Source organism: Acipenser ruthenus, chromosome 32 (genome assembly GCF_902713425.1).
Source record: "Acipenser ruthenus chromosome 32, fAciRut3.2 maternal haplotype, whole genome shotgun sequence".
In the NCBI taxonomy this organism is placed as follows: Eukaryota; Metazoa; Chordata; class Actinopteri; order Acipenseriformes; family Acipenseridae; genus Acipenser; species Acipenser ruthenus.
The window spans coordinates 1-129,742 of NC_081220.1; the positions used below are offsets into that span (position 1 = coordinate 1).

The window sequence follows — 129,742 nt, forward strand, 5'->3', positions numbered from 1 at the left end:
CCGGGTGCACGAGTGTTATGAAGCCGGGCTATCGTTCCCCGAGCTCGGCTGAACACTTGCGGCGTCCCCCGGGGGACCTGCACGGCGGTTAGCCCTGGTCCCGCGTCCCGTGTGAACAGCGATGAATGAATTCATTCAATGCACGCCCCCCCCCGGGTGCACGAGTGTTATGAAGCCGGGCTATCGTTCCCCGAGCTCGGCTGAACACTTGCGGCGTCCCCCGGGGGACCTGCACGGCGGTTAGCCCTGGTCCCGCGTCCCGTGTGAACAGCGATGAATGAATTCATTCAATGCACTTTCCCCCCCGGGTGCACGAGTGTTATGGGTCCCGGCTATCGTTCCCCGAGCTCGGCTGAACACTTGCGGCGGTTAGCCCTGGTCCCGCGTCCCGTGTGAACAGCGATGAATGAATTCATTCAATGCACGCCCCCCCCCGGGTGCACGAGTGTTATGAAGCCGGGCTATCGTTCCCCGAGCTCGGCTGAACACTTGCGGCGTCCCCCGGGGGACCTGCACGGCGGTTAGCCCTGGTCCCGCGTCCCGTGTGAACAGCGATGAATGAATTCATTCAATGCACGCCCCCCCCCGGGTGCACGAGTGTTATGGGTCCCGGCTATCGTTCCCCGAGCTCGGCTGAACACTTGCGGCGGTTAGCCCTGGTCCCGCGTCCCGTGTGAACAGCGATGAATGAATTCATTCAATGCACGCCCCCCCCCCGGGTGCACGAGTGTTATGAAGCCGGGCTATCGTTCCCCGAGCTCGGCTGAACACTTGCGGCGTCCCCCGGGGGACCTGCACGGCGGTTAGCCCTGGTCCCGCGTCCCGTGTGAACAGCGATGAATGAATTCATTCAATGCACGCCCCCCCCCGGGTGCACGAGTGTTATGGGTCCCGGCTATCGTTCCCCGAGCTCGGCTGAACACCTGCGCAAGCGCCGCTGCGGAGACCCGTTAGAAGCAGCCCCGAAGGCCAGCGAAAATAGCCGAGAGTTAAGCCCCTCCCCGCCGTGGCTTCGTCAGCCACTCGCCGCTTCAAGAGGGACGGGCCTCTGGTCATGTCATGTCATAAATCACATGACCAGAGGCCCGCCCATCCTGACGTTGCGGAAGTTTGCCGAAGACACAGCGGGGAGAGGCTTAACTCTCGGCTATTTTCGGACCCGGCGAGAAGGCAGCAGGACGCTCTATTCACGGCTAACTCCCCGCGGTCCCCTCTGACCGATCGGAGCCGGTTTAGCGCTCCAGGCAGTCGGATACTTTAGCGCCTCAGCAGCGGGGGCGACGACCTCTAACATTCCCCGGGGAGCTGCCCGAGTGTAAGGCCGGGACCCCCGTCTGCTGGGGGAAAAAAATACCTGCACGTCCCCCCCCGTGTGCACGGGTGTTATGAGCTCGGGCTGAACACTTGCTCGTCCCCCCCGCCCCCGGGGAGCTGCACGGCGGAACAGCGATGAATGAATTCATTAAATGCACTTTCCCCCCGGGTGCACGAGTGTTATGGGTCCCGGCTGGAGATCCGCGAGCTCGGCTGAACACTTGCGGCGTCCCCCGGGGGACCTGCACGGCGGTTAGCCCTGGTCCCGCGTCCCGTGTGAACAGCGATGAATGAATTCATTCAATGCACTTTCCCCCCCGGGTGCACGAGTGTTATGAAGCCGGGCTATCGTTCCCCGAGCTCGGCTGAACACTTGCGGCGGTTAGCCCTGGTCCCGCGTCCCGTGTGAACAGCGATGAATGAATTCATTCAATGCACTTTCCCCCCCGGGTGCACGAGTGTTATGAAGCCGGGCTATCGTTCCCCGAGCTCGGCTGAACACTTGCGGCGTCCCCCGGGGGACCTGCACGGCGGTTAGCCCTGGTCCCGCGTCCCGTGTGAACAGCGATGAATGAATTCATTCAATGCACGCCCCCCCCCCCGGGTGCACGAGTGTTATGGGTCCCGGCTATCGTTCCCCGAGCTCGGCTGAACACTTGCGGCGGTTAGCCCTGGTCCCGCGTCCCGTGTGAACAGCGATGAATGAATTCATTCAATGCACGCCACCCCCCCGGGTGCACGAGTGTTATGAAGCCGGGCTATCGTTCCCCGAGCTCGGCTGAACACTTGCGGCGTCCCCCGGGGGACCTGCACGGCGGTTAGCCCTGGTCCCGCGTCCCGTGTGAACAGCGATGAATGAATTCATTCAATGCACTTTCCCCCCCGGGTGCACGAGTGTTATGGGTCCCGGCTATCGTTCCCCGAGCTCGGCTGAACACTTGCGGCGGTTAGCCCTGGTCCCGCGTCCCGTGTGAACAGCGATGAATGAATTCATTCAATGCACGCCCCCCCCCCGGGTGCACGAGTGTTATGAAGCCGGGCTATCGTTCCCCGAGCTCGGCTGAACACTTGCGGCGTCCCCCGGGGGACCTGCACGGCGGTTAGCCCTGGTCCCGCGTCCCGTGTGAACAGCGATGAATGAATTCATTCAATGCACGCCCCCCCCCCGGGTGCACGAGTGTTATGAAGCCGGGCTATCGTTCCCCGAGCTCGGCTGAACACTTGCGGCGTCCCCCGGGGGACCTGCACGGCGGTTAGCCCTGGTCCCGCGTCCCGTGTGAACAGCGATGAATGAATTCATTCAATGCACTTTCCCCCCCGGGTGCACGAGTGTTATGGGTCCCGGCTATCGTTCCCCGAGCTCGGCTGAACACTTGCGGCGGTTAGCCCTGGTCCCGCGTCCCGTGTGAACAGCGATGAATGAATTCATTCAATGCACGCCCCCCCCCCGGGTGCACGAGTGTTATGAAGCCGGGCTATCGTTCCCCGAGCTCGGCTGAACACTTGCGGCGTCCCCCGGGGGACCTGCACGGCGGTTAGCCCTGGTCCCGCGTCCCGTGTGAACAGCGATGAATGAATTCATTCAATGCACTTTCCCCCCCGGGTGCACGAGTGTTATGAAGCCGGGCTATCGTTCCCCGAGCTCGGCTGAACACTTGCGGCGGTTAGCCCTGGTCCCGCGTCCCGTGTGAACAGCGATGAATGAATTCATTCAATGCACTTTCCCCCCCGGGTGCACGAGTGTTATGAAGCCGGGCTATCGTTCCCCGAGCTCGGCTGAACACTTGCGGCGTCCCCCGGGGGACCTGCACGGCGGTTAGCCCTGGTCCCGCGTCCCGTGTGAACAGCGATGAATGAATTCATTCAATGCACGCCCCCCCCCCGGGTGCACGAGTGTTATGGGTCCCGGCTATCGTTCCCCGAGCTCGGCTGAACACTTGCGGCGTCCCCCGGGGGACCTGCACGGCGGTTAGCCCTGGTCCCGCGTCCCGTGTGAACAGCGATGAATGAATTCATTCAATGCACGCCCCCCCCCGGGTGCACGAGTGTTATGGGTCCCGGCTGGAGATCCGCGAGCTCGGGCTGAACACTTGCTCGTCCCCTGCAGTGTTTTTAGAAGAATTCCCGCAGAAATCGGATTTTTTTGAGCAATTCAAATAAGAGTAACAGCATTTGCATCCCCGGTGTCATAAATATTTTCCACCAGTAGATGGCAGCAGCCCCTAGAATTGGAGTCGGCAACCATTCAAATACTTGAAAAAGTACATTTTAATGAGTTTTTAAGCCAATTTTGGCAGGCTCTCAAAGAATCAGCGAATGTGGTAGGGGGCTGAAAATTGCTACAGAGTACCTGTAGGACATGCAGATAAGTGGTGGAAAAGCACAGGTTGCTGGGCCTTTCGGTTCCGACGCTGCCCCTGTCCTTAAATGCCACTTCTAAGTGCACTGCAGGCCCCTTGAAAAAGTACATTTGGAAGGATTTTGAAGCGATGCAAGCAGGTAGAAACACCATTCCAAGGGCTGTAGTATCAGACTAACAGCCTGTAACTGAGCCCAGGGTTTTTAGAGCGATTCCTACAAAATTCAGCTTTTTTCCCATTCAACTAAGGCGACCGCTGCTTTAAGCCTATGGGTCATTTGTAACAATTTTGGCAGGCTCTCAAAGAATCAGCGAATGTGGTAGGTGGCTGAAAATTGCTACAGAGTACCTGTAGGACATGCAGATAAGTGGTGGAAAAGCACAGGTTGCTGGGCCTTTCGGTTCCGACGCTGCCCCTGTCCTTAAATGCCACTTCTAAGTGCACTGCAGGCCCCTTGAAAAAGTACATTTGGAAGGATTTTGAAGCGATGCAAGCAGGTAGAAACACCATTCCAAGGGCTGTAGTATCAGACTAACAGCCTGTAACTGAGCCCAGGGTTTTTAGAGCGATTCCTACAAAATTCAGCTTTTTTCCGTTTCTGTTTTTTACGTTTTCTGGTGAAAACGCCTATACGTTTCAATGGGAATCACATTAAAATTAATATTTCAATAACCCCTGGAGCTACCACCTCATACGAGGTATCGTTGGATAGGTATGATTGCAAGCTACAAAACAACACCGCACTCGAGTTTTTATTCGACTGCTACACTAAATAACGACCTTAAATAGGTTTCGTTTACATTTGGCGAAAAAACGTCCCGTTCAGGTTTTTTTTTTTTTTTTTTTTTTTTAATATTTAAATAACCACAGGTGGTATCAATTGAATCAAGGTATGCCTGTAAAGGTATTACTGCGAGCTACAAAACAAGACCTTTAGCACGGAAACGAGTGTGACCCTAACCCTAACCCTAACCCTAACCCTAACCCTAACCCTAACCCTAACCCTAACCCTAACCCTAACCCTAACCCTAACCCTAACCCTAACCCTAACCCTAACCCCGAGTCACACTAGTTTTGATGGGCCACAGATGGAGCTGCGTGCCTGCAACGGAGAGTGGGAGAGTGGGAGAGCTGGAGAGTGGGAGAGCTGGAGAGTGGGAGAGCTTGGGAGTGGAACGGCACTTGCATCCCAGTCGGATGCTGGGCTTTGGGACGCTCCATCCTTTTCACCGGCCATGGATGCGGCCAGGGCAGGGGGATGGATGCCTGGGACACAAGCCCAGTGCGGGGAGCTGCACGGCGGTTCGCCGGTGCCCCGCGTCCCGGGTGAACAGCGATTAATGAATTAATTAAATGCACGTCCCCCCCGGGTGCACGAGTGTTCTGAGGCCGGGTTGCAGTTCCGCGAGCTCGGGCGTGGGACGGCACTTGCATCCCAGTCGGATGCTGGGCTTTGGGACGCTCCATCCTTTTCACCGGCCATGGATGCGGCCAGGGCAGGGGGATGGATGCCTGGGACACAAGCCCAGTGCGGGGAGCTGCACGGCGGTTCGCCGGTGCCCCGCGTCCCGGGTGAACAGCGATTAATGAATTAATTAAATGCACGTCCCCCCCGGGTGCACGAGTGTTCTGAGGCCGGGTTGCAGTTCCGCGAGCTCGGGCGTGGGACGGCACTTGCATCCCAGTCGGATGCTGGGCTTTGGGACGCTCCATCCTTTTCACCGGCCATGGATGCGGCCAGGGCAGGGGGATGGATGCCTGGGACACAAGCCCAGTGCGGGGACCTGCACTGCGATTAGCCCTGGTCCCGCGTCCCGGGTCTACAGCGATGAATGAATTCATTCAATGCACTTTCCTCCCCGGGTGCACGAGTGTTATGAAGCCGGGCTATCGTTCTCCGAGCTCGGCTGAACACTTGCGGCGTCCCCCGGGGGACCTGCACGGCGGTTAGCCCTGGTCCCGCGTCCCGTGTGAACAGCGATGAATGAATTCATTCAATGCACTTTCCCCCCCGGGTGCACGAGTGTTATGAAGCCGGGCTATCGTTCCCCGAGCTCGGCTGAACACTTGCGGCGGTTAGCCCTGGTCCCGCGTCCCGTGTGAACAGCGATGAATGAATTCATTCAATGCACGCCCCCCCCCCGGGTGCACGAGTGTTATGAAGCCGGGCTATCGTTCCCCGAGCTCGGCTGAACACTTGCGGCGGTTAGCCCTGGTCCCGCGTCCCGTGTGAACAGCGATGAATGAATTCATTCAATGCACGCCCCCCCCTCGGGTGCACGAGTGTTATGAAGCCGGGCTATCGTTCCCCGAGCTCGGCTGAACACTTGCGGCGTCCCCCGGGGGACCTGCACGGCGGTTAGCCCTGGTCCCGCGTCCCGTGTGAACAGCGATGAATGAATTCATTCAATGCACGCCCCCCCCCCGGGTGCACGAGTGTTATGAAGCCGGGCTATCGTTCCCCGAGCTCGGCTGAACACTTGCGGCGTCCCCCGGGGGACCTGCACGGCGGTTAGCCCTGGTCCCGCGTCCCGTGTGAACAGCGATGAATGAATTCATTCAATGCACTTTCCCCCCCGGGTGCACGAGTGTTATGAAGCCGGGCTATCGTTCCCCGAGCTCGGCTGAACACTTGCGGCGTCCCCCGGGGGACCTGCACGGCGGTTAGCCCTGGTCCCGCGTCCCGTGTGAACAGCGATGAATGAATTCATTCAATGCACTTTCCCCCCCGGGTGCACGAGTGTTATGGGTCCCGGCTGGAGATCCGCGAGCTCGGCTGAACACCTGCACAAGCGCCGCTGCGGAGACCCGTTAGAAGCAGCCCCGAAGGCCAGCGAAAATAGCCGAGAGTTAAGCCCCTCCCCGCCGTGGCTTCGTCAGCCACTCGCCGCTTCAAGAGGGACGGGCCTCTGGTCATGTCATGTCATAAATCACATGACCAGAGGCCCGCCCAACCTGACGTTGCGGAAGTTTGCCGAAGACACAGCGGGGAGAGGCTTAACTCTCGGCTATTTTCGGACTCGGCGAGAAGGCAGCAGGACGCTCTATTCACGGCTAACTCCCCGCGGTCCCCTCTGACCGATCGGAGCCGGTTTAGCGCTCCAGGCAGTCGGATACTTTAGCGCCTCAGCAGCGGGGGCGACGACCTCTAACATTCCCCGGGGAGCTGCCCGAGTGTAAGGCCGGGACCCCCGTCTGCTGGGGGAAAAAAATACCTGCACGTCCCCCCCGTGTGCACGGGTGTTATGAGCTCGGGCTGAACACTTGCTCGTCCCCCCCGCCCCCGGGGAGCTGCACGGCGGAACAGCGATGAATGAATTCATTAAATGCACTTTCCCCCCGGGTGCACGAGTGTTATGGGTCCCGGCTGGAGATCCGCGAGCTCGGCTGAACACTTGCGGCGTCCCCCGGGGGACCTGCACGGCGGTTAGCCCTGGTCCCGCGTCCCGTGTGAACAGCGATGAATGAATTCATTCAATGCACGCCCCCCCCCCGGGTGCACGAGTGTTATGAAGCCGGGCTATCGTTCCCCGAGCTCGGCTGAACACTTGCGGCGTCCCCCGGGGGACCTGCACGGCGGTTAGCCCTGGTCCCGCGTCCCGTGTGAACAGCGATGAATGAATTCATTCAATGCACTTTCCCCCCCGGGTGCACGAGTGTTATGAAGCCGGGCTATCGTTCCCCGAGCTCGGCTGAACACTTGCGGCGGTTAGCCCTGGTCCCGCGTCCCGTGTGAACAGCGATGAATGAATTCATTCAATGCACGCCCCCCCCCCGGGTGCACGAGTGTTATGGGTCCCGGCTGGAGATCCGCGAGCTCGGGCTGAACACTTGCTCGTCCCCTGCAGTGTTTTTAGAAGAATTCCCGCAGAAATCGGATTTTTTTGAGCAATTCAAATAAGAGTAACAGCATTTGCATCCCCGGTGTCATAAATATTTTCCACCAGTAGATGGCAGCAGCCCCTAGAATTGGAGTCGGCAACCATTCAAATACTTGAAAAAGTACATTTTAATGAGTTTTTAAGCCAATTTTGGCAGGCTCTCAAAGAATCAGCGAATGTGGTAGGGGGCTGAAAATTGCTACAGAGTACCTGTAGGACATGCAGATAAGTGGTGGAAAAGCACAGGTTGCTGGGCCTTTCGGTTCCGACGCTGCCCCTGTCCTTAAATGCCACTTCTAAGTGCACTGCAGGCCCCTTGAAAAAGTACATTTGGAAGGATTTTGAAGCCATGCAAGCAGGTAGAAACACCATTCCAAGGGCTGTAGTATCAGACTAACAGCCTGTAACTGAGCCCAGGGTTTTTAGAGCGATTCCTACAAAATTCAGCTTTTTTCCCATTCAACTAAGGCGACCGCTGCTTTAAGCCTATGGGTCATTTGTAACAATTTTGGCAGGCTCTCAAAGAATCAGCGAATGTGGTAGGTGGCTGAAAATTGCTACAGAGTACCTGTAGGACATGCAGATAAGTGGTGGAAAAGCACAGGTTGCTGGGCCTTTCGGTTCCGACGCTGCCCCTGTCCTTAAATGCCACTTCTAAGTGCACTGCAGGCCCCTTGAAAAAGTACATTTGGAAGGATTTTGAAGCCATGCAAGCAGGTAGAAACACCATTCCAAGGGCTGTAGTATCAGACTAACAGCCTGTAACTGAGCCCAGGGTTTTTAGAGCGATTCCTACAAAATTCAGCTTTTTTCCGTTTCTGTTTTTTACGTTTTCTGGTGAAAACGCCTATACGTTTCAATGGGAATCACATTAAAATTAATATTTCAATAACCCCTGGAGCTACCACCTCATACGAGGTATCGTTGGATAGGTATGATTGCAAGCTACAAAACAACACCACACTCGAGTTTTTATTCGACTGCTACACTAAATAACGACCTTAAATAGGTTTCGTTTACATTTGGCGAAAAAACGTCCCGTTCAGGTTTTTTTTTTTTTTTTTTTTTTTTAATATTTAAATAACCACAGGTGGTATCAATTGAATCAAGGTATGCCTGTAAAGGTATTACTGCGAGCTACAAAACAAGACCTTTAGCACGGAAACGAGTGTGACCCTAACCCTAACCCCGAGTCACACTAGTTTTGATGGGCCACAGATGGAGCTGCGTGCCTGCAACGGAGAGTGGGAGAGTGGGAGAGCTGGAGAGTGGGAGAGCTGGAGAGTGGGAGAGCTTGGGAGTGGAACGGCACTTGCATCCCAGTCGGATGCTGGGCTTTGGGACGCTCCATCCTTTTCACCGGCCATGGATGCGGCCAGGGCAGGGGGATGGATGCCTGGGACACAAGCCCAGTGCGGGGAGCTGCACGGCGGTTCGCCGGTGCCCCGCGTCCCGGGTGAACAGCGATTAATGAATTAATTAAATGCACGTCCCCCCCGGGTGCACGAGTGTTCTGAGGCCGGGTTGCAGTTCCGCGAGCTCGGGCGTGGGACGGCACTTGCATCCCAGTCGGATGCTGGGCTTTGGGACGCTCCATCCTTTTCACCGGCCATGGATGCGGCCAGGGCAGGGGGATGGATGCCTGGGACACAAGCCCAGTGCGGGGAGCTGCACGGCGGTTCGCCGGTGCCCCGCGTCCCGGGTGAACAGCGATTAATGAATTAATTAAATGCACGTCCCCCCCGGGTGCACGAGTGTTCTGAGGCCGGGTTGCAGTTCCGCGAGCTCGGGCGTGGGACGGCACTTGCATCCCAGTCGGATGCTGGGCTTTGGGACGCTCCATCCTTTTCACCGGCCATGGATGCGGCCAGGGCAGGGGGATGGATGCCTGGGACACAAGCCCAGTGCGGGGACCTGCACTGCGATTAGCCCTGGTCCCGCGTCCCGGGTCTACAGCGATGAATGAATTCATTCAATGCACTTTCCTCCCCGGGTGCACGAGTGTTATGAAGCCGGGCTATCGTTCTCCGAGCTCGGCTGAACACTTGCGGCGTCCCCCGGGGGACCTGCACGGCGGTTAGCCCTGGTCCCGCGTCCCGTGTGAACAGCGATGAATGAATTCATTCAATGCACTTTCCCCCCCGGGTGCACGAGTGTTATGAAGCCGGGCTATCGTTCCCCGAGCTCGGCTGAACACTTGCGGCGGTTAGCCCTGGTCCCGCGTCCCGTGTGAACAGCGATGAATGAATTCATTCAATGCACGCCCCCCCCCCGGGTGCACGAGTGTTATGATGCCGGGCTATCGTTCCCCGAGCTCGGCTGAACACTTGCGGCGGTTAGCCCTGGTCCCGCGTCCCGTGTGAACAGCGATGAATGAATTCATTCAATGCACGCCCCCCCCCCGGGTGCACGAGTGTTATGAAGCCGGGCTATCGTTCCCCGAGCTCGGCTGAACACTTGCGGCGTCCCCCGGGGGACCTGCACGGCGGTTAGCCCTGGTCCCGCGTCCCGTGTGAACAGCGATGAATGAATTCATTCAATGCACGCCCCCCCCCCGGGTGCACGAGTGTTATGAAGCCGGGCTATCGTTCCCCGAGCTCGGCTGAACACTTGCGGCGTCCCCCGGGGGACCTGCACGGCGGTTAGCCCTGGTCCCGCGTCCCGTGTGAACAGCGATGAATGAATTCATTCAATGCACTTTCCCCCCCGGGTGCACGAGTGTTATGAAGCCGGGCTATCGTTCCCCGAGCTCGGCTGAACACTTGCGGCGTCCCCCGGGGGACCTGCACGGCGGTTAGCCCTGGTCCCGCGTCCCGTGTGAACAGCGATGAATGAATTCATTCAATGCACTTTCCCCCCCGGGTGCACGAGTGTTATGGGTCCCGGCTGGAGATCCGCGAGCTCGGCTGAACACCTGCACAAGCGCCGCTGCGGAGACCCGTTAGAAGCAGCCCCGAAGGCCAGCGAAAATAGCCGAGAGTTAAGCCCCTCCCCGCCGTGGCTTCGTCAGCCACTCGCCGCTTCAAGAGGGACGGGCCTCTGGTCATGTCATGTCATAAATCACATGACCAGAGGCCCGCCCAACCTGACGTTGCGGAAGTTTGCCGAAGACACAGCGGGGAGAGGCTTAACTCTCGGCTATTTTCGGACTCGGCGAGAAGGCAGCAGGACGCTCTATTCACGGCTAACTCCCCGCGGTCCCCTCTGACCGATCGGAGCCGGTTTAGCGCTCCAGGCAGTCGGATACTTTAGCGCCTCAGCAGCGGGGGCGACGACCTCTAACATTCCCCGGGGAGCTGCCCGAGTGTAAGGCCGGGACCCCCGTCTGCTGGGGGAAAAAAATACCTGCACGTCCCCCCCGTGTGCACGGGTGTTATGAGCTCGGGCTGAACACTTGCTCGTCCCCCCCGCCCCCGGGGAGCTGCACGGCGGAACAGCGATGAATGAATTCATTAAATGCACTTTCCCCCCGGGTGCACGAGTGTTATGGGTCCCGGCTGGAGATCCGCGAGCTCGGCTGAACACTTGCGGCGTCCCCCGGGGGACCTGCACGGCGGTTAGCCCTGGTCCCGCGTCCCGTGTGAACAGCGATGAATGAATTCATTCAATGCACGCCCCCCCCCCGGGTGCACGAGTGTTATGAAGCCGGGCTATCGTTCCCCGAGCTCGGCTGAACACTTGCGGCGTCCCCCGGGGGACCTGCACGGCGGTTAGCCCTGGTCCCGCGTCCCGTGTGAACAGCGATGAATGAATTCATTCAATGCACTTTCCCCCCCGGGTGCACGAGTGTTATGAAGCCGGGCTATCGTTCCCCGAGCTCGGCTGAACACTTGCGGCGGTTAGCCCTGGTCCCGCGTCCCGTGTGAACAGCGATGAATGAATTCATTCAATGCACGCCCCCCCCCCGGGTGCACGAGTGTTATGGGTCCCGGCTGGAGATCCGCGAGCTCGGGCTGAACACTTGCTCGTCCCCTGCAGTGTTTTTAGAAGAATTCCCGCAGAAATCGGATTTTTTTGAGCAATTCAAATAAGAGTAACAGCATTTGCATCCCCGGTGTCATAAATATTTTCCACCAGTAGATGGCAGCAGCCCCTAGAATTGGAGTCGGCAACCATTCAAATACTTGAAAAAGTACATTTTAATGAGTTTTTAAGCCAATTTTGGCAGGCTCTCAAAGAATCAGCGAATGTGGTAGGGGGCTGAAAATTGCTACAGAGTACCTGTAGGACATGCAGATAAGTGGTGGAAAAGCACAGGTTGCTGGGCCTTTCGGTTCCGACGCTGCCCCTGTCCTTAAATGCCACTTCTAAGTGCACTGCAGGCCCCTTGAAAAAGTACATTTGGAAGGATTTTGAAGCCATGCAAGCAGGTAGAAACACCATTCCAAGGGCTGTAGTATCAGACTAACAGCCTGTAACTGAGCCCAGGGTTTTTAGAGCGATTCCTACAAAATTCAGCTTTTTTCCCATTCAACTAAGGCGACCGCTGCTTTAAGCCTATGGGTCATTTGTAACAATTTTGGCAGGCTCTCAAAGAATCAGCGAATGTGGTAGGTGGCTGAAAATTGCTACAGAGTACCTGTAGGACATGCAGATAAGTGGTGGAAAAGCACAGGTTGCTGGGCCTTTCGGTTCCGACGCTGCCCCTGTCCTTAAATGCCACTTCTAAGTGCACTGCAGGCCCCTTGAAAAAGTACATTTGGAAGGATTTTGAAGCCATGCAAGCAGGTAGAAACACCATTCCAAGGGCTGTAGTATCAGACTAACAGCCTGTAACTGAGCCCAGGGTTTTTAGAGCGATTCCTACAAAATTCAGCTTTTTTCCGTTTCTGTTTTTTACGTTTTCTGGTGAAAACGCCTATACGTTTCAATGGGAATCACATTAAAATTAATATTTCAATAACCCCTGGAGCTACCACCTCATACGAGGTATCGTTGGATAGGTATGATTGCAAGCTACAAAACAACACCGCACTCGAGTTTTTATTCGACTGCTACACTAAATAACGACCTTAAATAGGTTTCGTTTACATTTGGCGAAAAAACGTCCCGTTCAGGTTTTTTTTTTTTTTTTTTTTTTTTTAATATTTAAATAACCACAGGTGGTATCAATTGAATCAAGGTATGCCTGTAAAGGTATTACTGCGAGCTACAAAACAAGACCTTTAGCACGGAAACGAGTGTGACCCTAACCCTAACCCCGAGTCACACTAGTTTTGATGGGCCACAGATGGAGCTGCGTGCCTGCAACGGAGAGTGGGAGAGTGGGAGAGCTGGAGAGTGGGAGAGCTGGAGAGTGGGAGAGCTTGGGAGTGGAACGGCACTTGCATCCCAGTCGGATGCTGGGCTTTGGGACGCTCCATCCTTTTCACCGGCCATGGATGCGGCCAGGGCAGGGGGATGGATGCCTGGGACACAAGCCCAGTGCGGGGAGCTGCACGGCGGTTCGCCGGTGCCCCGCGTCCCGGGTGAACAGCGATTAATGAATTAATTAAATGCACGTCCCCCCCGGGTGCACGAGTGTTCTGAGGCCGGGTTGCAGTTCCGCGAGCTCGGGCGTGGGACGGCACTTGCATCCCAGTCGGATGCTGGGCTTTGGGACGCTCCATCCTTTTCACCGGCCATGGATGCGGCCAGGGCAGGGGGATGGATGCCTGGGACACAAGCCCAGTGCGGGGAGCTGCACGGCGGTTCGCCGGTGCCCCGCGTCCCGGGTGAACAGCGATTAATGAATTAATTAAATGCACGTCCCCCCCGGGTGCACGAGTGTTCTGAGGCCGGGTTGCAGTTCCGCGAGCTCGGGCGTGGGACGGCACTTGCATCCCAGTCGGATGCTGGGCTTTGGGACGCTCCATCCTTTTCACCGGCCATGGATGCGGCCAGGGCAGGGGGATGGATGCCTGGGACACAAGCCCAGTGCGGGGACCTGCACTGCGATTAGCCCTGGTCCCGCGTCCCGGGTCTACAGCGATGAATGAATTCATTCAATGCACTTTCCTCCCCGGGTGCACGAGTGTTATGAAGCCGGGCTATCGTTCTCCGAGCTCGGCTGAACACTTGCGGCGTCCCCCGGGGGACCTGCACGGCGGTTAGCCCTGGTCCCGCGTCCCGTGTGAACAGCGATGAATGAATTCATTCAATGCACTTTCCCCCCCGGGTGCACGAGTGTTATGAAGCCGGGCTATCGTTCCCCGAGCTCGGCTGAACACTTGCGGCGGTTAGCCCTGGTCCCGCGTCCCGTGTGAACAGCGATGAATGAATTCATTCAATGCACGCCCCCCCCCCGGGTGCACGAGTGTTATGAAGCCGGGCTATCGTTCCCCGAGCTCGGCTGAACACTTGCGGCGGTTAGCCCTGGTCCCGCGTCCCGTGTGAACAGCGATGAATGAATTCATTCAATGCACGCCCCCCCCCCGGGTGCACGAGTGTTATGAAGCCGGGCTATCGTTCCCCGAGCTCGGCTGAACACTTGCGGCGTCCCCCGGGGGACCTGCACGGCGGTTAGCCCTGGTCCCGCGTCCCGTGTGAACAGCGATGAATGAATTCATTCAATGCACGCCCCCCCCCCGGGTGCACGAGTGTTATGAAGCCGGGCTATCGTTCCCCGAGCTCGGCTGAACACTTGCGGCGTCCCCCGGGGGACCTGCACGGCGGTTAGCCCTGGTCCCGCGTCCCGTGTGAACAGCGATGAATGAATTCATTCAATGCACTTTCCCCCCCGGGTGCACGAGTGTTATGGGTCCCGGCTGGAGATCCGCGAGCTCGGCTGAACACCTGCACAAGCGCCGCTGCGGAGACCCGTTAGAAGCAGCCCCGAAGGCCAGCGAAAATAGCCGAGAGTTAAGCCCCTCCCCGCCGTGGCTTCGTCAGCCACTCGCCGCTTCAAGAGGGACGGGCCTCTGGTCATGTCATGTCATAAATCACATGACCAGAGGCCCGCCCAACCTGACGTTGCGGAAGTTTGCCGAAGACACAGCGGGGAGAGGCTTAACTCTCGGCTATTTTCGGACTCGGCGAGAAGGCAGCAGGACGCTCTATTCACGGCTAACTCCCCGCGGTCCCCTCTGACCGATCGGAGCCGGTTTAGCGCTCCAGGCAGTCGGATACTTTAGCGCCTCAGCAGCGGGGGCGACGACCTCTAACATTCCCCGGGGAGCTGCCCGAGTGTAAGGCCGGGACCCCCGTCTGCTGGGGGAAAAAAATACCTGCACGTCCCCCCCGTGTGCACGGGTGTTATGAGCTCGGGCTGAACACTTGCTCGTCCCCCCCGCCCCCGGGGAGCTGCACGGCGGAACAGCGATGAATGAATTCATTAAATGCACTTTCCCCCCGGGTGCACGAGTGTTATGGGTCCCGGCTGGAGATCCGCGAGCTCGGCTGAACACTTGCGGCGTCCCCCGGGGGACCTGCACGGCGGTTAGCCCTGGTCCCGCGTCCCGTGTGAACAGCGATGAATGAATTCATTCAATGCACTTTCCCCCCCGGGTGCACGAGTGTTATGAAGCCGGGCTATCGTTCCCCGAGCTCGGCTGAACACTTGCGGCGGTTAGCCCTGGTCCCGCGTCCCGTGTGAACAGCGATGAATGAATTCATTCAATGCACTTTCCCCCCCGGGTGCACGAGTGTTATGAAGCCGGGCTATCGTTCCCCGAGCTCGGCTGAACACTTGCGGCGGTTAGCCCTGGTCCCGCGTCCCGTGTGAACAGCGATGAATGAATTCATTCAATGCACGCCCCCCCCCCGGGTGCACGAGTGTTATGAAGCCGGGCTATCGTTCCCCGAGCTCGGCTGAACACTTGCGGCGTCCCCCGGGGGACCTGCACGGCGGTTAGCCCTGGTCCCGCGTCCCGTGTGAACAGCGATGAATGAATTCATTCAATGCACTTTCCCCCCCGGGTGCACGAGTGTTATGAAGCCGGGCTATCGTTCCCCGAGCTCGGCTGAACACTTGCGGCGGTTAGCCCTGGTCCCGCGTCCCGTGTGAACAGCGATGAATGAATTCATTCAATGCACGCCCCCCCCCCGGGTGCACGAGTGTTATGAAGCCGGGCTATCGTTCCCCGAGCTCGGCTGAACACTTGCGGCGGTTAGCCCTGGTCCCGCGTCCCGTGTGAACAGCGATGAATGAATTCATTCAATGCACGCCCCCCCCCCGGGTGCACGAGTGTTATGAAGCCGGGCTATCGTTCCCCGAGCTCGGCTGAACACTTGCGGCGTCCCCCGGGGGACCTGCACGGCGGTTAGCCCTGGTCCCGCGTCCCGTGTGAACAGCGATGAATGAATTCATTCAATGCACTTTCCCCCCCGGGTGCACGAGTGTTATGAAGCCGGGCTATCGTTCCCCGAGCTCGGCTGAACACTTGCGGCGTCCCCCGGGGGACCTGCACGGCGGTTAGCCCTGGTCCCGCGTCCCGTGTGAACAGCGATGAATGAATTCATTCAATGCACTTTCCCCCCCGGGTGCACGAGTGTTATGGGTCCCGGCTGGAGATCCGCGAGCTCGGCTGAACACCTGCACAAGCGCCGCTGCGGAGACCCGTTAGAAGCAGCCCCGAAGGCCAGCGAAAATAGCCGAGAGTTAAGCCCCTCCCCGCCGTGGCTTCGTCAGCTACTCGCCGCTTCAAGAGGGACGGGCCTCTGGTCATGTCATGTCATAAATCACATGACCAGAGGCCCGCCCAACCTGACGTTGCGGAAGTTTGCCGAAGACACAGCGGGGAGAGGCTTAACTCTCGGCTATTTTCGGACTCGGCGAGAAGGCAGCAGGACGCTCTATTCACGGCTAACTCCCCGCGGTCCCCTCTGACCGATCGGAGCCGGTTTAGCGCTCCAGGCAGTCGGATACTTTAGCGCCTCAGCAGCGGGGGCGACGACCTCTAACATTCCCCGGGGAGCTGCCCGAGTGTAAGGCCGGGACCCCCGTCTGCTGGGGGAAAAAAATACCTGCACGTCCCCCCCGTGTGCACGGGTGTTATGAGCTCGGGCTGAACACTTGCTCGTCCCCCCCGCCCCCGGGGAGCTGCACGGCGGAACAGCGATGAATGAATTCATTAAATGCACTTTCCCCCCGGGTGCACGAGTGTTATGGGTCCCGGCTGGAGATCCGCGAGCTCGGCTGAACACTTGCGGCGTCCCCCGGGGGACCTGCACGGCGGTTAGCCCTGGTCCCGCGTCCCGTGTGAACAGCGATGAATGAATTCATTCAATGCACTTTCCCCCCCGGGTGCACGAGTGTTATGAAGCCGGGCTATCGTTCCCCGAGCTCGGCTGAACACTTGCGGCGGTTAGCCCTGGTCCCGCGTCCCGTGTGAACAGCGATGAATGAATTCATTCAATGCACTTTCCCCCCCGGGTGCACGAGTGTTATGAAGCCGGGCTATCGTTCCCCGAGCTCGGCTGAACACTTGCGGCGGTTAGCCCTGGTCCCGCGTCCCGTGTGAACAGCGATGAATGAATTCATTCAATGCACGCCCCCCCCCCGGGTGCACGAGTGTTATGAAGCCGGGCTATCGTTCCCCGAGCTCGGCTGAACACTTGCGGCGTCCCCCGGGGGACCTGCACGGCGGTTAGCCCTGGTCCCGCGTCCCGTGTGAACAGCGATGAATGAATTCATTCAATGCACTTTCCCCCCCGGGTGCACGAGTGTTATGAAGCCGGGCTATCGTTCCCCGAGCTCGGCTGAACACTTGCGGCGTCCCCCGGGGGACCTGCACGGCGGTTAGCCCTGGTCCCGCGTCCCGTGTGAACAGCGATGAATGAATTCATTCAATGCACGCCCCCCCCCCGGGTGCACGAGTGTTATGAAGCCGGGCTATCGTTCCCCGAGCTCGGCTGAACACTTGCGGCGTCCCCCGGGGGACCTGCACGGCGGTTAGCCCTGGTCCCGCGTCCCGTGTGAACAGCGATGAATGAATTCATTCAATGCACTTTCCCCCCCGGGTGCACGAGTGTTATGAAGCCGGGCTATCGTTCCCCGAGCTCGGCTGAACACTTGCGGCGTCCCCCGGGGGACCTGCACGGCGGTTAGCCCTGGTCCCGCGTCCCGTGTGAACAGCGATGAATGAATTCATTCAATGCACTTTCCCCCCCGGGTGCACGAGTGTTATGAAGCCGGGCTATCGTTCCCCGAGCTCGGCTGAACACTTGCGGCGGTTAGCCCTGGTCCCGCGTCCCGTGTGAACAGCGATGAATGAATTCATTCAATGCACTTTCCCCCCCGGGTGCACGAGTGTTATGAAGCCGGGCTATCGTTCCCCGAGCTCGGCTGAACACTTGCGGCGGTTAGCCCTGGTCCCGCGTCCCGTGTGAACAGCGATGAATGAATTCATTCAATGCACGCCCCCCCCCCGGGTGCACGAGTGTTATGAAGCCGGGCTATCGTTCCCCGAGCTCGGCTGAACACTTGCGGCGTCCCCCGGGGGACCTGCACGGCGGTTAGCCCTGGTCCCGCGTCCCGTGTGAACAGCGATGAATGAATTCATTCAATGCACTTTCCCCCCCGGGTGCACGAGTGTTATGAAGCCGGGCTATCGTTCCCCGAGCTCGGCTGAACACTTGCGGCGGTTAGCCCTGGTCCCGCGTCCCGTGTGAACAGCGATGAATGAATTCATTCAATGCACGCCCCCCCCCCGGGTGCACGAGTGTTATGGGTCCCGGCTGGAGATCCGCGAGCTCGGGCTGAACACTTGCTCGTCCCCTGCAGTGTTTTTAGAAGAATTCCCGCAGAAATCGGATTTTTTTGAGCAATTCAAATAAGAGTAACAGCATTTGCATCCCCGGTGTCATAAATATTTTCCACCAGTAGATGGCAGCAGCCCCTAGAATTGGAGTCGGCAACCATTCAAATACTTGAAAAAGTACATTTTAATGAGTTTTTAAGCCAATTTTGGCAGGCTCTCAAAGAATCAGCGAATGTGGTAGGGGGCTGAAAATTGCTACAGAGTACCTGTAGGACATGCAGATAAGTGGTGGAAAAGCACAGGTTGCTGGGCCTTTCGGTTCCGACGCTGCCCCTGTCCTTAAATGCCACTTCTAAGTGCACTGCAGGCCCCTTGAAAAAGTACATTTGGAAGGATTTTGAAGCCATGCAAGCAGGTAGAAACACCATTCCAAGGGCTGTAGTATCAGACTAACAGCCTGTAACTGAGCCCAGGGTTTTTAGAGCGATTCCTACAAAATTCAGCTTTTTTCCCATTCAACTAAGGCGACCGCTGCTTTAAGCCTATGGGTCATTTGTAACAATTTTGGCAGGCTCTCAAAGAATCAGCGAATGTGGTAGGTGGCTGAAAATTGCTACAGAGTACCTGTAGGACATGCAGATAAGTGGTGGAAAAGCACAGGTTGCTGGGCCTTTCGGTTCCGACGCTGCCCCTGTCCTTAAATGCCACTTCTAAGTGCACTGCAGGCCCCTTGAAAAAGTACATTTGGAAGGATTTTGAAGCCATGCAAGCAGGTAGAAACACCATTCCAAGGGCTGTAGTATCAGACTAACAGCCTGTAACTGAGCCCAGGGTTTTTAGAGCGATTCCTACAAAATTCAGCTTTTTTCCGTTTCTGTTTTTTACGTTTTCTGGTGAAAACGCCTATACGTTTCAATGGGAATCACATTAAAATTAATATTTCAATAACCCCTGGAGCTACCACCTCATACGAGGTATCGTTGGATAGGTATGATTGCAAGCTACAAAACAACACCGCACTCGAGTTTTTATTCGACTGCTACACTAAATAACGACCTTAAATAGGTTTCGTTTACATTTGGCGAAAAAACGTCCCGTTCAGGTTTTTTTTTTTTTTTTTTTTTTTTTAATATTTAAATAACCACAGGTGGTATCAATTGAATCAAGGTATGCCTGTAAAGGTATTACTGCGAGCTACAAAACAAGACCTTTAGCACGGAAACGAGTGTGACCCTAACCCTAACCCCGAGTCACACTAGTTTTGATGGGCCACAGATGGAGCTGCGTGCCTGCAACGGAGAGTGGGAGAGTGGGAGAGCTGGAGAGTGGGAGAGCTGGAGAGTGGGAGAGCTTGGGAGTGGAACGGCACTTGCATCCCAGTCGGATGCTGGGCTTTGGGACGCTCCATCCTTTTCACCGGCCATGGATGCGGCCAGGGCAGGGGGATGGATGCCTGGGACACAAGCCCAGTGCGGGGAGCTGCACGGCGGTTCGCCGGTGCCCCGCGTCCCGGGTGAACAGCGATTAATGAATTAATTAAATGCACGTCCCCCCCGGGTGCACGAGTGTTCTGAGGCCGGGTTGCAGTTCCGCGAGCTCGGGCGTGGGACGGCACTTGCATCCCAGTCGGATGCTGGGCTTTGGGACGCTCCATCCTTTTCACCGGCCATGGATGCGGCCAGGGCAGGGGGATGGATGCCTGGGACACAAGCCCAGTGCGGGGAGCTGCACGGCGGTTCGCCGGTGCCCCGCGTCCCGGGTGAACAGCGATTAATGAATTAATTAAATGCACGTCCCCCCCGGGTGCACGAGTGTTCTGAGGCCGGGTTGCAGTTCCGCGAGCTCGGGCGTGGGACGGCACTTGCATCCCAGTCGGATGCTGGGCTTTGGGACGCTCCATCCTTTTCACCGGCCATGGATGCGGCCAGGGCAGGGGGATGGATGCCTGGGACACAAGCCCAGTGCGGGGACCTGCACTGCGATTAGCCCTGGTCCCGCGTCCCGGGTCTACAGCGATGAATGAATTCATTCAATGCACTTTCCTCCCCGGGTGCACGAGTGTTATGAAGCCGGGCTATCGTTCTCCGAGCTCGGCTGAACACTTGCGGCGTCCCCCGGGGGACCTGCACGGCGGTTAGCCCTGGTCCCGCGTCCCGTGTGAACAGCGATGAATGAATTCATTCAATGCACTTTCCCCCCCGGGTGCACGAGTGTTATGAAGCCGGGCTATCGTTCCCCGAGCTCGGCTGAACACTTGCGGCGGTTAGCCCTGGTCCCGCGTCCCGTGTGAACAGCGATGAATGAATTCATTCAATGCACGCCCCCCCCCCGGGTGCACGAGTGTTATGAAGCCGGGCTATCGTTCCCCGAGCTCGGCTGAACACTTGCGGCGGTTAGCCCTGGTCCCGCGTCCCGTGTGAACAGCGATGAATGAATTCATTCAATGCACGCCCCCCCCCCGGGTGCACGAGTGTTATGAAGCCGGGCTATCGTTCCCCGAGCTCGGCTGAACACTTGCGGCGTCCCCCGGGGGACCTGCACGGCGGTTAGCCCTGGTCCCGCGTCCCGTGTGAACAGCGATGAATGAATTCATTCAATGCACGCCCCCCCCCCGGGTGCACGAGTGTTATGAAGCCGGGCTATCGTTCCCCGAGCTCGGCTGAACACTTGCGGCGTCCCCCGGGGGACCTGCACGGCGGTTAGCCCTGGTCCCGCGTCCCGTGTGAACAGCGATGAATGAATTCATTCAATGCACTTTCCCCCCCGGGTGCACGAGTGTTATGGGTCCCGGCTGGAGATCCGCGAGCTCGGCTGAACACCTGCACAAGCGCCGCTGCGGAGACCCGTTAGAAGCAGCCCCGAAGGCCAGCGAAAATAGCCGAGAGTTAAGCCCCTCCCCGCCGTGGCTTCGTCAGCCACTCGCCGCTTCAAGAGGGACGGGCCTCTGGTCATGTCATGTCATAAATCACATGACCAGAGGCCCGCCCAACCTGACGTTGCGGAAGTTTGCCGAAGACACAGCGGGGAGAGGCTTAACTCTCGGCTATTTTCGGACTCGGCGAGAAGGCAGCAGGACGCTCTATTCACGGCTAACTCCCCGCGGTCCCCTCTGACCGATCGGAGCCGGTTTAGCGCTCCAGGCAGTCGGATACTTTAGCGCCTCAGCAGCGGGGGCGACGACCTCTAACATTCCCCGGGGAGCTGCCCGAGTGTAAGGCCGGGACCCCCGTCTGCTGGGGGAAAAAAATACCTGCACGTCCCCCCCGTGTGCACGGGTGTTATGAGCTCGGGCTGAACACTTGCTCGTCCCCCCCGCCCCCGGGGAGCTGCACGGCGGAACAGCGATGAATGAATTCATTAAATGCACTTTCCCCCCGGGTGCACGAGTGTTATGGGTCCCGGCTGGAGATCCGCGAGCTCGGCTGAACACTTGCGGCGTCCCCCGGGGGACCTGCACGGCGGTTAGCCCTGGTCCCGCGTCCCGTGTGAACAGCGATGAATGAATTCATTCAATGCACTTTCCCCCCCGGGTGCACGAGTGTTATGAAGCCGGGCTATCGTTCCCCGAGCTCGGCTGAACACTTGCGGCGGTTAGCCCTGGTCCCGCGTCCCGTGTGAACAGCGATGAATGAATTCATTCAATGCACTTTCCCCCCCGGGTGCACGAGTGTTATGAAGCCGGGCTATCGTTCCCCGAGCTCGGCTGAACACTTGCGGCGGTTAGCCCTGGTCCCGCGTCCCGTGTGAACAGCGATGAATGAATTCATTCAATGCACGCCCCCCCCCCGGGTGCACGAGTGTTATGAAGCCGGGCTATCGTTCCCCGAGCTCGGCTGAACACTTGCGGCGTCCCCCGGGGGACCTGCACGGCGGTTAGCCCTGGTCCCGCGTCCCGTGTGAACAGCGATGAATGAATTCATTCAATGCACTTTCCCCCCCGGGTGCACGAGTGTTATGAAGCCGGGCTATCGTTCCCCGAGCTCGGCTGAACACTTGCGGCGGTTAGCCCTGGTCCCGCGTCCCGTGTGAACAGCGATGAATGAATTCATTCAATGCACGCCCCCCCCCCGGGTGCACGAGTGTTATGAAGCCGGGCTATCGTTCCCCGAGCTCGGCTGAACACTTGCGGCGGTTAGCCCTGGTCCCGCGTCCCGTGTGAACAGCGATGAATGAATTCATTCAATGCACGCCCCCCCCCCGGGTGCACGAGTGTTATGAAGCCGGGCTATCGTTCCCCGAGCTCGGCTGAACACTTGCGGCGTCCCCCGGGGGACCTGCACGGCGGTTAGCCCTGGTCCCGCGTCCCGTGTGAACAGCGATGAATGAATTCATTCAATGCACTTTCCCCCCCGGGTGCACGAGTGTTATGAAGCCGGGCTATCGTTCCCCGAGCTCGGCTGAACACTTGCGGCGTCCCCCGGGGGACCTGCACGGCGGTTAGCCCTGGTCCCGCGTCCCGTGTGAACAGCGATGAATGAATTCATTCAATGCACTTTCCCCCCCGGGTGCACGAGTGTTATGGGTCCCGGCTGGAGATCCGCGAGCTCGGCTGAACACCTGCACAAGCGCCGCTGCGGAGACCCGTTAGAAGCAGCCCCGAAGGCCAGCGAAAATAGCCGAGAGTTAAGCCCCTCCCCGCCGTGGCTTCGTCAGCTACTCGCCGCTTCAAGAGGGACGGGCCTCTGGTCATGTCATGTCATAAATCACATGACCAGAGGCCCGCCCAACCTGACGTTGCGGAAGTTTGCCGAAGACACAGCGGGGAGAGGCTTAACTCTCGGCTATTTTCGGACTCGGCGAGAAGGCAGCAGGACGCTCTATTCACGGCTAACTCCCCGCGGTCCCCTCTGACCGATCGGAGCCGGTTTAGCGCTCCAGGCAGTCGGATACTTTAGCGCCTCAGCAGCGGGGGCGACGACCTCTAACATTCCCCGGGGAGCTGCCCGAGTGTAAGGCCGGGACCCCCGTCTGCTGGGGGAAAAAAATACCTGCACGTCCCCCCCGTGTGCACGGGTGTTATGAGCTCGGGCTGAACACTTGCTCGTCCCCCCCGCCCCCGGGGAGCTGCACGGCGGAACAGCGATGAATGAATTCATTAAATGCACTTTCCCCCCGGGTGCACGAGTGTTATGGGTCCCGGCTGGAGATCCGCGAGCTCGGCTGAACACTTGCGGCGTCCCCCGGGGGACCTGCACGGCGGTTAGCCCTGGTCCCGCGTCCCGTGTGAACAGCGATGAATGAATTCATTCAATGCACGCCCCCCCCCCGGGTGCACGAGTGTTATGAAGCCGGGCTATCGTTCCCCGAGCTCGGCTGAACACTTGCGGCGTCCCCCGGGGGACCTGCACGGCGGTTAGCCCTGGTCCCGCGTCCCGTGTGAACAGCGATGAATGAATTCATTCAATGCACTTTCCCCCCCGGGTGCACGAGTGTTTTGAAGCCGGGCTATCGTTCCCCGAGCTCGGCTGAACACTTGCGGCGGTTAGCCCTGGTCCCGCGTCCCGTGTGAACAGCGATGAATGAATTCATTCAATGCACGCCCCCCCCCCCGGGTGCACGAGTGTTATGGGTCCCGGCTGGAGATCCGCGAGCTCGGGCTGAACACTTGCTCGTCCCCTGCAGTGTTTTTAGAAGAATTCCCGCAGAAATCGGATTTTTTTGAGCAATTCAAATAAGAGTAACAGCATTTGCATCCCCGGTGTCATAAATATTTTCCACCAGTAGATGGCAGCAGCCCCTAGAATTGGAGTCGGCAACCATTCAAATACTTGAAAAAGTACATTTTAATGAGTTTTTAAGCCAATTTTGGCAGGCTCTCAAAGAATCAGCGAATGTGGTAGGGGGCTGAAAATTGCTACAGAGTACCTGTAGGACATGCAGATAAGTGGTGGAAAAGCACAGGTTGCTGGGCCTTTCGGTTCCGACGCTGCCCCTGTCCTTAAATGCCACTTCTAAGTGCACTGCAGGCCCCTTGAAAAAGTACATTTGGAAGGATTTTGAAGCCATGCAAGCAGGTAGAAACACCATTCCAAGGGCTGTAGTATCAGACTAACAGCCTGTAACTGAGCCCAGGGTTTTTAGAGCGATTCCTACAAAATTCAGCTTTTTTCCCATTCAACTAAGGCGACCGCTGCTTTAAGCCTATGGGTCATTTGTAACAATTTTGGCAGGCTCTCAAAGAATCAGCGAATGTGGTAGGTGGCTGAAAATTGCTACAGAGTACCTGTAGGACATGCAGATAAGTGGTGGAAAAGCACAGGTTGCTGGGCCTTTCGGTTCCGACGCTGCCCCTGTCCTTAAATGCCACTTCTAAGTGCACTGCAGGCCCCTTGAAAAAGTACATTTGGAAGGATTTTGAAGCCATGCAAGCAGGTAGAAACACCATTCCAAGGGCTGTAGTATCAGACTAACAGCCTGTAACTGAGCCCAGGGTTTTTAGAGCGATTCCTACAAAATTCAGCTTTTTTCCGTTTCTGTTTTTTACGTTTTCTGGTGAAAACGCCTATACGTTTCAATGGGAATCACATTAAAATTAATATTTCAATAACCCCTGGAGCTACCACCTCATACGAGGTATCGTTGGATAGGTATGATTGCAAGCTACAAAACAACACCGCACTCGAGTTTTTATTCGACTGCTACACTAAATAACGACCTTAAATAGGTTTCGTTTACATTTGGCGAAAAAACGTCCCGTTCAGGTTTTTTTTTTTTTTTTTTTTTTTTAATATTTAAATAACCACAGGTGGTATCAATTGAATCAAGGTATGCCTGTAAAGGTATTACTGCGAGCTACAAAACAAGACCTTTAGCACGGAAACGAGTGTGACCCTAACCCTAACCCTAACCCTAACCCTAACCCTAACCCTAACCCTAACCCTAACCCTAACCCTAACCCTAACCCTAACCCTAACCCCGAGTCACACTAGTTTTGATGGGCCACAGATGGAGCTGCGTGCCTGCAACGGAGAGTGGGAGAGTGGGAGAGCTGGAGAGTGGGAGAGCTGGAGAGTGGGAGAGCTTGGGAGTGGAACGGCACTTGCATCCCAGTCGGATGCTGGGCTTTGGGACGCTCCATCCTTTTCACCGGCCATGGATGCGGCCAGGGCAGGGGGATGGATGCCTGGGACACAAGCCCAGTGCGGGGAGCTGCACGGCGGTTCGCCGGTGCCCCGCGTCCCGGGTGAACAGCGATTAATGAATTAATTAAATGCACGTCCCCCCCGGGTGCACGAGTGTTCTGAGGCCGGGTTGCAGTTCCGCGAGCTCGGGCGTGGGACGGCACTTGCATCCCAGTCGGATGCTGGGCTTTGGGACGCTCCATCCTTTTCACCGGCCATGGATGCGGCCAGGGCAGGGGGATGGATGCCTGGGACACAAGCCCAGTGCGGGGAGCTGCACGGCGGTTCGCCGGTGCCCCGCGTCCCGGGTGAACAGCGATTAATGAATTAATTAAATGCACGTCCCCCCCGGGTGCACGAGTGTTCTGAGGCCGGGTTGCAGTTCCGCGAGCTCGGGCGTGGGACGGCACTTGCATCCCAGTCGGATGCTGGGCTTTGGGACGCTCCATCCTTTTCACCGGCCATGGATGCGGCCAGGGCAGGGGGATGGATGCCTGGGACACAAGCCCAGTGCGGGGACCTGCACTGCGATTAGCCCTGGTCCCGCGTCCCGGGTCTACAGCGATGAATGAATTCATTCAATGCACTTTCCTCCCCGGGTGCACGAGTGTTATGAAGCCGGGCTATCGTTCCCCGAGCTCGGCTGAACACTTGCGGCGTCCCCCGGGGGACCTGCACGGCGGTTAGCCCTGGTCCCGCGTCCCGTGTGAACAGCGATGAATGAATTCATTCAATGCACTTTCCCCCCCGGGTGCACGAGTGTTATGAAGCCGGGCTATCGTTCCCCGAGCTCGGCTGAACACTTGCGGCGGTTAGCCCTGGTCCCGCGTCCCGTGTGAACAGCGATGAATGAATTCATTCAATGCACGCCCCCCCCCCGGGTGCACGAGTGTTATGAAGCCGGGCTATCGTTCCCCGAGCTCGGCTGAACACTTGCGGCGTCCCCCGGGGGACCTGCACGGCGGTTAGCCCTGGTCCCGCGTCCCGTGTGAACAGCGATGAATGAATTCATTCAATGCACTTTCCCCCCCGGGTGCACGAGTGTTATGAAGCCGGGCTATCGTTCCCCGAGCTCGGCTGAACACTTGCGGCGGTTAGCCCTGGTCCCGCGTCCCGTGTGAACAGCGATGAATGAATTCATTCAATGCACGCCCCCCCCCCGGGTGCACGAGTGTTATGAAGCCGGGCTATCGTTCCCCGAGCTCGGCTGAACACTTGCGGCGTCCCCCGGGGGACCTGCACGGCGGTTAGCCCTGGTCCCGCGTCCCGTGTGAACAGCGATGAATGAATTCATTCAATGCACTTTCCCCCCCGGGTGCACGAGTGTTATGAAGCCGGGCTATCGTTCCCCGAGCTCGGCTGAACACTTGCGGCGTCCCCCGGGGGACCTGCACGGCGGTTAGCCCTGGTCCCGCGTCCCGTGTGAACAGCGATGAATGAATTCATTCAATGCACTTTCCCCCCCGGGTGCACGAGTGTTATGAAGCCGGGCTATCGTTCCCCGAGCTCGGCTGAACACTTGCGGCGGTTAGCCCTGGTCCCGCGTCCCGTGTGAACAGCGATGAATGAATTCATTCAATGCACGCCCCCCCCCCGGGTGCACGAGTGTTATGAAGCCGGGCTATCGTTCCCCGAGCTCGGCTGAACACTTGCGGCTTCCCCCGGGGGACCTGCACGGCGGTTAGCCCTGGTCCCGCGTCCCGTGTGAACAGCGATGAATGAATTCATTCAATGCACTTTCCCCCCCGGGTGCACGAGTGTTATGAAGCCGGGCTATCGTTCCCCGAGCTCGGCTGAACACTTGCGGCGTCCCCCGGGGGACCTGCACGGCGGTTAGCCCTGGTCCCGCGTCCCGTGTGAACAGCGATGAATGAATTCATTCAATGCACTTTCCCCCCCGGGTGCACGAGAGTTATGAAGCCGGGCTATCGTTCCCCGAGCTCGGCTGAACACTTGCGGCGGTTAGCCCTGGTCCCGCGTCCCGTGTGAACAGCGATGAATGAATTCATTCAATGCACGCCCCCCCCCCGGGTGCACGAGTGTTATGAAGCCGGGCTATCGTTCCCCGAGCTCGGCTGAACACTTGCGGCGTCCCCCGGGGGACCTGCACGGCGGTTAGCCCTGGTCCCGCGTCCCGTGTGAACAGCGATGAATGAATTCATTCAATGCACGCCCCCCCCCCGGGTGCACGAGTGTTATGAAGCCGGGCTATCGTTCCCCGAGCTCGGCTGAACACTTGCGGCGTCCCCCGGGGGACCTGCACGGCGGTTAGCCCTGGTCCCGCGTCCCGTGTGAACAGCGATGAATGAATTCATTCAATGCACTTTCCCCCCCGGGTGCACGAGTGTTATGAAGCCGGGCTATCGTTCCCCGAGCTCGGCTGAACACTTGCGGCGGTTAGCCCTGGTCCCGCGTCCCGTGTGAACAGCGATGAATGAATTCATTCAATGCACTTTCCCCCCCGGGTGCACGAGTGTTATGAAGCCGGGCTATCGTTCCCCGAGCTCGGCTGAACACTTGCGGCGTCCCCCGGGGGACCTGCACGGCGGTTAGCCCTGGTCCCGCGTCCCGTGTGAACAGCGATGAATGAATTCATTCAATGCACTTTCCCCCCCGGGTGCACGAGTGTTATGAAGCCGGGCTATCGTTCCCCGAGCTCGGCTGAACACTTGCGGCGTCCCCCGGGGGACCTGCACGGCGGTTAGCCCTGGTCCCGCGTCCCGTGTGAACAGCGATGAATGAATTCATTCAATGCACTTTCCCCCCCGGGTGCACGAGTGTTATGGGTCCCGGCTGGAGATCCGCGAGCTCGGCTGAACACCTGCACAAGCGCCGCTGCGGAGACCCGTTAGAAGCAGCCCCGAAGGCCAGCGAAAATAGTCGAGAGTTAAGCCCCTCCCCGCCGTGGCTTCGTCAGCCACTCGCCGCTTCAAGAGGGACGGGCCTCTGGTCATGTCATGTCATAAATCACATGACCAGAGGCCCGCCCAACCTGACGTTGCGGAAGTTTGCCGAAGACACAGCGGGGAGAGGCTTAACTCTCGGCTATTTTCGGACTCGGCGAGAAGGCAGCAGGACGCTCTATTCACGGCTAACTCCCCGCGGTCCCCTCTGACCGATCGGAGCCGGTTTAGCGCTCCAGGCAGTCGGATACTTTAGCGCCTCAGCAGCGGGGGCGACGACCTCTAACATTCCCCGGGGAGCTGCCCGAGTGTAAGGCCGGGACCCCCGTCTGCTGGGGGAAAAAAATACCTGCACGTCCCCCCCGTGTGCACGGGTGTTATGAGCTCGGGCTGAACACTTGCTCGTCCCCCCCGCCCCCGGGGAGCTGCACGGCGGAACAGCGATGAATGAATTCATTAAATGCACTTTCCCCCCGGGTGCACGAGTGTTATGGGTCCCGGCTGGAGATCCGCGAGCTCGGCTGAACACTTGCGGCGTCCCCCGGGGGACCTGCACGGCGGTTAGCCCTGGTCCCGCGTCCCGTGTGAACAGCGATGAATGAATTCATTCAATGCACTTTCCCCCCCGGGTGCACGAGTGTTATGAAGCCGGGCTATCGTTCCCCGAGCTCGGCTGAACACTTGCGGCGGTTAGCCCTGGTCCCGCGTCCCGTGTGAACAGCGATGAATGAATTCATTCAATGCACGCCCCCCCCCCGGGTGCACGAGTGTTATGAAGCCGGGCTATCGTTCCCCGAGCTCGGCTGAACACTTGCGGCGTCCCCCGGGGGACCTGCACGGCGGTTAGCCCTGGTCCCGCGTCCCGTGTGAACAGCGATGAATGAATTCATTCAATGCACTTTCCCCCCCGGGTGCACGAGTGTTATGAAGCCGGGCTATCGTTCCCCGAGCTCGGCTGAACACTTGCGGCGTCCCCCGGGGGACCTGCACGGCGGTTAGCCCTGGTCCCGCGTCCCGTGTGAACAGCGATGAATGAATTCATTCAATGCACTTTCCCCCCCGGGTGCACGAGTGTTATGAAGCCGGGCTATCGTTCCCCGAGCTCGGCTGAACACTTGCGGCGTCCCCCGGGGGACCTGCACGGCGGTTAGCCCTGGTCCCGCGTCCCGTGTGAACAGCGATGAATGAATTCATTCAATGCACGCCCCCCCCCCGGGTGCACGAGTGTTATGAAGCCGGGCTATCGTTCCCCGAGCTCGGCTGAACACTTGCGGCGTCCCCCGGGGGACCTGCACGGCGGTTAGCCCTGGTCCCGCGTCCCGTGTGAACAGCGATGAATGAATTCATTCAATGCACTTTCCCCCCCGGGTGCACGAGTGTTATGAAGCCGGGCTATCGTTCCCCGAGCTCGGCTGAACACTTGCGGCGGTTAGCCCTGGTCCCGCGTCCCGTGTGAACAGCGATGAATGAATTCATTCAATGCACGCCCCCCCCCCGGGTGCACGAGTGTTATGAAGCCGGGCTATCGTTCCCCGAGCTCGGCTGAACACTTGCGGCGTCCCCCGGGGGACCTGCACGGCGGTTAGCCCTGGTCCCGCGTCCCGTGTGAACAGCGATGAATGAATTCATTCAATGCACTTTCCCCCCCGGGTGCACGAGTGTTATGAAGCCGGGCTATCGTTCCCCGAGCTCGGCTGAACACTTGCGGCGGTTAGCCCTGGTCCCGCGTCCCGTGTGAACAGCGATGAATGAATTCATTCAATGCACGCCCCCCCCCCGGGTGCACGAGTGTTATGGGTCCCGGCTGGAGATCCGCGAGCTCGGGCTGAACACTTGCTCGTCCCCTGCAGTGTTTTTAGAAGAATTCCCGCAGAAATCGGATTTTTTTGAGCAATTCAAATAAGAGTAACAGCATTTGCATCCCCGGTGTCATAAATATTTTCCACCAGTAGATGGCAGCAGCCCCTAGAATTGGAGTCGGCAACCATTCAAATACTTGAAAAAGTACATTTTAATGAGTTTTTAAGCCAATTTTGGCAGGCTCTCAAAGAATCAGCGAATGTGGTAGGGGGCTGAAAATTGCTACAGAGTACCTGTAGGACATGCAGATAAGTGGTGGAAAAGCACAGGTTGCTGGGCCTTTCGGTTCCGACGCTGCCCCTGTCCTTAAATGCCACTTCTAAGTGCACTGCAGGCCCCTTGAAAAAGTACATTTGGAAGGATTTTGAAGCCATGCAAGCAGGTAGAAACACCATTCCAAGGGCTGTAGTATCAGACTAACAGCCTGTAACTGAGCCCAGGGTTTTTAGAGCGATTCCTACAAAATTCAGCTTTTTTCCCATTCAACTAAGGCGACCGCTGCTTTAAGCCTATGGGTCATTTGTAACAATTTTGGCAGGCTCTCAAAGAATCAGCGAATGTGGTAGGTGGCTGAAAATTGCTACAGAGTACCTGTAGGACATGCAGATAAGTGGTGGAAAAGCACAGGTTGCTGGGCCTTTCGGTTCCGACGCTGCCCCTGTCCTTAAATGCCACTTCTAAGTGCACTGCAGGCCCCTTGAAAAAGTACATTTGGAAGGATTTTGAAGCCATGCAAGCAGGTAGAAACACCATTCCAAGGGCTGTAGTATCAGACTAACAGCCTGTAACTGAGCCCAGGGTTTTTAGAGCGATTCCTACAAAATTCAGCTTTTTTCCGTTTCTGTTTTTTACGTTTTCTGGTGAAAACGCCTATACGTTTCAATGGGAATCACATTAAAATTAATATTTCAATAACCCCTGGAGCTACCACCTCATACGAGGTATCGTTGGATAGGTATGATTGCAAGCTACAAAACAACACCGCACTCGAGTTTTTATTCGACTGCTACACTAAATAACGACCTTAAATAGGTTTCGTTTACATTTGGCGAAAAAACGTCCCGTTCAGGTTTTTTTTTTTTTTTTTTTTTTTTTAATATTTAAATAACCACAGGTGGTATCAATTGAATCAAGGTATGCCTGTAAAGGTATTACTGCGAGCTACAAAACAAGACCTTTAGCACGGAAACGAGTGTGACCCTAACCCTAACCCCGAGTCACACTAGTTTTGATGGGCCACAGATGGAGCTGCGTGCCTGCAACGGAGAGTGGGAGAGTGGGAGAGCTGGAGAGTGGGAGAGCTGGAGAGTGGGAGAGCTTGGGAGTGGAACGGCACTTGCATCCCAGTCGGATGCTGGGCTTTGGGACGCTCCATCCTTTTCACCGGCCATGGATGCGGCCAGGGCAGGGGGATGGATGCCTGGGACACAAGCCCAGTGCGGGGAGCTGCACGGCGGTTCGCCGGTGCCCCGCGTCCCGGGTGAACAGCGATTAATGAATTAATTAAATGCACGTCCCCCCCGGGTGCACGAGTGTTCTGAGGCCGGGTTGCAGTTCCGCGAGCTCGGGCGTGGGACGGCACTTGCATCCCAGTCGGATGCTGGGCTTTGGGACGCTCCATCCTTTTCACCGGCCATGGATGCGGCCAGGGCAGGGGGATGGATGCCTGGGACACAAGCCCAGTGCGGGGAGCTGCACGGCGGTTCGCCGGTGCCCCGCGTCCCGGGTGAACAGCGATTAATGAATTAATTAAATGCACGTCCCCCCCGGGTGCACGAGTGTTCTGAGGCCGGGTTGCAGTTCCGCGAGCTCGGGCGTGGGACGGCACTTGCATCCCAGTCGGATGCTGGGCTTTGGGACGCTCCATCCTTTTCACCGGCCATGGATGCGGCCAGGGCAGGGGGATGGATGCCTGGGACACAAGCCCAGTGCGGGGACCTGCACTGCGATTAGCCCTGGTCCCGCGTCCCGGGTCTACAGCGATGAATGAATTCATTCAATGCACTTTCCTCCCCGGGTGCACGAGTGTTATGAAGCCGGGCTATCGTTCCCCGAGCTCGGCTGAACACTTGCGGCGTCCCCCGGGGGACCTGCACGGCGGTTAGCCCTGGTCCCGCGTCCCGTGTGAACAGCGATGAATGAATTCATTCAATGCACTTTCCCCCCCGGGTGCACGAGTGTTATGGGTCCCGGCTGGAGATCCGCGAGCTCGGCTGAACACCTGCACAAGCGCCGCTGCGGAGACCCGTTAGAAGCAGCCCCGAAGGCCAGCGAAAATAGCCGAGAGTTAAGCCCCTCCCCGCCGTGGCTTCGTCAGCTACTCGCCGCTTCAAGAGGGACGGGCCTCTGGTCATGTCATGTCATAAATCACATGACCAGAGGCCCGCCCAACCTGACGTTGCGGAAGTTTGCCGAAGACACAGCGGGGAGAGGCTTAACTCTCGGCTATTTTCGGACTCGGCGAGAAGGCAGCAGGACGCTCTATTCACGGCTAACTCCCCGCGGTCCCCTCTGACCGATCGGAGCCGGTTTAGCGCTCCAGGCAGTCGGATACTTTAGCGCCTCAGCAGCGGGGGCGACGACCTCTAACATTCCCCGGGGAGCTGCCCGAGTGTAAGGCCGGGACCCCCGTCTGCTGGGGGAAAAAAATACCTGCACGTCCCCCCCGTGTGCACGGGTGTTATGAGCTCGGGCTGAACACTTGCTCGTCCCCCCCGCCCCCGGGGAGCTGCACGGCGGAACAGCGATGAATGAATTCATTAAATGCACTTTCCCCCCGGGTGCACGAGTGTTATGGGTCCCGGCTGGAGATCCGCGAGCTCGGCTGAACACTTGCGGCGTCCCCCGGGGGACCTGCACGGCGGTTAGCCCTGGTCCCGCGTCCCGTGTGAACAGCGATGAATGAATTCATTCAATGCACTTTCCCCCCCGGGTGCACGAGTGTTATGAAGCCGGGCTATCGTTCCCCGAGCTCGGCTGAACACTTGCGGCGGTTAGCCCTGGTCCCGCGTCCCGTGTGAACAGCGATGAATGAATTCATTCAATGCACGCCCCCCCCCCGGGTGCACGAGTGTTATGAAGCCGGGCTATCGTTCCCCGAGCTCGGCTGAACACTTGCGGCGTCCCCCGGGGGACCTGCACGGCGGTTAGCCCTGGTCCCGCGTCCCGTGTGAACAGCGATGAATGAATTCATTCAATGCACGCCCCCCCCCCGGGTGCACGAGTGTTATGAAGCCGGGCTATCGTTCCCCGAGCTCGGCTGAACACTTGCGGCGTCCCCCGGGGGACCTGCACGGCGGTTAGCCCTGGTCCCGCGTCCCGTGTGAACAGCGATGAATGAATTCATTCAATGCACGCCCCCCCCCCGGGTGCACGAGTGTTATGGGTCCCGGCTGGAGATCCGCGAGCTCGGGCTGAACACTTGCTCGTCCCCTGCAGTGTTTTTAGAAGAATTCCCGCAGAAATCGGATTTTTTTGAGCAATTCAAATAAGAGTAACAGCATTTGCATCCCCGGTGTCATAAATATTTTCCACCAGTAGATGGCAGCAGCCCCTAGAATTGGAGTCGGCAACCATTCAAATACTTGAAAAAGTACATTTTAATGAGTTTTTAAGCCAATTTTGGCAGGCTCTCAAAGAATCAGCGAATGTGGTAGGGGGCTGAAAATTGCTACAGAGTACCTGTAGGACATGCAGATAAGTGGTGGAAAAGCACAGGTTGCTGGGCCTTTCGGTTCCGACGCTGCCCCTGTCCTTAAATGCCACTTCTAAGTGCACTGCAGGCCCCTTGAAAAAGTACATTTGGAAGGATTTTGAAGCCATGCAAGCAGGTAGAAACACCATTCCAAGGGCTGTAGTATCAGACTAACAGCCTGTAACTGAGCCCAGGGTTTTTAGAGCGATTCCTACAAAATTCAGCTTTTTTCCCATTCAACTAAGGCGACCGCTGCTTTAAGCCTATGGGTCATTTGTAACAATTTTGGCAGGCTCTCAAAGAATCAGCGAATGTGGTAGGTGGCTGAAAATTGCTACAGAGTACCTGTAGGACATGCAGATAAGTGGTGGAAAAGCACAGGTTGCTGGGCCTTTCGGTTCCGACGCTGCCCCTGTCCTTAAATGCCACTTCTAAGTGCACTGCAGGCCCCTTGAAAAAGTACATTTGGAAGGATTTTGAAGCCATGCAAGCAGGTAGAAACACCATTCCAAGGGCTGTAGTATCAGACTAACAGCCTGTAACTGAGCCCAGGGTTTTTAGAGCGATTCCTACAAAATTCAGCTTTTTTCCGTTTCTGTTTTTTACGTTTTCTGGTGAAAACGCCTATACGTTTCAATGGGAATCACATTAAAATTAATATTTCAATAACCCCTGGAGCTACCACCTCATACGAGGTATCGTTGGATAGGTATGATTGCAAGCTACAAAACAACACCGCACTCGAGTTTTTATTCGACTGCTACACTAAATAACGACCTTAAATAGGTTTCGTTTACATTTGGCGAAAAAACGTCCCGTTCAGGTTTTTTTTTTTTTTTTTTTTTTTTTAATATTTAAATAACCACAGGTGGTATCAATTGAATCAAGGTATGCCTGTAAAGGTATTACTGCGAGCTACAAAACAAGACCTTTAGCACGGAAACGAGTGTGACCCTAACCCTAACCCCGAGTCACACTAGTTTTGATGGGCCACAGATGGAGCTGCGTGCCTGCAACGGAGAGTGGGAGAGTGGGAGAGCTGGAGAGTGGGAGAGCTGGAGAGTGGGAGAGCTTGGGAGTGGAACGGCACTTGCATCCCAGTCGGATGCTGGGCTTTGGGACGCTCCATCCTTTTCACCGGCCATGGATGCGGCCAGGGCAGGGGGATGGATGCCTGGGACACAAGCCCAGTGCGGGGAGCTGCACGGCGGTTCGCCGGTGCCCCGCGTCCCGGGTGAACAGCGATTAATGAATTAATTAAATGCACGTCCCCCCCGGGTGCACGAGTGTTCTGAGGCCGGGTTGCAGTTCCGCGAGCTCGGGCGTGGGACGGCACTTGCATCCCAGTCGGATGCTGGGCTTTGGGACGCTCCATCCTTTTCACCGGCCATGGATGCGGCCAGGGCAGGGGGATGGATGCCTGGGACACAAGCCCAGTGCGGGGAGCTGCACGGCGGTTCGCCGGTGCCCCGCGTCCCGGGTGAACAGCGATTAATGAATTAATTAAATGCACGTCCCCCCCGGGTGCACGAGTGTTCTGAGGCCGGGTTGCAGTTCCGCGAGCTCGGGCGTGGGACGGCACTTGCATCCCAGTCGGATGCTGGGCTTTGGGACGCTCCATCCTTTTCACCGGCCATGGATGCGGCCAGGGCAGGGGGATGGATGCCTGGGACACAAGCCCAGTGCGGGGACCTGCACTGCGATTAGCCCTGGTCCCGCGTCCCGGGTCTACAGCGATGAATGAATTCATTCAATGCACTTTCCTCCCCGGGTGCACGAGTGTTATGAAGCCGGGCTATCGTTCCCCGAGCTCGGCTGAACACTTGCGGCGTCCCCCGGGGGACCTGCACGGCGGTTAGCCCTGGTCCCGCGTCCCGTGTGAACAGCGATGAATGAATTCATTCAATGCACTTTCCCCCCCGGGTGCACGAGTGTTATGAAGCCGGGCTATCGTTCCCTGAGCTCGGCTGAACACTTGCGGCGGTTAGCCCTGGTCCCGCGTCCCGTGTGAACAGCGATGAATGAATTCATTCAATGCACGCCCCCCCCCCGGGTGCACGAGTGTTATGAAGCCGGGCTATCGTTCCCCGAGCTCGGCTGAACACTTGCGGCGTCCCCCGGGGGACCTGCACGGCGGTTAGCCCTGGTCCCGCGTCCCGTGTGAACAGCGATGAATGAATTCATTCAATGCACTTTCCCCCCCGGGTGCACGAGTGTTATGAAGCCGGGCTATCGTTCCCCGAGCTCGGCTGAACACTTGCGGCGGTTAGCCCTGGTCCCGCGTCCCGTGTGAACAGCGATGAATGAATTCATTCAATGCACGCCCCCCCCCCGGGTGCACGAGTGTTATGAAGCCGGGCTATCGTTCCCCGAGCTCGGCTGAACACTTGCGGCGTCCCCCGGGGGACCTGCACGGCGGTTAGCCCTGGTCCCGCGTCCCGTGTGAACAGCGATGAATGAATTCATTCAATGCACTTTCCCCCCCGGGTGCACGAGTGTTATGAAGCCGAGCTATCGTTCCCCGAGCTCGGCTGAACACTTGCGGCGTCCCCCGGGGGACCTGCACGGCGGTTAGCCCTGGTCCCGCGTCCCGTGTGAACAGCGATGAATGAATTCATTCAATGCACTTTCCCCCCCGGGTGCACGAGTGTTATGAAGCCGGGCTATCGTTCCCCGAGCTCGGCTGAACACTTGCGGCGGTTAGCCCTGGTCCCGCGTCCCGTGTGAACAGCGATGAATGAATTCATTCAATGCACGCCCCCCCCCCGGGTGCACGAGTGTTATGAAGCCGGGCTATCGTTCCCCGAGCTCGGCTGAACACTTGCGGCGTCCCCCGGGGGACCTGCACGGCGGTTAGCCCTGGTCCCGCGTCCCGTGTGAACAGCGATGAATGAATTCATTCAATGCACTTTCCCCCCCGGGTGCACGAGTGTTATGAAGCCGGGCTATCGTTCCCCGAGCTCGGCTGAACACTTGCGGCGTCCCCCGGGGGACCTGCACGGCGGTTAGCCCTGGTCCCGCGTCCCGTGTGAACAGCGATGAATGAATTCATTCAATGCACTTTCCCCCCCGGGTGCACGAGTGTTATGGGTCCCGGCTGGAGATCCGCGAGCTCGGCTGAACACCTGCACAAGCGCCGCTGCGGAGACCCGTTAGAAGCAGCCCCGAAGGCCAGCGAAAATAGCCGAGAGTTAAGCCCCTCCCCGCCGTGGCTTCGTCAGCCACTCGCCGCTTCAAGAGGGACGGGCCTCTGGTCATGTCATGTCATAAATCACATGACCAGAGGCCCGCCCAACCTGACGTTGCGGAAGTTTGCCGAAGACACAGCGGGGAGAGGCTTAACTCTCGGCTATTTTCGGACTCGGCGAGAAGGCAGCAGGACGCTCTATTCACGGCTAACTCCCCGCGGTCCCCTCTGACCGATCGGAGCCGGTTTAGCGCTCCAGGCAGTCGGATACTTTAGCGCCTCAGCAGCGGGGGCGACGACCTCTAACATTCCCCGGGGAGCTGCCCGAGTGTAAGGCCGGGACCCCCGTCTGCTGGGGGAAAAAAATACCTGCACGTCCCCTTAGTGTGCACGGGTGTTATGAGCTCGGGCTGAACACTTGCTCGTCCCCCCCGCCCCCGGGGAGCTGCACGGCGGAACAGCGATGAATGAATTCATTAAATGCACTTTCCCCCCGGGTGCACGAGTGTTATGGGTCCCGGCTGGAGATCCGCGAGCTCGGCTGAACACTTGCGGCGTCCCCCGGGGGACCTGCACGGCGGTTAGCCCTGGTCCCGCGTCCCGTGTGAACAGCGATGAATGAATTCATTCAATGCACTTTCCCCCCCGGGTGCACGAGTGTTATGAAGCCGGGCTATCGTTCCCCGAGCTCGGCTGAACACTTGCGGCGGTTAGCCCTGGTCCCGCGTCCCGTGTGAACAGCGATGAATGAATTCATTCAATGCACGCCCCCCCCCCGGGTGCACGAGTGTTATGAAGCCGGGCTATCGTTCCCCGAGCTCGGCTGAACACTTGCGGCGTCCCCCGGGGGACCTGCACGGCGGTTAGCCCTGGTCCCGCGTCCCGTGTGAACAGCGATGAATGAATTCATTCAATGCACTTTCCCCCCCGGGTGCACGAGTGTTATGAAGCCGGGCTATCGTTCCCCGAGCTCGGCTGAACACTTGCGGCGGTTAGCCCTGGTCCCGCGTCCCGTGTGAACAGCGATGAATGAATTCATTCAATGCACGCCCCCCCCCCGGGTGCACGAGTGTTATGGGTCCCGGCTGGAGATCCGCGAGCTCGGGCTGAACACTTGCTCGTCCCCTGCAGTGTTTTTAGAAGAATTCCCGCAGAAATCGGATTTTTTTGAGCAATTCAAATAAGAGTAACAGCATTTGCATCCCCGGTGTCATAAATATTTTCCACCAGTAGATGGCAGCAGCCCCTAGAATTGGAGTCGGCAACCATTCAAATACTTGAAAAAGTACATTTTAATGAGTTTTTAAGCCAATTTTGGCAGGCTCTCAAAGAATCAGCGAATGTGGTAGGGGGCTGAAAATTGCTACAGAGTACCTGTAGGACATGCAGATAAGTGGTGGAAAAGCACAGGTTGCTGGGCCTTTCGGTTCCGACGCTGCCCCTGTCCTTAAATGCCACTTCTAAGTGCACTGCAGGCCCCTTGAAAAAGTACATTTGGAAGGATTTTGAAGCCATGCAAGCAGGTAGAAACACCATTCCAAGGGCTGTAGTATCAGACTAACAGCCTGTAACTGAGCCCAGGGTTTTTAGAGCGATTCCTACAAAATTCAGCTTTTTTCCCATTCAACTAAGGCGACCGCTGCTTTAAGCCTATGGGTCATTTGTAACAATTTTGGCAGGCTCTCAAAGAATCAGCGAATGTGGTAGGTGGCTGAAAATTGCTACAGAGTACCTGTAGGACATGCAGATAAGTGGTGGAAAAGCACAGGTTGCTGGGCCTTTCGGTTCCGACGCTGCCCCTGTCCTTAAATGCCACTTCTAAGTGCACTGCAGGCCCCTTGAAAAAGTACATTTGGAAGGATTTTGAAGCCATGCAAGCAGGTAGAAACACCATTCCAAGGGCTGTAGTATCAGACTAACAGCCTGTAACTGAGCCCAGGGTTTTTAGAGCGATTCCTACAAAATTCAGCTTTTTTCCGTTTCTGTTTTTTACGTTTTCTGGTGAAAACGCCTATACGTTTCAATGGGAATCACATTAAAATTAATATTTCAATAACCCCTGGAGCTACCACCTCATACGAGGTATCGTTGGATAGGTATGATTGCAAGCTACAAAACAACACCGCACTCGAGTTTTTATTCGACTGCTACACTAAATAACGACCTTAAATAGGTTTCGTTTACATTTGGCGAAAAAACGTCCCGTTCAGGTTTTTTTTTTTTTTTTTTTTTTTTAATATTTAAATAACCACAGGTGGTATCAATTGAATCAAGGTATGCCTGTAAAGGTATTACTGCGAGCTACAAAACAAGACCTTTAGCACGGAAACGAGTGTGACCCTAACCCTAACCCTAACCCTAACCCTAACCCTAACCCTAACCCTAACCCTAACCCTAACCCTAACCCTAACCCCGAGTCACACTAGTTTTGATGGGCCACAGATGGAGCTGCGTGCCTGCAACGGAGAGTGGGAGAGTGGGAGAGCTGGAGAGTGGGAGAGCTGGAGAGTGGGAGAGCTTGGGAGTGGAACGGCACTTGCATCCCAGTCGGATGCTGGGCTTTGGGACGCTCCATCCTTTTCACCGGCCATGGATGCGGCCAGGGCAGGGGGATGGATGCCTGGGACACAAGCCCAGTGCGGGGAGCTGCACGGCGGTTCGCCGGTGCCCCGCGTCCCGGGTGAACAGCGATTAATGAATTAATTAAATGCACGTCCCCCCCGGGTGCACGAGTGTTCTGAGGCCGGGTTGCAGTTCCGCGAGCTCGGGCGTGGGACGGCACTTGCATCCCAGTCGGATGCTGGGCTTTGGGACGCTCCATCCTTTTCACCGGCCATGGATGCGGCCAGGGCAGGGGGATGGATGCCTGGGACACAAGCCCAGTGCGGGGAGCTGCACGGCGGTTCGCCGGTGCCCCGCGTCCCGGGTGAACAGCGATTAATGAATTAATTAAATGCACGTCCCCCCCGGGTGCACGAGTGTTCTGAGGCCGGGTTGCAGTTCCGCGAGCTCGGGCGTGGGACGGCACTTGCATCCCAGTCGGATGCTGGGCTTTGGGACGCTCCATCCTTTTCACCGGCCATGGATGCGGCCAGGGCAGGGGGATGGATGCCTGGGACACAAGCCCAGTGCGGGGAGCTGCACGGCGGTTCGCCGGTGCCCCGCGTCCCGGGTGAACAGCGATTAATAAATTAATTAAATGCACGTCCCCCCCGGGTGCACGAGTGTTCTGAGGCCGGGTTGCAGTTCCGCGAGCTCGGGCGTGGGACGGCACTTGCATCCCAGTCGGATGCTGGGCTTTGGGACGCTCCATCCTTTTCACCGGCCATGGATGCGGCCAGGGCAGGGGGATGGATGCCTGGGACACAAGCCCAGTGCGGGGACCTGCACTGCGATTAGCCCTGGTCCCGCGTCCCGGGTGAACAGCGATGAATGAATTCATTAAATGCACGCCCCCCCCGGGTGCACGAGTGTTATGGGTCCCGGCTGGAAATCTGCGAGCTCGGCTGAACACCTGCTCGTCCCCCGGGGGACCTGCACGGCGGTTAGCCCTGGTCCCGCGTCCCGTGTGAACAGCGATGAATGAATTCATTCAATGCACGCCCCCCCCGGGTGCACGAGTGTTATGAGGCCGGGCTATCGTTCCGCGAGCTCGGCTGAACACCTGCTCGTCCCCCGGGGGACCTGCACGGCGGTTAGCCCTGGTCCCGCGTCCCGTGTGAACAGCGATGAATGAATTCATTCAATGCACGCCCCCCCCCCGGGTCCACGAGTGTTATGAGGCCGGGCTATCGTTCCGCGAGCTCGGCTGAACACCTGCTCGTCCCCCGGGGGACCTGCACGGCGGTTAGCCCTGGTCCCGCATCCCGTGTGAACAGCGATGAATGAATTCATTCAATGCACGCCCCCCCCCGGGTGCACGAGTGTTATGAGGCCGGGCTATCGTTCCGCGAGCTCGGCTGAACACCTGCTCGTCCCCAGGGGGACCTGCACGGCGGTTAGCCCTGGTCCCGCGTCCCGTGTGAACAGCGATGAATGAATTCATTCAATGCACGCCCCCCCCGGGTGCACGAGTGTTATGAGGCCGGGCTATCGTTCCGCGAGCTCGGCTGAACACCTGCTCGTCCCCCGGGGGACCTGCACGGCGGTTAGCCCTGGTCCCGCGTCCCGTGTGAACAGCGATGAATGAATTCATTCAATGCACGCCCCCCCCGGGTGCACGAGTGTTATGAGGCCGGGCTATCGTTCCGCGAGCTCGGCTGAACACCTGCTCGTCCCCCGGGGGACCTGCACGGCGGTTAGCCCTGGTCCCGCGTCCCGTGTGAACAGCGATGAATGAATTCATTCAATGCACGCCCCCCCCCGGGTGCACGAGTGTTATGAGGCCGGGCTATCGTTCCACGAGCTCGGCTGAACACCTGCTCGTCCCCCGGGGGACCTGCACGGCGGTTAGCCCTGGTCCCGCATCCCGTGTGAACAGCGATGAATGAATTCATTCAATGCACGCCCCCCCCCGGGTGCACGAGTGTTATGAGGCCGGGCTATCGTTCCGCGAGCTCGGCTGAACACCTGCTCGTCCCCAGGGGGACCTGCACGGCGGTTAGCCCTGGTCCCGCGTCCCGTGTGAACAGCGATGAATGAATTCATTCAATGCACTTTCCCCCCCGGGTGCACGAGTGTTATGAAGCCGGGCTATCGTTCCCCGAGCTCGGCTGAACACTTGCGGCGTCCCCCGGGGGACCTGCACGGCGGTTAGCCCTGGTCCCGCGTCCCGTGTGAACAGCGATGAATGAATTCATTCAATGCACTTTCCCCCCCGGGTGCACGAGTGTTATGAAGCCGGGCTATCGTTCCCCGAGCTCGGCTGAACACTTGCGGCGGTTAGCCCTGGTCCCGCGTCCCGTGTGAACAGCGATGAATGAATTCATTCAATGCACGCCCCCCCCGGGTGCACGAGTGTTATGAGGCCGGGCTATCGTTCCGCGAGCTCGGCTGAACACCTGCTCGTCCCCAGGGGGACCTGCACGGCGGTTAGCCCTGGTCCCGCGTCCCGTGTGAACAGCGATGAATGAATTCATTCAATGCACGCCCCCCCCCGGGTGCACGAGTGTTATGGGTCCCGGCTGGAGATCCGCGAGCTCGGCTGAACACCTGCTCGTCCCCCGGGGGACCTGCACGGCGGTTAGCCCTGGTCCCGCGTCCCGTGTGAACAGCGATGAATGAATTCATTCAATGCACGCCCCCCCCCGGGTGCACGAGTGTTATGAGGCCGGGCTATCGTTCCGCGAGCTCGGCTGAACACCTGCTCGTCCCCCGGGGGACCTGCACGGCGGTTAGCCCTGGTCCCGCGTCCCGTGTGAACAGCGATGAATGAATTCATTCAATGCACGCCCCCCCCCCGGGTGCACGAGTGTTATGGGTCCCGGCTGGAGATCCGCGAGCTCGGCTGAACACCTGCACAAGCGCCGCTGCGGAGACCCGTTAGAAGCAGCCCCGAATGCCAGCGAAAATAGCCGAGAGTTAAGCCCCTCCCCGCTGTGGCTTCGTCAGCCACTCGCCGCTTCAAGAGGGACGGGCCTCTGGTCATGTCATAAATCACATGACCAGAGGCCCGCCCAACCTGACGTTGCGGAAGTTTGCCGAAGACACAGCGGGGAGGGGCTTAACTCTCGGCTATGTTCGAACTCGGCGAGATGGCAGCAGGACGCTCTATTCACGGCTAACTCCCCGCGGTCCCCTCTGACCGATCGGAGCCGGTTTAGCGCTCCAGGCAGTCGGATACTTTAGCGCCTCAGCAGCGGGGGCGACGACCTCTAACATTCCCCGGGGAGCTGCCCGAGTGTAAGGCCGGGACACCCGTCTGCTGGGGGAAAATAATACCTGCACGTCCCCCCCGTGTGCACGGGTGTTATGAGCTCGGGCTGAACACTTGCTCGTCCCCCCCGCCCCCGGGGAGCTGCACGGCGGAACAGCGATGAATGAATTCATTAAATGCACTTTCCCCCCGGGTGCACGAGTGTTATGGGTCCCGGCTGGAGATCCGCGAGCTCGGCTGAACACCTGCTCGTCCCCCGGGGGACCTGCACGGCGGTTAGCCCTGGTCCCGCGTCCCGTGTGAACTGCGATGAATGAATTCATTCAATGCACGCCCCCCCCCGGGTGCACGAGTGTTATGAGGCCAGGCTATCGTTCCGCGAGCTCGGCTGAACACCTGCTCGTCCCCCGGGGGACCTGCACGGCGGTTAGCCCTGGTCCCGCGTCCCGTGTGAACAGCGATGAATGAATTCATTCAATGCACGCCCCCCCCCGGGTGCACGAGTGTTATGAGGCCGGGCTATCGTTCCGCGAGCTCGGCTGAACTCCTGCTCGTCCCCCGGGGGACCTGCACGGCGGTTAGCCCTGGTCCCGCGTCCCGTGTGAACAGCGATGAATGAATTCATTCAATGCACGCCCCCCCCCCGGGTGCACGAGTGTTATGAGGCCGGGCTATCGTTCCGCGAGCTCGGCTGAACACCTGCTCGTCCCCCGGGGGACCTGCACGGCGGTTAGCCCTGGTCCCGCGTCCCGGGTGAACAGCGATGAATGAATTCATTCAATGCACGCCCCCCCCCGGGTGCACGAGTGTTATGGGTCCCGGCTGGAGATCCGCGAGCTCGGGCTGAACACTTGCTCGTCCCCTGCAGTGATTTTAGAAGAATTCCCGCAGAAATCGGATTTTTTTGAGCAATTCAAATAAGAGTAACAGCATTTGCTTCCCCGGTGTCATAAATATTTTCCACCAGTAGATGGCAGCAGCCCCTAGAATTGGAGTCGGCAACCATTCAAATACTTGAAAAAGTACATTTGGATGAGTTTTTATGCCAATTTTGGCAGGCTCTCAAAGAATCAGCGAATGTGGTAGGGGGCTGAAAATTGCTACAGAGAACCTGTAGGACATGCAGATAAGTGGTGGAAAAGCACAGGTTGCTGGGCCTTTCGGTTCCGACGCTGCCCCTGTCCTTAAATGCCACTTCTAAGTGCACTGCAGGCCCCTTGAAAAAGTACATTTGGAAGGATTTTGAAGCCATGCAAGCAGGTAGAAACACCATTCCAAGGGCTGTAGTATCAGACTAACAGCCTGTAACTGAGCCCAGGGTTTTTAGAGCGATTCCTACAAAATTCAGCTTTTTTCCCATTCAACTAAGGCGACCGCTGCTTTAAGCCTATGGGTCATTTGTAACAATTTTGGCAGGCTCTCAAAGAATCAGCGAATGTGGTAGGTGGCTGAAAATTGCTACAGAGTACCTGTAGGACATGCAGATAAGTGGTGGAAAAGCACAGGTTGCTGGGCCTTTCGGTTCCGACGCTGCCCCTGTCCTTAAATGCCACTTCTAAGTGCACTGCAGGCCCCTTGAAAAAGTACATTTGGAAGGATTTTGAAGCCATGCAAGCAGGTAGAAACACCATTCCAAGGGCTGTAGTATCAGACTAACAGCCTGTAACTGAGCCCAGGGTTTTTAGAGCGATTCCTACAAAATTCAGCTTTTTTCCGTTTCTGTTTTTTACGTTTTCTGGTGAAAACGCCTATACGTTTCAATGGGAATCACATTAAAATTAATATTTCAATAACCCCTGGAGCTACCACCTCATACGAGGTATCGTTGGATAGGTATGATTGCAAGCTACAAAACAACACCGCACTCGAGTTTTTATTCGACTGCTACACTAAATAACGACCTTAAATAGGTTTCGTTTACATTTGGCGAAAAAACGTCCCGTTCAGGTTTTTTTTTTTTTTTTTTTTTTAATATTTAAATAACCACAGGTGGTATCAATTGAATCAAGGTATGCCTGTAAAGGTATTACTGCGAGCTACAAAACAAGACCTTTAGCACGGAAACGAGTGTGACCCTAACCCTAACCCTAACCCTAACCCTAACCCCTAACCCTAACCCTAACCCTAACCCTAACCCTAACCCAGAGTCACACTTTTGATGGGCCACAGCTGGAGCTGCGTGCCTGCAACGGAGAGTGGGAGAGCTTGGGAGTGGGAGAGCTTGGGAGTGGGACTGCACTTGCATCCCAGCCGGATGCTGGGTTTTGGGACGCTCCATCCTTTTCAACAGCCATGGATGCGGCCAGGGCAGGGGGATGGATGCCTGGGACACAAGTCCAGTGCGGGGAGCTGCACGGCGTTTAGCCGGGGCCCCGCGTCCCGGGTGAACAGCGATTAATTAATTAATTAAATGCACGCCCCCCCCGGGTGCACGAGTGTTATGAGGCCGGGTTGCAGTTCCGCGAGCTCGGGCTCAACACCTGCTCGACCCCCCGGGGAGCTGCACGGCGGAACAGCGATTAATTAATTAAATGCACGTCCCGTGTTCCCCCGGGAGCACAGGTGTTATGGGTCCGGGGCGGCGGGAGCTGTCCCCGGGGCCCTGGAACCCTGCCCGGGCAAGTGGGAGCCAGCCCTGGGAGGCTGGAGCTGTCCCTGGAACTCAAGCTGGGTTAGTGGGAGCCAGCCCAGGGAGGCTGGTGCTGTCCCTGGAACTCAAGCTGGGGCAGTGGGAGCCAGCCCAGGGAGGCTGGAGCTGTCCCCGGGGCCCTGGAACCCTGCCCGGGCAAGTGGGAGCCAGCCCAGGGAGGCTGGAGCTGTCCCCGGGGTCGTGGAACCCTGCCCAGGCAAGTGGGAGCCAGCCCAGGGAGGCTGGAGCTGTCCCCGGGGTCGGGGAACCCTGCCCAGGCAAGTGGGAGCCAGCCCAGGGAGGCTGGAGCTGTCCCCGGGGTCGGGGAACCCTGCCCAGGCAAGTGGGAGCCAGCCCAGGGAGGCTGGAGCTGTCCCCGGGGTCGGGGAACCCTGCCCAGGCAAGTGGGAGCCAGCCCAGGGAGGCTGGAGCTGTCCCCGGGGTCGGGGAACCCTGCCCAGGCAAGTGGGAGCCAGCCCAGGGAGGCTGGAGCTGTCCCCGGGGTCGGGGAACCCTGCCCAGGCAAGTGGGAGCCAGCCCAGGGGGAGCCCTGCCCAGGCAAGTGGGAGCCAGCCCAGGGAGGCTGGAGCTGTCCCCGGGGTCGGGGAGCCCTGCCCATCAAGTGGGAGCCAGCCCAGGGAGGCTGGAGCTGTCCCCGGGGCCCTGGAACCCTGCCCGGGCAAGTGGGAGCCAGCCCAGGGAGGCTGGAGCTGTCCCCGGGGTCGGGGAACCCTGCTCAGGCAAGTGGGAGCCAGCCCAGGGAGGCTGGAGCTGTCCCCGGGGTCGGGGAACCCTGCCCAGGCAAGTGGGAGCCAGCCCAGGGAGGCTGGAGCTGTCCCCGGGGTCGGGGAGCCCTGCCCAGGCAAGTGGGAGCCAGCCCAGGGAGGCTGGAGCTGTCCCCGGGGTCGTGGAACCCTGCCCGGGCAAGTGGGAGCCAGCCCAGGGAGGCTGGAGCTGTCCCCGGGGTCGGGGAGCCCTGCCCAGGCAAGTGGGAGCCAGCCCAGGGAGGCTGGAGCTGTCCCCGGGGTCGGGGAACCCTGCCCAGGCAAGTGGGAGCCAGCCCAGGGAGGCTGGAGCTGTCCCTGGGGTCGGGGAGCCCTGCCCAGGCAAGTGGGAGCCAGCCCAGGGAGGCTGGAGCTGTCCCCGGGGTCGGGGAACCCTGCCCAGGCAAGTGGGAGCCAGCCCAGGGAGGCTGGAGCTGTCCCCGGGGTCGGGGAACCCTGCCCAGGCAAGTAGGAGCCAGCCCAGGGGGAGCCCTGCCCAGGCAAGTGGGAGCCAGCCCAGGGAGGCTGGAGCTGTCCCCGGGGTCGGGGAGCCCTGCCCATCAAGTGGGAGCCAGCCCAGGGAGGCTGGAGCTGTCCCCGGGGCCCTGGAACCCTGCCCGGGCAAGTGGGAGCCAGCCCAGGGAGGCTGGATTTGCCCCCAGGGTCGGGGAACCCTGCCCAGGCAAGTGGGAGCCAGCCCAGGGAGGCTGGAGCTGTCCCCGGGGCCCTGGAACCCTGCCCGGGCAAGTGGGAGCCAGCCCAGGGAGGCTGGAGCTGTTCCCGGGGTCGGGGAACCCTGCTCAGGCAAGTGGGAGCCAGCCCAGGGGGAGCCCTGCCCAGGCAAGTGGGAGCCAGCCCAGGGAGGCTGGAGCTGTCCCCGGGGTCGTGGAGCCCTGCCCAGGCAAGTGGGAGCCAGCCCAGGGAGGCTGGAGCTGTCCCCGGGGTCGGGGAGCCCTGCCCAGGCAAGTGGGAGACAGCCCAGGGAGGCTGGAGCTGTCCCCGGGGCCCTGGAACCCTGCCCGGGCAAGTGGGAGCCAGCCCAGGGAAGCTGGAGCTGTGTCCGGGGTCGGGGAACCCTGCCCAGGCAAGTGGGAGCCAGCCCAGGGAGGCTGGAGCTGTCCCCGGGGTCGGGGAGCCCTGCCCATCAAGTGGGAGCCAGCCCAGGGAGGCTGGAGCTGTCCCCGGGGCCCTAGAACCCTGCCCGGGCAAGTGGGAGCCAGCCCAGGGAGGCTGGAGCTGTCCCCGGGGTCGGGGAACCCTGCCCAGGCAAGTGGGAGCCAGCCCAGGGAGGCTGGAGCTGTCCCCGGGGTCGGGGAGCCCTGCCCAGGCAAGTGGGAGCCAGCCCAGGGAGGCTGGAGCTGTCCCCGGGGTCGGGGAACCCTGCCCAGGCAAGTGGGAGACAGCGCAGGGAGGCTGGAGCTGTCCCCGGGGCCCTGGAACCCTGCCCGGGCAAGTGGGAGCCAGCCCAGGGAGGCTGGAGCTGTCCCCGGGGTCGGGGAACCCTGCTCAGGCAAGTGGGAGCCAGCCCAGGGGGAGCCCTGCCCAGGCAAGTGGGAGCCAGCCCAGGGAGGCTGGAGCTGTCCCCGGGGTCGGGGAGCCCTGCCCAGGCAAGTGGGAGCCAGCCCAGTGAGGCTGGAGCTGTCCCCGGGGTCGGGGAACCCTGCCCAGGCAAGTGGGAGCCAGCCCAGGGAGGCTGGAGCTGTCCCCGGGGTCGGGGAGCCCTGCCCAGGCAAGTGGGAGCCAGCCCAGGGAGGCTGGAGCTGTCCCCGGGGTCGGGGAACCCTGCCCAGGCAAGTGGGAGACAGCCCAGGGAGGCTGGAGCTGTCCCCGGGGCCCTGGAACCCTGCCCGGGCAAGTGGGAGCCAGCCCAGGGAGGCTGGAGCTGTCCCCGGGGTCGGGGAACCCTGCCCAAGCAAGTGGGAGCCAGCCCAGGGAGGCTGGAGCTGTCCCCGGGGTCGGGGAGCCCTGCCCAGGCAAGTGGGAGCCAGCCCAGGGAGGCTGGAGCTGTCCCCAGGGCCCTGGAACCCTGCCCGGGCAAGTGGGAGCCAGCCCAGGGAGGCTGGAGCTGTCCCCGGGGTCGGGGAGCCCTGCCCAGGCAAGTGGGAGCCAGCCCAGTGAGGCTGGAGCTGTCCCCGGGGTCGGGGAACCCTGCCCAGGCAAGTGGGAGCCAGCCCAGGGAGGCTGGAGCTGTCCCCGGGGTCGTGGAGCCCTGCCCAGGCAAGTGGGAGCCAGCCCAGGGAGGCTGGAGCTGTCCCCGGGGTCGGGGAGCCCTGCCCAGGCAAGTGGGAGACAGCCCAGGGAGGCTGGAGCTGTCCCCGGGGCCCTGGAACCCTGCCCGGGCAAGTGGGAGCCAGCCCAGGGAGGCTGGAGCTGTCCCCGGGGTCGGGGAACCCTGCTCAGGCAAGTGGGAGCCAGCCCAGGGGGAGCCCTGCCCAGGCAAGTGGGAGCCAGCCCAGGGAGGCTGGAGCTGTCCCCGGGGTCGGGGAGCCCTGCCCAGGCAAGTGGGAGCCAGCCCAGTGAGGCTGGAGCTGTCCCCGGGGTCGGGGAACCCTGCCCAAGCAAGTGGGAGCCAGCCCAGGGAGGCTGGAGCTGTCCCCGGGGTCGTGGAACCCTGCCCGGGCAAGTGGGAGCCAGCCCAGGGAGGCTGGAGCTGTCCCCGGGGTCGGGGAGCCCTGCCCAGGCAAGTGGGAGCCAGCCCAGGGAGGCTGGAGCTGTCCCCGGGGTCGGGGAACCCTGCCCAGGCAAGTGGGAGCCAGCCCAGGGAGGCTGGAGCTGTCCCTGGGGTCGGGGAGCCCTGCCCAGGCAAGTGGGAGCCAGCCCACGGAGGCTGGAGCTGTCCCCGGGGTCGGGGAACCCTGCCCAGGCAAGTGGGAGCCAGCCCAGGGAGGCTGGAGCTGTCCCCGGGGTCGGGGAACCCTGCCCAGGCAAGTGGGAGCCAGCCCAGGGGGAGCCCTGCCCAGGCAAGTGGGAGCCAGCCCAGGGAGGCTGGAGCTGTCCCCGGGGTCGGGGAGCCCTGCCCATCAAGTGGGAGCCAGCCCAGGGAGGCTGGAGCTGTCCCCGGGGCCCTGGAACCCTGCCCGGGCAAGTGGGAGCCAGCCCAGGGAGGCTGGATTTGCCCCCAGGGTCGAGGAACCCTGCCCAGGCAAGTGGGAGCCAGCCCAGGGAGGCTGGAGCTGTCCCCGGGGCCCTGGAACCCTGCCCGGGCAAGTGGGAGCCAGCCCAGGGAGGATGGAGCTGTCCCCGGGGTCGGGGAACCCTGCTCAGGCAAGTGGGAGCCAGCCCAGGGGGAGCCCTTCCCAGGCAAGTGGGAGCCAGCCCAGGGAGGCTGGAGCTGTCCCCGGGGTCGGGGAGCCCTGCCCAGGCAAGTGGGAGCCAGCCCAGGGAGGCTGGAGCTGTCCCCGGGGCCCTGGAACCCTGCCCGGGCAAGTGGGAGCCAGCCCAGGGAGGCTGGAGCTGTCCCCGGGGTCGGGGAACCCTGCTCAGGCAAGTGGGAGCCAGCCCAGGGGGAGCCCTGCCCAGGCAAGTGGGAGCCAGCCCAGGGAGGCTGGAGCTGTCCCCGGGGTCGGGGAGCCCTGCCCAGGCAAGTGGGAGCCTGCCCAGTGAGGCTGGAGCTGTCCCCGGGGTCGGGGAACCCTGCCCAAGCAAGTGGGAGCCAGCCCAGGGAGGCTGGAGCTGTCCCCGGGGTCGGGGAGCCCTGCCCAGGCAAGTGGGAGCCAGCCCAGGGAGGCTGGAGCTGTCCCCAGGGCCCTGGAACCCTGCCCGGGCAAGTGGGAGCCAGCCCAGGGAGGCTGGAGCTGTCTCCGGGGTCGTGGAACCCTGCCCAGGCAAGTGGGAGCCAGCCCAGGGAGGCTGGAGCTGTCCCCGGGGTCGGGGAACCCTGCTCAGGCAAGTGGGAGCCAGCCCAGGGGGAGCCCTGCCCAGGCAAGTGGGAGCCAGCCCAGGGAGGCTGGAGCTGTCCCCGGGGTCGGGGAACCCTGCTCAGGCAAGTGGGAGCCAGCCCAGGGGGAGCCCTGCCCAGGCAAGTGGGAGCCAGCCCAGGGAGGCTGGAGCTGTCCCAGGGGTCGGGGAGCCCTGCCCAGGCAAGTGGGAGCCAGCCCAGTGAGGCTGGAGCTGTCCCCGGGGTCGGGGAACCCTGCCCAAGCAAGTGGGAGCCAGCCCAGGGAGGCTGGAGCTGTCCCCGGGGTCGGGGAGCCCTGCCCAGGCAAGTGGGAGCCAGCCCAGGGAGGCTGGAGCTGTCCCCAGGGCCCTGGAACCCTGCCCGGGCAAGTGGGAGCCAGCCCAGGGAGGCTGGAGCTGTCCCCGGGGTCGGGGAGCCCTGCCCAGGCAAGTGGGAGCCAGCCCAGGGAGGCTGGAGCTGTCCCCGGGGTCGGGGAACCCTGCCCAGGCAAGTGGGAGACAGCCCAGGGAGGCTGGAGCTGTCCCCGGGGCCCTGGAACCCTGCCCGGGCAAGTGGGAGCCAGCCCAGGGAGGCTGGAGCTGTCCCCGGGGTCGGGGAACCCTGCTCAGGCAAGTGGGAGCCAGCCCAGGGGGAGCCCTGCCCAGGCAAGTGGGAGCCAGCCCAGGGAGGCTGGAGCTGTCCCCGGGGTCGGGGAGCCCTGCCCAGGCAAGTGGGAGCCAGCCCAGTGAGGCTGGAGCTGTCCCCGGGGTCGGGGAACCCTGCCCAGGCAAGTGGGAGCCATTCCAGGGAGGCTGGAGCTGTCCCCGGGGTCGGGGAGCCCTGCCCAGGCAAGTGGGAGCCAGCCCAGGGAGGCTGGAGCTGTCCCCGGGGTCGGGGAACCCTGCCCAGGCAAGTGGGAGACAGCCCAGGGAGGCTGGAGCTGTCCCCGGGGCCCTGGAACCCTGCCCGGGCAAGTGGGAGCCAGCCCAGGGAGGCTGGAGATGTCCCCGGGGTCGGGGAACCCTGCTCAGGCAAGTGGGAGCCAGCCCAGGGGGAGCCCTGCCCAGGCAAGTGGGAGCCAGCCCAGGGAGGCTGGAGCTGTCCCCGGGGTCGGGGAACCCTGCTCAGGCAAGTGGGAGCCAGCCCAGGGGGAGCCCTGCCCAGGCAAGTGGGAGCCAGCCCAGGGAGGCTGGAGCTGTCCCAGGGGTCGGGGAGCCCTGCCCAGGCAAGTGGGAGCCAGCCCAGTGAGGCTGGAGCTGTCCCCGGGGTCGGGGAACCCTGCCCAAGCAAGTGGGAGCCAGCCCAGGGAGGCTGGAGCTGTCCCCGGGGTCGGGGAGCCCTGCCCAGGCAAGTGGGAGCCAGCCCAGGGAGGCTGGAGCTGTCCCCAGGGCCCTGGAACCCTGCCCGGGCAAGTGGGAGCCAGCCCAGGGAGGCTGGAGCTGTCCCCGGGGTCGGGGAGCCCTGCCCAGGCAAGTGGGAGCCAGCCCAGTGAGGCTGGAGCTGTCCCCGGGGTCGGGGAACCCTGCCCAGGCAAGTGGGAGCCAGCCCAGGGAGGCTGGAGCTGTCCCCGGGGTCGGGGAGCCCTGCCCAGGCAAGTGGGAGCCAGCCCAGGGAGGCTGGAGCTGTCCCCGGGGTCGGGGAACCCTGCCCAGGCAAGTGGGAGACAGCCCAGGGAGGCTGGAGCTGTCCCCGGGGCCCTGGAACCCTGCCCGGGCAAGTGGGAGCCAGCCCAGGGAGGCTGGAGCTGTCCCCGGGGTCGGGGAACCCTGCTCAGGCAAGTGGGAGCCAGCCCAGGGGGAGCCCTGCCCAGGCAAGTGGGAGCCAGCCCAGGGAGGCTGGAGCTGTCCCCGGGGTCGGGGAGCCCTGCCCAGGCAAGTGGGAGCCAGCCCAGTGAGGCTGGAGCTGTCCCCGGGGTCGGGGAACCCTGCCCAGGCAAGTGGGAGCCAGCCCAGGGAGGCTGGAGCTGTCCCCGGGGTCGGGGAGCCCTGCCCAGGCAAGTGGGAGCCAGCCCAGGGAGGCTGGAGCTGTCCCCGGGGTCGGGGAACCCTGCCCAGGCAAGTGGGAGACAGCCCAGGGAGGCTGGAGCTGTCCCCGGGGCCCTGGAACCCTGCCCGGGCAAGTGGGAGCCAGCCCAGGGAGGCTGGAGATGTCCCCGGGGTCGGGGAACCCTGCTCAGGCAAGTGGGAGCCAGCCCAGGGGGAGCCCTGCCCAGGCAAGTGGGAGCCAGCCCAGGGAGGCTGGAGCTGTCCCCGGGGTCGGGGAGCCCTGCCCAGGCAAGTGGGAGCCAACCCAGTGAGGCTGGAGCTGTCCCCGGGGTCGGGGAACCCTGCCCAGGCAAGTGGGAGACAGCCCAGGGAGGCTGGAGCTGTCCCCGGGGCCCTGGAACCCTGCCCGGGCAAGTGGGAGCCAGCCCAGGGAGGCTGGAGCTGTCCCCGGGGTCGGGGAACCCTGCTCAGGCAAGTGGGAGCCAGCCCAGGGGGAGCCCTGCCCAGGCAAGTGGGAGCCAGCCCAGGGAGGCTGGAGCTGTCCCCGGGGTCGGGGAGCCCTGCCCAGGCAAGTGGGAGCCTGCCCAGTGAGGCTGGAGCTGTCCCCGGGGTCGGGGAACCCTGCCCAAGCAAGTGGGAGCCAGCCCAGGGAGGCTGGAGCTGTCCCCGGGGTCGGGGAGCCCTGCCCAGGCAAGTGGGAGCCAGCCCAGGGAGGCTGGAGCTGTCCCCAGGGCCCTGGAACCCTGCCCGGGCAAGTGGGAGCCAGCCCAGGGAGGCTGGAGCTGTCTCCGGGGTCGTGGAACCCTGCCCAGGCAAGTGGGAGCCAGCCCAGGGAGGCTGGAGCTGTCCCCGGGGTCGGGGAACCCTTCTCAGGCAAGTGGGAGCCAGCCCAGGGGGAGCCCTGCCCAGGCAAGTGGGAGCCAGCCCAGGGAGGCTGGAGCTGTCCCCGGGGTCGGGGAACCCTGCTCAGGCAAGTGGGAGCCAGCCCAGGGGGAGCCCTGCCCAGGCAAGTGGGAGCCAGCCCAGGGAGGCTGGAGCTGTCCCAGGGGTCGGGGAGCCCTGCCCAGGCAAGTGGGAGCCAGCCCAGTGAGGCTGGAGCTGTCCCCGGGGTCGGGGAACCCTGCCCAAGCAAGTGGGAGCCAGCCCAGGGAGGCTGGAGCTGTCCCCGGGGTCGGGGAGCCCTGCCCAGGCAAGTGGGAGCCAGCCCAGGGAGGCTGGAGCTGTCCCCAGGGCCCTGGAACCCTGCCCGGGCAAGTGGGAGCCAGCCCAGGGAGGCTGGAGCTGTCCCCGGGGTCGGGGAGCCCTGCCCAGGCAAGTGGGAGCCAGCCCAGTGAGGCTGGAGCTGTCCCCGGGGTCGGGGAACCCTGCCCAGGCAAGTGGGAGCCAGCCCAGGGAGGCTGGAGCTGTCCCCGGGGTCGGGGAGCCCTGCCCAGGCAAGTGGGAGCCAACCCAGTGAGGCTGGAGCTGTCCCCGGGGTCGGGGAACCCTGCCCAGGCAAGTGGGAGACAGCCCAGGGAGGCTGGAGCTGTCCCCGGGGCCCTGGAACCCTGCCCGGGCAAGTGGGAGCCAGCCCAGGGAGGCTGGAGCTGTCCCCGGGGTCGGGGAACCCTGCTCAGGCAAGTGGGAGCCAGCCCAGGGGGAGCCCTGCCCAGGCAAGTGGGAGCCAGCCCAGGGAGGCTGGAGCTGTCCCCGGGGTCGGGGAGCCCTGCCCAGGCAAGTGGGAGCCTGCCCAGTGAGGCTGGAGCTGTCCCCGGGGTCGGGGAACCCTGCCCAAGCAAGTGGGAGCCAGCCCAGGGAGGCTGGAGCTGTCCCCGGGGTCGGGGAGCCCTGCCCAGGCAAGTGGGAGCCAGCCCAGGGAGGCTGGAGCTGTCCCCAGGGCCCTGGAACCCTGCCCGGGCAAGTGGGAGCCAGCCCAGGGAGGCTGGAGCTGTCTCCGGGGTCGTGGAACCCTGCCCAGGCAAGTGGGAGCCAGCCCAGGGAGGCTGGAGCTGTCCCCGGGGTCGGGGAGCCCTGCCCAGGCAAGTGGGAGCCAGCCCAGGGAGGCTGGAGCTGTCCCCGGGGTCGGGGAACCCTGCTCAGGCAAGTGGGAGCCAGCCCAGGGGGAGCCCTGCCCAGGCAAGTGGGAGCCAGCCCAGGGAGGCTGGAGCTGTCCCCGGGGTCGGGGAACCCTGCTCAGGCAAGTGGGAGCCAGCCCAGGGGGAGCCCTGCCCAGGCAAGTGGGAGCCAGCCCAGGGAGGCTGGAGCTGTCCCAGGGGTCGGGGAGCCCTGCCCAGGCAAGTGGGAGCCAGCCCAGTGAGGCTGGAGCTGTCCCCGGGGTCGGGGAACCCTGCCCAAGCAAGTGGGAGCCAGCCCAGGGAGGCTGGAGCTGTCCCCGGGGTCGGGGAGCCCTGCCCAGGCAAGTGGGAGCCAGCCCAGGGAGGCTGGAGCTGTCCCCAGGGCCCTGGAACCCTGCCCGGGCAAGTGGGAGCCAGCCCAGGGAGGCTGGAGCTGTCCCCGGGGTCGGGGAGCCCTGCCCAGGCAAGTGGGAGCCAGCCCAGTGAGGCTGGAGCTGTCCCCGGGGTCGGGGAACCCTGCCCAGGCAAGTGGGAGCCAGCCCAGGGAGGCTGGAGCTGTCCCCGGGGTCGGGGAGCCCTGCCCAGGCAAGTGGGAGCCAGCCCAGGGAGGCTGGAGCTGTCCCCGGGGTCGGGGAACCCTGCCCAGGCAAGTGGGAGACAGCCCAGGGAGGCTGGAGCTGTCCCCGGGGCCCTGGAACCCTGCCCGGGCAAGTGGGAGCCAGCCCAGGGAGGCTGGAGCTGTCCCCGGGGTCGGGGAACCCTGCTCAGGCAAGTGGGAGCCAGCCCAGGGGGAGCCCTGCCCAGGCAAGTGGGAGCCAGCCCAGGGAGGCTGGAGCTGTCCCCGGGGTCGGGGAGCCCTGCCCAGGCAAGTGGGAGCCTGCCCAGTGAGGCTGGAGCTGTCCCCGGGGTCGGGGAACCCTGCCCAAGCAAGTGGGAGCCAGCCCAGGGAGGCTGGAGCTGTCCCCGGGGTCGGGGAGCCCTGCCCAGGCAAGTGGGAGCCAGCCCAGGGAGGCTGGAGCTGTCCCCAGGGCCCTGGAACCCTGCCCGGGCAAGTGGGAGCCAGCCCAGGGAGGCTGGAGCTGTCTCCGGGGTCGTGGAACCCTGCCCAGGCAAGTGGGAGCCAGCCCAGGGAGGCTGGAGCTGTCCCCGGGGTCGGGGAGCCCTGCCCAGGCAAGTGGGAGCCAGCCCAGGGAGGCTGGAGCTGTCCCCGGGGTCGGGGAGCCCTGCCCAGGCAAGTGGGAGCCTGCCCAGTGAGGCTGGAGCTGTCCCCGGGGTCGGGGAACCCTGCCCAAGCAAGTGGGAGCCAGCCCAGGGAGGCTGGAGCTGTCCCCGGGGTCGGGGAGCCCTGCCCAGGCAAGTGGGAGCCAGCCCAGGGAGGCTGGAGCTGTCCCCAGGGCCCTGGAACCCTGCCCGGGCAAGTGGGAGCCAGCCCAGGGAGGCTGGAGCTGTCTCCGGGGTCGTGGAACCCTGCCCAGGCAAGTGGGAGCCAGCCCAGGGAGGCTGGAGCTGTCCCCGGGGTCGGGGAGCCCTGCCCAGGCAAGTGGGAGCCAGCCCAGAGAGGCTGGAGCTGTCCCCGGGGCCCTGGAACCCTGCCCGGGCAAGTGGGAGCCAGCCCAGGGAGGCTGGAGCTGTCCCCGGGGTCGGGGAACCCTGCCCAGGCAAGTGGGAGCCAGCCCAGGGGGAGCCCTGCCCAGGCAAGTGGGAGCCAGCCCAGGGAGGCTGGAGCTGTCCCCGGGGTCGGGGAACCCTGCCCAGGCAAGTGGGAGCCAGCCCAGGGAGGCTGGAGCTGTCCCCGGGGTCGGGGAGCCCTGCCCAGGCAAGTGGGAGCCAGCCCAGGGAGGCTGGAGCTGTCCCCGGGGTCGTGGAACCCTGCCCGGGCAAGTGGGAGCCAGCCCAGGGAGGCTGGAGCTGTCCCCGGGGTCGTGGAACCCTGCCCGTGCAAGTGGGAGCAGAGGCCGGGCTGCAGTTCCGCGAGCTCGGGCTGAACACCTGCTCGTCCCCCCCGGGAGCACGGGTGTCATGAGGCCGGGTTGCAGTTCCGCGAGCTCGGGGGAACACCTGCACAAGCGCTGCGGAGGCCCCCCTGTCCTTAACCCTTTCACACCTGATGTCCATTACAATGTACATCACCTGTTTGAGCGTTTTTCGATAGTTCTAAAAACACCTGCAGTGTTTTTAGAAGAATTCCTGTAGAAATCTGATTTTTTTTAGCAATTCAAATAAGAGTAACAGCATTTGCGTGGGTTCCCCGGTGTCATAAATATTTTCCACCAGTAGATGGCAGCAGCCCCTAAGAAGTGGAGTCGATAACCATTCAAATACTTGAAAAAGTACATTTGGAAGAGTTTTGATGCCAATTTTGGCAGGCTCTCAAAGAATCAGCGAATGTGGTAGGTGGCTGAAAATTGCTACAGAGTACCTGTAGGACATGCAGATAATTGGTTGAAAAGCACAGGTTGCTAGGCCTTTCGGTTCCGACGCTGCCCCTGTCCTTAAATGCCACTTCTAAGTGCATTGCAGGCCCCTTGAAAAAGTACATTTGGAAGAGTTTTGAAGCCATGCAAGCAGGTAGAAACACCATTTCAAGGGCTGTAGTATCAGACTAACAGCCTGTAACTGAGCCCAGTGTTTTTAGAGCGATTCCTGCAAAATTCAGCTTTTTTCCCATTCAACTAAGGCGACCGCTGCTTTAAGCCTATGGGGCATTTGGAACAATTTTGGCAGGCTCTCAAAGAATCAGCGAATGTGGTAGGTGGCTGAAAATTGCTACAGAGTACCTGTATTATATGCAGATAATAAATGTAGAAGCACAGGTTTATGGGGCTTTTGGTTGAAATGCAGCAGCTTGCCTTAGATTGACTCATACCGAGAGATTGCAGCATATTTGATAAGAACCTTTTTAAGTGTTTCTCGGCTGTGCGAGCAGATAGAAGCTCCATTTAAATGGCTGTAGTATCAGATAATTAGTCTCTAACAGTATTCAGTGGCCTTGTAATGAATCCTGCAAAAACTGATTTATAAGGAAAAAAAAGATTACTGGCAGATGCAAATTCACTTCTTTTTTTTTTTATTTCTCTGGAACAGTAAGTGCTAGAAACCATTCAAACAGTTCCTGTATCAGGGTAACAGGTAGCAATTGTGTACCAAATTTGAGACCAATCCGTTGAAAAACAGAGTTTTTATTCAAAAAAAGCAATTGTGTTTTGTGGATTTCAATGTTATCCTATGGGGTTTTGTCAAGTTGCGGTTTGGTGCAAAATTCTTATTTTCCCTATAAATACGAAACGCCAGGTGCTATCGTTTCAGGTAGGGCATTGTTATACAGATAAGGGTGTAATCTACACAACGAGACCGTTCCTGGGTTGTAATTCCACACCTGCACTAAATGGCACGAGTTATTATGCGTATTTTTAACGTTTTTTTTTTTTGTTTTTTTTTTTGTGTGAAAACGCCTATACGTTTCAATGGGAATCACATTAAAATTAATATTTCAATAACCCCTGGTGCTACCACCTCATACAAGGTATCGTTGGATAGGTATGATTGCAAGCTACAAAACAACACCGCGCTCGAGTTTTTATTCGACTGCTACACTAAATAACGACCTTAAATATGTTTCGTTTACATTTGGCGAAAAAACGGCCCGTTCGTTTCGATGGGAGTTTTTTTTTTTTTTTTTTTTTTTTAATTAATATTTAAATAACCACAGGTGGTATCAATTGAATCAAGGTATGCCTGGAAAGGTATTACTGCAAGCTACAAAACAAGACCTTTAGCACGGAAACGAGTGTGACCCTAACCCTAAACCCTAACCCTAACCCAAACCCTAACCCAACACATCTATAATATCAAACACAAAAAGAATCACAAACACCTCTAGTAGCACACTTTCTACAACACAACTTGGAATCTCTGAAAATTACAGGGCTGGAGAGGAACCAGAACTGGACAATCGGAGAAAGGAAATGGAGAGAAAAAGACTGGATCAACAAACTACAAACAACTTTCCCGCTAGGCCTGAACATTAGAATCTCCACGATAGACCTACACTAGAAAAGGAGCTCCAAAACAAAAAAAACAAAGAAAGAAATCCAAAAAGAGCCAGATGGCCAGTGCATCTTTCTTTCCCTGAAAAACCAACCAAGTGTGGAGTTCTCAGGGAAACAAAGTTCCTACCTCACCCTAACCTTATCCCTGACCCTGACCCTGACCCTAACCCCAACCCCAACCCCAACCCCAACCCCTAACCAACATCACATAGAGTTTATTTGATTTGATTGTCATGTTGTTATATATGTGATCTTTTTGTAAAAAAATAAGAAAAAGGTTTAATTTTTAATGTAAGTACAGTGTTTCTGCTCTGAAAATGTATATAAAATTAAGTTTGATCTGTTTGTTTGTCATTTTTGTAGTGAAACAATTTTAAAATAGAGACACATATTTTGCAGCTTCAGTGGTTGTATGGTGTCCGAAGTCTCTGTGGTTTTAGTGTTAAACAGGTTTTTTTCTTGCATTTCTTTATATCGGCTTAAATTTGTTGCAGTAAAACAACAGGTTTTATTTTAGAAAACTTTCAATTTTGTGTTATTCGAAACAATAATTTGACCTGTTTGAAACAAAGAAAATGTGTAGTGAAAGATTTGTCATAGTTTTTCATTCATGGTTATGTGGTAGAAAATTCACAAAACAAGGTATTCTAGACAATGTTTAGAACACATATTTTAATGTAATAACTTGTATTGTACCACTCTGTAACTGTTTGTATTTTTCTACTCTGTATCTTATGTTTGCAACAAATAGCTGCGTGCAGAATAATGCCGCTGTGAGCAAGAGGTGTATCCACAGATAGCACCAAGCATCCTGTCTTCTAAATGTGAACGCTGACATGTTGTGGCACTAGCCACACAAGTGTTTAAATAAACACTCCCTTTAGTTAAAATGCCTGGCCAGGTAACTTCTTAATTATTGTATCTATTTAATTAAGGATTCCCCTTTAAGAAGGCTGAACTCCCATGAGCCTTTGTTCTTTTTTAAACAGGTAGAGGGTTGAAGGGAGGCAGGTTTTGTGTTTTGGGTTCTTCCATTTTGCGTATTGCGGTGTGGTTTGTGTGCAGGTACTGAATGGGTTCCAGTTGGCTTTCAGGCTTTTATTTACAAGAAAATTATATTAAATAAGAACTATACTTCCTTGGAGCATCTCTTGGACAACTTGTTGCTGTTGGACTGCCACTGGAACTACAGAATAAGCATCAACAAACAAACAAACAGTCGGGTGAGATCATTCTGGGTTTTTTTCCATTTTTTGCATTTGTTTCTTTTTTGCTCGGTTGGATTACTTGGATTATTTTTTGGACTTGATTTGTTCAAGACATTGTTTTGCATGAGTGATATGTGTGTGATAGCTTTTGTTATATATATAACTTATGCATTTATAAGTTTTTTTTACTATATTAGTAATTGGCCATTTCATATCTTTATTTCCTTGCCTGACTTTAAAATTGTTTGTTGCTTTACCCTCTACTATTTGTGGGCTTGTCTTAAATCATTTGCAATTCACTTGTGTGTAGTTTACTGGTGTGTGTGGCATTAAATTTGTTAAATGAGGACCCTCTTTTTTTGTTTTATTTGCTGTCGGCTGAAGCTTTTAGTTTCAAACTGTTACAATGTGGCAACCAATTGCAGAAGTAGAAGTTATGAGTCATGAAGATAATTTTTGAGCCACCCTTTTGACTGTCTGTTCTACTAAAAATATGGTCTCTGTCTCCTCTGTATGCAAGAGTTTTGCTCAAGTTGCTACATGCCCAACTGTCACATAGACAGTTTGTGGAGTTACCTATAAATATCCAAGTTTGGCAGTGTTATGTGGGCTTGTTCTCAAACTGACTGCACTGAGTGTTGTGACAGGCTCCAGGTTTGCAAATCTTAATAAAGCTTGCTGTTTGAGAATCTACAGTCTCTCTTCCTTTCAAAAGAATTTCCAAGACAGTTATTTCAAGTGAAATAAGTCAAGTGAAATCTGTTTTTTGCCAAAATTTCAAGGAATCTCCAAAAGGGTTATTTAATTATTCAGGGGTCTAAAGGGTTACAATATATAAAAGAAAAGAAAATATATATTCTAAAAGGTTGAAGGGCTCATAAGTGAATGGTCATCGTTCAAGAGTCAGTGGTCGGGGGGGTGGTCTATGTCCAATGGGGAGGGGCGCGTGGCTCTTCGTCCTCCGCGCCCCTCCCCATTGGACATAGACCACCCCCCGACCACTGACTCTTGAACGATGACCATTCACTTATGAGCCCTTTCCTTTCCTGGGGGGCTCCCTCCCATCTCTCTCTCCAACCAGCCTTCTTTCTCAGCACTGTATTTACTCACACACGTTCAATTCTCAGTCACTTCACTCATACCAAGCACAATCACTAGCTCAAGCCACACAGCTCTTGCTATATAATATATAAAGAGTTCAGTTGTTATTTATAACTCATACAATTAGTACAAAGCCTATTTGTGGTTTCTTATTACAGTATATTTCTATCTTAAAATGATAAATATTATATTGTCACCAAAGTGGTCATTGAGGATTATATGATTAATGTTTTATACAATTTTAATTCTTTAAAATAAAAAAAATATATATCTATATTACACATAACTTTTGATTTATTTCTCACAAATCAGTAATTTTACAATTTAGAGTAATTGGGATATATGCTAATTACATCATTACAATAGCTATTTATAATTCGTATAACTAAGTAAAATTCAATTTAGGGTTACTCTACATTAATTTATATGTTAAAATAAGTTCAAATATTATATTGTTACCAAAACGGCGTTTGTGGATAATATATGTTAAATGTTTTATACAATTTTAATTATTAAAAATATATATATAATTTAAATATAAGTACCTTTCCAGTTAAGTGTCACAAGTCAGTACCTATTGGATTATGGGTAATATGGAAATATACGCGATATGGAGAAACCCATTGAATTAATCTGCCGTAAACACCGCAATTAACCACCAGGGGGAGATGTTTGGAAACTGCATGCAATCTTGTATTTGACCAAATGTAAACAATTATCATTTTGTCTACGAACATCCGATCCAGACGCATGATACGTCTTTGGAAAGCCACAAAACTGCTTTTTTTATATAAAAATAAATAACCCCTGGATATTGAGCTACAGGGCACAGCACGAGCAGTGAAACCGGGGTCCCCACAGACTTCTATCAGGCGCGTTCACGGTCATAACAAAGCCTACGTCAGGAGGAAATTTAACACACGAACAGTACAGCAAACTGAGTCTGGATTCTCCTCGGCTAAAACAAAACCGTATCGTTATTTATACCTGTTTAAGGGGCTTGTGTTTTGGCTGTACGGCTTCATCTCATCCTTTTTGTTTGTCATAATCGAAAGCGCGCCAGCCTCCGTATTTGTTTTTATGTTGCTGTGTTGTTTTTTGCTATGGATGATTTATCTGATTGTCCCCGCTAATGCTTTATTGTGCACACACGAGGTTGTTGCCTCTTCATGGTTTTAATATCACCGGGTGTGTGTTAATTTATTTTTATTGTTGTGTATTCGAGTTGTGAAGGAGTGGCGTCGCTGTTTATTATATTGTTGTTCTTGTTCCCTGCAGCATTGAAATGTTAGCCAGTCTGTATCTATCATTTTGGGATCCATGGTGGTTGATTACATTAGTCACTTAAACTGTAATTTCTGATTAGAATTCACTGTGTTGTTTATGTATTTGTGTGGAGTTTATTGTTTTAATTAACATAGTTTTCTGTTTTAACAAGATATAAACTGAAAAAACACAATGTGTGGGGTTTGTCAGTGTGTGCCTCGTAATCACGTCACCCACGATTTAAGACTACAGGGGGTGCGTTCACGAGAGGCAGACTTTGCTAAGTCTGCGCAGATTCTGCAAAGATTCTGAAAATTCATTGGCTACTTGCTCCGATTCTGTGCGGATTCTGCGCAGAATGACACAAGTCTGCGTGTCGTGAACGCAGCCGAACTCTCTCCACACGCAACACACAGCGTTCTTGCGCCTGCCGTCACTCCTGCACACGTGAGGGGAATACATGCGGGCTAGAGTGTCTCACGCGTGTAGGGCTGTGTGTTGAAATGAACCTGGAAACAAATTCAAATCCATGCGTTTCCAGCAGATGTGTCCGTCCTCGCCTCTTGCTTTGCTCGACTACCTCTAAGAGAAATGTGTTGGGCTTGTATCTTCACCTCAGTGTTGCTATTGTGTTTAAATTGACATATTTTTTTCGGCCCTTGCATTAAATGTCGGTTCATCTATGAGACTGAGAAATAATTCTCAGACAATATTATGGCTGTAGACCAAGAGCAAGTTCATAATACTGGTCTGTGACAATGTGAAGCACTTCCAGTGTATTTATTTATTTATTTATTTATTTATTGCATTTATATAGCGCTTTTTCACAAAGCACTGTACACTACAGAGCACAAAAAAGAACAAACCACAATACATTTCTATAGCATGCCACACATACAGACCATAATAATACAAAAGCAGCAGTTTTTATAAAAGTATTTTTCCTCTTGACAATACTCGACCGTCCCCTCGCTAGATTGCTCTGATACTGTGTGTGTGTGTGTGTGTGTGTGTGTGTGTGTGTGTGTGTGTGTGTTCTTCTCTCGCCTGTCCTGTGAGGATGAAGATGTAGTTTCAGTGTTTAATGCTCATCCCCTCACTGTGTGTCTGTGTGTTCTTGTCTCTTGACAGGTCTGTGAGGACGAGAAGGTCTCCACAGTCTGGAGTCTGGTCTCTGACAAGCTCAACATACCTGTCAATCAACAGGGACTCCTCTACAAAGGCAAGGCGCTGTCAGGTAGGCTGAACAGCACAGCACAGCACAGCACAGTTCACCCCTCCTCTCACCCCTCGCTTCACCCCGGGTCAGTGTGGCACAGCCTGCCTGCTCTTCTAAACAAACACTTCAGCCCTGCCGACGCAGTGAGAGTCTGGAGCAGCAACACAAGGTAACCTGAACACAATAAACACACACACTACTATATACAAACACACACACACACACATAGTGAGAGTCTTGAGCAGCTACACAAGGTAACCTGAACACAATAAACACACACACACACAGTGAGAGTCTTGAGCAGCTACACAAGGTAACCTGAACACAATAAAAACACACACACACAGACACAGTGAGAGTCTGGAGCAGCTACACAAGGGAACCTGAACACAATAAACACAGACACTGCTACACACGCGCACACACACACAGACACACAACAGTGAGAGTCTGGAGCAGCAACACAAGGTAACCTGAACACAATAAACACACACACACACAGACACAGTGAGAGTCTGGAGCAGCTACACAAGGGAACCTGAACACAATAAACACAGACACTGCTACACACGCGCACACACACACAGACACACAACAGTGAGAGTCTGGAGCAGCAACACAAGGTAACCTGAACACAATAAACACAAACACTGCTACACACACACACACACACACACAGACACACACACACACAGTGAGAGTCTGGAGCAGCTACACAAGGTAACCTGAACACAATAAACACACACACACACACAGTGAGAGTCTGGAGCAGCTACACAAGGTAACCTGAACACAACAAACACACACACTGCTATACAGACACACACACACACACAGTGAGGGTCTGGAGCAGCTACACAAGGTAAACTGAACACAATAAACACACACACACACAGTGAGAGTCTGGAGCAGCAACACAAGGTAACCTGAACACAATAAACACACACACTGCTATATAGACACACACACACACGCTGCTACAATGTACACCAGATTTAAAAGTATGTTCTATTGAGTGGCAATAAAGAGTGCTGACTGTATTTGAACCCGGAGTAACTGTTTGTTAAGGTAGTTAGTAACACTTGTGATTGTATTTAATGATTCTTTATATAGCCGTGATTGTCTTGATTTCAATGCAGTTAATTAATGCAGAAGTTGTTCTTCCCTGTAACTATTGTAAGGATTAATGCTGCCTCTTTCCACTTGGGGTGCATGCTATGTATTTTTTGGGGGGCACTTGTGGGACAGGTAAAGTTGTATATAATGTCCAACTAGGCTGAAAGCATTTATAGATTGTTTCATTTTTTTTTATTTTAGGTGATGAAGTGACACTTTGAATATGGGGCCTGATGAGAGAAGTATCCTTTTCATGTGGTTTTGGTTTTGCCGTTGTGAGCAGGAGTGGGAAACAGCACCGTGTCTGCATGTGAAATAACAAAGTCATCGCAGTGGAGGGACTCTCTGAAGGCTGCTGTTTGTGGATTTGTCTTGTAATGTGAGTGATCTACTGTACTGTGATGCCATTGTCTGTACGCACGCTGCACTGCAGGGGAGACACCGCTGGCATTCACAGGGCATGCTTGTTCATTTAAAACACGCTGCACTGCATGGGAGACACCGCTGGCATTCACAGGGCATGCTTGTTCATTTAAAGCACGCTGCACTGCATGGGAGACACCGCTGGCATTCACAGGGCATGCTTGTTCATTTAAAGCATGCTGCACTGCAGGGGAGACACCGCTGGCATTCACAGGGCATGCTTGTTCATTTAAAGCACGCTGCACTGCAGGGGAGACACCGCTGGCATTCACAGGGCATGCTTGTTCATTTAAAGCACGCTGCACTGCATGGGAGACACCGCTGGCATTCACAGGGCATGCTTGTTCATTTAAAGCATGCTGCACTGCAGGGGAGACACTGCTGGCATTCACAGGGCATGCTTGTTCATTTAAAGCACGCTGCTGTGGGATGTTTGCACAGTGATCTTGTATCTTATTTTCAGGTGAAGTTTTGAATGCATCAAGTTGGAAGACTTGGCTTAAGATAATGAACTCCACTTTTCATAATGAAAATTGTTTAGTTTGCATGATTTGATAATACAGGTGGATTTAATTAGACAACAAAACCACCCATTACTCCATAAACAATGACTTGAACAGTCATTATCCTGTCTGACCATGTTTCAGGAGACCTCTAGTGGTCAAGATGCGCCATGTGAGGGAATAATGCTATTTTTATTCTCAAACTTATATACCTCCCTTGAATTACTTTACCACAACATCTGCACACACACACACACACACACTATTTATATATATATATATATATATATATATATATATATATATATATATACATATACACACACACATGTAGATATGTATTCTTATCTAGTGTCGTGGTTGGAACAGTTTTGGCCTCAGCAATAGTCAATGCTAGTAATTGGAAATGCTGAGTAATTGAAAGTATTGTATGTGTTTCACTGATCTGTCATGAGGGGTGTTTGTTTTTCGCTGATCTGTCATGAGGGGTGTTTGTGCTGCACTGTGGGTCACTGATCTGTCATGAGGGGTGTTTGTTTTTCACTGATCTGTCATGTGGGGTGTTTGTGTTTCACTGATCTGTCATGAGGGGTGTTTGTGCTGCACTGTGGGTCACTGATCTGTCATGAGGGGTGTTTGTGCTGCACTGTGGGTCACTGATCTGTCATGTGGGGTGTTTGTGTTTCACTGATCTGTCATGTGGGGTGTTTGTGTTTCACTGATCTGTCATGTGGGGTGTTTGTGTTTCACTGATCTGTCATGTGGGGTGTTTGTGTTTCACTGATCTGTCATGTGGGGTGTTTGTTTTTCACTGATCTGTCATGAGGGGTGTTTGTTTTTCACTGATCTGTCATGAGGGGTGTTTGTTTTTCACTGATCTGTCATGAGGGGTGTTTGTGCTGCACTGTGGGTCACTGATCTGTCATGTGGGGTGTTTGTGCTGCACTGTGGGAGTCTGGAGCAGCTACACAAGGTAACCTGAACACAATAAACACAGACACTGCTACACACACACACACACACACACAGACACACAGTGAGAGTCTGGAGCAGCTACACAAGGTAACCTGAACACAATAAACACACACACACAAACACACAGTGAGAGTCTGGAGCAGCTACACAAGGGAACCTGAACACAATAAACACACACACACACAGACACACAGACACACACTGCTACAATGTACACCAGATTTAAAAGTATGTTCTATTGAGTGGCAATAAAGAGTGCTGACTGTATTTGAACCCGGAGTAACTGTTTGTTAAGGTAGTTAGTAACACTTGTGATTGTATTTAATGATTCTTTATATCCGTGATTGTCTTGATTTCAATGCAGTTAATTAATGCAGAAGTTGTTCTTCCCTGCAACTATTGTAAGGATTAATGCTGCCTCTTTCAACTTGGGGTGCATGCTATGTATTTTTTGGGGGACACTTGTGGGACAGGTAAAGTTGTATATAATGTCCAACTAGGCTGAAAGCATTTATAGATTGTTTCATTTTTTTTATTTTAGGTGATGAAGTGACACTTTGAATGTGGGGCCTGATGAGAGAAGTTTCCTTTTCATGTGGTTTTGGTTTTGCCCTTGTGAGCAGGTGTGGGAGACAGCACCGTGTCTGCATGTGAAATAACAAAGTCATTGCAGTGGAGGGACTCTCTGAAGGCTGCTGTTTGTGGATTTGTCTTGTAATGTGAGTGATCTACTGTACTGTGATGCCATTGTCTGTACGCACGCTGCACTGTAGGGGAGACACCGCTGGCATTCACAGGGCATGCTTGTTCATTTAAAGCACGCTGCACTGCAGGGGAGACACCGCTGGCATTCACAGGGCATGCTTGTTCATTTAAAGCACGCTGCACTGCAGGGGAGACACCGCTGGCATTCACAGGGCATGCTTGTTCATTTAAAGCACGCTGCACTGCAGGAGAGACACCGCTGGCATTCACAGGGCATGCTTGTTCATTTAAAGCACGCTGCACTGCAGGGGAGACACCGCTGGCATTCACAGGGCATGCTTGTTCATTTAAAGCACGCTGCACTGCATGGGAGACACCGCTGGCATTCACAGGGCATGCTTGTTCATTTAAAGCATGCTGCACTGCAGGGGAGACACTGCTGGCATTCACAGGGCATGCTTGTTCATTTAAAGCACGCTGCACTGCAGGAGAGACACCGCTGGCATTCACAGGGCATGCTTGTTCATTTAAAGCACGCTGCACTGCAGGGGAGACACCGCTGGCATTCACAGGGCATGCTTGTTTATTTAAAGCACGCTGCACTGCAGGAGAGACACCGCTGGCATTCACAGGGCATGCTTGTTCATTTAAAGCACGCTGCACTGCATGGGAGACACCGCTGGCATTCACAGGGCATGCTTATTCATTTAAAGCACGCTGCACTGCAGGGGAGACACTGCTGGCATTCACAGGGCATGCTTGTTCATTTAAAGCACGCTGCTGTGGGATTTTGCACAGTGATTTTGTATCTTATTTTCAGGTGAAGTTTTGAATGCATCAAGTTGGAAGACTTGGCTTAAGATAATGAACTCCACTTTTCATAATGTAAATTGTTTAGTTTGCATGATTTGACAATACAGGTGGATTTAATTAGACAACAAAACCACCCATTACTCCATAAACAATGACTTGAACATTCATTATCCTGTCTGACCATGTTTCAGGAGACCTCTAGTGGTCAAGATGCGCCATGTGAGGGAATAATGCTATTTTTATTCTCAAACTTATATACCTCCCTTGAATTACTTTACCACAACATCTGCGCACACACACACACACACAGTGAGGGTCTGGAGCAGCTACACAAGGCAACCTGAACACAATAAACACAGACATATATATATATATATATACACACATGTATATATGTATTCTTATCTAGTGTCGTGGTTGAACAGTTTTGGCCTCAGCAATAGTCAATGCTAGTAATTGGAAATTCTGAGTAATTTAAAGTATTGTATGTGTTTCACTGATCTGTCATGTTGGGTGTTTGTGCCTCACTGTGGGTCACTGATCTGTCATGAGGGGTGTTTGTGCTGCACTGTGGGTCACTGATCTGTCATGTGGGGTGTTTGTGCCTCACTGTGGGTCACTGATCTGTCATGAGGGGTGTTTGTGCTGCACTGTGGGTCACTGATCTGTCATGTGGGGTGTTTGTGCCTCACTGTGGGTCACTGATCTGTCATGAGGGGTGTTTGTGCTGCACTGTGGGTCACTGATCTGTCATGTTGGGTGTTTGTGCCTCACTGTGGGTCACTGATCTGTCATGAGGGGTGGTTGTGCTGCACTGTGGGTCACTGATCTGTCATGAGGGGTGTTTGTGCTGCACTGTGGGTCACTGATCTGTCATGAGGGGTGTTTGTGCTGCACTGTGGGTCACTGATCTGTCATGTGGGGTGTTTGTGTTTCACTGATCTGTCATGTGGGGTGTTTGTGTTTCACTGATCTGTCATGAGGGGTGTTTGTGCTGCACTGTGGGTCACTGATCTGTCATGAGGGGTGTTTGTGCTGCACTGTGGGTCACTGATCTGTCATGTGGGGTGTTTGTGTTTCACTGATCTGTCATGAGGGGTGTTTGTGCTGCACTGTGGGTCACTGATCTGTCCTGTGGGGTGTTTGTGCGCACTGTGGGTCACTGCCACAAGGGGTCACTGTATTTTGGATAATTTTTTTTTGTTTTTTTTAAAACCTTAATTTAACCAGGAAGTCACGTTAAGATTCAAAATCTCTTTTTCAAGACAGATCTGACCAAGAGCGCAGCAATACAGAAACAATCACACACATTAACAGATTAACAGAAACATTTAAAAAATAATAATACCATGAAACAGTAATTAATCAGGACATTTCATTGGATTATTTGCAACTTTAAAATTAATTAAAACAAGTACATTTATCAGAAATAAAATTTCCCCCCTGATTTTTTTTAATCTGTTAATAATGAGATAGTTTGACATGCTTTTGAAGGTCGTTCCATGACCAGTGTTTGCTCTGCAGTTGATAGAATGTCATTCGCTTGGTCGTTATTGTTGTCTTTGACAGTTTCCTGGAGTGTGTGGCTGTGTGCCTGAGTGACATCCAGAACTTAAGAGAAGTCGTTTCATTTCTGGTTCTTTCTTGAGGAGAGGTGACTTGTAGTGGTGAGTGTCAGGGTCAGTGTGGCTCGCTCCTGTGACTCTGAGCCCTGGAGCTGCTTTTAAGGGACAGTGTCCTGCAGAGTCTGCCTGTCTGCCCTCGACATTGTGTGAGGGCGTTTGTACCTGAGAATCAGGACTAGCTTCTCATGACGAATGGGATGCTGGCTGGAACATTTATTTATGTAGTTCAGCACGTGTAGCTGACAGTGTGGACGTGCTCATCTTGCATTGCGAGTGTCAGCTGGTTCATGACTACAGTAATTCATGACTACAGTAACCTGCAGGTCACAGCTTGCACAGGTTCATCAACATTGTCAGTTCCTCATGTATCCAGTGTGTGCAGTGCTGTAGCAGACAGTGAGGAGTAGTGGAGCAACAATCAATCCATTTATCCATCCTCTGCCCTTAAATTTCCCGAGCTGCGATTACATATTGTTGAATCGATGCATGAGATGAGAGCCCAGTTTGGAGTCTGCTGTTGCCGGTGTCCCAGGAAATAAGTTGATCAAGCTCTAGAATTTAAAGGGGAGGTTCCATTGTTTCTAATGTAACCGAGCCTAGGCTAGGAAATAAGTTGATCGGATATGTTAATGAAAAATAATTTAAAATTAATTTTGTAGGTATAATTTATATCAATTAATAGATCGGATTTATTCGTCGGTATGCTGCTAGATAAGATGATGTGAATATCACCTTAGATCCGATATATTAGCCTAACAAAAATGCATAATTTAAACTGACTTTTGTACGTATAATTTACATTAACATGTAGATCGGATACATTCGACAGCATTACGCTAGATAAGGGAATGTGAATATCGCTGTAATATATATTAGCAGCAAATAAATCATTTCAAATGAATTGTACGATTGTATATTTCTGATTGTGTATTTCTGTTTGTATAACAAACGTTAACTAGCAAAACATGTTGCGTATTGACGTTATTTTGCATTTCTGGAGGTGCTTTTGTTTTGGGAAGCACTACAGTTTGGACAGCAGGTATGCGAGCGATTGTCCAAAAGTTAAAGCATGAGTTTCAATCATGGAAAACATTAAGCTCCATGCTGCGATCACTAACTAGGCCACGGTGCACATCAATCACAGGATGTACTTGAAAAACGTTGCTAATACAGTTTTATTATTTGATATTTGTTCTTTCATTTATTTTACATACAGTATTTTGTATAATAAATGACAGAAAATGAACAGGAAACTGGTTATCATAGTGCATGTATTTCAATTACAAGTTTGGGAAGAAACAATACATTCATTAATTAAAATCTAAAGAGTTAACGTCTTTGCTAAACCGTGGTAAATACCTGTAGTTCAATACCAACCATGATTTTGTGTTGTGAGAGAGATCATACAGTATCTGCAGGCTACTCTATATCAGCATCATTTTAAAATGGTAAATCCCTGTAGTGCAACAACCAATAAGACATGTAAGGAGAAAGAGATACAGTATATTGAATTAAAGTGAATTATCACGATTTAAAATATTAGCTATACTAATATTAAAATGTATAAAATATGACTTGAACTGTTAATAATATTATGGATGCAGCATGTCATTATATTACTGAAATATTTTAATTTTAGTTAAAGATTGACAACATTTTGACGTATAAAATCATTTAATATATAAATAAATCTCCGCGATCACACATAAACTACATCAGATTGACATCGATGTTATAGAAACATAAAAAGACAGGGGTTTAAAACAGTTTACCATTGAAACAGTCGTCGATCACACATTTTAAAGTTCATACGAAAAGACAGTGGCACGAACACGCACCAACATAATACACAGGCAGATAAAAATAAAAAACCTTGCAGTGAACCTCCCCTTTAATCAAACTGTAGCCCTGCCTTACTTTTGTCTACTTTTAGAACATAAGAACATAAGAAAGTTTACAAACGAGAGGAAGGCCATTCAGCCCATCTTGCTTGTTTGGTTGTTAGTAGCTTATTGATCCCAGAATCTCATCAAGCAGCTTCTTGAAGTATCCCAGGGTTTCAGCTTCAACAACATTACTGGGGAGTTGGTTCCAGACCCTCACAATTCTCTGTGTAAAAAAGTGCCTCCTATTTTCTGTTCTGAATGCCCCTTTATCTAATCTCCATTTGTGACCCCTGGTCCTTGTTTCTTTTTTCAGGTCAAAGAAGTCCCCTGGGTTGACATTGTCTATACCTTTTAGGATTTTGAATGTTTGAATCAGATCGCCGCGTAGTCTTCTTTGTTCAAGACTGAATAGATTCAATTCTTTTAGCCTGTCTGCATACGACATGCCTTTTTAACCCGGGATAATTCTGTTTGCTCTTCTTTGCATTCTTTCTAGAGCAGCAATATCCTTTTTGTAACGAGGTGACCAGAACTGAACACAATATTCTAGGTGAGGTCTTACTAATGCATTGTAAAGTTTTAACATTACTTCCCTTGATTTACATTCAACACTCCTCACAATATATCCGAGCATCTTGTTGGCCTTTTTTATAGCTTCACCCGCATTGTCTAGATGAAGACATTCCTGAGTCAACATAAACTCCTAGGTCTTTTTCATAGTTCCCTTCTTCAACTTCAGTATCTCCCATATGATATTTGTAATGCACATTTTTATTGCCTGCATGCAGTACTTTACACTTTTCTCTATTAAATTTCATTTGCCATGTGTCTGCCCAATTCTGAATGCTGTCTAGATCTTTTTGAATGACCTTTGCTGCTGCAACAGTGTTTGCCACTCCTCCTATTTTTGTGTCGTCTGCAAATTTAACAAGTTTGCTTACTATACCAGAATCTAAATCATTAATGTAGATTAGGAATAGCAGAGGACCCAATACTGATCCCTGTGGTACACCACTGGTTACCTCGCTCCATTTTGAGATTTCTCCTCTAATCAGTACTTTCTGTTTTCTACATGTTAACCACTCCCTAATCCATGTGCATGCATTTGCACCCATGTGCATCCCCTGGTCAGCTGTCCAGCTCACTGCTGCAGAAGTTTGTTTGGGGCTGGGACAATGAACTTGTGTGTTTTAGCCATTTGTTAATCTTTGAAGAGGATCTGCAAGTTTGTCTTTCAGTCTTCCCTGCAATAATGATGGACTTTATTTATTTGAGAATCTGTGTTGGAAAATGTGCTATTTGACAGTGAAGTTGTTTTTAAAAAAAAACATGTAAAGAAAATGTACATGATCTCTAACTTGCTATTTGACAAATAACAATTAAAAAATGAAAGCCTGTGTGATGCTTATTTCCCTGCAAGCCCTTTTCTTTGCCCACTGGAGCACACAGCCTCTTATGGGGGTTTGGAACCGCAAATCACTGCATCTTAAACACACAGCTCTAGAGTCCGTAACTACAGCATGTACTGTACCGGTTATTGTGTGTGTTTTAATGAAGTCTGCTGCTGTACTTGTCTGGCTGTGAGCTTTTGCTTTACCAACAAACAAGGAATTAAACAAAACAAAAGCAGCTCCGTTCTCAGCCTGGCGTGAGATTGATTTATTTTACCTACAATGGGAAGTGCTTTAGACTGAACAACCTCAAGCTCCCTTCATCTTGTCACAGCTCCGCACTGTGATATAAAGTCTATTTCCTGTACATTGTTATTATTTTTTGTGTTTTATTTATTGTGATTATTATTATGATTTTAAGAATGTATCGGAAATGTCTTTGTTTTTGCACAGTGGTAAGGTTAATCCCAGTCATTACAATGGGCAACGGAGCTGTGTTAAGATAAAACTTTTTTTTAAATTAAAGAAAATTATCTTTATTAAAATCAACAGTTCTACTAAATGGCCACACGATGGCAGCATTGGATAAGGAATAGCGAGAGCTTCGTTCTGCCTATCTTCGTAAAGTTCACTGCCTGCTTTGCCCATTGTAACCCGGTTGACAAAGCCACGCTGAATTAATCAGCTCACCTGGGGGTCGGGGGGGGGGGGGGCGTCTATTTATTTCTTAGCAGACGCCCTTATCCAGGGCGACTTACAATTGTTGCAAGATATCACATTATTCTTTACATACAATTCCCCACTTATACAGTTGGGTTTTTTACTGGAGCAATCTAGGTAAAGTACCTTGCTCAAGGGTACAGCAGCAGCGTCCCCCACCTGGGCTTCAACCCACAACCCTCCGGTCAAGAGTCCAGAGCCCTAACCACTACTCCACACTGCTGCCCATATTTGTATGACTCTGTCAAAAATACAATAGAAGTGACTCTTTTATTTTAGATATTTTCAATGCAGTAATCATCTCCGTGTTGTACAAATCATTAGTCCAGTTCAAGTCACAAATGAGTGCAGTGGTACAGCTTGCAGAATGGCTCAGTTGGTAGAGCACAGGGTCCTGATTTCCAGGGTTGGTGGTCCAAACCCTGTTCACAATGCGTTTTTCTGGGTTTTTTTTTTCAAGTTGCTTAATTTACCTTGTAGGCAATGTAAACCTAACATCAGGGACAGCTGGTAGGTGGTGCAGTTGGGTCGGTCCCTGTGCTTAAATGCTCTTTACCTTGAGCGACTGGGATCAAATCCAAGCTGCAGACTAATAGAAGTGACTCTTTTATTGGATATTTCCAATGATCTGCATTTTGTACAAATCATTAGTTAATGTACTGGAGGTCATTTGACAGCAGGAGAGAGCAGATCTCTGGCTGGCTCAGTTGGTAGAGCACTGGACTCTGACTTCCAAGGTTGTTGCTTCAAGTCACATGTAAAGCACAAGTGTTAATCCATCAATTTCAAAATTTTTGTTAAACTTACCTGTTTATAAGGTTTGGCTTTGAATCCATTTCATCACAAATGAAACAAAGCTGAATCACCTTAGCCCCCAGGTCATCACCACAAAATGTAATAATGTGTTTCAAACAACAGGAACACCAGTCAGCTGGATAGCTTTGTTGATACAGCAGGGACACATGATTCCCTGGGTAGCGGGTTCAAACCCATTTTGGGCAGGTGTTTCCTTTTCATTTTCAAACACTTTACCCATTTTGATAGACTTGTGTTTACGTAACACAAGGGGTCAGTGGTATCATACAAATAATAATATAAAGAGGATGATATAACGGCTTCTGTGGAATGCTGGATTGTCACGTGCAGACAGGTGGTGCAGTGGGCTAGTTCACTAGCATGCTGTGCTGTCCACCTTGGGGGACTGGGATCAAATCCCGGTGAGTCCCTCCTTTGTTTTCAAAGACTTGGTTAATTTCTTATATAAGGCAATGAAAAAGCAGACTCCTCCAAGGAAGTGAGATGGACTGGGTTCAAATCAAGGTGAGTTCTTTGCTTGTTTCAAAGAATGTGTTAATTAAGCTTATATATAGTGTGAACCAAAGCTTTCCTGTGGGAGCTGGTGGCGCAGTGGCTATGCTGATGGCCTCCTCCATATCATCCAGGCTCAACAAGCGCAGCCTCCGCTCGTAATCCTGAGAGAGAGGCAGAGCGAGAGACACAGAGTCACAACTACACACTGCTCTACACCTGCATTTCAGAGTATGTGTGCTGCAGCTGTGATTGTGTGTGCGTCTCTGTGTCACTTTACAGCTGTGTCTGTGTGTGTGTGTGTGTGTGTGTGTGTGTGTGTGTATATAGCAGTGTCTGTGTTTATTGTGTTCAGGTTACCTTGTGTAGCTGCACCAAACTCTCACTGTGTGTGTGACTATCACAGCTCCACACTGGCCTGTCCCAGCTGCACCTCCCCTCCCTGACTATCACAGCTCCACACTGGCCTGTCCCAGCTGCACCTCCCCTCCCTGACTATCACAGCTCCACAGTGTCCCGACTGCACCTCCCCTCCCTGACTATCACAGCTCCAAACTGGCCTGTCCCAGCTGCACCTCCCCTCCCTGACTATCACAGCTCCACACTGGCCTGTCCCGACTGCACCTCCCCTCCCTGACTATCACAGCTCCACACTGGCCGGTCCCAGGTGCACCCACCTCCCTGACTATCACAGCTCCACACTGGAATGTCCCAGCTGCACCTCACCTCACTGACTGTCACAGCTCCACACTGGCCGGTCCCAGCTGCAGCTCCCCTCCCTGACTATCACAGCTCCACACTGGCCGGTCCCAGGTGCACTCACCTCCCTGACTATCACAGCTCCACACTGGCCTGTCCCAGCTGCACCTCCCCTCCCTGACTATCACAGCTCCACACTGGCCTGTCCCAGCTGCACCTCCCCTCCCTGACTATCACAGCTCCACACTGGCCGGTCCCAGGTGCACCTCCCCTCCCTGACTATCACAGCTCCACACTGGCCGGTCCCAGGTGCACCCACCTCCCTGACTATCACAGCTCCACACTGGCCTGTCCCAGCTGCACCTCACCTCCCTGACTATCACAGCTCCACACTGGCCTGTCCCAGCTGCACCTCCCCTCCCTGACTATCACAGCTCCACACTGGCCTGTCCCAGCTGCACCTCCCCTCCCTGACTATCACAGCTCCACACTGGCCTGTCCCAGCTGCACCTCCCCTCCCTGACTTTCACAGCTCCACACTGGCCTTTCCGAGCTGCACCTCCCCTCCCTGACTATCACAGCTCCACACTGGCCTGTCCCAGGTGCACTCACCTCCCTGACTATCACAGCTCCACACTGGCCGGTCCCAGCTGCACCTCCCCTCCCTGACTATCACAGCTCCACACTGGCCGGTCACAGGTGCACCCACCTCCCTGACTATCACAGCTCCACACTGGCCTGTCCCAGCTGCACATCCCCTCCCTGACTATCACAGCTCCACACTGGCCGGTCCCAGGTGCACTCACCTCCCTGACTATCACAGCTCCACACTGGCCTGTCCCAGCTGCACATCCCCTCCCTGACTATCACAGCTCCACGCTGGCCTGTCCCAGCTGCACCTCCCCTCCCTGACTATCACAGCTCCACACTGGCTGGTCCCAGGTGCACTCACCTCCCTGACTATCACAGCTCCACACTGGCCTGTCCCGACTGCACCTCCCCTCCCTGACTATCACAGCTCCACACTGGCCTGTCCCAGCTGCACCTCCCCTCCCTGACTATCACAACTCCACACTGGCCTGTCCCAGCTGCACCTCCCCTCCCTGACTATCACAGCTCCACACTGGCCTGTCCCAGCTGCACCTCCCCTCCCTGACTATCACAGCTCCACACTGGCCGGTCCCAGGTGCACTCACCTCCCTGACTATCACAGCTCCACACTGGCCTGTCCCAGCTGCACCTCCTCTCCCTGACTATCACAGCTCCACACTGGCCGGTCCCGACTGCACCTCTCCTCCCTGACTATCACAGGTCCACACTGGCCTGTCCCAGCTGCACCTGGGATGAGAGAGGGGGAGAAGAGGGGAGAGGGGGGAGGAGAGAGGTGGAGACGAGAGGAGAGGGGAGAGGGGGAGGAGAAGAGGGGGGAGAGGGGAGAGGTGGAGAGGGCAGCAGCAGTATTCCTCAGTCCAGGAAGGACAGCTCCATGCACTCCACAGCCTCAGGGTGAAGCATGCGAGTCGCCAGCCGCTCCATATCATCCAGGCTCAACAAGCGCAGCCTCCGCTCGTAATCCTGAGAGAGAGGCAGAGGGAGAGACACAGAGTCACAACTACACGCTGCACTACACCTGCATTTCAGAGTGTGTGTGCTGCAGCTGTGATTGTGTGTGCGTCTCTGTGTCACTGTACAGCTGTGTCTGTGTGTGTGTGTGTGTGTGTGTGTATATAGCAGTGTCTGTGTTTATTGTGTTCAGGTTACCTTGTGTAGCTGCTCCAGACTCTGTGTGTGTGTGTGTGTGTGTGTGTGTGTGCATGTGTATAGCAGTGTGTGTGTTTATTGTGTTCAGGTTACCTTGTGTAGCTGCTCCAGACTCTCACTGCGTCGGCAGGGCTGAAGTGTTTGTTCAGAAGAGCAGGCAGGCTGTGCCACACTGACCCGGGGTGAGGCGAGGCGTGAGAGGAGGGGTGAGCTGTGCTGTGCTGTTCAGCCTACCTGCCAGCACCTTGCCTTTGTAGAGGAGTCCCCTGTTGATTGACAGGTATGTTGAGCCTGTCAGAGACCAGACTCCAGACTGTGGAGACCTTCTCATCCTCACAGACCTGTCAAGAGACAAGAACACACAGACACACAGTCACACAGTGAGGGGATAAGCATTAAACACTGAAACATCTTCATCAGTTCGCAAGCTTCGAGTGAAGTGACATCCCTCATCTGCCACCATGCAAATGCACTTAGTGTCATTTCAAACGGGATTGAGATTATTATGCTCAAGAGCTAAAAGGCAATAACAATGTACGATTATAAACAAACCACACCCTGCTGATCAGAGCTCACAAAGACAAACACATTATTAAAAGCCACTCAGCAAACAGTCACAAGCGGGTCCGGACGGCCATTTGTTATTAAAAATGCGGGATTCAAAAACAACCGCTCCACTGAATAATAAACAAAGTAAACGAGATGCACTCACCTGGTTTAACGAGCGCTGTCCCTCGTAGTCTGTGTAAAACAATAGCAAACGCCTCCTAACATGGCGTCCTTCTTCCACAAACTTATCACATTAAATAAAGTCGTTTCACACAGACACACGCCTCCGGCTGAGCTGTCCTCAGCTCTTTAAAATTGGTAGCGAACTTCAGGGAGACAGACGAGACTTTAGCTTTCATTTCCTATCCAATGCTGCCCTCGTGTGGACATTTAGTAGAACTGCTGTCGAGGGGTTGAATTGAGTGTTAACTAATTCTGCTTCATAAAATCAAATGAAACCTGCTGAAAAACGTCACGTTAGCATACTGAAATACACGCCGCTTGTAGTTTTCCATATACTTAACTAAAAACTGACACAAATATAAAATGTGACATTTCCAAAACTGATGCTGCTCTTTTATTTAAACAACTGCTCTATCAATGCAATGGTCGTCGTGAATTTTGGTTATATTTCTACGTCTGTGATTAAATTATTGCAAACGTCTGTATATACTTTCAGATACATTTTAAACCGCTATAAAAGAGAACTACAATTGATTCCTTCAGGCACGTTCCGGTTTAGAATCGTTGTTTTCTTTGGTTATTTCGAAACTGGCCGTTTTAAAATATGACTGATAGTAAAACAGTTCTTCACTAAAAGCATGAAAATATAATATTATTAAAATACTGACGTGGACACGTGTACTAAAAAATGTTTTATTAATAATAAATGTATCTTTTTAAACAGGTGCGCACGTTGGACAGCCATAGGGTCTATACAAATTAGGTAACGCATTTCTAACTTTTGATTCGCTAACTGCGTTCGCCAATCAGAAGTCATTTAATTTGTGACTTGTCTTTTATCCAATCAGATTGTTTAGGACATGACGTAACCGTTCCACTTTCTCTCTACGAGATAGCCGCATCGGTAAGGAATTCAGCAAATAATCTTCCAGCGCCTCCCGACTGCAGTACCGCTGCGTGTCCACTGGAGGGAGCCGAGCGCCTCCGTGGCTGTGGCTCCGCATGACTCGAGCGCGTTTGTGACGTCCCTGCCCCGATTGGCCCGTCTGTCGCTGTTTGTGAAGATAGCGTTTGCAGTTTTCACTGTAAACCTCTGGAGCTTGGGAAGAGAAACTGCCCGTGAAAGCTGAGCGACCAAAACTGTGAAAAATGACATCGCTCTGATAAAAATAAGCTCGTTAACAATGCAGAGATGCCAGCTTATAAAAGCAGAACCTAGGAGAACAGCAGCAGCATTTCTTTTTTTAAGGCCAGGGGCTGCTAGCCTGTGAAATGAAAAGGCTATTGGGTCTGGCAAGCCAGTAACATTATTTCTGCTGTTTAATCTAGAACTGGTAATTGTAAACACATGGCATTTAAAATGAACAACCCCAAAACAAATACTTCAACACAGATTTGTATTTATTTTTTTAAGTTGTAATTGTGTTTCTTCTGGATTCAGAAATAATATAAGAAATTAACCAAGTCTTTGAAAACAAAGGAGGAACTCACCTGGATTTGAACTCAGTCCCCCACGGTGAGCAGCACAGCATGCTAGTGAACTAGCCCACTGCACCACCTGTCTGCTTGTGACTGCCTTGCCGTCTAACCTTGGATATGAGGTTCACTTCCCTTGTCAGAGATCGCACACTGCAGGAGTGGAGAATCCTGGCTCTGGCTGCACAGTTGCAGTCTTTCATGCCACTGAAGAGAGGAGGGATTATGAAACACCCCTGTTACACAGCAGGGCTCGGAGGTAAATACCAGGGATACCAGGTCAATGCTATGAGTGTTAACACTAATCATATATATAATAACTGTGTGGCTTCCAGAGGAACATGTGTTTTTTATATTGTGTTCCTCGTCAAGCTGTGGAATCTGAAGCTGCGCAGCAGAAATGATTCCACTTCCAGCAGGTTGACTTTGTGCAAAGTTTCTATTCTGATGTAAACTTTCATCCTCCCAGAGCACTGTACTGTCTCCACTAATTCATTATTACTGATGAACCAACGGGAGCGCCAAGCCTTCCTCAATAGGCAAAGCTAGCGCTGCTGTTCAGGGTGAGCGTGCCTCAGCACTGCCAGCAAGCACTCGGGCGCTGGGGAGCAAAGCAGCACAAGAGCCTGGATGTCTTGGCTTAGCGGGAGTGAAGGGAGCTCTGTGAACACTGTCCTGTCCTTTCTGCAGAGGAAACAGAAGATTAGCATGGAAAGCGACCCCTTAGAGGAAGGACAGCATTCTGATCAAGGACAGGTGGAGGGCCATGAAAAGGCTTCAGAGGCTTCAAGGCGTCGTTTAAAGTTTAGCCTGTCTGCATACGACATGCCTTTTAAACCCAGGATAATTCTGGTTGCTCTTCTTTGCACTCTTTCTAGAGCAGCAATATCCTTTTTGTAACGAGGTGACCAGAACTAAACACAATATTCTAGGTGAGGTCTTACTAATGCATTGTAGAGTTTTAACATTACTTGCCTCGATTTAAATTCAACACTTCTCACAATATATCCGAGCATCTTGTTGGCCTTTTTTATAGCTTCCCCACATTGTCTAGAGGAAGACATTTCTGAGTCAACATAAACTCCTAGGTCTTTTTCATAGTTCCCTTCTTCAATTTCAGTATCTCCCATATGATATTTGTAATACACATTTTTATTGCCTGCATGCAATACTTTACACTTTTCTCTATTAAATGTTATTTGCCATGTGTCTGCCCAATTCTGAATGCTGTCTAGATCATTTTGAATGACATTTGCTGCTGCAACACTGTTTGCCACTCCTCCTATTTTTGTGTCGTCTGCAAATTTAACAAGTTTGCTTACTATACCAGAATCTAAATCATTAATGTAGATTAGGAATAGCAGAGGACCTAATACTGATCCCTGTGGTACACCACTGGTTACCTCGCTCCATTTTGAGGTTTCTTCTCTAATCAGTACTTTCTATTTTCTACATGTTAACCACTCTCTAATCAATGTGCATGCATTTCCTTGAATCCCTACTATGTTCAGTTTGAGAATTAATCTTTTATGTGGGACTTTGCCAAAAGCTTTCTGGAAATCTAAATGTACCATGTCATATGCTTGCAATTATCCATTGTCGATGAGATCAGAGCCAGCCAGCCCGAGTGGAGCACAGAAATGGGAGGTGAGGCTCAATACAACACAAACCATCCGAATCCAAGCAAATCAAAAAGAATCTGTCAAGAAATCAGGACAGCAGACTACTGACTACTGTGAGAAATTCAAAACATTCAAAAATACTAACTGCTGTGTGAGAAAAAAAAATACTATGAACTGCTGTGAGAAATTAAAAAAAAAAATCAAAACAATCACTAACTGCTATGAGAAATTCAACAAAAACAATGGCACTGTCATGGGGCAGGGCAGTGAGAGCTGCCTGGGCTCGTTTGAGCTTCCCATCACTGAGACAGCAGGCGGAGCATGCAACCCTGCAACCTCTCCCCCCTAACACAGCCCAGCAGCTTTCCCCCCCACCCCCAGCAGAGCCCAGCAGCCTGCCCCCCCACCCCCAGCAGCCTGCCCGCCCCACCCCCAGCAGAGCCCAGTAGCCTGCCCCCCCCCACCCCCAGCAGAGCCCAGCAGCCTGCCCCCCCACCCCCAGCAGAGCCCAGCAGCCTGCCCCCCCCACCCCCAGCACAGCCCTATCACTGACTCCCTCAAACAGACCAGCAACATCACAGCAGCTCAGGGACGAGGTGCAAAGGCTGAAGATGCCTGGAGGACGACAACCAGGCCATGAAGACAGACCTGAGAGAGGAGCTGACCAGGACAGCACAGTACAGAGAGCTGAGGAGCCTGCAGAGAGAGCTGGACAAAGAGGCAGCCTGCTACCCACACCAGCAGCCCAGGAGAAGCACAGCACCAGCCTGACCTGCACTGACACACACACACTGACAACCCAGACACACAGACAGGCACAAGCACACAGGCAAGCACAGGAACACACACAAGAACACACACAGCCCCAGACACACACACAGGAGCACACACAGGAACACACACAGGAACACACACAGCCCCAGACACACACACAGGAACACACACAGCCCCAGACACACACACAGGAACACACACAGGAACACACACACAGGAACACACACAGCAACACACACAGGAGCACACACAGCCCCAGACACACACACAGGAACACACACAGGAACACACACACACACACAGGAACACACACAAGAACACACACAGCCCCAGACACACACACAGGAGCACACACAGGAACACACACACACACACAGGAACACACACAGGAACACACACAGCCCCAGACACACACACAGGAACACACACAGGAACACACACACACGAACACACACAGGAGCACACACAGCCCCAGACACACACACAGGAGCACACACAGGAACACACACAGCCCCAGACACACACACAAGAGCACACACAGCCCCAGACACACACACAGGAGCACACACAGGAACACACACAGCCCCAGACACACACACAGGAGCACACACAGCCCCCAAAACACACACAGGAACACACACAGCCTCAGAAACACACACAGGAACACACACAGCCCCAGACACACACACAGGAGCACACACAGCCCCAGAAACAAACACACACAGGAACACACACAGCCCCAGAAACACACACAGGAACACACACAGCCTCAGACACACACACACACAGGAACACACACAGCCCCAGACACACACACAGGAACACACACAGAAGCACATACAGCCCCAGACACACACACAGGAACACACACAGGAACACACACAGCCCCAGACACACACACAGGAGCACACACAGCCTCAGACACACACAAACAGGAACACACACAGGAACACACACAGCCCCAGACACACACACAGGAACACACACAGGAGCACACACAGCCTCAGACACACACACACAGGAACACACACAGGAACACACACAGCCCCAGACACACACACAGGAGCACACACAGTCCCAGACACACACACAGGAGCACACACAGCCCCAGACACACACACAGGAGCACACACAGCCCCAAAACACACACAGGAACACACACAGCCCCAGACACACACACAGGAGCACACACAAGAACACATACAGGAACACACACACACACACAGGAACACACACAGGAACACACACAGGAACACACACAGCCCCAGAAACACACACAGGAACACACACAGCCTCAGACACACACACACAGGAACACACACAGGAACACACACAGGAACACACACAGCCCCAGAAACACACACAGGAACACACACAGCCTCAGGAACACACACAGCCCCAGACACACACACAGGAACACACACAGGAGCACACACAGCCTCAGACACACACACACAGGAACACACACAGGAACACACACAGGAACACACACAGCCCCAGACACACACACAGGAGCACACACAGTCCCAGACACACACACAGGAGCACACACAGCCCCAGACACACACACAGGAGCACACACAGCCCCAGACACACACACAGGAGCACACACAGCCCCAAAACACACACAGGAACACACACAGCCCCAGACACACACACAGGAGCACACACAAGAACACATACAGGAACACACACACACACACAGGAACACACACAGGAACACACACAGCCCCAGAAACACACACAGGAACACACACAGCCTCAGACACACACAAACAGGAACACACACAGGAACACACACAGGAACACACACAGCCCCAGAAACACACACAGGAACACACACAGCCTCAGAAACACACACAGGAACACACACAGCCCCAGACACACACACAGTCACACACACAGGAACACACACAGCCCCAGACACACACACAGGAACACACACACACACACAGGAACACACACAGGAACACACACAGCCCCAGACACACACACAGGAACACACACAGCCCCAGACACACACACAGGAACACACACAGGAACACACACAGCCCCAGACACACACAGGAGCACACAGGAGCACACACAGCCCCAGACACACACACAGGAGCACACACAGGAGCACACACAGCCCCAGACACACACACAGGAACACACACAGGAACACACACAGCCCCAGACACACACACAGGAGCACACACAGCCCCAGACACACACACAGGAGCACACACAGGAGCACACACAGCCCCAGACACACACACAGGAACACACACAGGAACACACACAGCCCCAGACACACACACAAGAACACACACAGCCCCAGACACACACACAGGAGCACACACAGGAGCACACACAACCCCAGACACACACACAGGAGCACACACAGGAACACACACTGCTCCAGAAACACACAGGAACACACAAAGGAACACACACAGGAACACACACAGGAACACACACAGCCCCAGAAACACACACACAGGAACACACACAGGAACACACACAGCCCCAGAAACACACACAGGAACAAACACAGCCTCAGACACACACACACAGTCACACACACAGTCACACACACAGGAACACACACAGCCCCAGACACACACACAGGAACACACACACACACACAGGAACACACACAGCCCCAGAAACACACACAGGAACACACACAGCCTCAGACACACACACACAGTCACACACACAGGAACACACACAGCCCCAGACACACACACAGGAACACACACACACACACAGGAACACACACAGCCCCAGAAACACACACAGGAACACACACAGCCTCAGACACACACACACAGTCACACACACAGGAACACACACAGCCCCAGACACACACACAGGAATACACACGAGAACACACACAGCCCCAGACACACACACAGGAGCACACACAGTCCCAGACACTCTCAGGAGCACACACAGGAACACACACAGCCCCCAAAACACACACGGGAGCACACACAGCCCCAGACACACACACATACAGGAACACACACAGCCCCAGACACACACAGGAGCACACACAGCCCCAGAAACACACACATACAGGAATACACACAGCCTGAGACAAACACAGACTGAGACATACAAACAGACTCAGACAGACACACAGCCTCAGACACACAGACAGTCACACACACAGAGCAGCAGGCCCGTGCTGAGATGCTCATCCTTATAGATTCAAACGGGAGATTCCTGGTCGACAGGCGGCTTTTTCCTGGTTGGAGAGTACCTTGAGCAAGGTACTTTACCTAGATTGCTCCAGTAAAAACCCAACTGTATAAATGAGGAATTGTATGTAAAAATAATGTGATATCTTGTAACAATTGTAAGTCGCCCTGGATAAGGGCGTCTGCTAAGAAATACATAATAATAATAATAATAATAATAATAATAATAATAATAATAATAATAGGTCCCTTTAAAATGAGCAGCTGGAATATTCCGGGCCTGCGCTCCTCAACCTTTTGAACTAAGAGCACAGCCCCTCAGTTTGTAAATGATATGAATACAATGGATCTCCCCATTCTCCATGAAAGCTGGCGTCGCGCACATGTGTCCACACGCTGTCCCAGCAGCTACAGGGAGCTGATTGGACCCTCCCTGAAAAACTCCACCATTAAACGAGACTCAGGGGGGATAATCATGTGCTACAGAGGGGAACTCAAAAACTCCATCTCCCCTGTTAAAAGCAGCGAGACACATTCCAAATTAAAGGAAAGCTCTTAAAATCTAATCAGGAAATCTTCCTGTGTGCTGCTTACATGCCTCCCTCAGATTCCCCCTACTACAAAGAGGATGGCTTCCATGAGCCCCAAACTCAGAGGAGCTGTTTCCAAACCCTGGGCTCTGTGATGCTGTGTGGAGAGCTCAGCGCAGGACGGGCACAGAGATCCACTACATCAGCACTGAGGGAAACAGCCACCTATTTGGAGACCCCCCTCTGTACCGCACACATATTAGCACACAGAGGAACAGCCATGATAGTGTGGGGGATCAGAGTGGGAAACAGTTCCTGCAGCTCTGTCAAGGCCTGGGTGTGTACATCGTCAACGGCAGGACCAGAGGGCTTCTCTGGGGAGATTCACCTAAAGCTCAGCCTCCTTGTAGTAGTGTGCCAGAACTGACAGAGACACAAAAAATATGAAAGCATTTATAGTTAGGCAACAGATTCCCAAAGAGAAATGGTGTGACAGTGAATGGAGCTCCTCCAGGAAACCCCTGAGATGAAAACCCCTCCCAAAGAGAAACGTTATGACAGTGAATGGAGCTCCGCTAGGTGCTACATTGATAAACGTTCACCCTACAGTTTTAGTTCATGTTTATTAAACATGCCATCTGCTATGACAAATCCTTTAGACAGGGAGTTTTAACTCAAAGTATCCCTCAATTCTAATGAGATTTTCTCCTGCTAGGCAACTGCTGCTTACAATAGCATCTAGCAAATTATGTTCCATCTCCCAGCAAATAGAAAGACGGCTATGACTGTTGCTCAGGCCATGACAAATGGCTATGGCATAAACACTACACCAACTCGAGTTCTGGTTAGAGCTGCATACAACTCCACAGAAAGCCAGCCTCAGGTGGTAAGTAGTCTAGGCTTCATTGTTCTCTAGTAGAGTATATCCAGACTATGAAGGTAGACTACAGTCTTGTTTTTGTTTTAGTAAAAGTTCCCCCTCCCCTCCAACAGATGCAAACTGTAAGATCAACCACCTTTTATAAGCAAAGATGGATGGTCATGATGGTGGACACTGCAGTTATATGTCCTACTGGTGAGTAAGCTTATGGAGGGCAATGGTGCTCAAGAACTGTTCTAGGTTTATGTATGAATTTTCTATATCAAGTCTATGGTGTTCCTTTCTGTCAGATGGAACAGCCTTCACAGAACAGATGATTACATGGAATGTTCCCCGTGTTCTACCTCCTCTTGTTCCGACACCACAAATTACTACCCTTGATGTTCAAATGGGAGTTGATGGCCGCAAGCTTGACCCTGCAACGATTCATAATAGAGATTATAAACTGGATGTCGGTCCCCAGCTAATCACTGTAAATATTCCTGTGGGAGCTGATGGTGGATATTACAAGGTATTTAGAAGTTCAACATCTAAATCCTTCTCATTTTAAAGCTTGCTCCCTAAGATGCTTCTGTGCTTTCAGAGCCATGTATTGGACAACACCTATGTGATCTCTTACTCTACTGAACCAATGCTGGAGCATTATTATTATTTATTATTATTTGTTTATTTAGCAGATGCCTTTATCCAAGGCGACTGACAGAGACTCGGGTGTGTGAACTATGCATCAGCTGCAGAGTCACTTACAATTACGTCTCACCCGAAAGACGGAGCACAAGGAGGTTAAGTGACTTGCTCAGGGTCACACAATGATTCAGTGGCTGAGCCTGGATTTGATGCTTTAAATTCTTTCAGGTAACTCCAAACACATGCAAAAAAATAAATTATATATATATATATATATATATATATATATATATATATATATATATATATATATATATATATATATGTGTGTGTGTGTGTGTGTGTTACATTTTTTAACTTAGTGTAGTTTTTATTAATCACCTTAGATGTAAAATTAAAAAATAAATCTAATACAGTCGTTAGTGTTCAGTCGCATAACAGTGATAATGCAAACAAACTACAATTCCCAGAATCCCTTGCCAGTTTCTGTAGTCCCATGTGTGATGCCATAGGTCTGCCTGCCTCTGAGTTGTGATTACACAGGCATAATCTACTTATTAGATTCCTTCTTGCTTTGACATGCTACTTTCAGTATGCAAGTTTAGGGTGAAATTATCAACACTCCTTATATATATATATATATATATATATATATATATATATATATATATATATATATATATATACCTTGTTCTAGCATCACAAAAAGTGTGTAGATTTATATGGGTCGAATATGTTTGTTTTTTGTTAAGAATTATTATTTATTTCTTAGCAGACACCCTTATCCAGGGCGACTTACAATTGTTACAAGATATCACATTATACATTATTTCACATTATACAGATATCACATTATTTATTTATTTTTTTATACAATTATCCATTTATATAATTGGGTTTTTAATGAAGCAATCTAGGTAAAGTACCTTGGTCAAGGGTACAGCAGCAGTGTCCCCCATCCTGGGATTGAACCCACGACCCTCTGGTCAAGAGTCTAGAGCCCTAACCACTACTCCACACTGCTGTCCTGCAAGTTTGTATTCATTTTGTTCACTGCGGTTTATACGTCTTTTACTGGAAGTTGTCCCTGGTTTGAGCCCCAAGTGAGTGATTACTTTAGCGTTTCAGTTTTAACACCATGTGTACAAATGAGTCTTTTTTTTACTCGAGGAATTGAGTCTTTTTTTTACTCGAGGAATTGGTTAAACAAACCGGTACTGAACAGCATGTTGACCCTTGTTTCACCCAATGGGGGGAATCTTTAGATCCGCGCACCAGTCGAACCGGAAGTTCCATTGTTTGGGCTCCTTGGAGAAAAAAGACACGAGAAAACAGAAGGAATAGAAGATAAAGAGAGAAAGAAAGCGGTGAGTTATTGAAATTGAATTCATAACACCCACTGGAAACCCCGTGTGTAGTATGGGGGGTGCAATGTGTTTATATTACAGAGGAATGCGAGTTTGATGCGAGACTGGATCAGGCACATTCATATTATTAAACCTGCCATCAGACTCTCTTTGAAACACACTGAGTTCGTATTTATATTCATGTTGGGTTAATCAGAGATGACTATCGGCGGCCCATCTGTAGTACTACCGGAGATTTGAATTGCACAGTTTGTACCGCTCTGTGCCGTCCCGTTGTGAACTGCATTGTGCTGAACAGTCAGGTGTCCTCCTGTACTGTACGTGCATCGGCGTGCTTAATAATAATAACAACACAATGACCGCTGCTTTCTTATACGATCGCAATGTGCTGTGTGTCAAGCAGGGCTACCAGATTTACACACGGAAAAACTGGGACTTTATTTGTCTTCAATTCATTGAAGCTGTAGCAACTCTGAAGCCGTTAAAATAACTATATAATAACACAGTCATAATTAAAACGTTAAACATCGGGTGTATTGTTGCAGATCATACCAATTCTTTAATTTATATTTAATTGTCTATTGTCATCTGACCAAAATATGTTAAATGTACAAAAAGACAGATTCGAAAAACATATTTCAGCTTTTACCTTTTAAACACGTGAGCTTTTTAAAAACAAGGTAGAAGGTATCAACAGAACTTATTAACAACACTGATATGTATGACTAACCCATGTTACTATCGTCATAGTTATATTAACTCTATATTGCTGTGAATTGTAATGTGTTCAAGTAAAGGACCGAGCAGTATGAACTGAACTGGAATATTTCAATGTGTGTGTATACAAACTGAGCCCTTCTAACTTGAGTTCGTGGCAAACCCAAATTAAATAAATAAATAATGGTTTGCAGTATTTCTATAGCTTTAAATCTGTAATGTTTATCATAATATCTGCAGTAAATGTGTTATTTTTCAGACACGACACAAAGGTACTCCAATTACTCAGACTCGGATTGCTTTTTAAAAGTTAGTAAAATGACAATACGTAAATATGTAACTTATTTTAAAAGAGTCTGATTCATAAGATGTGAAACACTGAAACATGGATTATTTTTGTAAGATTTAGTTTTTGTTTACAATGAGGAATGGATCAATCAGAAGTGAGCATTAATAATCATATATGGCAGCATTAATGTAAACCATCATTTCTTTATCAGTTCATGCGCAGGGAATTCTACATGCTGCGATGTAAATTCCTAATGACTAAATGTTAAAAACATGAAATACATGAATGAATATTATATAGATCAGGCTCCAGACAAACTGTTTGCTTTCGGAGCCGAATCCAATTGCTGGAGCCACTTCAGGAGCAGGATGGGTGTCATCATATTCAACTGCTTCAAATACAACAACTTGCTCAACACTGAAGTGACATCAAACAGCAACTTCATGTCTCCACTCACTTGTTTGTTGCCTCATTCTGCTGAATGGTTAATCTACGCATTTTTAACATCCATCTACAGAATGTGTAATAATAATAATAATAATAATAATAATAATAATAATAATAATAATAATAATATACAGAAGTAGCAATACTTATATAACGCAATATGCCAAATTAATCTAATTAGCCACACATGATACACCCGGAACTGCTCTGAAATTAGCTGCTGCTTAAAAAAATACCAAGAACGAGAGGATGGCTGTTTAAATAACCACTAAATAGCCAATTTTTAATGGTTTAATTTGTTTTATGGTTTTCTTAATTAGTTTATAATATGTCCCGGCTTCAAGCTTTGAAAATGTGGTCACCCTATATATATATATATATATATATATATATATATATATATATATATATATATATAAAATGCCCAAATATTCAATTCAATCTTTATCTCAAATTTCATGTAAATTTCATGGAAATGACACACACCATATGTTTACAAACATATTGTGTGTGTCAATGTAAGTGGGTATCCTAACATTACCATCTCTATAGCCATCAAACACAGACAGCTCTGCACCCCTGCATGTAACACAGACAGCTCTGCACCACTGCATGTAACACAGACACACTGCACCACTGCATGTAACACAGACACACTGCATCCCTACATGTAACACAGACAGCTCTACACCCCTGCATGTAACACAGACACACTGCACCACTGCATGTAACACAGACACACTGCATCCCTACATGTAACACAGACAGCTCTACACCCTGCATGTAACACAGACAGCTCTACATCCTGCATGTAACACAGACAGCTCTACATCCTGCATGTAACACAGACAGCCCTACACCCTGCATGTAACACAGACAGCTCTACACCCTGCATGTAACACAGACACACTGCACCCCTGCATGTAACATAGACTCACTGCATCCCTGCATGTAACTGTTCCTGATCTGACAGTATATAACACAGACAGCTATTATGATTAATTGTTAGGACAGACCAGCTTCCCGCATTGTTATGTATCTCCATCGCATTGCCTTTTTTCAGGTCTTATAGGGCTCTATGGAATCCGTGTTAACGAGAGCACGGACGGAATTACGGAATCATGGCAGTAGAGCATTAAGCTTGAGATTTACATATTTGAAGGGAAAATGTGAAACTAATGGTCAGTACAGACAGTGGCGTAACTTTGGTTTCAAAAGTGGGGGAATGGGTAGCTGGGTTATAAATGAGACGGTATTCTGTAAGGGATAAACAACGAGAAGGGCTGAATCAATGAAAATAATTCACTGTTCGAGTGCGTTAAATAAATGCAATCGTGGAAAATAAATAGAAACCTTTTTAAGGACTTAAACAATTAGACAACGTTGCAGACTATTTTTAACGTCTGTAATACATCACAAAAAGTAGGCTACTCCTCACACAGACTGCTATTACAGCCGTCACTTTGAACAGTACGATCCCAATGTTCACACAGAGAAGTTTTATGGTAGTGAAACCACGGGCATAGCAGTAATATAGAATTTATCAAGTTCAAAACTAAAAGTTATGAAACACGCCTATCTGTTTGCTTTGAAGCGCCCCACACTGCACTGAAAAAAATAAATACAACCCGTTTTTAAAGTTAACAATACTATTTTTCAATACAAGTAGATAAAACAATACTTAATCCAATGAAGATGAACGCAAACCAAATGGAAAAAGTAGAAGCCTGTCGGTTTATGGTTTCGTGTTGTTCACCTTGCCTGCGGTGTGCATAAGTCCATTTAAATAAACGTAATTACATTTTTATTAAATGGTAAAAAACGGAAATCAGAAAAAAGGGAATCAGAACAAAATAACACAGATTCCATCGGGCCCTAGTGTTAGTACTGTACATTATTTCAGTAAAGTGAATAGCCTGTGTGATTAAGGCACCTCATGGCTCCATTCACGCCACAGCAGCAGTATGGAGTAGTGGTTAGGGCTCTGGACTCTTGACCGGAGGGTCATGGGTTCAATCCCCGGTGAAGGACACTGCTGCTGTACCCTTGAGCAAGGTACTTTACCTAGATTGCTCCAGTAAAAAAAACCCAACTGTATAAATGGGTAATTGTATGTAAAAATAATGTGATATCTTGTAACCATTGTAAGTCGCCCTGGATAAGGGCGTCTGCTAAGAAATAAATAATAATAATAAGTCAAACACTGTAACACAGTGGAAAAGAAAAACATGTAGCTACTATTTATTTATTTATAAAAAGAATGGCAAATAAGATGTCTGTTACAAAGTACTTACACCTTTTTATTTTGTCCATATTTCATTGTGTGTGGTCAACAGGACACCTGCAATTACAGAACAGCTTTTAATTATTCAAGTGAGCTGAACCGAGAAGCCGGGAGAGGAACGTTGGGAAAGTCTTTATTTTTTCACATGAATGCACAAGCGCCGTTGTGAAGGGGAGGGATGCTGGGAACTAGTATTGTATCAGACAACGGCTTTGATTTTTAATGAAAAAAAAATAAGGTTTTTGGTTCTGGACATGTTTTGTTTCCTGCCAACAATATACAAGTGAATGAAACTAAAAATGTAGTCTTGTCACTGTTTTAAGTTTAATTTCAATAGAGTTGTTTTTTAAATGTTTTTTCGATGTTGGATACACACGCTTTTTATAAAGCTTCTGGAGAAATGGTACATTGTAAAATCGACTATGAATGTTTTTTTATGCAATTAAATTACATTTTAGTGCTGATTTACAGTCCTCCTCTATGCTTTTATTTTTACCATTGTTTGTCTTTAAGTGGATCTGTATGGTACGTGCTTTGAATAACAAACCGAGATTAAAATATAAAAACATGAAATGTGTGAAACATTACATTTATGGCCTTTTTAAAAGGTTACACGACCGGATTAACAATGGGTTTAAACATGTAGTCAATTAAACGTAGATTTACAGCCCTAAAGTTAAACACCTGGTTTATAGTCTGTGTCTTAGTGATAATATATATTTCAATTCATCATATAGCCCCAGAGGAATCAGTTTAGCATTTGGCTCTGAGAAACATATTCTTGAAAACACCTATCATGCCTGCTGTCATGTTTTGTTGGGTTTGTTATGAAAACAACATTGTGGGAAAGTTTGAAGAAAGTGAACGCTTCTATGACTTCTTCACTGCAAGCTGGAGATTACACATTTCTTTGTTGGATTGATGAAGTAATTGTATGAATTGTATTGACACAGGATTTTCTGCATTTTGCCAATTGCATGTCGACCAGCAACATACCGTACGGTAAGTTAATAAATCTATTCCTCTGTGTTTACTGTGTTTCATTTTATTGCGCTATTGCTAGGTTATGTTGCTATAAAACAAGACCATTTTACCAGTAAGGCATTTTGCTTATTTTGCACTAATTACAAATCTGCATTATTAATATGCTTAGTTAGTTCCTAAACAGCAGTGTTGATACGTCATTAGGCAGAACACTGGTGTTTAGGCATTTGGAATTCTAAATAATTGTTAAACGTTAAGTGTTTAATCTGTGCCATATTTGCTATAGTTTATTTGCTACAGTTTATAGTTTAATGTTGTTTGTTTTCTATTTATTTTTGGTTCTATTCTATTCACATCTACTTTTACTGATTGCTTGCTTGCACGATACTCTCTGTGTTTCAATATTTCTGTTTGATTGGATTTTTTGGAGTTGTTTTTTCTCTGGATTTTGTGACAGATTTGGACATTTTTCAAAAGTCTTCTTGTCAAAAACGGCTGAAGGTAGAGATCTGAAACTTGCTGTGCAGAGTGCCCTTATTGCCTAGAATAAGGTTTGTTCAGGAGAGGTCACTTGGTCGACTGGTTTGGCAGCCGTATTGGATTGGCCAAAAATATTCAAAGATCATCTTCTCCAAAACTGTTAGGCCGATCGGCATGTAAATTAGCACACATATTCATGCAAAGGTCATGTTTAAATTTGTTCAAGGCGAGTCACTGCATTAAAAAACATGGCCGCCACAAGCCAATCAAATTTCAGCTATGACCGGTCCAATAGGTCAAATGCAAAACTTGCTTATAACTCATTAGAGAGTCCAGCACCAAGATTGAGAAACACTGTTTTACGTAACATGCTTCTGATTTTGGTACATACCTGGAAATTACTATTAACTACGTGACTACTGTGTTTATTGCCATTATATTAAATGTACTCCTCCTATGTCACCTTGGCAAAAGCCTGAGCCAAATTCATGATAATAAATTGCTCAGTTAATAAATGTTGTATGCCAAAGTATTTGAAATACATTTAGCATATGTGACATATTTGCATTTTATATTTAGTTTGGTTGTACATATATGATATTTGTATTTGCATTGAGCAAATTCCAATTTTCAAATACATGCAGTCATTTACATTTAAATGTAAATGCATTTGACCCCATGTCTGTTTGTATCGCATTATGCTTATGGATACAATATTAATAATTCTAATTTCTTTCCTACAGGGGCTTATAGCCAGCCTGAAATACTAGAACCATCATGTCTTTCACCACAAAACAACAAAGACAATGACGTGAATACCACTTGAACCACCAAAAGGATAATAAACCACAAACAGAGACACAACCACAATTTCAGCAATCTCCAGACCGATCACAGCACATTGAGAGTTACTATCGCACAACTGTCCATGTAGCATCTCCTGGCCAACCACAGCCCGTTGAGTGTTATTATCATGCAACTGTCAATATAACATATACAGAACGGAATCCACCCATTCAGGAATACCATCGCACAACTGTCTGTAACACATTCCAGCAGGATCAGCATCGCAATGAATCACAGTCCGCAGGAACAACGTCATTGGGACCAAAAACTAAACAGACAAACTCAACAACAGAACAGTTACGTCTCATTTATTCACGAACAGCCAGATTCGTATTACTTGGAGACACAGCACAAAACACAACAGCAGACAGCACAACTTTATCAAGAACCAGAGCCGCAGAACTTTCTATTCCAGAACAACACCAATCATGCTCCAATACAACACCACACCAATCATGCCCCAATACAACACCACACCAATCATGCTCCAATACAACACCACACCAATCATGCCCCAATACAACACCACACCAATCATGCCCCAATACAACACCACACCAATCATGCCCCAATACAACACCACACCAATCATGCTCCAATACAACACCACACCAATCATGCCCCAATACAACACCACACCAATCATGCTCCAATACAACACCACACCAATCATGCTCCAATACAACACCACACCAATCATGCCCCAATACAACACCACACCAATCATGCTCCAATACAACACCACACCAATCATGCCCCAATGTTTAAAACAGAACAGCAAGGAATTTACAAACCACAGCCAGACCGAAACCAACAATTGCAGGAACATTGCCAAAATAACCCAGAACCAAAACGAAAACAATTACATCCCAACCATCAGGACCCACATATCCAAACACAAAGGCAAAAAGAACAGCTTCGATTAGAAGCAAAGAGACTTCGGGAGCGCGAAAGCTACCATAAAAACCCAGAGTCAAAGAGACTTCGGGAGCGCGAAAGATACCATAAAAACTTAGAGGCAAAGCGACTTCAACAGCGGGAACGTTACCAACAAAACTCAGAGGCAAAGCGACTTCAACAGCGGGAACGTTACCATCAAAACTCAGAGGCAAAGCGACTTCAACAGCGGGAACGTTACCATCAAAACTCAGAGGCAAAGCGACTTCAACAGCAGGAATGTTGCCAACAAAACGCAGCGACAAAGCGACTTTGGGAGCGAGAATCCTACAAACACGACCCGAAGCCGAAGCGACTTCGGGAGTGCGAAACCTACAAACACCACGCAGAACCAAAAAGAAACAGTGAAAAGTCAAAGCATGCTGAAAATCCTGCTTTACAAACAACTGCAAAGAAAAGACTATACCATCAGAACCTAAACAAAAAAAACATTTGCTACAAAGTGAAACAATTAGTAAACACATACAAAAGGAAAAACATTTTAAGACTCCAACGCCAAAAACAATACTACATCACACGACTTGTGAGAAGCTTAAAAGGCAGGAGTCATGCTTCAAAACTCATGACAGCAACATATCTTGTTGACCTTTCCATCGAGGTCTCTTTGAAAATGCAGAACAACCTACAACGTCAGTTTACTGCACTACAAAGCAGCACATGTGTCTTTCTTAAACAAATACAAGCACAGGATAATGTCTCCCAACAAGCAGAGATGATATGTGGCCCAAGTCAACACACATCACACACTGAGGCCTACTTTTGGGAAGGCACATATAATAGCACTGTTCTATCATGCATTCCCATTGATGAAAAAGGCCAATGTCACATTTTCCCTGATGTGCCACTGAAAAAGGACAAAAAACATGCTCAGCCTCAGCCACTGTCACAGGAAGACAACAGTGAAGAACACGGGCAACCAAAGGAAAATCAAAGCACACACAAATGGCAGTGCCATAAAAACATCTGTCAAATTGACTTAAGCACTGCTCTTGTTCCATGTGTACTGGACATCCTTGAGAGCATTGTTTCAGAGGACCCAAAACATGCACGTACATTTATGGACACATTTGATGACTGTGCAAATGAGGCTTTTCACTCATCCAACAAAGCTGGTCATCCCATTAGCTGCTACATGTATAGGAGCACTTGTAAATCATCACTCCGTTACCTCCGTACCCTTGGCTGCCATTTTCCACGTGTAAGAAAACTTGTACATAACATTTATTCTGTGGTTACAGTGTACCGCCAAATAACATCTTTGCAAAAAGCCTTGGAAGATGGTGATGAGCACACTATGACAGAACTGTGCAAACCTTACTTGAACACACCGGACGTGCATCCCCAGGAACATCCAGAGTTTTTACTGAGTGACGCATCCATTCTCACAAAATATCATGCACAATTTCTGACTTACACACAACTCTCCGCTGATACACCAAAACACGCTTGTGCTTCTTGTGACAAGCTGTGCCACAGAAGAGAATGTGTTCAAATAGCTACCATGCAAACAACACCAGACAATGACAAGTGGCTGAATCTCATGGTTTACTTAGATAGAACCAACACACCAGCACAGTATGTCTGCCACTACTGCCTGCAAAAGTTTCGCACCAACAAACTGCCACCCCGATGTGTCCTCAACCAAATGGCCGTCCCCAGGATCCCTACTGAAATTTCATGCCTCAATGATTATGAAAAAATTCTTATTCAACGTGGAAAAGCTTTTCAAACTGTCTCAAGAATATCTCCAGTTTCCAGTAGCAAGAGGTTGCCTCACCAACAGAGAGTTCAGAAAATGCATGGCCGAACCTTTCACCTGCCATTGCCTCTTCAGGAAACACTGAGCAAACTACCCCCGCCAAACCAAGCCTTGCCAGATGACATGGAACTCCACATCCTGGTATGCGGTGCACCAACAAAATCCAAAACTGTTTTGGAAGACATTGTGGATCTCAATAAAGTGTATAATGCTTTACAGAAGTTGAAGGAAATCAATCCTTTTTACAAAGACATCAGCTTGCCACAAAACTCTGTTAACTTGCTTTCTAATCATAACTTGAATGTATTTCAATGTCATTCTGACAATGAAGACCAAGGTGAAGATGAAATCACTGTCAAAGCAACAACCAAAGAACAACCTCACCCCAAAGAACCTTTATTATGTAAGGTTGAACCGGAGGAAGAGGCTGTCATTTACCGCAATTACACAATACATCCCATACACAGTGAAAGAAAGAAAGGTACAGCGACTGCTCTTTACCAAATGCTTCACATACAGGATGACGCTCTGGAAGACTGGGAGAAAAAACTAGACCTCCTGTGTTTCCCAGACCTGTACACTCATGGAATTCATGGAATGCATGCTGAACGGATGCCCCGTTTGAATCCAACAGAGTTTGTCAAAGCTCGCCTTCAGTCATGCCACGCACAATTCAGGCTCAATCAACAGTATATCTTTCACCTGCAGCATGAGGCCAATCTTCGCCAGATTAACGGAGGTTTTTACCACAAGCTGAAGATGCACCATCCCCAGGAACGTATGACTGCAGCACAGTGGTTGCAACAGATGTCAAATGACAACCTTGAATCTGATCTTACCACCATTTACTCCCGTTTAAAGAACACTCCACAATACTGGCGTAAACCAAGAAATGATGTGGAAGCTATGACTCAAGCATACGGAGCAGCAACATGGTTTGTCACACTGAGTCCTGCAGAATGGACCTGGACTGACCTGGGACAATACATAAAGGAGGTGAATGGACCAGGCTTTGCAAACTTACCTATCAGTGAACTTGTTGCACGAGATCCTGTCAGTGCATCTCGGTTCATGCACAACAAGTTTCTTGCAATCTTGAATTTTATCACATCTCCAAATGGTCCTCTGGGGAAAGTTACACATTACTTTTGGCGCAGAGAATACCAGGGTCGTGGAATGCAGCACTTCCACATGCTTCTTTGGGTGGAAGATGCACCACTTATTGGTGTTTCCCCCAACTCACAAATTGCAAAGTATATTCATGAACATGTCACCTGTGCCATTCCAAATGACTTGATAGCACCTGTACTCAGAGACCGGGTCTTGAAATGGCAGCAACATAAATGCAACAAGTACTGTCTAAGATCCAAGAAAACCCCAAACAAGGTGGTGACAGTTTGTCGCTTTGGATTTCCCAGAAAAGAACAAACCATTGTGGTAATCCGAGATGTGGCTGAGGCCATTGCTGGACGGAAAGGACTAAATCCTCATAGTAGACTCTATGATCTCCCACGGAGTAGTACAGAAGTCAGAATCAATGATTACAATCCAGCCATTTTGCTAGCTTGGGAAGGCAATATGGATATCCAGTTCATTGGCGAACAATCTACAGCCCTCAACCGCTACATTACAAAATACCTCTCCAAACCTGAGAAGAGTTACCCCTTTAGCATCATGAATGACATCAACTCAAACAAGTCTCTGACCAGCAGACTGTGGAATGTTGCACTCCGCAGTTTGTCCAACAGAGAATGTGGTGCACTTGAAACAGCAGACAACCTCCTAGGCTTACCTCTCTATGGCACAGATCCGCAGACAACCATCAAGTGGATTGATGTATCAAAGGTATCTAGCCGCCGGCTGAAATCCAAAGAACACGTTGACATGCTAGCAAAAGAAAATCCTGACTCAACTGACATCTACTTCCCTTCCTGGATTGACTCCTACTACCCAAAACGTCCGGAGGCTCTGCAAGACATGAGCCTCTATGATTTCATTGCATGGCATGATGTGGTGACAGAGAAGCCCAAAAATGAAAACATCCCTTGTTACATGTTTCCCTTTGGGTACATCAAAAAAAGACGCATCCCCTACCTAATCAATCATTACCATTACAGTGTACAAGACTGCCCAGAGGACTACTACTATGCTATCCTCCTACTTTTCAAGCCATGGAAAGACAGAAGAGATCTTCTTTCTGAAGGGTGTCATTCCTATGTGGAAGCCTTCCGTGCATGTAAGGATAACCTGCAAAAAGCTATGGCCTATCATGACCAACTACAACAAATAGCTGCAGCTGATGAGGAGGTAACTCGACTAGTAGAGAAAAAACAAAAGGAAATAGAGGCTGAACAGGACAATGACCTTCAAACAGAAGAACCTGAAAATCCAGTTTGCTTTGCTCCTCTGCAGGCCGCAGAGGCAGTGGCTGAATTCAGGGATGTGGCGGCACTACCTCTTCTACAAAATGTACAAGACATGCTCACGCGCCTTAATAAAGATCAGCAGAGAGTGTTTGACCACATTGCCAAAACTTTGCAACAACAAACTGAAGCAAACGCCTCCATCCTCCGCATGTTTGTGAGTGGCACTGGAGGCACAGGGAAGACTTTTCTCATTCAAACTGTCGCAGCATGGGTGAGACAGAGCCTGGGAAAAGAAGTGGCAATCACAGCACCCACTGGAGTTGCAGCTCACAATATCAATGGGATGACCATTCACAGACTACTAATGCTTCCAGTGGAGCATGGAAAAACACCAGTGTATCGTAACCTCTCTGATGAGGTACTGCAATGCCTTCGTACAGACATGCGAGACGTGACCCTCCTCATTATTGATGAGGTGTCCATGATTACCAATGTCACTTTATTGTACATCCATCTTCGTCTGTGTGAGATTTTCCAGACTGCTAACACAGATGATGGCTGGTTTGGAAAAATCAACATCTTACTTCTGGGGGATTTGTTACAGCTTCCACCTGTGCATGAGAATCCACCTTATGTGCCAGTTACTCAAGAGGAATTGCACAAACTGACTGGCTCCATGGGATCTGTGGATCTGTGGAATTTATTTGCATATGATGAACTCACAATCAATATGCGCCAGAAGCAGGACAGGACTTTTGAAAACCTCCTTAATCGTGCCCGACTTGGAGCCACCAACCAAGCTGATCACAGATTGTTGACTTCACACTTGATACCTATGGAAAGAGGCGATCTTTCCAGTTACAAAAAACAAATTATCAAACACATGAAAGACTTGGATGCCAAGGATCCAAGCTCAACCTGCATCATGCCTACTGTAGATGCCTGTAACCAGATCCAGACTGTCATACTTGATAGTATGCCAGGAGAGGACATTCATCTTATGGCAATTGACACTGTGGACTGCCCTCGTAACTTCCGAAGAAATGTGCTGAAAAAAATGAACGCCTGCAAGGCTGACTGCAGTCAGGCAGCTGGACTGGAAACTATCATACGAGTCAAAATAGGATGCAAACTGATGCTTCGCAAGAACATTGACACTGGTCTCATCAATGGGGCAATAGGGAAGCTTCAAGCTGTTTCCTACCATCTGGAAAACACAAGTATGGTCAAAACCATAACCATCAAATTTAACAATGGAGTCACCCATACCTTTGAACGCATGCGCTCAAAGTTTGAAATCATGGACAGAGTCTACATTGTTCGAGAGCAGTTCCCAGTCATTGGTGCTCATGCAATCACCATTCACAAATGCCAGGGGATGACTCTAAATACAGTTATGATGGATCTTGGTAACTCCATTTTTTCCTGTGGACAAAGTTTTGTTGCACTTTCCAGAGTTACATCCTTAAGTGGTGTCCACCTTATCAACTTTGACCCCACCTGCATTAAGGCACTTCAAACTGCAGTTGTAGAATACAATAGGCTCAGAGGGATTTATTGCCCTACGTTGATAAGCATGAAGGAGACCAACACACACAAGGGACAAAAGGTAAAAGACCGTGTGCATTTCATTCACCAATCCATCACTCATGTCCAGGAACAGCAAAAGCCTCAATCTTCTAAGAGAACACTTGCAGTTACACATCCATTCAGAGGCTTGAGCAATCCGAATTTCACCTCATGCTATGCAAATGCAACATTGCAATGCCTTCTTCACTTGCAACCCCTGAAGGATTCATTAAAACACAGCCAGCATGAGCCTATCAGAAACTTTGTTCGCAATTATGACCACTTGCCACCCACTGCATCTTTAACTACTGTGGACATATGTCACTTTTTAGGAGAACCCTTCAATAGAGGTGAGCAGCAAGATGTTGCAGAGTTTCTCACCAAATTGTCTCACATTTGTCCTGAAGTATCTCGCATGGTTTCAGTCACCATAAGTCATGACATTCTATGTACCAGATGTAGGTACCGCTCATCAAACCGAGAGGTGTTGCATGTTTACCCTCTACATATACCTGCTGGGACAGATTTCATGTGTTTGGAAGAACTCATTCACAGAAATAACAAATGGGCAATGATTCCTGGTAGCAAATGTAGGCAATGCAACACTTCTCCAATCATGAAACGTCAACTTATTCAATCAGCAGGAAGAATGATTGCAGTCCAACTTATGTTTTGGGAAACCAAACCAGATGGAACTGTTACAAAGCGACATGATGCCAAGTTTACTGCTGTGCATAAGAGTAAAATTAATGTGGATGACAGGAATTACCAATTATCTTCCATTATCATACACCAGGGACAGGGTGTTGATTCAGGACACTATGTGTCTGTTCTTGCAGTGGGTGCTACTTGAAAATGGGTGCATGCAAATGACACACTCATTGAAGTCAAATCATGGCCAAGAAATGCAAAGGACATGTATATGGCCTTTTATGAAGAGATCTAATGCTTTACAAATGACTTCTATTGGGCTATGTTCATAACTCCACTATATCATGGAGAATACTGTTTTGTTTCAAGCATTATAATCTCTTCGTATAATGCTCTTTAGCACTGACGTTCATACGTACCTTTTTAACCATTCATAACATTTTACTTTTGTACCTGTGTAAAAATCAAGTTACCCAAAATATTCATTGTTTTTACCACTGATGGATGTACATTTGCAACCAAAATAATAAAAAATCTTTATACACTTACAACACTGTCAAAAAGTCCCTTCTATACCACTATCTTACTTTCAAATCTTTTCTCATTACTGTTATTTTACTTCACGTATTACTCTCGTGGCTTGCCAGCCTGTCTGTCTGTCTGTCTGTCTGTCTATCTGCCTGCCTGCCTGTCTGTTTGTCTGCATGTCTGTCTGTCTACCATACACATTCTCGAATATCTTTCCCTCGCTTTATTCATTATCTGTTGAAGTAAAAAAAAGAAGTGATATCTATAACAAAAACATTGTCAATGTAAAAAAAACAAGTTAGAAAAACGCAACAGCCATTTAAGGGGTGATATCAAACACAAAAGTCCAAGTTAGGAGAAGCAATTATTATTATTATTATTATTATTATTATTATTTCTTAGCAGACGCCCTTAGCCAATTGTTATAAGATATCACATTATTATTATTATTTTTTTACATACAATTACATTATTTTTTGCACATTATTTTTACAAGTGGAGCGATCAATAAAATAAGCCAAGTTAGAAGCAACAGTTGTGTGAGTGTTGGGCCCCAGCACCTTTCCAATTGTGCCTATTTGCTTGATGCTTGACAAGATTGGCCTAATTGCTTCTCCTAACTTGGGCTTTTGTGTTTGATATCACCCCTTTAAACGACTGTTGTGTTTTTCAAACTTGTTTTTTACACTGACAATGTAATATAGATTAAATACACCACAGCAAGCACATTGTCATATGTTTGAGAGATTTTCAGTAGCACAATCTGAAAGCTAAATTTAATGAATGGCAGTTTTGTTTTCTACTGCAATCAAGTGAGGTGCAGTCCATTTCATTTTGAATTTCCTACATGTTTATTTTTTTTCCTCAGCAGTACACTTCCTAACTACAGTCCTAAGTATTGTCTTCTGCTTTCACCTTCAACAGTTGCTTTCAATTTCTTGAATGCAACTGTTCATTTTAAGCAACATTTTTACACAAAGTCGCACACATTTGGTCACCATCACAACTGTTGCAGGAAACAGTCAAATAACTTAATAGTTCAGAAGTTTAAACTTGGCAAGAATTAAAATAAATGATAATACAACCCACAAATAATACAACATACCTTCTAAGCACCCCAGGTACATTTGCAATCAACAGGTCTCAGATGCACACGTGACAATCTACAGCAGTTAACAAACAGCTGTCTTGGAAGTCTAACCTAGCAGCACGTTACCTATAAAGGGTTCACAGCAGTAACATCAACAACCAAATAACTGTACAGCACAGCCGTCTAAACTTGCTGTTAGATTAGACTTCTGGGCCAATTGTTTGTTAACTGCTTTAGATTGTCAGATGTGATTACAAGTGTGATCAAGCGCCCTACTTAAAGGCATTCAGTAAATCCTCTGTTTTTCTCATCCCAAAATGCAGGCTCTTTCCTACCTCTATTCTTTGCACTTCACTAACACTTCCAACCTGATCTCTACCCCAGCCCCCATCCTCTGCCTCTTCCTCCTGCTTCCTCTCTGGAACTGCCAGTCAACCTGAAACAAGGCTGACTTCATATCTGCCTACACCTCTCATCTCTCTCTCTCCCTTGACTTTCTGACCCTTACAGAAACATGGATCACCCCTGAGAACACTGCTACCCAGCTGCTCTCTCCTCTGTCTGTGTCATCTCTCACTCTCTGCTACCCAGCTGCTCTCTCTCTGTGTCCTCTCTCACTCTCTGCTACCCAGCTGCTCTCTCTGTGTCCTCTCTCACTCTCTGCTACCCAGCTGCTCTCTCTCTGTGTCCTCTCTCACTCTCTGCTACCCAGCTGCTCTCTCTCCGTGTCCTCTCTCACTCTCTGCTACCCAGCTGCTCTCTCCTCTGTCTGTGTCCTCTCTCACTCTCTGCTACCCAGCTGCTCTCTCTCTCTGTGTACTCTCTCTCTGCTACCCAGCTGCTCTCTTTCTTTGTGTACTCTCTTACTCTCTGCTACCCAGCTGCTCTCTCTCCGTGTCCTCTCTCACTCTCTGCTACCCAGCTGCTCTCTCTCCGTGTCCTCTCTCACTCTCTGCTACCCAGCTGCTCTCTCCTCTGTCTGTGTCCTCTCTCACTCTCTGCTACCCAGCTGCTCTCTCTCTCTGTGTACTCTCTCTCTGCTACCCAGCTGCTCTCTTTCTTTGTGTACTCTCTTACTCTCTGCTACCCAGCTGCTCTCTCTCCGTGTCCTCTCTCACTCTCTGCTACCCAGCTCTCTCTCTGTGTCTCACTCTCTGCTACCCAGCTGCTCTCTCTCCGTGCCCTCTCTCACTCTCTGCTACCCAGCTGCTCTCTCTCTGTGTCCTCTCTCACTCTGCTACCCAGCTGCTCTCTCTCCGTGTCCTCTCTCACTCTCTGCTACCCAGCTGCTCTCTCCTCTGTCTGTGTCCTCTCTCACTCTCTGCTACCCAGCTGCTCTCTCTCTCTGTGTACTCTCTCTCTGCTACCCAGCTGCTCTCTTTCTTTGTGTACTCTCTTACTCTCTGCTACCCAGCTGCTCTCTCTCCGTGTCCTCTCTCACTCTCTGCTACCCAGCTCTCTCTCTCTGTGTCTCACTCTCTGCTACCCAGCTGCTCTCTCTCCGTGTCCTCTCTCACTCTCTGCTACCCAGCTGCTCTCTCTCTGTGTCCTCTCTCACTCTGCTACCCAGCTGCTCTCTCTCCGTGTCCTCTCTCACTCTCTGCTACCCAGCTGCTCTCTCTCTGTGTCCTCTCTCACTCTCTGCTACCCAGCTGCTCTCTCTCTGTGTCCTCTCTCACTCTCTGCTACCCAGCTGCTCTCTCTCTGTGTCCTCTCTCACTCTCTGCTACCCAGCTGCTCTCTCTCTTTGTGTACTCTCCCACTCTCTGCTACCAAGCTGCTCTCTCTCTCTGTGTACTCTCTCACTCTGCTCCTCAGGACAAGGCAGGGGAACTGGATTCCTCTGTCAGCACCTTTGAGTTTCACGCTGTTGAATTACACTCTCCCTGTCATCTGATTCTTATTGTTCTCTACCGCCCCCTGGTCCCCCTGCTCACTTCCATGATGTGCTTGACTTTTTCCTCTCTGCTATCACCACCTCTATTCCTGTCATTTTGTTTTTAACAGTTTTAACATTCATCCCTCCAAATCGATTCATTCTGCTGGCTTTCTCCGTCCTCTTGATTCTTTCACTCCAGCTCTTCCCCTCACCTCCTACTCACAAAGCTGGCTGCTTACTCTCCCTCTGACCTCTCTATCTCGGTCTCCCTTGACTCGATCTCTCGTTAGCGCTCTCCTACTGCTAAAAACCTAGGTGTTATTCTTGACCCCTCCCTCTCCTTCTCTCAACACATCTCCTCCGACACACACTTGTTGCTTCTTTCTTCGCAACATCTACCACATTTTTGTTAACTTGTAGGATTTTGCTTTTATTTAACAGTGAACACAATCAAGCAATTTGTCCTTTTCTTACTACTTATTCCACTCAAATCCTGGTCCAAGCTCTTGTACTCTTCAGATTGGACTACTGTAACACTCTCACTGCTGGTCTCCTGGCTTCGGCTATCCTTCTCTTCCCCCAGGACTGCTCCCTCTCGCTGCTTTCCGCTGCCTCCTGTTTGGACTTCACTTGTAGATCTCTTCATCTACCAATCCTAATATACACTGGACTTGCCTGACCTAAGCACCATGTCACTGGATCTTCAGCTGATGCACTATCCTTGCACTACTATTATGTTATTGTAGATACTCATACCCCTTTTACACTGGCACACCCAACCCGTGAGGGCCTGGGACCTTCACGGGTCGGGTGCTTTTACACTGGCACACCCGACCCGCGAGGGCCTGGGACCTTCACGGGTCGGGTGCTTTTACACTGGCACACCCGACCCGCGAGGGCCTGGGACCTTCACGGGTCGGGTGCTTTTACACTGGCAATATACCCGACCCGAGCCAACCTGTACCGTGAAACTCCGACCCAATAACATATGTGAGTCTGGCTCGTGGGCAGGGTTACTGACTTTCATCATGACGCTGGTGCATCTTGTCTGTTGCATCTGTAACCTTATTGCTTTTGCCTTTAATTTATATGTTTAAGTTTCTTTTTTCAGTGTATACTGTCGTTGACATTGTCTTTTCACAGATTAACAACAACAAAACTAAAATATTACTGATTTGTACTGTGTTTATTTTTTTGTCGATTTCACTAAATATGAATCTCCATACATTAACAGTTTGTAATTATTTGATGAGCGAGTCAATGTTTTGATTTAACTTGGGCCCTTCTGTTAAGTATTAAACCGAGCTGTATCAGGCTGGCTGGGCAAAATTGTCTTTTTTTGTTATCAAATTTGTATTATTTTTCACAGAATAAAAACAAACAAACAAAAAAAAAACAATATTACATAACATACTATATTCTCCCTCCTCCCTCCTTCCCCTAGCAGCCACCCTCAACCCACCCCAGACCTCTTGCAAATAAATTGACATAGAATTTAAGTTTTAAGAGATTGTATAGTATCTCTGTTCTCTCGAAGCGAAGTATTCATCCCTTCCATCACACTGCTAACAGCATTAGAGATCATCAACTCGAGGGCTCTGTGTTGTTTAGCCAGCGCTTGGGAAATGGTGTCAGCAATATAGGCCTCCGAAGGATCTTGAGACGACTGTCGGAAGCGCTTCCCAGATGGGTTCTTTCTTATGCTCCGACATTATGACAGCGATGGGGTTAGAAAAACCGTTAAAGAAAAGTAAATTTAGCCTCGAAATTAACTAAAAAGAAGTAGTTCTCGTCAACCATTGCGCCTGTAGGTCACGTGACCCCTCCGGGGCAAAATTGTCTTGATCCTAAATTGTTACTTCTTATCCCATATTGTATTCTAGTAGTATTTGCACTTACTGTAAACTACACTGTACTTAAAGATTGTTCTTGCACTGTAACATTGTACTGCTCTGTAGTACCTGTAAGTCACCTTGGATAATATTTACCAGTCTTACGGTAATGTACAAGGTTATATCAAGGCCCCTCACCACAATGATGTCCGAGTACCTTAATCTAATGCCCCACAACGTGACGTCTCCCTGGCACTGCTGTCACAAACACAGTTATGCTGCACTGAGAATATACATTATTCTAAAATAACTTTACAATATTTCTCCTCCTTACCGTTGTTATAACCCTTATCTAGAATAGGTGATGGCTATAGGTAAGTAACATCATTGTTTTTTTAGTTTACTTTATTTGCCGTTAGCACATCTTTTAAAAATGTGCATCTCTTCAAAGAGATCCCTGTGTTCAGTCTTCCTGCCTAACTAATGATCTCTTTCTCTCTGTGCTGCCACTACTACAATAGTCAATACTATTGACTTTTATATTTTACTTGTTACAGTTATTATATCAAGACTCAATACACTTGGAACTTTAAACTGTGTTTCAAAGCTCTTTTCAGAATGGTTTGGGATCTGTCCTCTAAACCACTGTAAACAAAAAAAAAACCATAATAAGTGCTCTGGCTTTTCTGTTCCGTACCACATCATGGATCGTTATTGCTGTGTTACCTGTTTGACAATGTGGCCAATACTTCTTACACTATCATCAATGCACTAGAGCAGCCGTTTTGGAAAGAGCTTTGAAACAGTTTAAAGTTATGTGTAAGACGCTGTTAGATGTTAACAATGAAAAGACAGATTGTAATACTTCATTTTATTTTCTGTTTTCAGGACTGCCTTATCCTGGTGAAAGCCAAAGAACAAAGATGGAGTCTGTTTACATTAGACAGGAGGAGGTTCTGAAATTAGTACCTCTCTGCATTAAACAGGAGATGCCTGAACTTGTCCACATTAAAGAAGAGACTGAACTGGAGCATGTCCACATTAAAGAGGAAGAGACTGAACTGGAGCCTGTCCACATTAAACAAGAAGAGACTGAACTGCTGTCTGTCCACATTAAACAGGAAGAGACTGAAATGGAGCCTGTCCACATTAAACAGGAAGAGACTGAAATAGAGCCTGTCCATATTAAACAGGAAGAGACTGAACTGCAACCTGTCCACATTAAACAGGAAGAGACTGAATTGGAGCCTGTCCACATTAAACAGGAAGAGACTGAACTGGAGCCTGTCCACATTAAACAGGAAGAGACTGAACTGGAGCCTGTCCACATTAAGGATTCAGAAAACATATCCCGACCAAAGATATCACATCAATGTACTGAATGTGGGAAGAGCTTCACTCGGTTAGGACACTTACAAAATCACCAGCGGATTCACACTGGAGAGAAGCCATATCAGTGTACTGACTGTGGGGAGAGCTTCAATCAGTCAGGAAACCTAAATAGACACCAACGAATTCACACTGGAGAGAAGCTGTATCACTGTACTGAATGTGAGCAGAGTTTCAGTGTATTGGGACACCTGAAAACCCACCAACGAATTCACACTGGAGAGAAGCTGTATCACTGTACTGAATGTGAGCAGAGTTTCAGTGTATTAGGACACCTGAAAACCCACCACCGAATTCACACTGGAGAGAAGCCGTATCACTGCTTTGAATGTGGGCAGAGTTTCAGTGTATTAGGACACCTGAAAACCCACCACCGAATTCACACTGGAGATAAGCTGTATCACTGCTTTGAATGTGGGGAGAGCTTCAGTAGGTTACAAAGCCTAAAAAGACACCATCGAATTCACACTGGAGAGAAGCTGTTTCACTGTAATAAATGTGGGAAGAGCTTCAGTCGGTTAGAAAGCCTAAAAAGACACCATCGAATTCACAATGGAGAGAAGCCGTATCACTGTACTGAATGTGGGAAAAGCTTCAGTCGGTTAGGACACCTAAAAAGACACCATCGAATTCACACTGGAGAGAAACCGTATCACTGTACTGAATGTGGGAAGAGCTTCAGTCGGTTAGGACACCTAAAAGGACACCAACGAATTCACACTGGAGCCAGCCTCCCTCCCTCCCAGTCCCTCACCTCTCCACCCTGCTTGTTTGAGTGTATGGAGAGCTGACTGATTATATCTCTCTCTCTCACCCTGCAGTAAATGACTTGGGTCCCCAGGAGTGAGAGCCAGCCTCAATCCAGAGACACTGAAAAGGGGAGTGTGTCAAACTGAAGGAGACAGACCCATTATTTCAGAATGAACTGGAGAGCCCTGAGATTCAGCTCCACTCCTGACTCTGAATTGGAAATGAATCTCACTCATCATGCTGTGAGGATTTAGAACAGAGCTGCAGGGTCATTCTACTTAGAAGGGACGCATTGGAAATATATGCCAAGCTTTTCCTCTGAATGCTTATATGTGTGATACGAACCCAACAAAGCTGCCAATAACATTTATCATATTTTATATATGCTATTTACTTTGTGCAACACATGGCATTACTGTACCAGTGTCAGTGAGTACAGTAGAATATAAAGAAGTGAATTGTTTAAAATAAACTAAATATAGCCTTAAAACTAAGGCTATCTTCATGGGTGTGGCAGCAATGTGTGCTTCATCTAACTAGAATGGCCTCTAAACTCTTGCTTAGAGCTGACAAAATCTTGTGTTTTTTAAATTCTTTGTTTTATTTCAAGTGGTACAAACCTTGCCCTGGAGCAAATACTGGTTTGGTTTTGAATGAAATTGAACGAATCAATTTGCTGAGTGTTTAAATACTGAGAAACTCCAAGCTTGTTGTATACTGGAGCCGTGCTTCAATGCAATGGGATTGAAATACAATTCCTATTGTTTTTTTAATGAGTATATTGTTGTATATCCAATTATTATGACAGCCCCACAATAGTAGAGCTGTATAAATATACTGTAAAACATGAAAGGTTTGCAAGCAAACAATTTTCGCATTTTGCATGTGTTAAAAATTTGCAAAACATACATGCTGCATCATTACCATGATTACTACATTCATAGTTTATACAGTTTATGAATAATTGATCTAAACAATCTGCAGAATGAAGTTGCCTCAGACTGTTTGACAGTAACAGAGCTGGTGCTTTTGTGGAATCACCATCAGCTGTTTATTCCTTTTGGACAGTATATGGTTTGTATTTTGTATCAGTATGATATCATTAGAGTGACAATACAGTACATCCTAAGGCAAGCTTAGCTCTTTAGAAAGGATTTCATTCACACTGAGTTTGAGTTCCTGTATGTTTTCGAGTATCTTTGTATATAAAGGGTGTGTGAGAAATTCGTGACATTTCAAATCTTAAACTGAGACTTCAGATGCTGTGATGTTAATTAAGTTTGTCTTCCCCTTCCTTCCTTCCCCTTTACATTCTCTAGATCTACTTCAAAGGACTTGATATTAGTAACAGGGGATCGTAAAGATCTACATTGGAGAATAGTTTAGATTCCCTGCTGTGTTGACCTGCCAGTCTGGTATAAACAAACAGAGCTGATTCTTATCTTTCAATTAAGACTGTCTGTCTGAAATCAATATACAACTTTCTTCCTATAAAGGGTTAAGAAGTGTGACACCTGGTGGATATGAGGTGCCATGACTTTCTCCCATGAAATGAATTGTTACCATGAAACATTGAACATTTTAAGTGAATAGAAATGACTAATTTCCTTATTCTGCTAGTGAATTGAAAGACAAACCTTTATGAGGGTATAGTATTAACTTGTTCAGGGTTTTAGATTTACTAAAACTAGGAGATTGAAACTAACTAATAAATAAAACTTTCTGATAAATTGGTTTTAGAATAATTTTAATTACTAATCTTCTGGACGTTTAAGTAGGTTTTCCCAATCAAATTGAAATGTTTATTGTGTTTTAATGAAGTTTAAAGTGAAAATAATTATTAAATTATTTTACTTAAATTACTGAACAATGTGTTTCGTATGCTTGTAATGGTAATTTAGTTAGGAGAATGAAACTGATGTGTATTTTATGATCAATATAACTACATTTAAAACAGAATGAAGTTTCTTTCTATAAATGTTATGAATCCTGTTCTGTCTCTCTCCATGGAGGAGAGGGAGCTTCCTGAGTTAATGATGCACATTGCTTGTGTAAAAGTGTCATTATTATTATTTATTTCTTAGCAGACGCCCTTATCCAGGGCAACTTACAATTGTTACAAGATATCACATTATACAGATGTCACATTATTTTTACATACAATTACCCATTTATACAGTTGGGTTTTTACTGGAGCAATCTAGATAAAGTACCTTGCTCAAGGGTACAACAGCAGTGTCCCCCACTGGGGATTGAACCCACAATCCTCCGGTCAAGAGTCCAGAGCCCTAACCACTACTCCACACTGCTGCCCTTGCAAACTCATTCAAACTCTGTAACCTAATGAAAGAATTGATTTCGGTCAGGGATTAGCTTCCTGTTTTACACGTAAGGGATGGATCTCCAAAGTAAACTCCTCTTTGGACTCCTCTCACAACGAAGTAACCATTGAGCCGTCACTTGAATGGGGCTCCATTCAAAGCACTGTAATGCAGACATCCTCCCAAGATATTGACTCCACATCTAGTCTGACCAGAGCAAGAGTAAAAAAATCGGGACACTTCCAGTTGGTGAGGGAAAGAAAGAAACCTTGTGAACTGCTGCACAATGCAAGCGACGCAAACTGTCTTTCTTCTGTAGATAGGCTTTTTTATTCCTTTGCCTTCCTGTGTGTATTGCACTTAGGCAAAAACTTACAGAGAAATATAATTTAAAAAAAAAATACAAATACAAAGCGGTTAACTTTCTTGGTTACTGTTCAGATGACAACGATGTTTTAATCAGCCTATCAGTGCATCTGTACTGGCTTTTCTGTGACCTGCTGTACTGTACGTAGCAGGTGGGACAAAGTCTGTGCTGCATTTAGGTTGCTAAAATCTAGTTTTCAGCATTAGACGTAAAATACAAAAAATGGTAAATAGATCGTGTCAAGACATTTCCGAAAGAAATTGTATATGCTGACGGAGTGAATTGTTTTGCACGTCTTGTAATGTGACTTAAAGAAAATACAATTGATCGCTAGAACTTCAGAATCCCACATTAGACAAAAGGCTACTACAGAGGCTGCTGAACAGAACGTAAAACAAACAACAGCTTTCAGAAAACAAACTAGAAAGTCAGCGCAGACAAAAAAGTATTCCTGTGTTGGTTGTACCCAAGTTAAATCAGCACTACAGGTCCAATTAAACACAGCTACCTCGGTTTAAACAGCCTGCTGTTTACTTTTTAAATGCAGTTAGAATTTTAGACTCGAATAGGCACATTTTCTTTGTTTTGACACGGTACTGATAAAATAAATTCCTGGATGGGACAAATAACATGACAACAAACATGCTGCATATATGGACTTTATTAAAGAATGCCAGATACCTTTGGGTAACCGAGTTTTGGGACTGTTTCTAATTGATGTACACATAACTTGGCAAAGCTTTGCCTTACACTTACAACCAATTCAGTGGATGCAGACGTGCAGTCTCAATGTCTGGTCAAATCCATACCAGACAGAGAATGTTGGCAGCAACTGTTGGGAGATGTTGCATGTTTGCCTTTCAACAAATGACAGCACTCTGTTTTAGTAAGGAAGCAAGTACCACTATTTTTAGGCTTTTATAGTGCTCTGAAGTATTAGGTGAATTTAATGTTTAAACAGGTCAGCAAAAAGTCTGTGAAATCCTAATTATAATCCTAACCCTAATTGGATGACTTGACCATGGTCATATGATTGAATCAATTTTTCCCTCACTGCGTTCGATACTTTGTTTTTTGCTTTTTAGTGACAGGCTCGTCAGCAACACCAGCCATCATGATACTTCACCAGTAAAACCAGACCCACAGGCACACGCACCAAGAAAAACACATGAGGCATCCCACATATACGAAGTTTCCTAACGAGAAAATAAAAAAAATTCAGATTCTACATCTGGGTTTTCAATGTTTACTCTAAAAATCAGGACAAATGGCGTCCCGACAGAATCTCGATTGGGGCGCGGGACAAAGCCCCTAATATCGGGATGTCTGGTCACCCTATCCACATCCAACTGCAACTCTCTGTGTTACAGAGAAGACCAACTGCATTCTAACTGTGTTTTTCAACAACGACCACATCTCCAGAATAAGTATTATCTTTCAAAGACTTTAAGATTCAAGTAAAATACTATGTTTGTATGGGACATACAGACGTGCTCAAATTTGTTGGTACCTATACAGCTCATTGAAATAATGCTTCATTCCTCCTGAAAAGTGATGAAATTTAAAGCTATTTTATCATGTATACTTGCATGCCTTTGGTATGTCATAGAATAAAGCAAAGAAGCTGTGAAAAGAGATGAATTATTGCTTATTCTACAAAGATATTCTAAAATGGCCTGGACACATTTGTTGGTACCCCTTAGAAAAGATAACAAATAATTGGATTATAGTGATATTTCAAACTAATTAGTTTCTTTAATTAGTATCACACATGTCTCCAATCTTGTAATCGGTCATTCAGCCTATTTAAATGGAGAAAAGTAGTCACTGTGCTGTTTGGTATCATTGTGTGCACCACACTGAACATGGACCAGAGAAAGCAAAGGAGAGAGTTGTCTGAGGAGATCAGAAAGAAAACAATAGACAAGCATGGTAAAGGTAAAGGCTACAAGATCATCTCCAAGCAGCTTGATGTTCCTGTGACAACAGTTGCAAATATTATTAAGAAGTTTAAGGTCCATGGAACTGTAGCCAACCTCCCTGGGCGCGGCCGCAAGAGGAAAATCGACCCCAGAGTGAACAGCAGGATAGTGCGAATGGTAGAAAAAGAACCAAGGATAACTACCAAAGAGATACAAGCTGAACTCCAAGGTGAAGGTACGTCAGTTTCTGATCGCACCATCCGTCGCTTTTTGAGCGAAAGTGGGCTCCATGGAAGACCCAGGAGGACTCCACTTTTGAAAGAAAAACATAAAAAAGCCAGACTGGAATTTGCTAAAATGCATATTGACAAGCCACAATCCTTCTGGGAGAATGTCCTTTGGACAGATGAGTCAAAACTGGAGCTTTTTGGCAAGTCACATCAGCTCTATGTTCACAGATGAAAAATGAAGCTTTCAAAGAAAAGAACACCATACCTACAGTGAAACATGGAGGAGGCTCGGTTATGTTTTGGGGCTGCTTTGCTGCGCCTGGCACAGGGTGCCTTGAATCTGTGCAGTGTACAATGAAATCTCAAGACTATCAAGGCATTCTGGAGCGAAACGTACTGCCCAGTGTCAGAAAGCTCTGACTCAGTCACAGGTCATGGGTCCTCCAACAGGATAATGACCCAAAACACACAGCTAAAAGCACCCAAGAATGGATAAGAACAAAACATTGGACTATTCTGAAGTGGCCTTCTATGAGTCCTGATCTGAATCCTATCGAACATCTATGGAAAGAGCTGAAACTTGCAGTCTGGAGAAGGCACCCATCAAACCTGAGACAGCTGGAGCAGTTTGCTCAGGAAGAGTGGGCCAAACTACCTGTTAACAGGTGCAGAAGTCTCATTGAGAGCTACAAAAAACGTTTGATTGCAGTGATTGCCTCTAAAGGTTGTGCAACAAAATATTAGGTTAGCAGTCCCATCATTTTTGTCCATGCCATTTTCATTTGTTGTATTATTTACAATATTATGTTGAATAAAAAATCAAAAGCAAAGTCTGATTTCTATTAAATATGGAATAAACAATGGTGGATGCCAATTACTTTTGTCAGTTTCAAGTTATTTAAGAGAAAATTGTGCATTCTTCGTTTTTTGTGGAGGGGTTCCAACAAATTTGAGCACGTCTGTATCTACATGCAAACCAGAAGTAAAAACATTTAATACAACGTAACACTTTGCTGATATGAAAAATACAAACAATTATACTTTAATGAACAATTGAAACAAGATAAGACTTTAACTGATCTGATGATATTGTGTGCATTTGAAAATAACAACTATGAACGTCAGAACCATTTAAACATTAATGGAATGTAGCTACAAGTTTTCAAGTAACTCTAGATTACAGCTTCATACTAAAGGCAACTGCAACTGCTTCCGAACTGAACTTGTTGAAACAAAAATGCAATCTTCATTCCAACCAACACAACAAACGCTGCTTAACACAATCACTGTATGTACTGTGTGTGAATCCTGCGTGCACGTAACCATACGGGAGCCTGCGTGCTTATGAAAATGTGTGTTTAAATGTGTTACTCCTGCTTGTGTCTCTACTTATAATTTTGGAACCATGATTTCTAACTTTTATATTCTTCTTACTTCCGTGAGACTTAATAAACTTAATCATTTGTATGTGTTGAGTCTGCCTGTTACTAAAGTAAACGTTTATGATTGGTTTAGGATCCTTATATATATATATATATATATATATATATATATATATATATATATATATATATATATATATATTGTAAAATAGCGGGTTATGAGAAACAGCAGGGAGGGGGTTAAAACCTCCCTGCGAGAGAATGTTCCTTTGGTTGTTTGTGTTGCTTTATTGTTTTGTTAATTGTTTAATTGTTTTATTGTTAATTGTCTTCCGCACCTGGGCGTTATTAGAAATTAAGCCCAGGTGCGGGAGTTTAAAAGGAGTGCAAGCAGTCTGCTCGGGGCTGCTGAGTGGAAGGAGGCAGTAGGTGCGCTGTCTCCGAGTAGCCAAATAAGGGAAAAAGTAAGTGCTGTGTGAAACCAGTGTGTTTGTGAAGACGGGTAAACAGCTTAGCTGTCCCGCGTTAGTCAGGGTGTTTCCTGAAAGTCGAGTTAGTGCTCCAGAAGAGCTAGGTGTTATTTTGATTTTGTGTATTTTGTTTGTTTCCTGTTTATTAAAAAATTGCGCAAACGCGCTTAAAAAAAATCCATTTCTGTGTGCCGGGTCGATTCTTAAAGGGGCAACGAACCACGAGTGGGTGAGATCGTTTACATTTGGTGGCAGCGATTGTGGGCGCCCCTGGAGACCCAAATAGATTTTAAAGAGTTAATTGAGATGTTCAATAAAAACACCGCTGCTCAGGTGGAGCAGATTAAGAAGATGGAGAGGCAGAGACAGGAGCTGGGCGGGGCCCCGTTGAGAATACAAGAGCGGGAGCCAACGGAACTGGAGCGGCTGCTACAAAAGTGGGAGCTGCCGTCCCGAGAGCCCAAAGGGGAGGAGCTGCCGCTGCCAGAGCCCAGAGGGGAGGAGCTGCCGCTGCCAGAACCCAGAGGGGAGGAGCTGCCGCTGCCGGAGCCCAGAGGGGAGGAGCTGCCGCTGCCGGAGCCCAGAGGGGAGGAGCTGCCGCTGCCGGAGCCCAGAGGGGAGGAGCTGCCGCTGCCAGAGCCCAGAGGGGAGGAGCTGCCGCTGCCAGAGCCCAGAGGGGAGGAGCTGCCGCTGCCAGAGCCCAGAGGGGAGGAGCTGCCGCTGCCAGAGCCCAGAGGGGAGGAGCTGCCGCTTCCGGAGCCTAGGGAGGAGGTGACGAGCGTACCTCCACCACAGCCCCGACCACCACCCCTACGGTCCAGTCCGGTGTCGCTGCGTCCAGTCCCTCACCCCTTGCTCCTGGACACCCTGTCGGTTAGCCTGGACCTCCCTTCACTTGACCTGGAGCCCAGGAGTCGGCAGGATCGGGCACAGTTCTCCACCTGGTCCCCTGCTCCGCTCCTCCCGGACATTAAGACGTCGCTGTGCTGCTCCCAGACGTCGCGTACGCTCCCCCTGGTCGCTACGTCGCTCCCCCTTGCTGACCGGACGTCGCTGCACTGGGTCCCAGCTGCAGACCTCTGCCCGCTACTGCAGCCTCCAGTGCCCCGGTTGTCGTGCCGGTCGCCCCTGACAAACCGGTGGGGTCCATCGTCGCCGGTGCGCGGTCCCTACCTGGCTGACCCAGGACGTGGACCGATCCACCCTCGAGTTCGCCCGTGGAGGAGGGCGAAAATTGACATTTATGGACTCGAGGGTGGGTGGTTGTGTTTTAGGGGAGGAGGTGGCCGTCTCATGGCCGGTGTCTTGGGAAGACAAGGGGGGGGATATGTAAAATAGCGGGTTATGAGAAACAGCAGGGAGGGGGTTAAAACCTCCCTGCGAGAGAATGTTCCTTTGGTTGTTTGTGTTGCTTTATTGTTTTGTTAATTGTTTAATTGTTTTATTGTTAATTGTCTTCCGCACCTGGGCGTTATTAGAAATTAAGCCCAGGTGCGGGAGTTTAAAAGGAGTGCAAGCAGTCTGCTCGGGGCTGCTGAGTGGAAGGAGGCAGTAGGTGCGCTGTCTCCGAGTAGCCAAATAAGGGAAAAAGTAAGTGCTGTGTGAAACCAGTGTGTTTGTGAAGACGGGTAAACAGCTTAGCTGTCCCGCGTTAGTCAGGGTGTTTCCTGAAAGTCGAGTTAGTGCTCCAGAAGAGCTAGGTGTTATTTTGATTTTGTGTATTTTGTTTGTTTCCTGTTTATTAAAAAATTGCGCAAACGCGCTTAAAAAAAATCCATTTCTGTGTGCCGGGTCGATTCTTAAAGGGGCAACGAACCACGAGTGGGTGAGATCGTTTACAATATATATATATATAGATAGATAGATAGATAGATAGATAGATAGATAGATAGATAGATAGATATGAACTTTTAATATTAGTTTATTGACTCAGTTATTTGACTGTTTAACCTCTTTTGACATTGAATCTGGAAAGTATATTTTTATAACTTAGCCTCATATTTCTTTTCTATTTTGTTGATAGTTTGTTTGATTTTTTTGAAAATAGTAATAATGGAATTGTAAATATAGTTTTAGAAGAAATATTACATTTGTGAAGGACTAAAACCCTGGTTTTATATTTAAATATTAGTCACCTAATGGAGACTTTGTCCTGAATATTCAGAAATGAATATTAACTAATATGTTCGTACATTACCAACATACTGGGGGTAGCCTATGATATTGAGATATTAAAGTTAAATATGCACTACACGGGTACATTATTATGATTCCAATATCTGTGTAAAAGGGTTGTTATTTTTTAAAGTTTCAATGATTCCTGAGATACAGATCTGCAGTGGATCTGAACAATCCCAAAGTGACATTGAAAAATACAAGCTTGTCAACGGGGGTGGGGTGGGGTGGGGGGGCTGCTACAGGTTTGATGATATTGGCTTCATGAAATGAGAAATGGAATTCTCTTTGTATCATGGAATTCCTTTGCTATTGTATCATGATGTAAGCCTTGGAGTGTGGGCTCAGTCTTCTCTGCTGCCTGCTTGTTCTCGGTGCGAGTTCAGCTGCATTTCCAGTGTCCTGAGCTGGGCTTTGAACCCACTGGGGACGCAGCTGAGAACAAGCTAGACCCACGACTCAGGGATTTTGTTTTAGATCAAATAGCAAGAAGAGAAACCTTATATGCAGAACTCTGTTTTATTGCTGTTTTTTTCATATGAATGTATTACTTAGAAACCTCTTTGCATTGTGTTGCAATTTAGACATTTTCACTTTAATTCTGTAGAATTAAATAATTTTGCTTCATAAAGTCGAATGAAACCTGCTGAATAATGTTAAATTAACATATTGAATTACACACCACTTTGTAGTTATCCATATACTTAACAAAAAACTGACAATTAAAAAATGTGACATTTTGGAATCTAAAATGAAATGCAGTACTAGTATTTTGACTTCCACTAGAGTTTTGCTATACAATTTTGTAGTTTCTTTGATTACATTATGTTTAATAAAATATCTAAACTATGGCCATATGTTTTGTTTTAATGCATTCAGGTGTGAGTTGAGAATTCGAAACTTTTACGTTTTAACTACAGCTTTTAACAAAAGTTTTGCATCACCATATAAGATATTGCTTCATAGTCAAATAAAAGCTGCTGAATAATGTTATCTTGTTAACATATTAAATTAGACACCGCTTTGCAGTTGCCTGTATGCTTAAAAAAAGCTGAGAAATTGAAATCTAACATGAAATACTGTACAATGATGGCTTCCTGGAGACTTGCGATCTCATTGTGTAGTTTAGTTGATACATCATGATAAATAAAGTATCTAAATTATGTTTTCTTTTAATTGTCTTAATCCTAAAATTCTCGGTGATGCTAAACTTTTTGCCAGAGCTGCACACAGAAATCAACACTGCCATTAAAATAGAATGTTTAAAGCTTTATAAGTTTTGTATCAATTGCATTGTGTAAGACAGTGTGAAGTGGAGATCGTGCTATTAAAAGAGAACAGCTTTACACATTTTTCAGAAGCCACTGATAAACTTTGCATTGATTTTACACTGAACTGTTGTGAAGTGTTTTTCTTTATTTCTTTGCTGCTCGGCTCCACTGTTTGTGCTGCCTGTCTAGGAGAAGAGAAGTCTATTAATTCAAACAGCATGCAGATTTCTTTAGATTGGATCAGGAGCAATGGATCCTCAAACAGGTTTGGACTGTACAGGTATGTCATGCATGCAGAAATGGACTGCCTTTGGAAACACATTTAGAAGCACACTTCTGGAGTTTGATTACTATTTTTTAATGGAATGAGGGTGAAATGATGCAAACAGTAACATGTAACTAATCCTTGTTTTTTTAACTTTAGTAGTTGTATTGGAACCCAAGGGCTGAAATTGAAATGTACAGAAGGGGTTCAGAATGTACAAGGAAATGTCACTTACACTAACAAGAACCATATTGGAAATGGAAACATAATCACACCACAGAAATCTAATAGCGGTGTTATTAATGTCCAAGAATAAACTGGTTTTGCTGGACTGCACTGGATTAAAAAAAATAATAATATAATTTCTGCCATCTACTGGTCACTTTTATTAACTGTGATCCAAATATAAAATCCATCACAGACTAGCAGCTCTGCACACACTAGAATCAACCATCACAGACTAGCAGCTCTGCACACTCCTATAACATTGCATGAGATCAAAGAACAGCCACATAAACTACAGCCAGGGAACTCCTGTGGAATAGACATGGGTAAGGATACGCGCAAAGTGATGTGCGGTTTCAAACACCCATAAGAGCGCCAGTGGTTACAGACTTGGAGGGAAATAAGCATCACACATGCTTTTATTTTTTAATTGTTATTTGTCAAACAGCGAGTTAGAGATCACATATATTTTCTTTACTTCAGATTCACTCGTTTCAATATATCTACACACTAAATCGTAAAGTTAGCTCTGAACACGGCATTCTTTATATTTCCTTGTGTGGCCGAGTGTAACTCCGCTCTGCGGCGCACTCAATCACCCACACAGCTCCCTTACCTGGAGACCACAAGACAATTGTTGTAGAAAGGCTGTTTTATCAGTCGCTGTTGTGAATTAAAATAGTATTGGTTTTAAGAATAAATAATTAAACTCACATGGGGCGGTGTCGGGTCGCGGGGCTTCCTGTGCTGTGAACCTGGACTTCATGGAGGCGGGCAGAAAGCAGCTCTCACTATTCCTTATGCAATGCTGCCATCGTGTGGCCATTTTGTAGAACTGTTTGTTGTAATATATAGAATTTTTTTTTCTGAACGCAACTCACCCTTTGAAATGACGATTAACCCAAACCCTGTGCAAAAATAGACATTTCAGATATTCTTAAAATACAGCAAACAGAATATTTACAGGATAACCAGGAGAGTACTGTGTATAAATAATGAAGTTTTCTGTAATTGCTCTTATTTGAAATCATTCTCATGTATTTATCATGTTTCCTACATGTCCTTACTGAACTCATATAAGTAAATAGCTACTATCAGGTTTAGCTGCTCTTAGTCGAATTCGTTCTTATAATGAACTGTGTGCTTTATTTGCTCTTACTTGAATTGATTTTATTGTATTTTCATAACTGCTCTTATCTGTATTATGATATTCTGTAATGTGATATTTTGTACTGTGATAACTTGTAACAATTGTAAGTCGCCCTGGATAAGGGCGTCTGCTAAGAAATAAATAAATAAATAAATAATAATAATACTACGACTACTACTAGTAGTAATGCTAAAGGGACCTCGCAGTAGAATTGAGGTTGTTCAGCACAAGAAAGAATATCAAGGCGACGGAACAAGCCTGCTTGCTGCTACAAAAGCGGCACTATACTAAACTTTACCGATGCGTTAGGAATAGAGACCATTCATTTATTCATGCTTTTACATATCAGCTAATTGCATTCCGCATTTACAGAAAATACATGATTATCGTGAACATTTGATAAAATCAAAAAATCAAAGAATTCCACTGACTCACACTGCTTTCACTTTTTACCATTTACTTCTCGCCCTTAGCTTGCGTCTCAATGCGTGATGACGTTTGTTTTGTTGACTCGGTTGCCATAGGAACGTTTAAAACTCCGCAACAAACTTTACTCAAATGCACAGCTGTACAGAACACACCCCCTCAGACATGTGCTTTAATTATATTAATTATACATAAAATAATGAATGTAATTACGCTCAATAATTGAAATGGGAACTTCAAATCTTAAATAAATTGATTACAATTCAAATTTCCAGCACGCCATCCGATTTGTGTTTAGTCTGTTCTAAATCAATACTGCGCGTTGTATTTCAGGTTAAGCGCTGTGCTTTCCATTTGCCACTTGGTCATTCTATTCCCCGGGACTGCCCCTGTCATGGCAAATCTGACATGCGAAAGAGATGCTTTGCACTGTTTCTTAAATCAAGTGGCCTCAAATAAATTGTCTACATTAATGTCTACTTAGCCTACCTATCAGTCTGGTGAAATTGTAAAAATGTGTAATTGACTTGTGGATGTTCACATCAGAACTCGAGCTGTCGTTCTCGTCCCCTCAAACTGGCGCAGGCAACACATCTGCCTGGATTCCTGCATGATATAAATGTGTTTCTTCATTTGCAAAATTATTATTTATTTATTTATTAGCAGACGCCCTTAACTAGGGCGACTTACAGTCGTAAAACAAAAATTTTTAAACATTTCAAGAATCACAGTACAATTATTATTAAGAGCAAGATAAAATACAATTACTTCAGTTCTAGTAACATTAGCACCTGAACCTCTTTATAAACCCATTGCGCACTAAGGAACACCAAACTCAGCTACTGACGGTTTTGTTTTTATTATTGTTTCTTTATAACGGTGAAAGAAGTTCACGGTCGGGACTGCCTTGGATTTAATGATGCCGTGTTGTCTTAGATTTGGGTAATTGTTGATCTTTTCTCTACTTTAGAAACGTTCATTTTATTGTGAGTTTCTCACTTGCGTGTTTTTTTTTCCAATGCAGAATAACATTGCTGTTAGCAGTGTTAGTCACTGAAGTTTGGACGCAGAACCCCCCTCTAGGTACGATAACGGTCGCTTCAGCAGAGCTGTCCTTTCAGCTTCCTGTTTATTTGCCGGTTGTGTGTTTTCAGGTATCGTTGTCTTCTGCAGGCTCGGTGAGGACAGAATGTCAAGGGAGTGTTATGATGATGATGTTGGATAAGTCTTTTGTTGGAAAGTATTTTCGCATCAATGTGATTGGTGAGTGATCATTTTTCTTGAATAGAAAGCTTTTGATGTACAAAGCCTGTTGACTCGTAATGTAAAAACCTGAATTAAGTACAGAGCACTCCTGCGCTGTATGGCAGCAACCAGGCTTCGTTTTTGTGAAATGCAGGGTATGAAACTCTTGCATTAGTTTCAAAAGTATGTTGCTGATCGCACTAAATATACCTGTGCTGCTACAACCTTAGTCTGATTTGTTGACTGAAAGTGCGCAGAAATAGAAATCATTTACTCTAAACTTACCGAATGGGCGTCTAATTCCATTTGTATGAATCGTTTTTACAAAATTGAAATAAAGTAGATGGGACGGGGCGGTGGGGGTGTTCACTTTGTTATATCTCGACCTTGCTTGATCACGTGTACGGTTTTTTAAAACCAACTGAATTTCTTTCCATAGACAAAATGGGGGCACTTGTGTCCCTCTCTCACTGTTGATTTCTTTGGAAATGCCAAATTACTTGCTTCTGTGCTGAGCTGCTTTGCTTTGTGAGTCATCATTTTATTTCTTGTAAGCTTGTTTCTAATGGTGACATGCTGGGACTAACTTTAGGCGTTGTTTCCAGAATGATGAGACCTACAAGCTGACAGTACAAATCAGTGTCTTCTCTGACTTCAGCTTCCTCCTATGTTCAGAGCATGACATGCCGCTATTCTCCATGGGCAGAGAGGGAGATTCTGTGTGAAAGAAACTACATGGAGGTAAGGGCTGTCAGGATGTGATAATGCTGTTCAGTATAACTTGTTGGGTTGTAGTTTAGACAGTTAAACAGCAGCTGTGTGTGGTTATTTTGGGTGTCTCCACTAGATGGCACATTTTCCCGTCAGTTCCACTGTCCCAGCCCAGCTTCTGCAGCTTGTATGTATGCAAGACCTCATATAAGGGTGGTAGTGTTTCTTCCATATGCTGAGTTTGAGCGACTGGGTAGATATGTATGAATTAGATTAAGGGTTACGAATGGGAGAGATCTTGTATTAGCTGAAGGGTTATGAATGGGAGAGATCTTGTATTAGATGAAGGGTTACGAATGGGAGAGATATTGTATTAGATGAAGTCTGTAAGTTTTTGAGTTCGCGCTAAAGAGGGACAGGTCGCTCCCTCGTTTGTAGCATACTTTAGATTAATTTATGATTTCAGCTTGAGCGCCTTTAAGTACGATGACACTGGCTGCAAAACTATTGTCGTTTATTATACACAAACAAGCTTACTTGATTTGAAAAACGTCATGAACGATACAAGCAACTTCTTACACTGCTTGGTTTGATTAAATTAGTAGTAAACAACAAAATACGAAAGCTGAACATTAATTTCAACGAAGAACAACGACAACGTTTTAATAAAAAATAGTGTAGCCTACTTCAACAGGAACATTAGCTTGCTATATTAAATTAAGACGATAAAAATAATAACCATCTTGTTCTCTCTTAATGAATCGTTTTTGTAATCTACCAGTGGCTTCTGTTCCACACAAATATGAATGGGAGAGTAACTGCACGGTTGTATTCTGTGCTTCTCTGCTTTTAATTGCGAAATTATAAAACCAATGATATGCTAGAAGTGATATGCCATTGCAAGCATCACAATGTTCTCCAGTGTATTTGAACACTGTTTCACGGAGGGAGCTGTAGACAGGGGCTGTTGTATCAGAGTTTCTACTTGGTCCCTAAATAGTTTCCAGTAAATCATCTACAGTATGAACGATAATTGCAAGAATGCAGGCATTTTTCATATATTTAATATTCCAAAGACTGAACAGATTTTAGACAAACATACACCGTAGAAATATGATTTGTTTTACAATTGTAAGTGTGGTTTAGCAAATTCATATCCACGGACATTATTATTATTATTATTATTATTATTATTATTATTATTATTATTATTATTATTACTGTAAATTAAATCCTACTAAATATAATATGTATAAATGTGACCTGCAGATTTCTAGACGGCATGTGTTTTCACAGTGTAGCTTGAATCTCCCCAGAGTGTAGTTGCAGTATCAGAAGGATTTTAACCGATGTGTCTGAGAGGTTTGTACCACTGGGATACACGGTGTGCTTCACGTCAAACTCCACAGCAGCACTAAAGCCCTTTTGGAAGATCTCATTTGGAGAAACATCACGTTCACAAGATGTTTCTCCAAGCCTGCCTGCTCACATTATTCTTATTTATTTACAATATTTAACCTGGAAAAGCAGCGCTGAAATGAAGCGTCTCGTTTACAAGGGTATCCAGGGCGCTCCTTCACACAGTATTACAGGACCTGGTACCATACCATCCACTGAAATGACGCATCTAGTTTACGTGTACAGTATTACAAGCCCTGTGCAGTTGTAGCCTTGAACAACGCAAACCTGCAATTTACTCAAACTGTAACTATAGCTGCAGCTTTCAAATGGGCTTTTCAAGCCAAGACTGCACTGTGTCTGAATAAGAGAGTGCCTAGGAAACACATTGTTATATAAAACATTAAGCGCTGATTGAGACCGGACGGATCATTGGAGTTTAAACAGTTGAACAGCAGCTGTGTGTGGTTATTTTGTGTGTCTCCACTAGATGGCACATTTCCCCGTCAGTTCCACTCTCCCAGCCCAGCTTCTGCAGCTTGTGTTTACAGTAGCAGCACAGCACGATGTGATGCAGATACCAACGTGGCATTTGCAACAGGCTGTCGGGAGGATTGGTCCCCAAAAACAAGGTTCTGCTTGTGTACCCCAAAAATATCAAGACCTCATATAAGGGTGGTGGTGTTTCTTCCATATGCTGAGTTTGAGCGACTGGGTAGATATGTACGAATGTGAGAGATATTGTAATAGATTAAAGGTCACGAATGGGAGAGATCTTGCATTTAATTAAGGGCAGCGCTTAATTTGTTGCGGGGTTTGACGGGGCATAGCCCCGGAACCTCTCGTCGTGCAGTCATATCGACGGTACCTCTAGTTAAAAATCTCATAAAATGCTTTCATTTTAAATTCTCAACACTGTTGAATCAAGCCTGTACATTTTTGAGTTCGCGCTAAAGAGGGACAGTTCGCTGACTCATTTGTAGCATATTTTAGATTAATTTACGATTTCAGCTTGAGCGCCTTTAAGTAAGATGACACTGGCTGCAAAATTATTGTCGTTTATTATACACAAACAAGCTTAATTGATTTGAAAAACGTCATCAACGATACAAGCAACTTCTTACACTGCTTGGTTTGATTAAATGAGTTGTACACAACAAGATATGAAAGCTGAACATTAATTTCAACGAAGAACAACGACAACTTTTAAATAAAAAATAGTTTAGCCTACTTCAACTGGAACATTAGCTTGCTATATTACATTAAAACGATAAAAAATAATAACCATCTGGTTCTCTCTTAATGACTCGTTTTTGTAATCTACCAGCGGCTTCTGTTGCACACACATGAATGGGAGAGTAACAGCACGGTTGTATTTTGTGCTTCTCTGCTTTTAATTGCGAAATTATAAAACCAATGATATGCTAGAAGTGATATGCCATTGCCAGCATCACAATGTTCTCCAGTATATTTGAACACTGTTCCATGGAGGGAGCTGGAGACAGGGGCTGTTGTATCAGAGTTCCTACTTGTCCCTAAATAGTTTGCAGTAAATCATCTACAGTATGAACGATAATTGCAAGAATGCAGGCATTTTTCATATATTGAATATTCCAAAGACTGTATAGATTTTAGAGAAACATACACCGTAGAAGTATGATTTGTTTTACAGTTTTAAATGTAGTTTAGATCATTCATATCCATGCACATTATTATTATTATTATTATTATTATTATTATTATTATTATTATTATTATTATTATTATTATTATACATTAAATCCAACTCAATATAATTTTAATAAAGGTGTCCTGCAGATTTCTAGACGGCGTGTGTTTTCAGTGCAGCTTGAATCTCCCCAGAGTGTAGTTGGAGTATCAGAAGGATTTTAATCGATGTGTCTGAGAGGTTTGTACCACTGGGATACACGGTCTGCTTCACCTCAAACTTCACAGCAGCACTAAAACCCTTCTGGAAGATCTCATTTGGAGAAACATCATGTTCACATGAAAAGCTTTGCAATTTCGTAGTGTGTGCATAAATACATTTTAATAAGGACGCTCCAAGCCTGCCTGCTCACATTATTCGTATTTATTTACAATATTTAAGCTGGAAAAGCAGCGCTGAAATGAAGCGTCTCGTTTACAAGGGTATCCAGGGCACTCCTTCATACAATATTACAGGACCTGGTACCATACCATCCACTGAAAAGAAACGTCTAGTTTACGTGTACAGTATTACAGGACCTTTGCAGCTGTAGCCCTGGACAACGCAAACCTGCACTTTCCTCAAACTGTAACTATAGCTGCAGCTTTCAAATGGTCTTTAATCACAGCAATGAATACATGAAGTCTGGAGGCATTCCATGCCAAGACTGCCCTGTGTCTGAATGAGAGAGCGACTATGAAACGCATTGTTATATAAAACAGTAAGCGCTGATTGAGACCGGAAGGACCGTTGGAGTTTAGACAGTTAAACTCAGTTGTGTGTGGTTATTTTGTGTGTCTCCACTAGATGGCACATTTCCCCGTCAGTTCCACTCTCCCAGCCCAGCTTCTGCAGCTTGTGTTTCCAGTAGCAGCACAGCACGATGTGATGCAGATACCAACGTGGCGTTTGCAACAGGCTGTCGGGAGGATTGGTCCCCAAAAACAGGGTTCTGTTTGTGTACCCCAAAAATAACAAGGCTTCATATAAGGGTGGTGGTGTTTCTTCCATATGCTGAGTTTGAGAATGTTTCTGGAACCTTGTAACACACTGTGTATCATCAAAAACAAATGTACATTTAACCTCTGAGGATAACATATTGATTGGAGAGGGGTCTTCAGAGGTGCTGTTGAACTCTAGAGCCAAGCTTTAACTAACATGGATTTGTAAGGAACTTCCTGCACATTAAAATATTTTTATTGAAAAGGTTAAGTATCTTCAATGTTATATAAAGTGTTGCTGTGACTGTGTGAAATCATATTATTTGTTTATTTAGCAGACCCATTTATCCATGGCAACTTTCAGAGTCTAGGGTGTGTGAACTATGCATCAGCTCCAGAGTCACTTACAATTACGTCTTACCCAAAAGGCAGAGCATAAGGAGGTTAATTGACTTGCTGAGGGTCACACAATGAGTACGTGGCTGAGGTGGGATTTGAACCGGGGACCTCTTGGTTACAAGCCTGTTTCTTTAACCACTGGACCACACAGCCTCCTTGTATGAAAACCTGGAACTATAAAGCTGCCTGTGTGACCCCCCATCAAGTATTGATTCCCCATTACCAGACTCAAGGGTGCTGCTGCTTAATTGGGAGGCTAAACTGGCAAGCAAACTATGGAATTTATTACTCCTAGCTGAAATCACAAGAGAGTGGTCCGATTTGAGAGGTGAGTTATGAGTTTTGGACTCTGTGATAACACAGACAGGGAGAGCAGTGAGCAGGGTTTGGAACTGTGAAGTATTGAAGGACTGTGAGGTTGTTTGCCTCAAGCTGAAATAAACTGCTCTGTGTTGCAGAACGAGACGCTTGATCTACAAAGACACTAGCAATGGAACCAGCAAAACCTTAGTTTCTACCTTGGTTATCCATCTCCTCCCACAGCTTGGATTTCTGTTACTCGTCTGCACCTTGGAATGAAATAATAAATGATGATTTTTCAGCGTCTCGTTTACAAGGGTATCCAGGGCGCTCCTTCACACAGTATTACAAGACCTAGTACGATACCATCCACTGAAATGACACGTCTAGTTTACGTGTACAGTATTACAAGCCCTGTGCAGCTGTAGCCCTGAACAACGCAAACCTGCACTTTACTCAAACTGAAACTATAGCTGCAGCTTTCAAATTGGCTTTTAATCACAGCCATGAATACTTTAAGCCTGCAGGCATTCCATGCCAAGACTGCACTGTGTCTGTATGAGAGAGTGCCTAGGAAATGCATTGTTATATAAAACAGTAAGCGCTGATTGAGACAGGAAGGAGCATTGGAGTTTAGACAGTTAAACAGCAGCTGTGTGTGGTTATTTTGTGTGTCTCCACTAGATGGCACATTTCCCTGTCAGTTCCTCTGTCCCCGCCCAGCTTCTGCAGCTTGTGTTTCCAGTAGCAGTACAGCACGATGTGACACAGATACCAACGTGGCGTTTGCAACAGGCTGTCGGGAGGATTGGTCCCCAAAAACAAGGTTCTGCTTGTGTACCCCAAAAATAACAAGACCTCATATAAGGGTGGTAGTGTTTCTTCCATATGCTGAGTTTGATCAACTGGGTAGATATGTATGAATGGGAGAGATCTTGTATTAGACTAAGGGTTACGAATGGGAGAGATCTTATATTAGACTAAGGGTTACGAATGGGAGAGATCTTGTATTAGATTAAGGGTTAAGAATTGGAGAGATCTTGTATTAGACTAAGGGTTACGAATGGGAGAGATCTTCTATTAGAATAAAAACGTGCTAAGATAACAACTACCTAAGCTAAGTTTAATGAATCGTTTTTGTACCAGCGGCTTCTGTTGCACACACATATTAATGGGAGAGTAACAGCACGGTTGTATTCTGTGCTTCTCTGCTTTTAATTGTGAAATTATAAAACCAATGATATGCTAGAAGTGATATGCCAGTGCCAGCATTACAATGATATGCTAGAATTGATATGCCATTGCCAGCATTACAATTCTCTCCAGTGTATTTGAACACTGTGCCATGGAGGGAGCTGTAGACAGGGGCTGTTGTATCAGAGTTTCTACTTGGTCCCTAAATAGTTTCCAGTAAATCATCTACAGTAAGAACGATAATTGCAAGAATGCAGGCATTTTTCATGTATTTAATATTACAAAGACTGAACATATTTAGACAAACTTAGTTATTTCATATCCACGCACATTATTATTATTATTATTATTATTATTATTATTATTATTATTATTATTATTATTATTATTATTATTAATCCTAATGAATATAATTTGTATAAATGTGACCTGCAGATTTCTAGATGGCATGTGTTTTCACAGTGTAGCTTGAATCTCCCCAGAGTGTAGTTGGAGTATCAGAAGGATTTTAATATATGTGTCTGAGAGGTTTGTACCACTATGATACACGGTTTGCTTCACGTCAAACTCCACAGACACACTAAAGCCCTTCTGGAAGATCTCATTTGGAGAAACATCATGTTCACATGAAAAGCTTTGCAATTTCGTAGTGTGTGCATAAATACATTTTAATAAGGACGCTCCAAGCCTGCCTGCTCACATTATTCTTATTTATTTACAATATTTAACCTGGAA

The 129,742-nt window shown here is 50.1% G+C and overlaps 1 protein-coding gene and 4 long non-coding RNA genes across 9 annotated transcripts; 4 read left to right on the forward strand and 1 right to left on the reverse strand.

Moving 5' to 3' along the window:
* The first annotated feature begins 59,114 nt into the window (after positions 1-59,114).
* LOC117395477 (uncharacterized) lies at positions 59,115-73,694 on the forward strand. Of its 4 annotated transcripts, none has more exons than XR_009309725.1 (4): positions 59,115-59,395; positions 62,879-63,135; positions 64,284-64,461; positions 66,525-73,694. It is a non-coding gene; the product is annotated as an uncharacterized LOC117395477 (long non-coding RNA). The 4 variants fall into 4 exon arrangements; XR_009309726.1 differs by lacking the exon at positions 59,115-59,395 and adding an exon at positions 61,090-61,669; XR_009309723.1 differs by lacking the exon at positions 59,115-59,395 and having other exon boundaries at positions 61,097-63,135.
* A 33-nt stretch (positions 73,695-73,727) lies between these two features.
* On the reverse strand, positions 73,728-78,290 carry LOC131703288 (uncharacterized). The gene is made up of 4 exons (XR_009309760.1): positions 77,604-78,290; positions 76,985-77,232; positions 76,327-76,705; positions 73,728-74,595 (listed from the first exon to the last, which is right to left on the reverse strand). It is a non-coding gene; the product is annotated as an uncharacterized LOC131703288 (long non-coding RNA).
* A 7,929-nt stretch (positions 78,291-86,219) lies between these two features.
* Positions 86,220-86,740, forward strand: LOC131703285 (uncharacterized). Its single transcript, XR_009309758.1, has 3 exons — positions 86,220-86,291; positions 86,387-86,607; positions 86,680-86,740. It is a non-coding gene; the product is annotated as an uncharacterized LOC131703285 (long non-coding RNA).
* A 1,186-nt stretch (positions 86,741-87,926) lies between these two features.
* LOC117968716 (zinc finger protein 189-like) lies at positions 87,927-110,133 on the forward strand. Of its 2 annotated transcripts, XM_059006292.1 has the most exons (3): positions 87,927-88,090; positions 92,781-92,829; positions 94,035-102,292. In XM_059006292.1, exon 3 carries the CDS (start codon positions 94,364-94,366, stop codon positions 101,639-101,641), a length of 7,278 nt encoding a protein of 2,425 aa, XP_058862275.1. In that variant the 5' UTR covers positions 87,927-88,090; positions 92,781-92,829; positions 94,035-94,363; the 3' UTR covers positions 101,642-102,292. The 2 variants fall into 2 exon arrangements, with proteins under 2 accessions (XP_058862275.1, XP_058862276.1); XM_059006293.1 differs by lacking the exons at positions 92,781-92,829; positions 94,035-102,292 and adding an exon at positions 107,657-110,133 and having other exon boundaries at positions 87,929-88,090.
* Positions 110,134-121,961: 11,828 nt separating this feature from the next.
* On the forward strand, positions 121,962-122,368 carry LOC131703244 (uncharacterized). Its single transcript, XR_009309735.1, has 3 exons — positions 121,962-122,053; positions 122,136-122,194; positions 122,285-122,368. It is a non-coding gene; the product is annotated as an uncharacterized LOC131703244 (long non-coding RNA).
* The last annotated feature ends 7,374 nt before the right edge of the window (positions 122,369-129,742 follow it).

Coding starts and splice junctions, on each gene's coding strand:
- LOC117968716 (XM_059006292.1), top strand. CDS start 94,364: ATGAATCACAGTCCGCAGGAACAACGTCATTGGGACCAAAAACTAAAC.